This window comes from Saccoglossus kowalevskii, chromosome 6, assembly GCF_978046115.1.
Source record: "Saccoglossus kowalevskii chromosome 6, keSacKowa6.1, whole genome shotgun sequence".
NCBI lineage: Eukaryota > Metazoa > Hemichordata > Enteropneusta > Harrimaniidae > Saccoglossus > Saccoglossus kowalevskii.
Window position 1 is genome coordinate 31249028 of NC_140646.1, and position 144179 is coordinate 31393206.

Here is a 144179-nt window from a genome sequence, read left to right on the forward strand (position 1 = left end):
CGAAAGAGTACAACCTGTCCCACACATCCATGAACACAATACACTATAAAAATGTGATACATATTCCGCTCCAAATGACTCGCATCATTGAAAGTCGAGTCAAGGCATACCACTTTACCACTTAAATTGAAGCAGACAGTATATCAGTAGGTGACACCACGGAAAATCGTGAAGTTGTTTCGGGCTACGCCTTCACAACACCCCCTCCCGCGCCGTTAAGTACACACACACAATAACGTTTTTAGTAAAACTTGGAGGACCGCAAGGCTAGGGGAGATTTACCTAACTGTACGATTTATGTCCGTGTTAAATCGCATTTTGTTTAGTATTATTTGCCAACGAGTTTGGTTTTAACATGCAACTTGGGCTACTTGTTTGTATTGCTACAGCTCAGGGGCTTGTATTTATATAATCTGTTGGTCCAATTCATGTCCTACTGACGGGGTTCTACGTTCCACGACATCTCTGACTGACCGATCAATTTTTTGGTCAAGGTATTGGTGCAGTTTTTTCTATACAGTTTAGTTAGGCAGTAAACATACGCTATAACAAGACACTCGCGATGGGCCCCAGAAATCTAATTAAACTCGTCAAATTCACAGAATAATTTCGTTATCTCACACTGCCCTGTACGTGAACTGAAAATAATGGCCATATTTGAAGTTTGGGTCAGGTAAATTTCCGTCAGTTTCTGTAGTGTACTCGAAGAGGTGTGATAACTACGAGATATATATCATATGTAAGTTATATAAATAAATATAAAACGGTCTTCATTAAGCACGTATGATGGTAACTCACCTTTCCCCTGATCTATTTCTCCATTGCATAGCTACGTATGATTCACCATCACAGATTGTTTTCGAGATTTTCTTTGCCAGAGTTCTAATTTCCTCAGTTCGTATCATGTGGAGGTCAACTTGATCAATGATTTCCTTCGTCGCTTCTACATCACACCGTCGATCTGGACCTATTAATGCCATACACTGATTGTTGTCAGTTACTTTTAATACCAAATCGTCTCCAATGTGTGTCAAATTATCATTTCGATCTAGAGTTGGAAGTCTGATATCATATAACGAAGTAAACTCTTGACTCATAGTTGTGTATATGTAAAATATGTTATTCAATGTCGCACAACGCCCTGGAAATATAACTTTATCAACTGTTCCATTGCATATATCTTTAGATTGATTGAGTGTAATTAAGTTTAACACTTCTTTTATTTTTTTTATATCAAATGTTTCATTGAGGAATTTTCTGCCCTTGAATTCATTTCCAGCTGTCCAGTGGTTGATAAAAAATATTTCAGTCAATGTTAAGTTTTCCTTAAGAGCATATTTCATAGCCCCTCTGAAAGATTGGTATTGGCAATTTGGTCCATTACCATCGAAAATCACTGGAATCATATATTGATCACTTGTATGACTGGCATGTTGATCGTTGACTGGCTGAAACATAAACTAGAAGTCAAGAAATGATACGAAACTAATATTGATGTATGTGCTTTTTTGCAGTGGAACACTGAAAGTACAACATTTAAATATTTTGAGGCGGCCTGTTTTACATCGTAATCTTGTATGTATTTTAAACTGTTGCACATTAATCAAAGTACATATACACATTGAACACGCCTCGCCACTGTAAACAGACGCTCTCCCCGTTACGCCACGTCACTTTACCTTATCATCTTTGGCATCGGACTCTTTTGTTGTCATTACACGTTTAAGGTGTTTTTCTGCAATTATATATGCGTCATGTTTATGATGATCACTGACTGACTGATATAATTAAATTAAAAAAATAAAGAAAGAAATTACATACAAAAAAGTTGTATATCAGTTATACACATACTAATATGGCTGGTTGTGGAGTGTTTAGCAGACAGATATAATGGGGAACCGGAGTAGGGGTAAGTAATGTTTATAACTATTGAAAAAAATGTATATAGTTATAGTTTTATATATATTTTGAAAGATACAATTTAAACAAAACAAATGATCAAAAAGCCATGACATCTTATCCAATACAACTATAAATATAACAGTGTTACATACATATTTTGTACTGTATACGAAAAGCAACCCAACCAGCAGTATTTAATCTAGGTTTAAAATAGCAACAATCCTTTTGTATATCAATTATCTTTAATAGTTGTCTACCTTATCACTTTTTGCATTAGTCTGTTTTATTGTCTTCTTTGTATGATTATGGTTGTCAGCAGCTAACTTCTCAAATGCTTCCTCATTGTCTCCCCACGCGTCATGCACTGGTGGTTCTCCTGTGGCATGGTGTTCTTTTATCAGAAACTTTAGTGGTTGTTTATTAAAACAATTATACATCCCAAAAAGTAAAGTGGCGATAACCGTGGCAGGAATGAACATATATTTTGGTGCTTTCATTTTGCGAGATCGGTAAAACACTGATTAAATCTTCTGAAAAGTATTCTTCATCCGCTCTAGAAAAAAAATATACATATACATTATACATATATATATATATATATATATATATATATATATATATATAATAATGTGCCATTTTTTTATAAATAATTAATAATTAATGTAGTTGTTGATAATATGTCAAATGTATACACAATTATTTATATAGAATGTGATTTTCATGCTATATTGATAGTTGGTGTGAAAGCTGATTGTTTATAAATAATCATATGATACTTATCGTAACATATAATATAGTTAATCATATAAAATATAGCATATCAAAAACAAACGATACTCCATACATTACGCTGCCCGGCTTATAACCAGACCTGATTTATATTAAGGACTGCTTCAAGTTGTTTTATGCGCCTCATCGTGTTTGGTTTGGGACACATGCGTCGTATCAACATGTGTAAAATACATTTCGAATGTGTGCCGCCCTGTGACCTTAATACTGTTGTCAAATATTATACTTTATTTTACATTAATAATATGGTTTAGCAGCCCAGAGTGTGCCTTATGTACAATATGATATCATGCGTTAGTTTCCACTGAAACATGTAGAATTTGACATCTCAGGTAACAAGAAATGGCAAAATGAAGGAATATTTTATCCAATGCTTTGAAAATACTGTAATAGTTGAACGTAAAACTAGACTCACTTACTTTACCAGTTGATGTTGCGCATCGGATGCAGTTCTGATCAAACTATGAATAAATATTGTTATTCATGTCTGACTCCCGTCTCATAATGTAGTCACCGACTGGTGCGTGTTATTTCGTGATATTCGTGTTTATCCATTTATTGTTTGAGATACGAGCGGCATTAATATATCATCAGTCTGTTTGATTTGTACTATTTATACTAATACAACAGACTGGTAACGCGACGTTTTCTATTGAAGTAATGCGTGCCACGTTTGTTTAGGCATGGAGGTAAATTACCTCCTTGGTTTAGGTTGAAATTCTTACACAGCTGCAAAGATCAAAATGTCCAGAACGCATCTCCCGTTGTTTTTAAAATGCCTGGATCCGTTTTACAAAGAAATACGCAATTTCCAAAGAAGCGCGAAGTGTGTAAAATATCCGGTGTTCGGAAAACTTCGACGGTGTTCATGTCAATACTACTGAGAGTGGCACACATACCATATACAATTGAGCCGAATATTAAAGTCTTTCTATAAATTGTCTCTAGGTATTTATAATTTTACATTTAGTTAACACAAGCTCACGAGACAAGAATCTAATGTATTAATTCAGAAAGTGAATTCCACAAAAAGTCAAAGATGATGTGTTTTGTACAAAGGGATGTCATTGCCATTATCTTTGAAAGTATTAAGGTAGAGATGCATGTTTGTCGGCACTTGGGAGTGAATTTATTTTTTGCTTTTTATTATCCAAACAGTCTTGGCTATAGACTGTTGAAATTTTGTAGAATTGGGAATAGTGGAACATACTCAAAAAACGATTTTAAAATATAGATAACTAGTGCAAACCCCCGGGGGGTCACTCTATATTAAAACCTTACACCATGTGTGTTCTTGTTAAAAAAATAATAGACCCCTAGGGCTGGCAGCACATTGGCAAACCATACCCCCCTTTTGCGGACGCAATGTATATTTGGTACCCCCTAGAGCAGACATATTGAAGAAAAAACACCCCCTATTTCAGACACATATTGAGAACATCGTACCCTATATTGCGAGCATTCTCTGTCGTTTTTTGCAATCAAGTGGAGTGTGATCAACTCAAACAAGTTACTGTGTATGCAACTCCTGTTGGTGTCATTCATTGTTAGATGAAAAAAGATGAGAACTATGACATGATTATGAATATGATCATTTATTTTATAGTTTAATACACAATGCACACGACTTGCCAGGATTTTTATTCCCTCAGATATCATTGCGCAATTTTATGTTCAGCTCCGGGTGACTTTGGCATGATTACAGGGCAGAAAAGCCAGAAAAAAGCAGGAGCTGGATGCAAATGAGACAGGGCGCGAAAGAAGTATTGGAAGTGTGGATGACTCCGGGGAATGACTTTTTGTATGCGGCTTATTGTAATCGACGAAACAAAACAAAACGGGATAACACACATAATAAAAATTAAACTGTAATCAGTGAAAATGGGTTTTATACGCACAATATTTACAAAATATTTGCCGAAAATAATAATATTTATTACGTATATGGCTTGTTTCGCTAATTACAGATAATAAAAAATCTGTAATCAGCGAATACACAAACAATATTAACAGCCGTCGGTTGAAACATGACCAGTATATTCACCTTTCAGTCGCGTATATAACGACATTAAACATTTGCTGAAAATAACGGGGATTTTATGATCAGTGAATGGTTCATTTCGCTATTTATATATAATTGTTTTATGAAGTATTATACACGACTTAAAGTTAAAAATACTGGTCAAGTTTCGTCCGATATTTGTGATTATTGTATCTGTAATTTTTAATAAGACCCGCGGCGAACCACGTGATTGCAGATTTTCGATTATCTGTATTATTTAGTGAAACGAACCATTTACTGATTATATTGTTATTATCGGCAAATGGTTTATTTCGTTATATACTCTTAACGAAAGGTGAATATACTGGTCAAGTTTTGTCCGACAGTTGTGAATATTGTACGTGTCAGACCCTTGTTTCGCTGATTACAGATTTCGATTATCCGTAATTAGAGAAACAAACCATTTACTAATTAAAATTCCGTTATTTTCGGCAAATTTTTTATGTTATTATATACACTACTGAAAGCTAAATATACTGGTCAAGTTTCCACCGACAGTTGTAAATTTTGTACGTGTAAGAACTTTGTTTCGCTAATTACAGATTTGTGAGTATCTGTAATTAGCGAAACGAGCCATATACGTATTAAATGTTATTATTTTCGGCAAATATTTTGTAAATATTGAGCATATAAAACCCATATTCACTGAATACAGTTCAATTTTTATTATGTGTGTTATCCTGTTTCGTTTCGTTTCGTTTCTTCGATTACAAGAAGCCTTCTCCGTATGCTCGTGTTGGAAGTGGCGGGAAAGTCCCAGTGGGAAAGTTTAGGCGGACGTTTGCGGCCTAGTCGGGGCTATGGGTCCGCCAATTCGGGGCCTGGGGCGGTGTATGAGAGTAGTTGTTGCAAGAGCGGGCCTATAGCGGGCGCGGCAACCCTGTGAGTTTATTTCTGGGGGCCTATTGCAGACATTAGCATTTTAAAAGGGTCTATTTGCCTCCCGCGCGGGCCCGCTCTGGAAGGTGAAAAACACCCCGCTTTCCCGCTAAATTTGGATCGCACATGGGGTAGTAACAGAATAAAGAGTGAACCCCCCGGGGTGCAAACATTCTCTCTTTTGAATGCTTAGCAAGATTTAGCAAGGCTGTACATAAATAATAAAAAAGAAACATGGTGAAAAAAAGAAATGACGGGATCTCCATATTATGCACTATATTTAACTTTTAACAAAACGATAATACATTTAAATTTGGAACTGTTACAGCCATTTTAATTATGAGCATTAGCAAACTTCTTACTGAGTGAATTGTTATGCAAATTATGCAAATCTCAGCTTCCTTTTAGTGCACATCCCAGAACTTTAAAATAAAATAGCTCCGAGACGCTTTGACCTTTTGTTTTGAAATTTTCACAAATGATTGACAATGTGTTTATCTTCAAAACGCCGTCGGGGCATTGTTTTCGGTTGAACAGTGTTACAACAATCGTACGGACAACTAGCCTGGGTGTTAATTTATGCATAAACTTGAAGTAGTGAAATTTGGGCTTCTGTCCTGCAAAATTGACAACTGGTAGACAGTTTTCAAGACGGCGCTTTCTTCATAGTAAACAGATGTACCCACACACCAATTTTGACAGGAAACAGAAGCATGGTTTAGGAGCTATTTTTTTTTTAAATCACTTTTGACCAAAAAAGCACATTTTTGTGCATATTTCAAAGTACAGTGTCCATAAAAAAATACTAATTTTTTTTTAAAATTCATTCAATAAGCTTTCCGAAAATATATAGTTTTGTGGACAAGGGAGGTCATCTTGGTTTCCTAATTAACTAATTAAAATACCTGTCAGGTAAACTGCATCTCTACCTTAAATTACGAGATAAATTTAAAAAGAAATATAAAGATAAAAATATAATAATTATAACAGTACAACATGTATTCATATATAATACACTGTATTATATGTCAAATGTATACATTAAACTATCATATATATAGAATTTAAAAATGTCATGGTTGGTGTGAAATCTGCTTGTATATAAATAATTAAATCTGATTGACATGTCTCATATACAACACGTGTAAGCTACATTTAAATTCGAAAATGTGCCGCCCGACGACTGTAACACATTATTTTGTTGTAAATTATATTTTTGTTACAATTGTCACATTTTGGTGGCAGTCGTTCTTGTGCAAAGTTAAATAGCACCTAGTGGGGTAGAAATGAAATTTGAATGGTTGAGCAAATGGCCACCTGGGCCCGTACATTGAGGCAGGAAAGACGGACTTTTGGCTAGTCACTTGCCAGGGGACCAGCGACGAGTGAGCACACTAAATACCATGTGCGGAAGGTAATGGTTTGCCATCATAGCCATGCATTGCAGGCAGTTATCAAGTTATGAACTGAAGCATGTGCAAGTCGTGTGAAACGCATTGTGTTGTAACTGACAAGTGAGTAATGTAAATTTGTTGACTGAAGCTTTGCAGTCAGGGAATTTGATTATTGTAGACCATTTCGTGTACTACGCTTATGCAGGCATTTTTGCTGTGAATGTTATTTTTCAATATCGCCTTCAGACAACCTAGCTGAGGTGTGGTGGTCGGCGCACTGAGTGGTCCTAACTTCGTAGTGTAAAGTTTCTGCAGGATTTACTGGGGCACGCTGTAGACGCCGGGGTTCAGATTGGAACTTGCTGTCGGGTCTACGTTTCTCTAGGTCAACTACTGTATGGCGAATGTACGCGCGTGACGGGCGGATATCTGCAGTTGATATTAGCAAGGTCAATACAGGAAACGTTGGAGAGAGAGAGAGAGAGAGAGAGACAGCTGTTTACGTCGCACTAGTTGTCGCTAACTGTGTGGGACCACGCACATTGACCATCCAGTGTTGAGCCGTATGTGGTGGTGTATAGCGTTTCTGTATAATTTTATTGTAATTTGTACTTATGTATTTGTAAAATAACGCATGATCAGTTGTCGGTTACGGTAGCGTGGCCGGCCGGGTAATTATTGAATTAGTACAGATTAATTTGGTTTGCAATGTGGGAAGAACTTAGTACTGATAATTAATGTGAAGTTCTTTGGGCAATTATTTCTAAAGCCAGACTGCTGTAGAGTGTGAGAGTACAATTGTATTTAAATGAACAATATGCATATTGAATCCATAATTCAGAAATATAACCATTATGTATGTTAATTTTGTTTTCTTGCTTTATGTATATAAATATGTATAATGTACCATGGTCAATCTGATTAAAATCTGATGTAGTGTACGGGCTTTAATTATTTTGGCTATAAACTTATTTTAATTTTATTTTTTATTACATTTGTTATTAATGCCCTTTTATTTTATTTTATTTTATTTTATTTTATTATTTTACTTTGATTTTGATTTTGTGATTTTTTTAATTCCGCCCTACCTACATCTGAGCCGATGCCTATGTAACGAGATTTCAACGAGACCCACTATCGACGATTTTAGTCAACGAATCATAGACCTCCTTCTATAGCGCACATGATGACGTCACCGGGCGGAGTCGGGTGGCAAACACTCAAATAAAATGGCGGATTATACCGACGTTAGTGACCGAGAATAACACGGCTTTACGGTAAGTTTATCATTGTCAAATGCAACGAAAGTCATTTTTATGTTAATATTGTGGCTCGAATGGTTCGACTTTAGATCGTTATTTTGCATAGTTATTCTGGGAGTGACGATTTTGTTTCCACCGTTTCGACCGAACCACAGGGAGCCCAGGAACCATAATCAACTATCAACTGTAGTACGCAGTCTCTATGAGCGGGGGGTGGGGGTGGGGCGGTGGTATCGGCTGGTATCTAGTGTAAGAAATAGACAAGGGATGAAGGCTCCAGCCAGCTCACATTTTTTAAACTCGAAAAAACAGACGAAAAAAATAAAAAATAAAATCTAAAAAAAATACCAGGTTGAAGAATATTAGTTGCTCCTTCGAATTTCGCCAAAGCCTTACCTATATTTTACCGATATCTGCAGAATAAATCAAGAAAACTACACAAATTGACTCCATTTAGGAATTCCTAACGGTTAGTCCGAACGCACGACACCGTTGGAGAGGCGTGGCCTGTTCAGCATTGTCAACAACCAATCACAAGACTGGTTACGAACCAGTTGAGCAAGGCTAACCGAGTCGTGACCTCGATGTGGTTCGTAACCAGTTTTGTGATTGGTTGTTGCCAAATGCTTACAACCACGCCTCCAAACTTTGCCGTGCGTTCGGGCAAACCTGGTGAGGGTGATGTTTTGTTGAAGATCGGGCCAACATCGTCTACGGTATTGAAGCCGTAGCTGTAAATATTCATCAAATTGTATCATCATTTTGTACATTATGCAATAACTCTTTATTAAAGTAATTGAGCTGATTTGGACTGGAATAAAATATTTTTTATTTGGAACACATCGCAATTGATCAGGAAATATTTGTTTGCTCCAATTTTCTGCGTCGATGCCGTGGGCCGGTGACCGTTATACAATTTAAAATCAGTTTGCATTGTTTACTATAGCTGTTTACAGTGTTCTAATCATTACGATTTACTTATTTTTTTGCTTCCATTCTAGTTAATTATGCTCAGTGATGTAAAATTGAAGCGATGACTGAATGAACGAACCTTGGCTGGCGAAGATGTATCTGGAAGTGTACACATTTGTTGGAAGTGAAAAAAATATTCAATGTAATGACAAAAATTGTAAAATGCTGAGGAATTTCTTTTGCAAATAAAAATATACTAGCAATTTTCTATTAATGGTTTATTCAAGTGGGCAAAATATAATGTACAGAAAGATTGCCCGTAGAGTATCGCTACACTGAAAAGTAAGCAACCGACAGCCTGTATAAAAGGGGGGCTGTGATTGGCTGTTACTTACGCGAGATTTGAACGGGACTTATATTGGCGTCGGATCAGATGTAGGTAGGGCAGAATTAAAAAAAAATCAAAGTAAAATAATAAAATAAAAGGGCATTAATAACAAAAGTAATAAAAAATAAAATTAAAATAAGTTCATAGCCAAAATAATTAAAGCCCGTACACTACATCAGATTGGTACCATGGTGTGCTTATTGTGTGCGAGTGCTCGAACGTGACTTTCGTGTATGAACAATAATAACTCCCCGAACCTGTGACAACAATAATATATTGTTACAGTAGGGAAAGGTCTCCAAGTGACATCTTTATTCAGAGGGAATAGGAAATATGGCACCTCCTATAATATTGTTATTGGTCTCGTTGTTATCCTTGAAAAATGTACATAGAACGCTCTGGGTAATAAGAGGAAGCATGTACCGTATTTGTAATGCTATGCGTTAGATTCCACTTCATTGCGTAATAAGAAATGGCAAACTGAAAGAATATTGTAACTCTGAATAGTTGCTTAAAAATAATGCAACAGTTGGAGCTAAAACTAGACTCAAATACATACCAATTGATGCTGTGCTGTTTAGGACATCGGATGCAGTTCTCGTCAAAACATGAATAAATATTTGATCCCCAGGCCTATAATGTGTACACCGACTGGTGCGTCTGATATTCGTGTTAATCCATTGATAATCATACGGACGGGAATAATTTATCACCAGTCTGTTCGATTTGTATGCAGGTGTATAGAACATGTTACAATTAACTTACATTGTGGCTAACTATTTAACTGTCTAAAAGAGTTAGCTAATAGAAAATGTGTTGTTCCATGATAGCGCTATTGATAATCTAGTTACACAGGTTTGTCATTGTTAAAGTAAGAAAGGACAAACACTACTGACCAAATTATAGCTGCATCAATATTCTGTATTAGCAGAGGCGAATGACTGTATCGACAGGACTACGCATGATAGTACCGTTTCGTAAAATATGTAAATGGATGGTTTTGTCATGGAGATATTTCTGGTAATGCACAAGTTCTAAACTTATAATGTATTAACTAGTATACAACAATAAACACTGAATGGCTTACCAATAAGCCCAAACACTGAAAGAGTAGATTGTGGGTTATTTATAGTCTGCAAAATCCTTGGCTTACGGGAGTCACTCAAGATCAATGATTTCAAGCCCCTGGTCCAACGAACAGCTTCTGGAGAATGATCCAACACTGTCTATTGCCTTCCAGGATTACACTCTTTTGTTGTTGCTTGCATTCTTTGGAGCAAATATTGGTGCCGCAAGTGTTATTTCACTGTGACAATTCAACAGTGGTGAACATTGTCAATAAGGGGCATTCAAAGTCACCAGCTATAATAAAACTCGTGTGCCGTCTAGTCATTCTAGCAGCCACCGATAGCTTCACTTTCCAGGCAGAACATATACCTGGGTCCTTTAACACTATTGCTGATTCTCTATCACGTTTACAGGTTCGACGTTTCCGGAAAGTAACCCGATTTGCACAAGAACAGCCGTACCCATTACCTTGAGATATAATGTTCAGTTAAATGATGCTATTTCACACTTCCAGGATGCTTCCCTCAGCACAAGGAAAGCCCAGTCCTAAGTGACAGGAGTACGTGCGTGGCCTCGCTTTGCTGGTCTCTTTGAGTTACCGTGTACTGCAGCGTCCTATCCAGATATTTCAGAGGACACCATAATTTACTTCACAGCTCACTGTGCTTTCAGCCTGCGATTAAAACTTTCTATGGATAAAGTTTACCTCGCTTCTATTCGAAATCTCCACATTCGGGGAGGCTATGGAAACCCCATGATCACATCCGAGGGTTTGGAGTTCGCTTGTCTCTCCCATATGTTGAGACGGATTCACCGGATACACGAGTTCTTCATCTCGTCCACGGTTGCACATAAGCTGCTACAACTGCTGCAACAAGTCAAATCCCGACCATCTTATGTCTGCTACATTCGCACACCTAGTTTTTAAGAGAAACCTTTATTGTCTTAGCATCCACATAGAACCGCTGTTCGCACCATTGTCAACAGCATCATGGGCCACACATGGCTGTCTCACAGACCCGAGGCACTTCCCTCCACCTGTGTTTCAGTTTCATGTCGCCCAAACATTGTCCCTCTCCCCCAGGCCGCACATAGCTGTCCCACAGGTCGCGAGGCATACTACCTTCCCCTATGTTGCTGAGTTCATGTCCATGGGCCGTGAGATGTTCACAGTTTAGTTATCTCAAGTTATTCTTGAGCAGACCACGCATACCGTGAACATCAGTTCCATCTGCACCACTCCTTGGTCTGTTAAAGTTTGAGTCACCCTTTATTTATCAGGTCTCTTTATTTTTATTTTCATGGTCTGCTCCACTAGCAGCCCGTGTTCTCTCGTTTGGGCATTGGATTTCATTCCGACCCCCATAGCAAGGTTGGGCGGCCTCATGCAAGTCCCCCTTCTTTTGGTCTTGAAATACATCGCTCACTTGCTGTCTCAGTGGATAGAAGTGGCACCCCTGCCAAAGTTTATTGAATTGTATTTTATTAAATCTGTAATTATATTAGTTTGTAGTAGTTGTTTGTGATTGTAAGCTGTTATTTTCAATAATTAATGTTTCTCTACCTTTTTGTGTGTTTTTACAAATTGCTTACTTGTGGCTGCACAAGTGTGAGTTTTTAAGAACAAGTAACCCTTGAGCTTGGTACAATTTTATGATTCAGGATGTTCTGCTCTCAGCCAATCACAGCCAGTTTATTTCCAGCAATCAGCTTGCATCCTTGTTCATCAATCAGCTTCATTTCGCCAGCCAATCATAGCCAGCTTCTAAACACGTACCGTAGCGTCTCTACTTCTTTTGTTTTCTTTTGTTCAGCAGTTTCATTCATTGTCTTTTACGCGCCACCACTCAAGCATTGTTTTCTCTTTGCTCGTCATCCCACGATAATCCCCTTCTTCCCCCTTTTCTTGTTTGGCCTCCTTCTTCCTATCAGTCTGGGCAATGGATTTCATCGTAAAATGTGTGATACCACTGGTAAATTTTACTCTATTGTTTGCAAGGCGGGATTCAGAAGACGAGCTCTATTTACCATTCTTAAAAAACGATGAAGAACCAGAATATAAGAACACTAATATGTACAGAGAACAAAATGTTATGTGCATTACATGCATAGTTTCTTTAACCTAACGATGTAAATGTATCTAAATGGCCCAGGTTATGTTATCAGAGTCACCCAACTAAAAACAAAAACATCTATGTCAAATCTAACCCTGACCTAAAATTGCTTGAATTGATTGTGTAGTGGGATTGGATATTAGCTTCCATAAATTTCCACCTACAGCCATTGGCGCGAAATATCACCATGTTTGCACCTACAAGAAGACTGCTAAGCGATATTATTCGTCTCCCAGACATCACATATAGGGAGTGTATTTATACCCTGCCCAATAGTAAATTTTCAAATAATAAATACGTCTACCCATATACTCGTAATCATGTCTTATTTAATATATTGTACGGTCCTAAAGAACGGGCCACTACAATTAAAATGTGTATTATTAAAACAATCATAAACGTTCAGCCACTACAGAAGCTGTTTTGCTTATAACCATTCTCCTGTAACATTGTCTGTGTCTGTGCGCACATCTGAAAGATAAGAAAAAGATGCGTGAATTGTAAATGACATACGATTGTTACAAGGTGATCGATGGCGAAGTGGAAATAATATAATAAACCGTAGATCATTAAACAAAAGTTCATAATCACAGAACAACTACAACCAATTGAAAATACATAATCATTTATACATCACAAAAAAACATTATCAAATCAGTGAAAAATATATTGATGTCATCTTAGATTATCTGTGTGACAGCGTTATCTTATTATAAAAACTCTTGATGTGAACAAAAAAGACGATGCTATTTTAACTCGTATGTACCAAAGGTGTAGACAATTTATGACGGTGAAATTAAAACCATCTCCTCTGTCGCACAGACTGGTACGAAGCAGGCTCTTACAGCTGAATTCAAGACACGGATCTAAGTATAAAGCAGAACAATAACAAATGTGCGTCCACATATATTCGAAATGCGCGGTTACCGTGCAATAAATTTAAATTAATTTGTGTGTGAGTGAGTGTGGCGATATGTTGATTCAAAAAGATAAATCATTACACTTGTTTATCACTCGGTGATATGAATACACCAATGCTCACAAGGTGTTATGCTGCTGATGTATATGTGTATATATATATATATATAATGATTGTATAAATAATGTATGGCATAAACAGAAATTGTAAAGCACGGTTTCAAGTCATTCAGCCAAAAAGTGGTGCAACATGTATAAACATAAAGCCAAGAATTGGTGTCAGTAAGTACATTCTACTCTAGACTTAATGTATATAATCAAATTAGAAACTGAAAAACAACCTATTTAATGGTCTAAAAATGTATGTGGAAATGTGTACCCCTCATGGTTCGGTAGAGTGCGAGAGGGGGTATTGCTGTTACAGTACAGAAAATAAACAATCAACGAATGTACTGCAATTTGTATGCAGTCACTGTTCACCAGTCTTGTTCCTCCAGTGCATTGCTAAATATGGACCACCATCACATATTCAATTTATTTGGTTCTCAACAAATGTAGTTCTTTTTAGCGCCAGACACTGATTCCCGTCAGCGACATTTAGAAAAACTACCCCATTCGCTTGTTATTGAATGTTTTTGAATCTTTGGAAGGTGTATATCAGAGAGTGAAACATGCATGTTTTTTATGGTCATGTACGTTTCTCTCAAGTTTGCAGACAAACATCCACCAGTAAATATAACTTTGTCAACCCATTGATTACACACCTCTCGAAACTTATCAACACTGATCAAGTTCACAGTTTTTCTCATTTTATATTCTTGAACTGTTTCATAAAATTTACCCGCTGTCCAATGGTTAAAGAAAAACATTTCTACGAGTTAGGTTTTCTTGAATCGCGCATTTTATAGCTCATCTTGAAAGCTTTGTATTGACATATTGAAACATAACAATAATGCCTCTAAGTAATATTTGAGAAAGATAGAGCAAAGTAGAGCGTGTGATGTTTTTTAAATATAATCAATTAGCGCCGATGTTGCTTTGACAATGTCTTTCTTGACAGTCACTTCACGGCGTGTTGATTCGTTGTCAAATTCACTCAATACAGCCTCAAGTGTGACTGGGGTTACTTTGTGAACAACCATTTATTTGCAACACGTGGTAAAATATTGTCTCTGTGAAAATAATGTCATCACAAGTGAAGCTCCAAAGACCATGAACATACTCTCTTGCATTCTGATTTGTTTTCATTATATTAAGAATTGCCCTCGAGCTGTTTAACATATGCTGCTTGTTTGTTACAGAATGACCATTTAATTAAAATAATACTGATATAATACTGACAATTACATCTCCTGTTTAAGCCCGGTCTTTACACTGTAAGTACACATAACTAATTAATATAGCTATGTAACATGTTGCTGTCTCTTTTTCACACAATAAATATAATATAAGAATTATCAGCTGTCGCACACATTACACTAAGGAAAATCGACCACGTTGGTCCACCGGGATCTAATGTTCCAATATAATAAATATGCAAAGCAAACAACACATGTGTCGAAGGTAACATCTGTCATGTAATGTCGTTAAACAATAGCAGTAATATGTAGTGACATGGTGAGCTGAACCAATGTGTAAGCAAATGTGTTTGAACTGATAGACAAATAATAAACCATACCATGAAATGACAGAACATGTAGATGATAGCCACACAAGCAATGCATAAGATGCATTTTTCTCATTTAATCATTTGGTTGTAAATTATGAATTTATTTTCAGTCATAGGCGTCACGCAACTCTATTTTACTATTTTTAATAATAATAATTCACAACACATGCAAGGCAATTAGATTGGCAAATTTTATACAAACTAAAGTATCTTGTCAGAATCTTACGAGAGAGTCGCATTATCATGGACATGATAACATGCATCACATGAATAGTTGTATATTGTCTCCTCTTTACCGTGATACTTCAAAAAAAAAAAAAAACATTCATAATTTTGGTCAACAAAAGCACATGTAAAACATTTTATGGTTCCAAGTGGGTATTCTAGTAGTCAAGGGTCATGTTCAAGGAGTGAACACTGTCCCTACCCCGGCTCTGGTGCTTGATGTCATTTAACGCTAGGAACTAAAGGTACAATGATATACATTTTCAAACCTGCTCTTTAGCCATGTCTCGACCAGGGCGCCCACAATTATAAGATGACGGGCTTTACTAAAAATATTTCTATCTAAGTCAAGATGGTGGTTCCCGCTATCAGCCAACACGATGAAACCCATCACGAAAGAATTGTTACAGGACATTGACCGAAAAGTAAAAAAGATTTTTAACTCAATAGAGTCGATAGTTAATAAACAAAAGAAGATTGCTGAGAGTTTCAAAGGTGGAGAGTAAGTACATGGAATTTGAAAAAAAATCTTTTGAACAAAAAAGGTGAGTGTTCCGGCAAAGCACTGCACTATTACCTTGAAGTCTTTCATCAGAACTGTGTGTATGTGACAGTGCCCTCACAGTTTAGAATCAGTTTATCAACAGCCAATTAGATTGCTTCTTTTGTCAACGCGCTTGGGAAAACTTTCAAAACAAATATGACTGCGCACAATGGAAGCTGCGTTGGCTTCGATGTCGAGGCAATGCAGCGACGATATCCAGACATCAAACAACTTGCAGACATTCAGACCAACGCTATTCAAGCTTTACTTAGTTCTGACAAAGATGTGTTCGTTGTAAGTCGCACTGGAAGTGGTAAATCGTTATGCTTTACCAGCTTTGCGAGCATCGAGCGTGGTGATAGTGTTGTCACCACTGCTGAGTATTGTGGAGGAGCAGGTGTTATACCTCAGAGCCCATGATGTAACTGCAACATACATTGGAAGTAATGAAACCGAAGATGAAGACATCAGGAATGCAAAATTTCAAGTGCTTTTTGGCAGTCCAGAAATGATAATTGGCAATGAAAAATAGAGAAAGATGTGGAAGTCAGACGTCTACCAAACCAGAGTGCTTGCCATTGTAGTTGATGAAGCCCACACAGTAACATTGTGGTTGGTATTTTTTTTAACCATGTGTATGTCAATATTGAGTTTCAATTTATAAAAGCCTGTATTTTGCCTTATATCACGAAAATAAGCAATCACTGGCTATTCATTATTAACCCTTACCCTGCCAGTTCAATACACTCATACCACAGGAAACCCAGGAACTATGATCAACTGTATGCACTCCCTATGAGCGAAGGGGGGGGGGGTATCGGCTGGTATCCACATCATAGTTCCTGGGTTCCCTGTGCTTTTACATTGACTTGACCAGATAACAAAAAAAATACTAAACACAATTCTAGACCCACTGTAAAACCATTAATTTTCACCGACATTTAATTTCACTATTTTGACATTTCGAACAATTTTACTGGGTTTTAAGTTCTCTTGGCAGTGAAATTTCTATTGTTATTTTACATTTGCACGTGTAGTACATTTACCGGATTTCCGTTATCAGCAAAGATAGCTAAATAAAAACATGAAGGTAGAATGTTAAGGGGGTCGAGTGAATAAAATTCTGTGAGGTGATTGTGAACTAAGAACACAAAATAATAACCATAATGCATTACAAATATATTTTTATTTATTGTAGGGGTGAAGATGGTCCAGGTGAGAAAGCTTTTCGTGAATATTTTTCCAGAATTGGTGAACCGTGTTCACTTTTGACAGCTTCATCGATGGCTCTTACTAAAACAGCTAGTTCTTCCAAGAGAAAGAAAATCATGACAGGGTTTAATACGATAAATACAAGGACATTAATGTTGGTAGAAAGTCCAGACAGACCTAATATCAAATTAGGAGTCTTACGAAATGAAAAAGGACAGAGAACCATATTGCTGAAACATTTGAATGGTTGTTAGAAAAGGAAAATATGAAAAGGTACATCATTTTTGCAAGTGCATACAGGACTGCAGGAATCCACTGGTAGAATGTATAATATGTTTCACAGCAAGACCCCCAATGCAATTAAACAACTAATAAAGAAAGATAAAAGTATTGATTTGCACTAATGCTGCTGGAATGGAGGGTGAACTTTCACAATGTCCATAATATTATTCACTATGGTCCACCCAGAGAGCTGGACACTTTTCTGCAACAAATAGGGAGAGGAGGTAGAGATGGCAAGCAGTCGCAACAACTGTTAAACTACAATAAAACTCGTATTAGAAAGATAGATCTTGATATGTTATCATACATTTGTAACCACACAGAATGTCGAAGAAAAATCCTCCTTCAAAACTATAATGTAACGTGTACCGGTAGTAGTGATGCAATTACTCATAACCATTGTTGTTGTGACATTTGTGAGCAAAGTTGTACACGTGAGCAAGAAGTATGCCAAATGCAACATGTTTATTATAAAGAAACCAGGAGGATCCCATCATCACATGTTAGAAATGTGACAACTGAACATCAGCACTTGATGCTTATAGTGTCAATAAATCTTGATGTGTGTGATGAATCATTTATCGTACCTTCTGAGGCGTCACATGGTTTTTCAGAGTTTGTTATTATTATTATCGCATATTATTATTGAATCTAGTGTTCATAATTTAATGTGTCAAATTGACTTTCTTCCAAAACCTACAATTTCTGTGTGCAGCTCAACCTCCTGTTACCATAGTATTTTTTTATGTTGACATTGTCCAATGAAATACAGAGACACTTTATTACAAATGACCAACTTTATATATTTTTGCCACATTGCCCAAATGTGAAATTCCAGTGGTCTTAGCAATGTAATCCAAATAGGACATGGGGTAACCATAGTAAATGCATGCTTTTTGTTCTGGGCTAAATCAAGTGTTCATAGTAGTGTATTGGGCTTAATATTCCATTCAGGTATGATGCTACAGAATCAAATAAACATGTACAATATCAGATGAACATTGTCATTTTTATTCATCAAACATACAATTTTTTTTAGAAAATATAGAAAATCACATTATTCTTGTCCAAACAAAGTCTGTGGTTAATGATTTGCTATGCAAACATGATGTACACATGACATGCACAACTATACAATCAATTTATGTCAGAAAAAAAACTTCTATTTTGTGCAAAATAATGAACACAAACACTGCACATGCACTTCTAAGTATTGCACCCATAGAAATTGAAACCGTATCTATGTTTATTAGACTGTCTAGTTCAAATGAAGTCCTGTGTGCAGATTGAATTTAAGGCACTGATTTGATGTAGGAGATATTTATAATAACATTTAAGAATAGAGTTAGAACAAGAATCCGGTTAGGTACAAATAAATCTGAAATTGTGAGATGCAAAAAGTGGAAGCCATCCTATCCAGAGTACTGTAGTTGATAACATTTGTTGAAAGATGGATCAAGAACTGCATTTTTTGAAAGAAAAATGGTTATTAGTCGATCATTTTGAATCCAATCAAGTAACCATTTTGCCACTAAATGACAAAAGTTGCATTCATGTATGTTTGACCTTGGTCTGAGTAAACTGTCAGCCCTTATTTGTTTTTTTGGATATCATCTCAAATGAAGGCATAGTCAATAGGAAGTTATAAAAGTTGTAACAGACTATTCAGGCCTAAGGACCTTCCTATAAACATACTTAGAAGGCTGTTGACAGTATTTCCTACAGCGATCCCATAATATAGTTCATTTATTTTAACTATCAAAAACAAAATTACCTTCTTCGTCAAGTAGTATGTATTTTTGTAGGATCTTTGGAGAGAATTTATTTAGCCAGTCTGTCTTTTCTAGATCTGTTGATGAAGTTGGAAGATCACACAGTGGTGTTTCTTCTTGGTCTTGTATCCCTAACAACTCCAAAGCTGTAGCAATGATTATATATATGCTTTCAATGTATCTTCTAAAAATACATAATGTGCTCTGAATATGAAAAAAGTACATTTATTTGATAATAATACTGGTGTTTTTTGAATAAATAAATCTATTCTAGGTAGTACAAATTCATTACTCTTGCATGGTGTGATAGTTAAGGGCTTGAAATACAAAATTATTTTTCTACACTATTATTAGAATCAATAAAATTTAACAAATAGCTGTTTGAGTTGTATTTCAATTCTATGGTCTACAAAATCAGTATTTTTAATGAGCTGTAACAACACAACTTGTAACTCTTATGTACAGCAGAACCAGTTACATTTAATCTGTTTATACTATTCCTCAGTTGAAACAATGATCCAAACTCTTCACCAGCTTGTAAAGCAAATAATAGCATGTGTTATATCAATCGATCAATTCTCTGGTTATCTTGCCAACTGTTTATATTTGTCATTTAGAAATTTTAATTAGTTAAGGATTTACAAATTACATGACTTAAGGTTCATAGATCTTTTAATTGTTTCTTCTCTTGTGTGACCTAACAGTGAACTAAAAAACGCAACAGACGTTTTCTGTTTAGTCTCACACAATCAGGGAAGAGACTGGGGAACAATGTAGATTCTGTTCACAGCAAATATATTCACTGGTGTACATTTTGACTATTTCAGTACATATCACCTGCTTTCAGCATAACATACTTGGGATTCACATTCTGGTATTATACGGTATATTGTAGAATGAAGAAACTACCTATCTGAACAAGATTCATTAAGCGATGTAATCATTCGGGTCGATGAATTAGTCCCTCACAGTTTTCATAACTTGTCCCCAAGAAGTTTTTTCCTGCAGCTTGAGCAGTATACGCACGTTCATTGGTAAGAACATCACCACCAAAAACCCTCTTGCCACAAATAACATGTGGCCTCCCTTCATCTGTATGTGGGATAAAGTTGGCATGAATATGCTCCAATATACTAATCATGTCATGTGATTTGTTCTCATTCTTGCTCAATAGCCCTAGAATAATATATTCAGACTTTTTACTCGTTTCTTTTAAATATGAATGTTCAATGTAAGGAGACCGATTGTATATTAGGAACTTTGCTTTGACATTGTTCACAATTATGTTGTCGATATGCAGTGTAAAGTTGTCATTGAGTGATGTACATTCTGCGATTGATGGCAATAACTTTGTTGCTGGGAATTGAAGAATATTCATGCGTGGTACATCAAGAGGACTGTTAGATGTAATTCTGCTTTTGACACTCACATTGAGAAACCAATGGATGCTTTCACGTTGCCTATCTTTTGTCGTATACGAGGAGTCCAGTCTATATTGTTCTCTATGATGTCCCATGTAGGATGTCTGACCTTCTCAGATGACTTGAGGTATTTTTCCAAATAACGTGCTGTTGAATGCTGATTTGAACTTGATTTCACGTTATCTCCACAATTGTTATTATTTACAAAGGATATTCTACTTATCTTGGGGAAAAAACAATCTTTCCCACTACAGTTTCTATCTTCATTTCGTCAAGAACGTTCTCTATACTACTGGAATTATTGTCTGCATGCACAGTGTTGTTCCATTCTGACATTCCGCTATCCACAACCTTGGGATTTGGAATAACCAATATGTTGGTCGTAAAAACCTCAGTGAAGCTACGCGCATAACTCACTTCTGGTAATCGAATGTATTCCCCTGTAATGGGTTTGATGGTTTCACTTGGCAAGATATCACCACATGATATACTCTCCAGACATTTATAAAGTAAAGGGGTTGCAGTCCTCGATTTAGAAATAATGGCACCGAGATAAATTTTAGTCAGTTCATCTGGCGTTATATTCTTTAATTTCGAATCCATCATACACATCTCTTTGCTTTCCTGTACCAATGCTTTAGAAATTCTGTCTATTACCATTGACCTTGTATCAGAATCAGTTAACATCACATCTAGAATTCTCCTTTCATTATTTCTAACCACTGCTTTGCAAATAGCATGTTGTGGTTCACTGCTCACGATTTTGCTCACTATTTGTGCTGGATGTTTCACAGGAATCTAAATTAAAAAATGTGTAAATTTCACATAACTGTGTGTCGATAAAACAAGTACAAATACTCCAACATACCAGAAATGAAATCACACCAAAAATGCACATCAATGCAGGCGGACGATGTAGAATCTCAATTATCTTCATTACGGCGTATCAATAAACAAACTGCTGCAGCAGTGGCCGATGCTACCAACTCGTGTTTGAAACTTGAGCGTTATTCTCAGGGCGATAACCAGAGAAAAAAAGAAGATTGTGCAGTCATCATTTTGGATATTATTAAGGTGCGATTCAACATGTCGAACGTTGTTATTGACAATGCACATCGTGTCCCGGTCCACGAAACACTTCGGCCAAATGATACACCTCGCTATATACTTGTAAAATTACCAATCCGTCGACAACGTGGACACATTTTGACCAGGAAAAAGATTGCTCTAAAAGACGCAAGAACCTTATAACAGTAGACTTGTGTAAACAAGACTATGATACCAAAAAGAAGCTAAAGGAAGTAATTGATACAGCTTTCAAAGATGGAAAAGGAGTGAGATTATTAACAATGCGTGGTGAAGAAAATGGCTATGGCCATGACTATACATGTGTGATACTTATTAGGCCATATTTGTAAAGTTATGGATAAAGTACGAAAGGTTGAGTATAAATTGAGTCTGATAAATATTTTTATGAAGTAAGTCAGTGCCGGACTTTTGTCATTTGTAAAAGTGAAAGTAGGAATTCCCTTCTTTAGATATTGGTTAAATTTTAGTTCAAATACATGTAAAGCATTATGGCGGCGCCGGTGTGGCGAAATGTTTTTTCATGCATCTTGTCATTTCACCTTTTTGCCTTTTTCCTTTTTCCCATTGCCCTGCACAATCGTGTTGCTGTCGGCGTTGTAGCAGACAGTGTTTTCTTGTTTCTTTTTTTGTGTTATATAATATTTAAAATAAATCAACGACGTATTCAAAATTCCATTGCATTGTGATCCAGCTGTGTGTTGTATCCCCCTTACAATTTCACGATGATTACTCCCTTTAAAGTTATCTCCTTAAATTTCGGGGCCTTGGAAATTACAAAAAAAGTAAAGCAGTTTTTGGTTGGTTAAAGAAATTAAAGCAAAGCCCAAATAATATTTCTAAAAGAAACAAACACGGTGGGAAATGATGAACAACTTTGGCGTAATAGTTTTCGATATTAATTCAGTGAGTACAGATGGACATGGTAGAACCGTTATTGTTTCAGTTGATGTCATGCAAAATCACTATCTTCTGATTAATTCATAGTTCCCCAAATAAAGAGGAAGAACATGCTCAATTTCTCGATTCACAATTATTATTACTTAATTCTGCTATACTCCAACCTGAAATTATTTGGGGAAATGACCACAGTTTTACACCTGATATATTTCTGGATAGAATGGATGGAAACCCCCCTTATGAAACGTTCTTGGGAAAAACAAAAAGATATTTGTGCTAAGTTTGATTTGATTTGAGGTATATGGAGGATACGTAATCCTACCACACATAGATATACACGGAGACGTCTTAGGCCAAATCTCATTCAAAGTCGAATAGACTATTTCCTTGTTATTAATTCTCTCCAGTTGGCGGCGAGTAACGTATATATTGATAGTGTGCAATCTGATCATTCCGCGATGATATAATGAAGCTTAGAAGTTCTTAATTAAAGCTTGGTAACGTGTCAGTTTGTACTGGTTGATCTGCAAACAGTCAAAGTCGCCATCTTTGTTTATATGAGACCCACATATTTCGCGCATGCGTGGCGCGACGACTACCGCCCTTTAAATTAGATGATTGAGAGAGAGGGCTTTGTGAAGACCTTATTACCCCCCCAGAAAAAAATGAAGCATTGAATGCTATGCCAAGAAATAAACCCAAGGAAATGATGGACTCAGTGTTCAGTACTACTTTACTTTCTGGCCTCTACGTGGAGAATACTTGGTTAATGCATTAAATGCTTCAGTTGTAACTGAAGAAAAAATGAAGCATTGAATGCTATGCCAAGAAATAAAACCCAAGGAAATGATGGACTCAGTGTTCAGTACTACTTTACTTTCTGGCCTCTACGTGGAGAATACTTGGTTAATGCATTAAATGCTTCAGTTGTAACTGATGAATTTTCAAATAGTCAAAACCAGGGGATCATCAAACTTCATCGAAAAAAAGGTAAAGACAAACTGTTCATCCGCAACTGGCGAACAATCACCCTGCTTAGTACAGATTATAAAATTGCATCAAAATGTATTGCTCACAGGTTGGATAAGGTGTTATTCATGATTGTTAAATGGCTTTTGCCGAACGCAGATCCATTGGGGACTCAATTCGCTTAATTGAAGGTATAATGCAATTCACCAAAGATAATAATTTACCTGGGATTCTCGATTTCAAAAAAGCTTTTGATAGCTTAGAGTGGGAATATATCTTGTATGCATTAAAGCAATTTAATTGCGGCAAAGCGACCGAGATTTGAGTACTGGCCCATGGGTATTTAAATCTTGGCAGAGGAGTCGGGCAGGGAGACCCTGTCTCACCTGCCTTATTATAGCTCTTGAGGTATTTCTAACATCACTAAGACAACGTGAGTCTATTACGGGAATAAATATTCAAGGCTCGGATATAAAATAGTCATCATTTGCACATGATTTTTGGGAAATTTGAGCTCTGTTGGTCATTTATTTACATTGTTAGATGTATTCGGCACTTTGTCAGTATTACAAGTAAAATACGAGAAAGCCGAAGCCATGTGGCTTGGGCGTGGTACCCGCTGGCCAATGTTACCAATGAATATAATGTTGTTGCAATATCGATCTAGCATATATATTGACTATTGAAGGACCACTCGATTCGCTAAAGTAATGCCTGCATCTTTGGTCTCTTCGAAAACTGTCATTGATAGGTAAAACCCAAATAGTCAAATCACTGCTAATTCAATTTTTTTTATTTAATCTTGTAGTCATAAAAATGCACGATATTAAAACAATAAACAGATTTATCCACACATTTATTTGGAATGGACCAGACAGGGTGGGAAGAAATACATTTGGTGATATTGCTCAGTGGAGAATAAATTTATTAGATATTTTCGCTCTGTATCATGCGTCAAGTGGATTTAACGTTTCCTAGACCCTGCTGTTACCCATCCTTGAAAAAAATCCTCTCTATCTTAGACCCCTTCAGAGGTAGCATTATCTTCTAATTTCTCTACTATCCGCCTCACTGCCAGCCTTCTGCACAGTTGGTCAAAGTTTAATATCTTCCAAAAGCAAATCCAGTCAGTAGAAAATATTGTATTTTTTAACTCTAAAATATTCATAAATGGCAGGAGTGTATACAGCCTGGATTTCATTTCCAAAGGTATTATTTATATTGCTGACTTGTATGATGCTGGAGGGTATCCAAAAACGCGGGAATCTTTTAAACGCACAGGGCTAACAAAAAACATTTTCTCTAGTATCAAGGATTACTTTCATGTCTATCTCTGCCCGCAAAATGGAAGTCATGTTAATCATATTCTGTTAGACCAGAACTACCAATTGGTATGCTCATTGGGAATAAGTTTGCTCCTATGGGTTGTATTAATTGTAGGCAATTACTAAGATTGCTCTCTGCGTCCTATTTTGTACCTCCTAGAGAACAAACGTATTATCAATTTTTTATATTGGGGACAAAGAGTGGAAAGAATTGTATTCACCCCATTCACATTTACAATAGAATCAAAACTTCAGGAATTCCAATAAAAACGAAATATTTTGTATACTAATTTTTTACTTCTATGTATGAGACCTCTTCGTGTAACTTCAAGTCTATGTACGGTTGTTAACAATGCCGAAGAAACAGTTTTACTCGTTTTTGTGCAATGTGATTATATACAATCGCTATGGAATAATATATTAAGAAAATGGGAAACTTCCCTTAATATTCCAGAAAATATTTCAACAAAACAGATAATTCTAATAGATAATACGCTTTCTAAATTGCTGAACCCTATCATACTAATTACTAAACAAACGATATATCAGAGCAAGTTAAAGGGTAATCTGTCTACATTTAACACGGTGAAGGCAATTTTTATGGTTCCAAATTAACATAATCTGTTTGAAAGAACGTTTTACTTGCTTGTTAATGGTGTTCGTGTAACATTCGTTTCTAATCTACATATATTATTCTACATTTCCATATAGAACACATGAACAAAATACCAAAATCAACTATTGCATCGACCAAGTGCACAAATATCCCATATTAATCATATAACTACATACGACTTTTCAAAGAACATTAATTCATTCATTCTACTGTTTTGTGGCACTATTTGAGCACGCGATTTGTAATGAATGTAATTTTGGTTGGTTGGTTTGATTGGTCATGTATATTAACCTTTCTGACCTCCACTAACTAGTGAAATTCAAAATAACGTCGTCACAGATAAATGCATAGCATTTTATGAAGTCTTGCATTTCTGGATTCTGGTAATCCAAATAAAATATGCTGTAAATGCTTAAGTCACATATTCTACAATCTAGCAATATAGTTGTAATTAGTATTTTTTCTGACTGTACATCATATTCTACACTGAAATCCAACAACGAAGTTATGGTTTGGGATGTCCATCCGAGAAATCGAAGCTCTAATACTATATTTTAATAAATAATAAAAATAATAAATAATAAACAAGTAAAACAAAATTTAAAAGCAGTTTTTAAAGTATAGTAAGATTAACAAAAACTACTATAAATATAATACACAAATCTCATTTGCAACTTTCGAAGGAGCTATGCACAACTAATACTCAAGTAGACATGACAACATAACCAAAAGTCATGAATCACGGCACGAAAGAGTTCAGCTGACACATACTACATATGTAGGAAAGGGGTAGTAAAATTGACATAAGCCATCTGGATCGTGATCTTGAAAAACGAATTAGGTGTTGTACACAAGAAAAATCATTATGTATTTATTATAGCGAATTACGTTTTGTACACGTGAGATTCACGTATTTAATTATTATCATAGTATAAACTGATACACACTCAGAGGTTGGATTTATAGCCAAGAGTTGGGCGCCTTTAACACTACATGTACACATGCCTGGAAGAGGGCGTTTCTGGGATAAGATGTGTACTTATGTTGACTTTGACTACTATTGATGACCAAGTAATTCTGTTGACTTGGGCATTGATGAATTGTCTATCGCGATTTGTTAAGCGCGGACAGTACGTGGGACTTCAATGTTCTGTGAAATAGTGACTGGCGAAAAGCTCCTGGTCATCACAATTATGTTGGGAAGGCCTAATGAAGAGGACATAACAAAATCAAGACAACGCGACACTATATTTAGCTGGTACTAAACAAAGCCATAACACCATGTGATTGCGTTCTGTTAAGGATGTAACTATGAATGAGAGGAACATCGTCGACTTGACTAAGCGAGACTACACGAACCGACCGCTTAATAATAATAATTGAGTACTGGACTATTTAACTTATTGTACAAAGGTATGGGTAAGTGCGTGCCATATACTAAATTTGGTAGACGTTTTTGCAATATAGGCTCAGTGTGTGATATTGGTTGATTGTAGGCTACTAAAACATATTCTTTAATCTATATGACGTATTATATACACAGATAGTACGAATATATGTGGTGTAATTGTGTTACCATAGGCACAGCACGTACGCTGTTTTTCACACAATGTTCTAAAATTAGTTATTTTGAACAATCTGCATGTTTTGGGCGTGTAGTTTGTTGTATTATAAACATATAGTTCATAAATATATAATTGTATTAAGTATCACAACTCTACAAGGCTTACCCTAGAGTATTGGGACCTGGTAATCACGGGGTCATGTCAGGTGCTTGCAATTATTTGCTGATGACGTATTGCCTTGCCCTTTTATATAATTGTATTCTTAATAGAGTTTCAGGAGGAAAGGACATGGCTACCCAACCAGAGGTTGGTGATTGGAATTAGCAACCATGGGGTAGGAATGGAGGCTTGAATGGTAATAAAGCAGAACAATCTGTGTGGAAATATAGGTGTGCGTACTTTTGTTTGATTCATACAGTATATTGTAGACACGGTGTATGTGTTTCCTCACGTTATCTATACGCTTCCTTCTGTAATACTTACTGGAGAACCCAAAATATCTCTGATTTGATTCTGCTGACATTATGGAGAGAGACGCGTTCAGTATAAGTGTAGACTGCCAAGCAAGTTGAGCACCCCAATTCTGTGACTTGTATGCAATCTGGTCGTAGAAATTGGAAGCGTGGAGAAAGTCAAAAGTTCAGTGTGACGTACACACACAAACTACTGCTGTTAGTGACTAGTTGCAGGAACACTTGCTGGAATCTTCAGTACATAGAGACGACATAATTATAATTTTATGAAAGGTGGAAGTAATTTCAATCACCTTGTGGGGATAACCAGGCAGGTTATTGATTCAGTAGGACATTGTACTTAAGTACACGTCGATGTATACCAGTATCTCCATTCGAATACTCTATTACCCTTCACATTCTTTCTTGTATATATAGTTTGTCAGTAATGTTTTTTGACATAACTTTAGGTATAGTCGTAAATAAGTGGTCTTTTTTAGATTGTGTATTAACGAGCATTGTGTTACATAAACATCTGCTGCCATGTGACCTAGGGTTGTCACGATATAGATATATAAGCAATAAACACATTTAGTTGGAGTTTAGTTGGATTATGATCATTCTCATTTACTGATATATAAACCACTGAGATTTCGATGGATTACCCACAATCCACTAGTTCAGTTTTAGGGTTTACCAGTAAGCCAATTAAGGTTTGTTATTGCTTACACACAAGACACGTGTATATTGTGATTTCTAGTTATATACTAGTTAATAAATTAAAGTAGACAAATTTAGAATTTTAATTGTGCATTACTAGAAATATCTCCATATCATACTTGCGTAAATAGTCATGTCATTCACTTATACTGTTAAAGATACTGAAGTAATATAATCAAACTATTGATGCACGTATGATTTGTTCAGTAGTTTTACTCTTTTCAAAAAAGACGAACCTCAGTAACTGGATTATTAATAGGGCAATCATGGAACAACAAACACAACATTATTAGGTTGAGGATTTAGAAACATCAACCAGTATATGCAGTTTTGAAAATTGGTCGTTATATGAGATATTACTTCCATGCTCTGCAGGTAGCCCACAAATCTAACAGACTGATTATATATTATTGCCGCTCGCATGATTATCTCAAACAATAAATGGATTAACACGAATATCACGAAATAACACGTACCAGTTGGTGATTGCATTATGGAACGGGTGATCCTTTATGAACACAAATATTTATTCATGTTTTGTCCAAAACTACATCTGATGTCCTAAACAGCACAGCATCGACTGGTAAGTATGCGTGTCCATTTTTACTATTACATTATTTTCGAAGCAACTAGAGCAGAGTTGTTTCAGTTTCCCATTTCTTGTTACCCGTCAAATTGTACATATTTCAGAGAAAACTACTACTGTAGTACTATATGGTGCATGTTTGCTCTAGTGACCCCTAGCGTTCGATGTACAGTTTACAAGGATAACAAAGACGGCAGGGCGGCACACATTCCAATTTAATTCTATTTTACACTTGTATACAAGGAATGGGCTCCAAACCAAACACGACAATCCTTAACATAATAAACCAGGTCTAGTTGTAAACCGGGCACCGTAATGTATGAGGTGACATTTGTGGTTGTTTTATATGATTTAACCATACTATATATTACAATGAACATCAGATTTAATTATTTATATACAATTAGCTTTCATACCAACTATCAATATGTTATGCCATTCTATATGAATAATTATGTAATGTTTACATTTGACATAATATCAAAAACTACACAAGTATAAGTAATCATAATACAGTGTATTATTATATCTGTCACCGTAACGCCATAAGGGACTGGACAGGAGGGAATAGGTTGGTGTTTTTTGGGGGTGGGTCACTGATTTTCGTGCAAGTGTTGTGGGGAGGGTTACAGTTATCTGTGAAGGCATAAATAGAAGGGTCACAATTTTTTGTGCAATGCAAGCCTCATGACAACGCAGTAAAAGTAGCCGAGATTTTATGCACAGTGTGGTTGACTGTGTTGCCTCAACAAACACCTATTCTTATTACTCATTTAGCAGTTGTATTTACATTGAATGACATGTTAACAAATTAAGTTATATTCAGAGCTATGGCGAGGACCCACTGTCTGATGATTCTAATATTTAATAATCAGACAGTGGAAATGAATATTTTCAGCCGGTACACCAGGTCTGGGAGAAAAAAACAAGTTACTGGAACAGAAAGTTCTTTGGCGGCTGTTTGATTAAAACACACTGTCGTGATTATAATATGTGTTTACAATACCAATAGCCACTGTTTGTTTACATGTATTTCAACAGACCGTAACTAATATGCAAATTACTTAATACACTGATTATTCAAATGTAATCTTTATATGTAATTATCTTAAGCCATGATTATCACGTGTAAGAGGAATTAAGGCCGCCAGTACTAGTTAATAATAATATTTGATCTAGCAGTGGTGTGGCTAGCATTTTTCTACTATAAAAGTACAACCAGTTACCTCATTCCATTGCAATGTTATAATTAATTTTCTTTGTTATAATTTTTATAATCTTTTTAGTGTAGTTTTTATAGTATGATTCAACAAGTCATTATGAATGACATAGTCCGCTTTGGAATTAGGGGAAATGTTATTCATGCCAAAAATAAAGTTGTGGACCAAAAGTATAGTTAGTAATTTAGAGTGAATCAACATAAATTAGATGTATTAAATTACTTTTCCAAAATCGAAATATATGGCCAGAAACAGGATAAGCTATTCGTGCATTTTTGTATCCAAACTGAATTTTCTTTGTCTGGGCTAATGTACAGAGATATAGTAGTATGGTCAAAAAGCAATAATACAGAGAGTGAACCATCTTTTATCTGATTGTGAAAATAATTGTCATGGATATGTATCATATAATGTATAATTTGAAGAGAAAAAAAGTCAACAATACATTTTGAAAAAAACTAGGTGGCTGCCAGTTGGTCATTTTGGATTCGAACACAAATTACCAAGGACATGTATCCCAACATAAACAATGTTTGTACCAAATTTAAACTAAAAAATCCCGTTGAAGAAATCACATTCTTCAAAAAACGAGATGAATGCCAGTCTTTGGTCTGATTATGGAACAAACTGATATAAATATGTATTCCTATATTTCTGATGTATGAAAAAATGAATGAAAATGGTATAAAAGCCTTAGTGATATAGTTGTAATGTCAAAAAGCAAGATGCCCACCAGTCGGCTATCTTTAATCCGATTGTAAAAAAAATGAATGGAAATGTAATCTAAAACGTACCATTCATGTGAATCATACTTATAAAAAAAATGACAAAGCATGCATAAGATACCATATTTCCAAAACACATCATGGCGGCTGCCAGTCAGACGGAAAGACGGACGGAGACCGAGTTATAAGTGCTCGTTTAGAACTTTGTTCGAACGGCGACTAATAAAGCTGGCAGTCCCTGATTGCCCATACTTGTATCTTAGTATTGTGTGCATTTTATAGGTTTATTGTTTATTTATGTTATTTCAATCAACATCACACTGATTCTGTGTTGTTATAAAATAAGTGCATATATAGAGTAATTAATAAAAATATAGAATGGTGGCATTGATTATGTGTATCCCGTATTTCAAAGAATGCACACGATTCAACACGCAACACGCATAAAGGTGGCAGTAAAATTGTGTATGTATCACCTTAATGTGGTGCATACATAGTATCATACATTGTTCTCTTCTCAGTGAGAGCTGGGCCAACTGAATGAAGTAGAAAAGTTCTAAGCTGTGCAGTAGAACATCAATTAGTACGTAAAAATACTTTTAATACATGTACTATTCTTACACATTGAAGGAGGAAGGATCACAATTTGTCATGCACCATTCAAGGGGAAGGTCAGCAAATTTCATGCAAATGTTTGTGAAGGGTCATATATTTTTATGTGCGTGACTTTCAAAAAAACACCGACCTATCTCGTCATGTAATTTGTGTCCAGTACCTTTTTGTGGTATCTAACGAGGTATTTTCTTCCTACCATGATATTAGGAAATGCGAACTCCAAATATGGAATGATTACGCGCGTGAGAGTCCTCTAATAATAAAAACAAACATGGCTGCCACCAGTATTCGACTCCACACAAACAAGTTCGCTAATTCTGTTCTAACCATTTTGAATTTTGGCATTCCCATAATATATCCGTGGAAGAAATATATGTATATATAATAATAAGGTTATTATGAGGATACCGCAAAGTATGCACCCAGACAGTACATCGTCGCATCGACCTCCGCTGCGCGTCGGTTGATACTCTCACTGTACTGTCTTCAGGCATACTTTGAGGTATCCTCTAATAACCTCATATTATATATAAATAAATTATGACATATAATTATTATACTTTATAGTCATATTTTTTATAACAAGTATATATGTTCAGTGTGCGAGTTATTATATAAAAAACATAGCTAAAAGTGTATTTTTATAGACATAAAATTAAAAATTCCCTCGAAATTTATTTTATCAAAGATTATATATAATCAAGACAATTGATATAAACAAGAAAATTACAATTGACATTCTGTCATTATACACATATAAACCGGTGGGACATTTTTATTTTTAGTTATATAAAATAAAGTACAATTTCAGAAATACTCAATCCATTGTTATACACACGCACATATAGCATTATTTATATATAATGAAAACTGCTCACCGTGTGCTTACATTATATACGTATAATAGAAATTGCACTCCCGAGCCGCTCATAATATAAATTATGTATCTAATAAAAACATCATCAGAGCCCGGAGGTTCAACTGAATCAGTCTGTTTCAATGGCAAGGAAATTGTCGAAATTGTGTCGTGCGCACATTGAAAGATATTAAAGAACACTGTGATCAACAAACCGACTGCAGTACTGATCGATCTCGAGGAGCATCGAGAGTAATGTCGACGAACGCAGCTATAGGTGGAGCTATAGAGGACGCTATTATAGCAAACTATGGAGAACCCTCCTTGGGGCCTAATGTTCGTTTTTGATTGAAAAGTTTTGACAAAAATGTCATGGAATATACAAATTCACTTCACTATTATTCAGTCAAGCGAGTCAAAATAAAATAAAAACAAAACGTACTTTTGTAAAAAATGGCATTCGTTTAAGTGATTAAAGTTACAGTGAAATTGCATCTCCATGACTACATTTCTGGCCCAAAATACCCCCATAGCATATTTGTGTTGGGATGTCTTTGATATTTTCACATACCTCAAACAATATGAATATTTTTCCGCAAAAATATCAAAAAACAAAATTAGTTTATAGAACTGATTTAAAAAAGAATGAAACATTCAGGAACAACAACAACCCACTGATAATGTCATTGGTTGGCGCTATTTTCAAACAAAATATTTAAATGTTTATTGTAAAAAATACAATACTATAAGCGTGTGAATTACATTGATTACAATATGGCATAGGTTCCAATGTAAAGAAAGCAGAATACTATATTAAAACAGCTGAAGAACGACAAAAAACCAACAAAAATATGGATAAATAAAAGATAGAAAATATACGTAAATCAGAGCTTATACAAATTTGTTTGTGTTTAATGAAATTAGAACATCGTATTCCATTTAATAATATTTGAATATACAAAATCGGCAACACGTGTGACTTGAGTTAGTGAACTTTGTTGTTTGTGAGCACAGTCCTCAAATTGTATATGTGGGGAAAATATAAATAGCTCTGTTTCAGCTAAAAAGAATTTACTGAGTCATGTTGTCAATGAAAATTGCATTTTAAAATTATTTTTAAATTTTTTTTTTTAAATGTTCATTGAATTCACTTTCTGGATGAAAGAAATTACTTTATTTTGTGGGATTGTGTCTCAATGTAAAATTGCTCAAATAACTAGAGGCAAGTTGTAAAAAGATTCTTATATCTGTGGCCAAATATCAGGATTCCAGTCTGTAGTCTTCTTTGTGTATACACATCTGTTCGTTATAGGTTCAAATACACATCGTAATTGACGCTTTTCTGCTTCGCAAAGCAGACATTTATTTGCAGGTGACAAATATCAAACAAGTTCAAAACTGACACATACTTTTCATTACTAGAGCAGATGAAGAATACTTTTTACCAATCTGACAACAATGAAAGCACTAATGTATATCCTCATCGCTGCCATGGTTATCACCACTTTTCTTTATGGAATGCATACTCGTTCTAATAAATTACCAAAGCTTCTAATAAAACAAATCCATGCCAGGGGAAAACCACCAGTGCATGACGCATGGGAAGACAATGTTGTCAATAATGACGAAGCATTGAAGAAGTTAGTTGCTGACAACCATAATCATACAAAGACGGCAATAAAACAGCCTGATGAAAAAAGTGATAAGGTAGAAAACTATTAGATTATTAAAATTAATATGTGAACTAGGATGTAAACATACAATGTTTTACACGTGATCACAATGGTATACACTGTTATTTTAAACTCGGAATATGGAATCGTACATAAAGCCCCACTTGTACTATTTTTTGTTTAGATTTACTTTACAATTTCCGTTTCAATATATTTGTTTTACTGTGAACAAAAAAGCACCCCAACCAGCGGCATTTTGTAAACAAAATAGCAATGTTGATAGTTAAAATATAACAGTTTGTTATGATATCACTAGTGTTACTTTGTTAGCAAAACAGTGTGCTACATTGCAATACTGCCGGCTGGGTTGTTTGTCGTACACAGTAAAAAGTAATCTTCTAAATTTAACAAAAAATCAATGTAACATTGTTCTATTATAAAATATTTATCGGATTAGATGCCATGGTATTGGGAACATTCATTTGTTTAGTTCGAATTGTATCTTTCAAAATATATAAGAGTATAACTCTTTAAAACATATATATTCAAATAAAAATCATACATTTGTGACAGACAGAGCAAAATATACGTCGAATTATATATTTCTGTCAAGAGTGATGAAGTCCAGTTTGCATTTACAACAACTGAAATACATTATCTCAACCCGGCTCTTCATTATGTGAGCCAGCTAAACACTCTTCTATCAATAAAGCAGATGATATACTTCCGTTTGCCACTGCAGCTTTTGCAAAGTTGGCACAACTTGCTATATTATTATTATTATTTGAATGTATAACTAATTTTTGCTATTACTTTATTTAATTATATCAGTCAGTCAGTAATCATCATAGGCATGACGCATATATAATTCCAGCAAAGGCGGACAAAATAGTCGATAATGAGGAAGCAATAAAGAAAGGAATTACGGCTTACAAAAACCCTAAACGTGTAATGGAAACAAAACAGCCCGATGCCAAAGGTGATAAGGTTTGTAGCGTGGCGTAACGGGGAGAGCGTCCATTTACAGTGGCGAGGCGTGTGTTCTAGGTTTTGGGGTTCGTAAATGTGCCTGTAACTTCGATGACTAGATGGAACGACCATTTGGTAAATGTGCAACAGTTCAACGTACATACAAAATGTTTGACATACTATTACGATGGTATACATCAACCTACATTATATATGCGTCGTTAAAACAGGCCGCTCCCAAATAATTAAATGTTGTACTTACAGTGTCTCTCACTGCAAAAATACATAGCCATCAATTATTATTACTGATATTATTATTTAGTAGTATTATTTAGATCCAGCATACACATTTCTAGTAAGTATTTTTTGTTTGTTTTGTTTCAGCGAGTCAATGGTCAACATGCCAGTCACAGACATGGTCAATATATGATTCCAGTTCTTTACGATGGTAATGGACCAAATTGCCAATACCAATCTTTCAGAGGAGCTATGAAATATGCTCTTAAGGAAAACTTAACATTGACTGAAAACTTTTTTATCAACCACTGGACAGCAGGAAATAAATTCGGGGGCAGAAAATTCCTCAATGAAACATTTGATATAAACAAAATAAAAGAAGTGTTAGACTTAATCCCACTCAATCAATTTAAAGATATATGCAATGGAACAGTTGATAAAGTTATATTTCCAGGGAGTTGTGCGGCATCGAATAAAATATTTGACATATACAAAAAAATGAGTAAAGAGTTTACTTCGTTATATGATATCAGACTTCCAACTTTAGACCGAAATGATAATTTGACACAAATTGGAGACGATTTGGTATTAAAAGTAACTGACAACAATCAGTGTATGGCATTAATCGGCCCAGATCGACGGTGTACAGTTAAAGCGACAAACGAAATCATTAACCAGGCTGACCTCCATATGATACGAACTGAGGAGATTAGAACTCTGGCAAAGAAAATCTCAAAAACAATCTGTGATGGTGAACCATACGTAGCTATGCAATGGAGAAACAGATCAGGGGAAGCGTGAGTTACCATCATACATGTTTTATATTCATTCATTTATTTATTTATTTATTTATTTATTTATTTATTTATTTATTTATTTATTTATTTATTTATTTATTTATTTATATTCTATAGCCCCATCGCGACTTGTGTGTTGCCTCCACGTACGTGTACTGACTGCATAACTAAAATGTATAGAAGACACTGGCAATGTCTTGCCACCCAAAAATAATTTGTCAGTAGGAGACATTGGCCTGTGAAACGTAGTTGAACTCAGCCAGGAAGACACGCCTTGGGCCAATATATTGTATAATTATAAGCCACTGAGCTGTAGCAATACATTTGATCAATCAGCACAAGTAACATTTTGAAACCAAACTCGTTGGCGAATATTACTAAAAACTTTCCATATTACACGGACATAAACCACATAGTTTCGGGTAAATCTCCCCAAGCAGAGCGGGCCTCCCAGTAAATCTAAAAACTCTGCAGTGGTGCAACCTACCGATATACTGGCTGCCATAATTTAATTCAAAGTGCTAGGAAAGGTCAACATATCTTTCCCATCAACTAATAGTTACCCCCATGTGTTGGAACAGTCAACACATCAGATAGGACCATCTTTGTTATTTCTCTGCTTAAAATAACTCTTCAAACCTGAAATCTTTGATTCAGTTGCTTTAAGTTTGTACGTTGAATTATGAAACCGCCGTATATTTAAAAAGAGGTCAGAACCTTTTTTAGATACACTTTTGACTTTGTTAAGCGAGTGATTGTCCATCGTCGTCCGTGTCAACTTTTTACCTTTTCAAATTCTTCTTATAAACTACAAGCCTGATTGCTTTGATACTTGGAGTATGTGTACCTTTGGTAGACCTGACTTCAAGTTTATGGTATCTTCAAATCACTAATTTTGGTGAATATTTTTGATAAAATATGATATTTTTGACTTATTGTTAAAATCCGGCGGATTGATTTGATAATTATAAATATATGTAATTTTTGATGAATATTTGTGTCCTGTTTGATAAAACGTTATATTTTTGACTTCTTGTTAAAAACTGATTAATATTATACTTAAAGGTGCTCTCAGATTTGTTCATTTGTTGATGATGTCTTCAATTCTTGAAAATGAAATGTGCATTGCTAACAGCGGAGCTATCTCAGCCAAAAGGCTGCTCGTTATTTTTTAAAAAAGTTGCATTTCATCACCTCGAAATTGAGAAATGCTAAGAATTTAACAGGTTATGTTTTAATTTATATTCTCAAACATTTGGTCAGTACATGAATATTTTCCCCTTGTATAGCAATACGTAATATATTCGCAAAATTTAAAGAAATCCATAGACTTTCGTGGAACTATTACGGCACAATAATACCATGATCATTGACTACCTGTGAAATCTTCACACAATACTTCGGATAATTTCAATTCACAAGAATTAAAATACTTGGAGTAAAAATAAAACATTAAGACATGCTATGTTAATAGATATTGATGGCAGCTTAAATACAGTTCATAATTAAACAATGTTTGCCAGCAAAGAGATATGTAGCAGAATCAAAAATATTAGATGTTTTGTCCTGTCAAAGTCTTGTAAAATATTTGTCTTTAATGTGGTCGTCATTTGTCGTGTGGTATGCGTTCATATATTCGAATGTGTTACGTGTGTGGAATATGTTTAAATTGATATGTAGTTGTAGTTAATAATTGCCAAAAAACTCAAGTTATTAATATTAATCCTTGATAATTATGCATCATAGATGAGAAGTTTGTTCTGTAATATCGCGTTTTACTCTCATCAATTACAGTTGTGCCAAATCAAATAAACGATGTAGCCCAGATTCGCCATTGATGGTGAATATTAGCAAAATTGCTGACTCAACTGCTGAAGGAGTTAAACAATTTATGACAGAAAGAAATATTAGATGTGTGTATGTTGCTTTCCCTCCATTCGGTTCAGTAAGTATCACATCACCACACAGTATCATATTGTTTTTTCATAGATATGAAATTTTGTTTTTACCATATATGTGTCCAGTTTGCAATACTTTTGACAATTTGTGATACCATCTAAAGAGGAAGTAGTTTTTTACTGCTTTATACCATTTCTTTTAAAAGTTTAATATCTCTACTGAATAATTCGGTAACAGACGTGATTTTGCTGCCATCTTTTATTCGACAGGTTGGACATTTGTTTCTCATTTCTCATGAGTGCTTTAACCATTGAAGTTGATATTGCATGTAATTGCAAACTTCTTACAATAAAATAAAATAAAATAACGTTAATTCAATATGGCGACGTACAGAGCATTCGTTTGCAAGCAAAATCATATTTTTTAACTGATTTTGTGTGTCGATACTGTACATTTAATTTGGTAAGTAAACTATTCCTGTTCACACATGCACTGTTATTTTAAAGGTAATTAAAATAGTGTTTTGAGAATTACGAGACACTTTCATATGTTGACCAACATGCTTGGAGAGGTAAATTGCATTGTTTTAGTGAGGCTCTAAGCCGTGTTCCTATAGTTTCTTAGAGCTTAGATCTGATGCATCTCAGAATAAACAAGCCATGCATGGCATACTCGTTAGTTATCAAATCTAAGTTATACGGTTTTGTTACTTAATCATACTGAGAAATATTGCTCTGGAACATCATATATGCATTTCTATAGAATGACATATAATGAATATTTAACATTCAAAGATAATCAATCAGTCAAAGTATGTCAGAGATATGGCACTAGAGCCGCATTCATTAAACGAAATGGCTGCTAGTCTGGTTCTGTAATGTCAGAAATGCTTGATTTTTGATGATTTCTAGCACAAATATGGCCACTATTCGATCATTTTGAATCGGATCGTCAGACCAATATATCTGTATATCTATGAGGTAATGTATAATGAATATTCTAGAACCATATTGAATAAAACAAAATGGCCGCCAATCAACCATTTTGAATCCGATCTCAATAATAAAATGACGTGCATCAAGGTCCCATTATGTTCTATATATGTACCAAGTTTTAACAAAATATATTTGTAAACAGTCCAGAAATACTTGATTTTGATGATTTTTCAGTACAAAAATCACTGCCATTCAGCCATCTTGAATTAGACCATGGAACAAATTGATATGCATATGTATAATTTTATGTATGAACTATGTGTGAAGTTTTAATGTAATAAGCTCGGGTATGTATAAGATATAAATCTAGGTCAATCCACAAGTCCCCATTTTCGAACTAAAATAATGAAATTTTGACATTTATGACAACACGTTATGGATTTCAACTGTGAAAAAGGCCAATGAATTTTCAAGCTTATATTATATATCTAATAAGTTGCATAAACACCATATAAAGCCAGATTTATAGCAAGTTCATCTAAGTGCTCAACCAAAGAACTCAACTGTTCTTTCTACCAACAAAAATGCGATGTTATATTTTACAGAAGTGGTATCGACCTAATGTGGATAATGCAGAACAATGTTTCTATAATATTTCTGCTATCAAAATTGTTGACTTTTCCACACTTTATAATATCATACCACAGAAGATAACATCGTCATTATGTTTGAATAATTGATTGATATGTGGAGTTTAGTGACGATGTCTTTCAACAAAGCATTGCAATCCCATAAGAACAAATTGTGCTCCTCAGCTCAGTTTTTTACTCACATAAGGCAGAATGTTTTTAGAAACTAAAAAATATATGATGTAACATCATTAAAATTAAAAGAGACAGGAAAGCAAAATAATTTAGCCAAGTTCAACTTTTGAAGTTATAGATAAAATTATTTTTCACAACATAGATATGATGTCGCACAATCTATTGCTGGGGCATCAAAGTGACGGACTACATGATACTGATGAAAAGTTGAATATATCTAGTAAATGAAAAGTGATTTAAAAAACTGTAAATTACATTCTCCTACATTTGTGGAGTTCTTTCATCTGGGAGTATTATGTTGTTTGCCTTTAATACAAATCTGCGTTTTCGTGTTTACCAAATTGTCAAATTGTTAGACGTCTTTTTTTTTTTGGTTATTAATTAATCTATTGATTGGGTGCATCGTCACCCACTACCTAATTTCTTCTTCGTTAGTATCTGGTACATATATGACGGCAAAACCCACCTCATCACCTATCCCAATTGATTATTTCAAATAACCAATACGACATTTAAGACTTACTTTTCTCTCCAAGGCTCCTGTTTTTAACTAGGCAATCCACCACAATCCACAACATGTACATTTCTTAAATGGTAAACCGGAATCCTTGTATTCATACTCAAATTTCAAATAATTTCAAATCTATTTTCCACTCACTGAACAACTTGCTTGTAGTTTTACTTAGTCCATTTGAACCAAATAACTTTCCCCAAATTCTCTATAATTCTCTTCTACTCACAATTCGCTTTATTACTAATATCTGTATTCAGTTGTCTACGTCAAAAACACTGCAATATTTTCAGTTGACAAGGTTTTTTTTTACCAAGAATTAATTTTCAGTTTCTAAAATGTTATAATAGCGTTGCATTTGAACTTCTCATCAAAACTAATCATGGTTAATTGAACATGACAATTATCGCTCACAATTAACCAATAATAAATCCACATTTAAATACAGTCTAATCACATTGTTTGATGACACAGGAAATTGTAAACAAGCTAAAGAAGGCAAATATCAAACACATTGTCTCAAGAACTGATATAACCAGCAAATCGTATCCAGTGAAAATCAGAGATGAGATAAGATTAGACAACTACCATGTTGCACTTTTGGAGCAAGAAATCTGTAGTCGTAAGTATTTGCATATGATTACAGAGTAACTCCTAATTTAAAAAACCTCGACTTTTTGAATCGTCTATGATGTAATTCAATGGTGACATGATTTTAACATGGATTTAAGGATGTATGTCTGATGTAGGATTTGTCACATTCAGATAAAGCATTAGTCATAAAGTACTTTTGTACAGCAGTATTTGTACAGCAGGATTAGTTACAATTGATATCTAATACTGGTCCTACTGGTTTTGTATTAGTCACATTTAGTTCAGGATTGATCACAGTGATTAAACAATGGTATCAGATATAATGGCTTAACAGTGGTATAAGATATGATGGCTTAACAATGGTATCAGGTATATGGCTTAACAATGGTATAAGATATGATGGCTTAAGAATCGACTCAGATATAATGGCTTAACAATGGTATCACTTATGGTGGCTTAACAATGGTATCAGGTATGGTAGCTTAACAATGGCTATAAGATATGATAGCTTAACATTGGTATCACTTATGGTGGCTTACCAATGGTATCACTTATGGTGGCTTAATAATGGTATCAGGTATGATGACTTAACAATGGTATCAGGTATGATGACTTAACAATGGTATCAGGTATGATGACTTAACAATGGTATCAGGTATGATGACTTAACAATGGTATCAGGTATGATGACTTAACAATGGTATCAGGTATGATAGCTCTAACAATGGTATCAGATATGGTGGCTTAACAATTGTATCAGGTATGATGGCTTAACAATGGTATCAGGTTTGATGGCTTAACAATGTTATCAGGTATGGTGGCTTAACAACGGTATCAGATATGATGGCCTAATACTGGTGGTATCAGATATGAGGGATTAACAATGGCATCAGATATGATGGCTTAACCATGGTATCAGATATGATGGCTTAACAATGATATAAGGTATGATGGCTTAACAATGGTATAAGATATGATGGCTTAACATTGGTATAAGATATGATGGCTGAACAATCGTATCAGATATAATGGCTTAACAATGGTATCACTTATGGTGGCTTAACAATGGTATCAGGTATGGTAGCTTAACAATGGCTATAAGATATGATAGCTTAACATTGGTATCACTTATGGCGGCTTAACAATTGTATCAGGTATGGTGACTTAACAATGGTATCAGGTATGATGACTTAACAATTGTTATCAGGTATGATGACTTAACAATGGTATCAGGTATGATAGCTCTAACAATGGTATCAGGTATGATGACTAAACAATGGTATCATTTATGATTGTTTAACAATGGTATCAGGTATGGTGGCTTAACATTGGTATCAGATATGAGGGATTAACAATGTTATCAGGTATGGTGGCTTAACGGTATCAGATATGATGGCCTAATACATGTATCAGATATGAGGGATTAACAATGGTATCAGATATGATGGCTTAACAATGGTATCAGATATGATGGCTTAACAATGATATAAGGTATGATGGCTTAACAATGGTATCAGATATGGTGGCTTAACAATGGTATTAGATATGATGGCTTAACAATTGTATCAGGTATGATGGCTTAACAATATAATGGTATCAGATATGAGGGATTAATAGTGGTATCAGGTGTGACCTATAACTGTAATTGTGTATGACACCCGTGGTTTTTATGCCGTGACCATGATGAGTGAACAATCGCACTTGATGATGACTGCAATTCATTATTTACAGATACATTATGAACACATAAACAGAATACACAATAGATTCGACTGAAGACCGTGACGAGGGAGTTTGTCACTGTAAAGCAGATGGCCACTTCACTACACTAAACTAACTGTGTAATATAGAAAAACCTATATACACAAGCAAAGTCACTGACATCACATGCAACCAAACACATATATAACAAACCAGACCTTGTACAACCGTCGGATAGGGAAATGTACAATAACACAAAACAAATTGCTGACAACAATTGACAAACTGTTCGCAAGAACAAAACCAAAGAAAGCTTAGCAAGAACTGTGTGCAGAAGGTATTGGAGGCATGAAATACAAACAGACGTACTAACAACAAAGACTCCCATTGTGTGCTTCGCTCACAAACCAACTGACGGGTATATATGGACTCCATAGTATACATGATGTAATGTGCAGTATTTTGAAAAAGGAGAGCACATTCTGTTCCGCATGTGGCACCCGCTATTTTAACACTCAGTCTGTATGAAACCCGAGGTCTACATCAGACAAGTGATATTGATGCCACTCATTATATTTTCCAAAATAACTAATTTCAATAGTTTTGACATAAGATGGTAATTTCTCTTTAAAATTCACATTCGAAAGTATGTGAACATATTCTGCACCGCATATGCAAGAGTGATGTATGAATATGGATGTATAAATTATTAGATCGAATAATGATTGTAACATATATATATTTATTTATTTTATTATAGGTTCATCTGTATTTCTGACCGCGAGATCAACATTTTCTGTCATTGTGTTACATCACTCGCGACTTGAACACCCGCCACTGGCGACAGTACCGCTAAAGAGTTTAGTCAAGCAGAGGTTATACGGCATTTGGCTGAGATAACGCTAACGATTTCGGAAAAAAAGACACTGAACATTTTACTAACTGGCCAATGTATAGCAATGCAAATATTAAATATGATTAAAATGGCGTTGGTGTAGTCATTCATAAGCGTTATACAGACAATACCGATAGTGCTCACAATGAGAGCCCATTTCTGACTGTCACTTCAAAACTTATAATGTCTAGACCGCCAATCATAAATACTACGTAAACCGTTCCTTGCTACTAAACTCTGGGCCATTTTACAACAGATCCCACAAGAAAGTTTGATCAGAATACCCATATTTTTCTTCAGCATTCTGAACATGTAAAGATTTCAACCATTCCACTTGTTTGTGACAAACACAAATATAACAAACAATCACATTACAATCACAATTGCTTCCATCTATATACTTTTACTGAAAGTCAGCAATTCCTGACAAGGCCTGGGTCGCACGACCGTATTTGGTCGGCTTACCCAGGGTCAGTGCCGATATAAAACGATTAGTTTGTTCTACCGTTGACGAGACATTTGTTAATAACCGATGAATATAGAGTTATTTTCAACCTTTTGTCGGATAACTCTAAAACATATCTTAGTACACTTTCAAAATAAATTGGCAATTTGCTGACCACTTTCCAGCAACCATGTGCTGTTTTTATTTTCCTAACTAAGATTTTTTCAATCTTCATATTGATACATGATACAAAACAAACAAACATACATAAACAAGGCTCGGAACATGAAATATTGGAGATCCTCTATAATTTCCTTTACTATGTACTAACATTACTGTAATCTGATTGATCCTTGATATCAAATTGAACTTTTTAGATCATGGCTGATTATGAAAAATAGCTCAATAAATTGGTATTTACGTAGTAGATTTTGAAATTGATTCACAACCATTCTTTTTAACTAATATCTTTCATATTAGTCTGAAGTGGTCAGAGTATTTATGGTTGACTAGTTGTTCAATGCGGTCTCACGGTTGGTTCACAGATTGCCTGCTTTTGTCGTGCTATCGTTTTTCACAGATTTATCCTCATGTTGACTACTTATGTACGGAATTTTCTTGTTTCTTGTTATTAAGCATTGTTTTGTAAATCGGTGTGTCGTGTTTGGTTTGAAGGCCCATTATTTGTATACAACACATGTAAACTATATTTAAATTGGAATGTGTGTGCCGCCCTACGATCGCGGGTGTAGCACTTTTTGTGTATTTTGTTCTATGATATAATGGATTTCTGAACAAATTGCTGAAACTATCTTCAAACCAATAGAGATCAACGAGTCTTCAGATTCTCGTTCTTGATCATACAACTCAATGGCAAAGTTTAATTGGTGCATTTAAAGCAGGATGTATTCACTCTTTTTTAAACACCTGACTACTCCTACATGTAAGGGATTTCAAGAAATAATGTAATAATGTTTCTAGGTGAAAATTTTAAATAACTCTTAAATGGCTTTTGTGCACACAATGGGAGTTTCTGTGGTTAGTGCAGCTGTATATATGTGTGTGTGTGTGTGGGGGGGGGGGTGCATAGTCATATTTTCGGATATGCTTTGATTGGATGTATTCAATTCCGAGACATGTTATGTGGTATACATGTGCATGTGAAGTTGTTTTGTGATTAGATACTTACTTCACGTGTCCAGTTATTTACTTCATTTTATAAAAATATAAATTTCATATAACTATAAAGTTAAGTTGACTTGAATATACACAAAACAACAATAGTAAAATAGGAGGAGCAACATATATGGTATGTAGCAACACCACATTTATTACAGATTTCTTCAAAGTTACTTTGATATTATGATAATATTTTGGGTCAAGTGTTAATATTATGGGCCAAGTAAGTTCTGAACTAAGATGAAATGCATTTCTGATATATACAATTCTGATAGTGTATTTCACTAGAAACACCTCCACCAATCCAGAAATAATATGTCTGGCCATATTCATTAATACATGATTTTCAAATTCGGGCATTTTTACTGGATGGATTTCACTTTTTTTTGTGCTATAATTTTATGTGAATGTGACTTGTATAGCTAAAAAATATAAGTTGTTGATTTTCAGGTATTGTGTCAAGTACCCCCCCAAAAGAAATATACAACTCATGTATAATAATATAAGTATAATCAACTGAAGAACACATCACGTACAGCACATGTTGACGTTAATCTCAATCGAATACACTGGAGAACAGCTATCCTTATGCCCCAGGAATGAAAGAAGTATTGCCTATACGCTCCAGTAGATGTTTGAGCACCCCCCCCCCTCGCCGAACGCGGGTATACCACGAGATATTGCACAATTCACGACATATATGCACGAGCCGCAGGCGCAAAAATTAGCATAACAAAAGACGACCTTTCTGACCTTTCTGTAACTTGGTTCGACCAAAATTTGAGACGCGGCAGGACGCGGTGTATCATGTACGGCGACCGGCACAGCGACCTCAGCTCCAACATCTGACCTGGATACCTTTGGTATAACCAAAGTTTTGTGACAGTATGACTGACAAGTTTTGTCGTTGTTCTGGGGTAAGTTTGATTGTGTAAGATCGGATTCACGCATCGTTTTTGTGACACATACATGATATGCCTTGTCTCAACTCCGGCTGAAATGTAGTGGTTGGTGTACTGTCCTGAATTAGTTTTTGCGTATCTGTTGACCGACTTGGTTAGCTGATTTCTAGTGAATGGTTGTGTTATATCATTTAGGCTCATGTGAGGTCCTGGACGGAACTTGACTCAGTGATTTGGAACTAATTACGAGATAACCGTCACCATCCGGTCCGCTATTTTTGACAGTTGGTATTCGTAATTATTAATATAGTGAACGATTAATCAAAAGATATGGCGTGTCCAGTACTTAGTGTGATTGGCTATGTGCAAGTTGAATGTGTGAAGGTTACGCCCTATGTCTTTAAACTTCTTTGTAATTGGTTAAGTTTTGATACGTAATGAACGGTCTAAGTCCTTGGTCCCAGAGAGAGCTCCACGAGGCGAGAGAGTCCTGGTCAGTCCTGGGCAGAGTATCGAACGGGGCAGTTTGCCTCGTGGCATTCTCGATGTGGCGAAAGACTAGCTATTGAAACGTATTTCGTTGAGTGCATCTCCTTCATGACAGTACACTCGGCACAAATCTGCAGCTTTCGAAATTACCTTCATCATCTTCTGTAATTTATTTACCCATATGGAGAATTACAATACCATATATCGTCGTCGAATTCTGCGTTGTAGGTGTATGTGAATCTAATGTTTTAATGATCAATCGCTCAATTCATTATAATTCGTTGAACACATGACCATTGCTGGAATGAATTCGACCTTTACTACGGTGAATATGTGACCATTACTAACTTTGATTAAACACCGACTGTCTGATAAAAGTAAACATATTCGTCACTAAATATGTAAGTATGATGACAATTGATAGGCAATAAGGCTTAACATATCATCCTTGGTTACTTCATGACGTTTTTTGTCGTCATCTAATTACCATAATATAAACGTGTAAAACAAAACACATGTCGAGCGATTTTTGTTGCGTTTTACTGTCATCGCCACATTGTTCCGAACACCAAAACAGCAACATTGCCAGCTAAGTTGCTGACTGCTTTGGTATACACGTCTAAAGATCGTTATCTTACTTGACCTCCTCGGATCAACTCATTTTAAAGAGGGAGTGTCGCTCGACTGACTCAATATGGGCAGTGCAAGTAAGCTCAAGTTAGCACACGCCTATTTCTCTCAGTGTGCTTGTTTTGTTTATTATTACAGCAAGTATTAGAAGTATTGGGGCAGCTAATTTGGAAACTCGCCAACGAATTGGCTAACTGTTTGGGTTTGGACTAAACATTTAGCTTTCGAATCTCGCTGGCGCCGACTCGTGGTCGCGTCCACTCTGGACGAGTCTATATTTCTTGTCTTGATAAGATTCGATAACAATTAAGTTATTATTATTACTATAGAACGATATATCTCTCCTGAAGAATGTAGTGGCCTTGAAAAGGATCACTTTGTTTAGGTTTTCTTAGTATATAGCGGACTATATTTAAAATCCGCATAGTCGGAAGAAACTTCTAGAAAGTTCTGGCGTGCTCATGTCCAGGGCATCCTGAGAATAGCTACTTCAGTAAACCGCTTAGAAAATACGTCACTTACTTGCAATTCCCGCAGGTATTAAATTCTGGGCTATATGGAAGCTGAAACAAGAGAGTAACTTGTCTGACCATCTAATACTTCTTCATTCAGTGCCTCAATTTTTGTTTAACGGCGCCATCCCATTCGAAGGACCGGGGAGAATATTGAAATGGGTCACACCAAGCGGGCTATGCAATAAATTCACGGTAAAGTTTATGTTGGATGTGTATCTTTGCACTTCCACTGCCGATTTCGGCTGACCGATTGAAACATAGACACGATTGCCCGTCGTGCGTTTCAATCCCGCCTCATCAAAACGTGTACACGGAGAGGGTCAAGTTGAGAAATCATGTTGATATAATTCACGAGTCTGTCCATGTCATGTTCCGTCAGCTGTTCTTTCGGAATATACGTATTTCTTTTATAAGAGTAGTCCAAATCTCGCTTGATTGTGTGGTATATACTTGTTGTGGATGGCACCCTCATCCAACAGCTTTCCTTTCACATTGCTAGCTGACATAGATTATTTGTTGGCCTTCAAAACTCCACTAAATTCCACTACTTCGGTGATCGCCTTTGTAGGGTCGCATATTTAATCAGTCGCCGGTACATTCGCCTACTACTCATATAATATCACAAGGTAGGAAAGCGTTCACACCATGACACCGAAATTGTCCGAAAATAACACGATTTTCAAAATTGTATTTCGATCCACTTCACATAACTCAAGCATGATATCGGTAGAAACAATCGATTGACTGTTATTATATGAGTGGTAGGCGAATGTACCGGCGATTGATTAAGTATGCCGATCCTACTTTAGGTCATTTTTTATTATCCAAGAAACGTTCCGAGCGCCTGTGAGACCAGTATGAGTACTTTGTTCTGCCCCATTGTACCAGACGTCGACGCATTGTCTTCAGCAACCAACCACACGAATAAATCACCAGGTCTCTGAGGTATACACAGTGTCGGTAAATTTATAGGGCAAAATGAATAAAACGTTCGTGCTGGACAAGTTCCTTTTTACGTATATTGTTAACGTTATAGAACTCCACAAACGAAAATGGCTACCAGTTGAGACGACGCCTCCACAGGCGTGAATAGGTTAATGCACGCGATTTTTTTTAACACACACATGAAATAAATCTCTCAAATAGCGCCCCCACAGGCGTAAAAAAGGTTAACGCACGCGTTTTTTTGCACAAACACACACGGGAAAAAAATCATTCAAAACAGCGCCCCCACAGGCGTAAATAAGTTAATGCACGCGTTTTTTTTCTTTTTACACACACGAAATTTTCATTCGACCTCACACACGCCATTTTTAAAAACACACACGTCATTTTTTAACACACACGTCATTTTTAAAAACACACATGTCATTTTTAAACACACACGTCATTTTTAAACACACACGCCATTTTTAAAAACACACACGTCATTTTTTAACACGCACGTGGTTTTTAAACACACGCCATTTTTAAAAACACACACGTCGTTTTTAAACACAGACGTCATTTTTAAACACACACGTCATTGTTAAACACACGTCATTTTTTAACACGCACGTCGTTTTTAAACACACGCCATTTTTAAAAACACACACGTCGTTTTTAAACACACGCATCGTTTTTACACACACGTTATGTTTTTAAATACACATTATTTTTAAAATACACATGTTCTTTTAAACACACACGTTTTTTTTAAAATACACATAATTGTAAACACACGCGTCATTTTAAGACACACATCATTTTTAATTCACACGTCATTTTTTAAAACACACGTTTTTTAAAACACCCACGCCACTAATATACACACATGATTTTTTAAAGCACATACCATTAAAACGCACAGTCACGCCGTTTTTTTTAAATGCACACATCATTTTAAAACACACACGCCACGGCCTCCAATACGTACGTAATTTTGAATTATTAGTACGTTTTCTTCTAGTATACACAAAATAATAAATTTACATTCCGCGCCCCGTAGATACATGATGTGTACACTAAACCACTTATGTACATCGTTGTTAACTTTGGAAACTCATTGTTATAACAGAACTTAAATTATTGGAATCACCAAGCTTAACTCATCAATATTCATTATTTCATGACGTTTTATGTCGTCATCTAATTACCATAATATAAACGTGTAAAACAAAACATATTTTGATCGATTTTTGTTGCGTTTTTACCAGAACAGTTGAAAAGGTAGGCTATTTATTTTTTAAGAATATCTAATACGTATTTTTCAATACCTTAAGTTTGTTGACATAATTATAAACATTATAATACGTTTATGAGGTGCAGGAAATACGGTAAAATTGTTCATATGGTTACAAAATATGCCACGTAGTATATGTAATTTAGCTACGTGACAAATCATGTGTTATTACACACGTTAACATATAAAAACATTTAACACAAACTACTTATTGACGCAGAGAAAACAGCTAATTGGCCTCGAGAATCTATATTTTGTTATTTTTATTTTTTTCAAATAACCTGTGTCTATTCACATATTTTAACAACCACAGGTTACTAAAATACCCTAAATACCATCGCTTTGTCCATTTCTGGATTTAAATAAAATAGCAAATGAAATGATGACTGTATGAATTGCAAAATCCTGCTTTCCGTCTTGTACATTATACATGATGTGTACACTGAACGATTTATGTACATCATTGTGATCTTTGCACACTCACTTGTTATAACATTGCATATGTTTTTTTTTGTTTTTTTTTCATATTTAGACTTTGATAGCAACACACTGCTAACATTTCAGGTTCAGTTGCGCGTTTATGTTTTCTTTTATAATGTCGTTTCGTTGGTTGGTGAGAGAGGGAATGAACTTTCCAGATCAACTTTGCTATTGCTCCATGAACGGAATCCATTGTTTTAATCTAATTCTGAAAATTAGATAATAAAGATTTAAGATACAACGTTATGTCACAACAGTCGGACATAACATATGGCAATTCAAAACCAATATCACCACATTGTTACGCAACATATCGCCTACCATTTTTCATTGTACGTGCTACCCGAATCTTCCGGGTTTATATACGTTACTATAACAACGGATTATGGTAACAATGATTCATTTTGGCAAGCTCAAGTGTGTATTCTCGGAGTAATCGTTTGGAATTTTAATTTTTTTTCATTGTCTCTACTTTGTATGTGCAAATTTACAAGATTTAAAAAAACGTTACGCTTTATACCATCACTAAACCACCCACTGAACCACCCAATAAAAAGTCATTAGGTGAATGAACAGAAAAATACCAGAAACCAATGAAGACTGTGTAAAATGTAATATAATATGCAATAAAAACAATCGTATCTAAAAAAGTGTTAATACATTAATTTTTGTGTATGATACGTCTTAACATATTGTATTTTTAATAATGTAATTTGTGTCTTTATGTGTTTCTGAATACTAAGTATTCTGTCTCGTCAACAGATTGGAACATTGAAATGAATAAATCAGTATCATTTTTCATAATAGTTATGTTACTGTCAACCATGCTGGTTTCACCTGCCCTGTCACATAGCGGTGGACTCAAGATGAAAAAAAAGCCTTTTCTGATCGGCAAACCATTCATTGCAAGAAATCGTAATTTTGATCACCCGTTACATGATGGTAGCTATTTTAATTACATATTTGATTAATATTGCTGTTATCACTTTTTGTGTTCTATTTAAAAAATGAACAATCGTTGGATTTCAATTATGTGCCAAATGTAATATATTATTGGAATAATTGCAGAAATACTGTATTTAAAAGGCAGTTGTTCATTACGAATAAAAATTATTGTTAAATCCTTGGTAAAGCCACTCTAAAGTATGAACGCAAACAAACTAAATTTGAATTGATTACTTTTGCTCGATGTATGTGTTATATTTAAAGATATCATAAGAATATTTATATATAGCAAGAAAAACTGTGATGTTCACTTTAGTAGATGTACTTTAAATAATATTTTTTTTGCTCACACAGGGGGTACCTAATACCTGATTCTTATCCACCTGCTAGCATACTCTGGATGATGTATTCAATTAATACTTTACAGTGTTGGGATATCATGTATGTTGGCTAAAATAAATGAAAGTAGACATATATGTGTACCGACTTAACGCCTCATTATTATGTCACGTACTTAAATATGTATTGAATCTGATGTGTTAGGGTCACAAGAGTGATTGGTTATTATTATGCTGAAATAGTTAGATTTATGTCATTATATAATAACATCTGCAGAGTGCGCATCAATTTAACATAATAATTCGACAAACCATAACTTGTTGAATATTATTCTGTTTGTTACACAAACAATGGTCAACTGCACAGCCGAGAGCAATCAATGAAGCAGGATACTAATTTGTAGGGAGTCAATATCGAGGCTGTTGAACAAACAGTTGTCTTACCATCCCGTAAAATACGTACTAGTCTCTTAACCTGAAATCACAGACAAAAAAGACAATGTGAGAAATTACACTTGAGGGCATATTGTGTTATACCTATTGGGAAAAATTAAATATTTCTTTAATCTATATTTTAACATCAGCGAAACTGCCCTCAAATTGCGTACATGTACCTATAGTACTAATGTCTACTAATGTAGACACTGTCAAGATATCGTACTGATATACATACTAAATAATAACCATGTTCATGATATCATGATATATACGCATGTACAAATATCTATTAGTCAACAGTTGGAGAATAACTTATATTGGAAACATTTTTCGTTGGACGGATAAAATGGCATAGTCTTTGTTTATTGTGAGACTTACGGATGCGGTAGAGTTATTTTCGTGAAATTTTGCTTTTTTTGTTAATGAAGAGTTATTACTTTTGTAAAGTTATTGGGCTCATAATTTTATTAAAATTAAAACTGAAACACATCTAGAATACCTTTTTTTAAATAAGAAAAACTACTTGTATAACGGGATACTGTACACTTTGTTTTTGAGATAAAAGTCTGGACGCAAACAATAACATTGACTTATTGCGTAATTTGCATAATCCCTTCAAGACGGAAACAGTGCACACTAAAGACGACGCGGTCATATCAACTCCGGCTTCTAGCCCTGAGTACAGTCCTACAGTTTGGCCTTTTTCCGCTGATCCTTCGGCCCAACAGTCCTGCGAAGTCACATAGAGCGAGGATTTGACACCCGCCTACAAATTTATGGCGGGGATATAATTGTAATTATAATTAATTCATATAATTCATAATTGTAACCAGCTAAAACATCTATCAACCAATCTAGCGATCACAAATACTAGTTTTACGCAACGAAACAACGTTTTGTTAATAAATACGTCAAGAACAAGATGGCGGCGTATATTTTCGGTTGACGTTGGAAAATGTCGATTTGATCGACCCTAGTGGGAACTCTTATGTAATCTCGCTTCCAGTTAGGGTATTTAGAATAGTTGGACGTATCGACGTGCTTAATTTTTAACTGCAAAGCTGAATGTCTCTTAAATTGCCCGATGCATTCCTTCACAATAGTGTCGAATCCTCGGTCTATGCGACTTCTCAGGACTGTAGGGGCCGAATTATCAGCGGAAGGAAGCCAACCTACAGAACTGTACTCAGGGTTACTCCGGCTCCTGATCAATCACTGCGAACAAACAGAAACGAAATCTCTAGTTCTACTACGACTGCTGCATCTTTTCGTTGTTTCGAAGACTTATCATGACACAAAAAGAAGAGCCCAAGGAAAAACTCAAAACGCAGTTCAGAGGAAGCGAAACTTTACTTATAACAGAAACGCATTGCCGACAGTACAATGGGGTTTACACTCCAAGTTTGAGTATTCAAACCAAGAGGGTAAAATTTCGTCAGCAAAACATGATCAATTTCCATCTTCCAAAACGTCGGGCAGACAATTTAATATCAACCAAAAATCTGTATTGGTCGGACGAGCAGTTGGGAGAGGTCGGCGAAGTTTGAAAAGACTAGTTTCTTATGTGGGATTGCCGCCGGGCCACCCATCGACAAAGGTCCGTACAAGAACGTCGTTTCCGAAGTTGTGGTGGAAGCAGAGTGTCAGCTAGAACAAGACATAACGTCGGATGTTGTTGAGTTAATTAGCACTTGGGGTTGGCGTTTAGGCATGTCGACCTCTTTCTCCGGTTACTAAGCAAGCGTTTGTTTTACAGACCACGCTTCGCATGTAAAAATGATTTGAATATATAATGAGATGACGTCATTTATCTCTCTAACTGTTCAACCGTTGTGTCGTCACCGGAAGCGCTGTCCCAGCACAAACCTGTGTCATCATCCTGCGTGACAAGGGTCACGCGCCATCCTCCGGTAACCCTTGCCACCACAAGCGGTGATTTTATTAAGAATCGTGATAAATAAATACGTTCTTGCATTAATTGACTAGAAAATGTATCAAAATTATTCAAATACTTCATAAAGTAGTTGGTTTAAATAAATATAGTAAAAGTATTATGTTTTACCGTGCTTTGTGGACGTAAATGGCTATTTTGATAAAGGACTACATTTTTGTGGATTGATTACAAGGCGTAAATAGTTTCCCGGGAGATTTTAAAATGATAGCCTCCGATGTGATTGTGAAATCATGCAATGATGCCTTGAACCCCAACATGTAGGTAAGTGTTAATTTGGAGAACTTTACCATTGTTTATTCACCACAGAGACTATTCAGGGGACAAGCCGTAAATTTTGTGTGTTTATCCTTAGACAACTAATAAATTTATTTGTTGTCTGGGGTTTATCATCGGTTGCTAGGTAGCTGGGGATCCGTAGCTCTATCTTGCGACTGACAACTGTTTTACCTTTTTCTTTATTACCTGGACGTCTTCTTTTCAAATTTTGTATTGTAAGTCGAATATGGGCCAGCCAGATACCGACGACCAAAAACGGCCCTCAGGGGGCTATGATTCCACAGCTAGTTGCTAGGTTGTTCTTCTATAGTAAAATATTAATCGTCACCGTTGTTTTGCTGCTCACTGTTCTGTGGTTATGGAATGCCCCCTTATATAATAAAATTTTCATACAAGGAAAACAAATTACTAGTGGTGGTCGGTGAATCACGGTTTTTATTAACCGTGGGTGAATAAACAATTTGTTTCTCAGAAGTATTGGGCAAGGTGCATTTTAGATTATGTCTTTTAAATAAGCTAATATAAACAATTAGATCTCATTTTTTTTACAATTTATTTTAATAATATACTACATTGATATACATAGTGTATATGCTATGCTTTCAAAGTCCACATTTTGGCGATGGTCGCTACAAATTGACACTAATGACACAGGAAATGTTTTATTTAAAACAAAAATAAGAGAAAAAAAGATAGATACCTACCTACATTAATTTCAGTGTTTCCATAAACAACACTATTTTATTTGTCCTATACAAAATATACCCACTCTCAATGCAGCATGTTCAAGTGTGCTGCTTGACAATATAAATTTTACATTGATCATGTAAATATTATAAGGATTAAAATTATAATAAGATAGTAATTTAGATTTATTTTTATCTAGGCTTCTGCTATTGTTGAAATAGATTCAGTCATAATGCGAACTATAGCTGCTAGTGTATGTCATTCTAATTTTAGTGGGCAAAATAACTTTCACAGTTTCTGGTTGTTGTATTTCATTTTCAAGTATTTCTGTTACAAGTACCATTTTTCATATATTGTATTTTGACTAAACATGTTCATTTTTTTTTTCGCAGAGTAAAAACATTTTGTAAAACCTACAAAGAGCTGAACACACAACTGTCTTTTTTATTATGGCTCTTTTCATGGCATTGAGTGGCACTCTGACTGACAGCTGGACCAGTTACCACAGTTACTACAGCTACAAAATATTGCTAAGAATGTTCCTGGCATGCAAGAGAATATAATAATGTATTGCACAACAATATATGTTGTCTGTGTTTGGATTCACAAAAGAGCAGTGCTCCCCAGGGATGTGCTGCACTAATTGTCTTTAAGTCAACTGCCATAATTTAAGTGCACCTCCAATATAATCATACCCGTGTTAAATTTGTAACACCTCTTTTACCTGGGTACTTTACCCCATGAAAAACTCCTGATACTTCGAATCCAATACCATATTTGCTCTATTAGAAGCACATATATATACGTGTAAATAAATAAGTGTTTTGTCTATTGATGAGCTAATACAGTAAATGTGGTTCACAATTAGTAGTAAAGTAAGATAAGACAAATTTAAAGGGTAGTACTAGTAATTTTCAGTCTGTGAACAAATATTTTTTTTTTAATTTTCAACAGATATTTGTCTGGTGTAAGGCTGAATTTCAATAGTGGTTTACATGTTATGTATAGTCATCTGTATTAATTACACTTTGCATATCAACACAAGTGCGGTTACAACCAGAACAAAGATCACATGACCAATAATGGTACAAGTATTGATTTAAGGTAGAAGCCTACTCAGCATTTTTTGAGAAAGTTGGTCATAAATCGCAAATCATTGGTTTATTATGTAAAATCGTGGAGCTATTGCCCCATAAAATAGCATTCTTTTGTGTGAACAGTGCCGTATTTTGAGAAACTTGTCCTAATATTTTTCAAAAATCGCTATTTCTAGAACAATTCCATAGAGCGCAATGTTAAGCAAAAATTGCATTTTTCAACACTTTTTACCACACATTTGCATCAATCAATGTGCTTTTACTTTATAATCAGATTAGCATTAACTTATAAACATGTTAGTACATTGTATTCCAATTAATACAACAATTTCTTCCACACAACATGGAAGAGGTCTGTATATCCATGGCTCCTGGTAACCTTTATTAGTCCCCAAATATCCAAAACATTATTTATAATCCCAATGTTACAAGTTGTAATTGAACTGTATTTTTATCATAATGATGGTAATTAATAAAGATTGGAATCCTGTGTGAAAATTTTCATTGTGTTATGATTTGTTTTTTACTTATACTAATATAATACAATGTTTGAGGCCACTTAAAGCTTATTCGTTGTAAAGTGCTCCAAATATTTACAACTTTATTACTGAAAAAGTAAGATTTCTGACATCCAGACATGACCAAATTTTCTTAATTTAAAGTCATGGCCTCTAGTTATAGATGTTTTACCATAAACGCTCACTGACTAGACATGCATCAGGATTATAATGCTACACAGGTGCCTTTGTACAGTAACCGTATCTCTAAAAAAACAATTTAGCACCCTAGCTTTAAATTTCATTATCATGCAGAGAAAGAAATAATTTGTATAAAAGTGACATTGCAAGTATTACCAACCTATGGTTTGAAAAAAATGGTAAAACATGAGATATTGATGAATAATGTACTTGTATCAGAATCACTATCATTTGAGAGTCCAGTTTTCAATCTTGACACGAGTAATGACACTCTAGTTAGTACCGGTAGGTCACATTTGTTGAATTTCTGAAATGGCGATGAATTAATTCCTTTCAATCCATTACATGATGGTCCAAGGATTTTCATAAATATCCTTAACTTTTGTTGTACATGTGTACCTCGAAGTAAAACTTCTTCCGGAACTACATACGTGTGTGTGTCTACTGGATTTACAGTGGATGAAGAGTGCTTTATTAAAATTGACACAGAACGACATACTGCATCTGCTGACCCTGTTTCACGACCCATGGCTTGTGTAAATGTATTTGGGCCTAGCCGGTGGATTAGCGTCTTGACATTACACACTCCATACTTCTGTCTCAAATCATGTAAAAATACGAACAACAAAGAAATTTAGTTTTTGACATGGCAAGAAAAGTAATTATTAATTAAATTAAAAGTTTCACTGTTTTTACGAAAACCAACAAATTATCCGCAATCATGAGTTCAGATATAACATTTCCTAATATTGCTCCACCGATTGCATAACAAAATACTATTTAAAAAAATAAGGAAATCTTATCTAAATACGATTCTAAGATGGTCGTTATATTATCAGCTTCGGCTTTCAGCAGTCGAAAAACTAAAACAGTGAATGACGGTCGTGCCTCCGCTTGTTTGCATTTCTGTGTTTATGTAAATGTAGTTCAGGGTTCAGTGCGCGGAGGAAGTGCGCAGTGACTATGCGCACAAGTTGTGGTTACAGAGGTCCGTGGGGCCGATGGTAGAGAATGCTGTGTCATATGACGCCTTACTAGCCGATTTTTGGCTAAAATTCCGCTCCGCCGCCTCTTTACAACAGTGTTTATACGCGGAACTTGATATTGCTTTTTACAATTTGGGTTGCCTTTGAATCACATATTTTAGTGAAATATTGTTTATAGAGTGAAATATTATTGTCATACATAATTCAATCTTTGAAACAACAGATTACTAACACATAATTACGATAATCAAATTTGTGTTTGAAGTTCGAAAGTAGTTGCGTTATTTCCGGTTTCAACTAGTTCGAAAATAGAACGTTCTTGAGCACAATAAAATCACGCGTAGAACTTCATCCGAACCAGCGTAAACTTATTGCAATTTGCGCGATTTGGGCCCAGTTTGTTCTTACAAGCTTTCTAAGTTTCATTTATCATTATTTAGTAAACAGGTCTCTGAAACGATTTAATATATCCGTAAAATACGTGGCAATCGACAATTGACTTCGAAACGTTCGAAATTTCGAACAAACTCCCGGCACACCTAGCGCGATATGCGTCAGATCGGTGTAGAAGACGCCGAACTGCAGCGTCAATGACTGTTCAACGTTATGCGGGGCCGCTGTGTACCAAAACAACTTCGCTTCTTTTTGGAGGACGAATACGGGCCTAAAACTTTATAGTTTTGGATTTTATTACTGCAAGGCTACTAAGTGACTCCATGTAATGTGTTTTGTTGTAAAAATCAGTCAATCTGATGCTTCAAATGTCCAAAATTAGCGCAACGTGACAAATGTTTTGTTTTTTGGTGTTTTCAGGCAGAAGAAATCTGACGCCATAGAGGTCATTCAAGTGAGCTGTGCGTCGTCAGAAATTGACCTACTTTCATGAAATTCACACACATTGATAACGTATTGGCGCAGAATAAAACCCTTGAAGCATTTTTTGATAACTCCTCGCAATGAAAAATAAAAGGCTTTTGAATTCCTTGTCTATGGGTGAAATAACAAAAAAAATGTAAATTGATGTAATTGTAAACAAATATGCGATCCATTTTCTAACACTCTTGAGGCATTGACGGTGCTGATGCTGACTTGATTTTTCAGCTTTCTTTTTTTACAAAACCCCTACGGTTTTTATACAAAACTCATTTGTATTCAAAATAACACCTCTATGTTTACTTAGTAATCACGTGACTAATTCGTGGTACATGTCTCTGATAATTTTTTTTCAAAAAGCCAGGAACAAGGGCTTCACAAAAATATATAATTTGCTATGCTTCAAATTACTTTTCCTCATAAATACAGTTTTTACTTTTTAGAGCACGATAACTCTACCGCATCCTTAAGGTAGTTCGCAACCATTAAAAACAGACTTGAGAAAAAACCCTCAAAATCTAGCAAGATGACTTGTTATGTCAAAATTTTAAAACACTGTCACAAAAAAAATGTTTTCACAAAATGTCCTTGAAAAGTATCAAAAAGATGTAGTTTTATTAGTGCTAGACCACTTTTTTATACTTTCTCACTTCGTAGGAATGTAAAACACCATGCTCTGTCATATCACCTCTATGCCGATTATTCCAGTTATACATGTCATTTCAATTGAACACATTTGGTGATTACAACTAATATGAAAGATTGTGTCAATGAATTGAAAGTTTAGATGTACGAAAATAAACAATCAAAGAAAGCTTAGAAAGAAATCCCATGTGCTGAGAGTATTTGAAACATTCAAATTTAATCAACCTTTCGAACAATAATCTTGGCAACTAATATTTGTCTGCTATTTGAGACAACGTGAAAACAATGTGATCCACATTATTTATATTATACATGTTTTTCTATTAAACTAATCACGTCTGTGGACGCAAGCAGCTATGAACCGAATTTTAATGAAGTGTAGTGATCATGCACATTGTGTAAATTTGGCAATAATTATACTCGAATTTAAATTAAAAACTAATTCATTGTTCCCAAGCACGTATATATTAAATCTTATTGAAATGCTATAATGAGTTTTTGTAAAAAGAAATGGGTAATTATTATGCATAGATTTCAACCCCAGACTAATTCTCAGTACCTCGAATAAAAAACGTGCGCATCTTTGGAACGTTTTCTCTGTGTTTCGCGCATTGCATCACAGGAAAAGGTCGACATTTGCATAACTCAAGCGACGTTCTTCCAAGTGTGTTTCATCAGGTATCAATTTGTAAGAGGTTGTCCAAAATATGTTGAAATATTTGAGTAAGTGCAAATGTCAATCTTATTATAACTTAGATAGAGTTCCCCCAGTTTTAGTCGCTGAAAAACGTGAAATAAAAATAATCACACCATAGTATAATGACATAATAAAAGTCGTATATCAAGTTAACGGATTTTAAGTGAACAGAAAAATAAATGGAAATGTTTTTAACTTGGTCCCATAGCTGGACCAACACAGAAAAACAAGAATGCTCAATAAAGAAATATATTTTCCTGGGAAAAATACAGTTTATATGAGCAAATAGTTCCTATTTCAGAATCGTGGCGAGGGTGATAAGAAGTATGTTTCTAACATTACTAGTACTAGTTGAGGTTTAATATATTGGCCAACCAGTATTCCACACATTTTGATGAGTTTATGTGTTTCAGTGACGTGTAAAAAAAATGCAACATAAGTTTGAATAGAGATGACACATTTAACGTTAAAAAGACGTTGAAAACTGCATTTCTACAATTTTATTAGATGAAAATACACAACGCACAGAATGGCTAAAATGACGGTTCATTGCATTTCATTTTGTCATTGAGCGCAAAACATCATGCGCTATGTTTTTTTGTATTGTAGAATACAAAACGTATTAACCCCGGAAATTTGAAAGTCACATGGTTACTGCCGAATCGAACAGGCGCTCGTGGTACTGAGAATTAGGTCTGTGTGTTGTTCCAGAACACATATGTACCAAGTTTCATTATAATATGATGATTAATTATTAAAAAATCGCTGGATAGATGCAAATTATTATGCAAATTAGGTGATTATTATGAATGTTTATCTCATCCCACTGTTGTTACGCATGCTGCGATTGATTGAGACTCGATCACGTGATATTGGATAAAGATAGCTATTACATGGTATATTGCACGCCAAGTGAATATTACATGGTATATCACCTGGATGACATCAATGAAACTACTGTACGTCACTCCGCATAACAAATTGACGTTTGCTGCACTGGTACTGTCCCGGCCACTGTTGCTTTTGGGTTGCTTTTATGGTTTTTAGAGAATTTTAGCCAACCGAAATAAATAAGGAACGTGCGCACGTTCCACACTATGAGCATTTCTACGCATGTCACTCCGATGCTCACCGAAAACGTTCTAAGCTGAGTGACATCATTTCATTTACATTCACTGCACTCTAACATTTGTATCTGTTGAGTGGTGAAATAATTTGCCTTTGAGAATTTCTCAATTCATTTAAAAAAACTTTATACTCGATAAATTGTGTGACCAACTCTGCTGAAACACGGTTACTAAAAAGAGTATCCGTGGCTGAAAGTAACATTTACTGTGGGTATTTTCCAGTGCTTTCAGCAAACAATGTACGTACGCTATTGAGTAATGTATTATAATACGTAAAATAAGATAATGCATACTTCAAATATGAGTGTTGTTGTTTTGTGGGAGAGCGGGTGTGAGAGATGTATGGTAGATGTAACTGTGCATTGTGGATGTCTGTTCGTTGTGATAAAATAAATAACATCCGGGCTATATCACGATTTCTTGTCTGCCCTCGGGCTGTTGTTCACGACAACAAATCGTTATATTACTCTCACAAACATGTGTTATTATTTAAATATAAACTATAAACTGAAAAACAGCGTTGTATTGTCGTTGCAATGAGTATTACGTACCGCGAGTCCTTAAAATAAGATAATACGTACTTGAGATATGAATGGGAAAGCTGAAAACTAATTATTATGCAAACCAGGTATTTAATATACACAGATTCCACTGTAAAATGTCTGATTATTAATGTCACAGACCATCAATGTACCAAGATTCATTGGAGATATTGATGGCAAAGCCGGAAAAGTATGAATTGCCAGCCCAATTAGATTGCAATTTAAATTAATGCTTACTAGGTTAATTTCGTCAGAATAGTTTGTCAAATTATTACGTAAAATAAAAGGTTATTCAAATCTTTATGTGTTTATTTCAACCAACACATATGATTGAATAAACTAATACCAAATTGAAATAAATACGTCATCCAGTTTATGTATTAGATTATTAGATATTCCCTGTGTAAGGAAAAAATCGCTAATATGCGCATCGCAATGTTATTATTTCCTACATGTGTGTACGCTTCGCAATCGAAATTACAGGTATATTTACAAACATATCAATACAATATTCGAAGTCGCAACTCGGCAAATTCACCTCGCCACTATAAGAAGACGCGCTTCCTGTTAATGACTAAATGCACATGCGTAATTCGAATCTCCGACGTCACATACACACAACTATATATATATATATGTAGTCTAGATGTGAGAGTCGATTATTTCAAAACAAAAGTGCTCAATACAAAGTATATGTAGAGCGGATAAATGCGGTAATAGAGGAATTAATACACAGCTACATGAATATTGAAACTCGACAGCACTGTTTCGTAAGGTACAAGTACCTCACTCATCAGGAGCTTTATGTTTAATAATTCACTGCACCAACGAGCATACATTATAAGCTTCGCAAATTAACACATTAATTAAAAATAAAAAAACACATACGGGTTTAAGTGTTACATAGTAAGGCTTTTGATCTGTGTCGGCATGATGATACGAGTTCATTTCTTTTGTTTAGTGTGGAGTGGTGAGGTCTAAAAATTATTATAAATTTTCCCCTCAAACATAGAATGCATAGTTTGCTGGAGCTACTGTACGGGCTACCACGAGAAAGAATTTTCCATGTTATTCTGTGCTCAATATTTTTCAATATTACTTAGTTCTGTCGCATTTCTAGAGGCCTGATTACGAAATGAGGCAGTGTGGTTTCTGTACCTTGTTTTGAATTCATTTCCAGTGAGACCGACGTACGTTTCGCTAGTTTGTTTGTCTAAGCGCGTAACTTCCGCTTGGTATATCACGCCGGACTGGCAACACTTCCCGTCCAGTGGACATGCCGTTTTTTTCTGACAATTGCATAGTTTGTTGACTTTCGTTTTAGTAGTTGTGGTGCTCTTATCATGTGGCGAGTTGCCGTTTGTTTTTACTGTTGATGGTATATTTTATATTGTTCATACAACTATAGCTGACTTTGATGGTATTTAGGTTGAATATTTTCCTGAGATTATTGCCAGTCGGGAAGCACTTATCAATTAAATCCAGGAATCGCTTGCCGATACTGTTACGGACGTTGCAGCTATATGGTGGGTTCTACCAAAGGACATTACTGCGTGGCCGGTTTTTTTACCCTTCTCCGTGGGGGACTCAAACTTTAATTGGTGGTTGTAGCCGCTTTCACGTATAGCTCTTTGGTAGGGTGGCGCCGCGATGTCAAACATCTTTTTATCTGACGATATAGATGATAATCGCCTGTTAATCCCGGCCAGGATATTCTTTGTGATGGCGGGTGGGTGGTTACTTTCCTTGTGCACGTATACCAAGTTGGCGTTGGCCTTTGTAAAAGAGCTGTATGAACCATCAACGAGGTTTAGCGTGACATCAAGGAAGTTGACTATTTTCTTATTCGCTTCGATCGCGATCATCAGACCGTGTTTTTGAATACGCGACAGATATCTTTTTTGATCTGTCCAGTCTCTTTGGGTGTGGCGTCTAAGGCGACTAAACCGTCATCTCTGTAGAGACCGATCCGGATGTTCTTCCCTATCCGTGCTCGAAGTTGTGACATCAAACGTGTTGGAGCCCTTCTTTTGCCACGGTGATTGATTGTGGATCAACATCGTTTGTTTGGCGTGAGAGATGATGTTTATTTCTTCATCCGGGATGTTATCATAAGCTGAGGCGAAACGCAACGCTTTTCTCAGTAGATCTTCGCTTATGGATGTGTAGAATTCCACAACGTCAAAACAAATAAAGTTATAACGTGCCTTGTTATCGATATTATCAAACCATTTGATTACGGAAGACGTATTTTTCCACTGGTGGATACTAGTAGCTGTGATAATCTTTTTGTTTATTCGGTCCAGGATTTGTTTGCTTATTTTCCCTATTTCAGGTTTCGATGGATTAATTAGTCTGTACGATGGGTTATTCGCTAAGTTTGGTTTGTGGTCTTATAAAGTTATGTAAGCATCCTTCTTCGCACTGACGTCTATTCGGTCGTCAATTTCCAATGGCAATTTTAGCAGCGGTAGCGTCGGTAGATATTTTGTATGATTTCGTCACGTTCTTCTCTAGTAGTTTACTATAAGCAGACGTTTCCATTTTATATCGTTGTTAAGTTTTTTGAGAAAAACATTACTCACGGGTTTAAACTTGGTGGATGTTATGATGCTTAGCATTCCATCTTCGAATTCGTTTAACTCTTCTATATGTGGCGGGTTTTTTGTTGAATTAAAACCGAAGGTCTGTTTACTGGACGAGGATCGATTCAGGTTCAGAAAGAAGTGCGCTTTCCATCGCATTCTGCGCAGGAAATGTTCCGTTTTATCGATTAGTCGGTGTAGGTAGTCTGTTTGCGAAGGTATAGGGATGTTCTTGGTGGAGTAGCTGGGGTTGAATTTTTCCATGTCAGGTAATCGTAGAGTGCTCGACAAGTGTAACCAAGGAGCAGAATATAGTCTAAATATGGGAGTCGATTATTCCAAAACAAAAGTGCTCAATACAAAGTATATATAGAGCGGATAAATGCGGTAATAGAAGAATTAATACATAACTACATGAATATTGAAACTCGACAGCACTGTTTCGTAATGTACAAGTACCTCACTCATCAGGAGCTTTATGTTAAATAATTCACTGCACCAACGAGCATACATTATAACCTTCGCAAATTAACATAATAATTAAAAATCATACCTTACGAAACAGTGCTGTCGAGTTTCAATATCCATGTAGTTGTGTATTAAATCTATTACCGCATATATATATATATATATATATATATTAGGTGTTTTAGATTTCTGTTTTTGCTTTTTGTATTGTCAAGTAACTGATTGTTGATCGGAGTATTATTTGTATTGTCTCCCATCACGGGTACTGTTTGTTTACAGTATCTATGTACCTTTACATGGGTTGGCGGCGTCAGTTTCTAGGTGGCTTTCAGCTGCTTGTTGATTGTGACTGGTGCTCATCCACAAATTGGAGCTGAGATGAGTAAGTTTAAATACTGTCCAGATTCAAAGTAATCTAGTCAAAGCTGAATAAATGAACTGGCAAGCCATAGTATGTATGATGTTTTTACCTGGTGACATTATTATGAAAAATATAGTACCGGGGTATTGCTTTTAAGGCACCCTTAAAATAAAACTTAAAATAGACACCCTGTATACATACTAAAACCATACTGTTTCCAAGTTGAGGTACATGAATTCATGAGATTCCTTTTTTCACACTTTATTACTATACACGCGTATACGTGACAAATACTAGTAACTTCAGCATACATACCATATTTTATTCAGAGAACCCCCACCCCGGACGCTAACTAACTTTGCCCCACGGTAACGAAAACAATGTCTTGTACTAAATGATCTACCGTGGAGATATTGTCTTTAAAAATCATACAGTTGCATGCAAAGTTTCGATAGAAAAACATTATTCATTAATTTCCCGTATTCCGGACGGTGACAAAAGAACCCAGCACTAACCGACTGGCAGTCCTCCTTTCATTTTTGTGTCTCTTTATACGCCAGGGAGAGCTGTCAACAGTGATTCAACACCGATGCGCCACCTGTCTATTATGCCAGACGTGTTTGCCGTTGTAATAACGGTGTTTACACCTGTGTAAAAGCATTTCTTTGTGAAACTAACTTTTTAGTGTCCATTTCACAGTTTTCAAGAATGTTGCCAGGAACAGTCCTAAAGAGAATGCGCTGCAGTTCTGGAAGCGGCGGACTCCGCCATTGTTGTGATGACCTATTACCTCTATGACGACATCATTTTCTGCGTTCGGAATCACGTGACCCGTATCTCGAACAATGGCGGCGGATTCAAACTATGTTTACAAACAGACTCTTTACAGCGCTGTCATGTTGCCATGATCGAACATATCGGCATTTTGAATGCACGATGCTTGGAGTGAATAGGCCAACTATGATTGTGTGTGGTTAATTCACTTTATTGAAGAGTGAAATAAATGTCAATTCTCGTCCATATTGCATCTTTAACACTTACTTATGTTTGTGTATATAGTGTATATTTCATCTCTAATACTGAATACAGTTAAGCTGAATTGTTTGTATCTCATTCTTCAAATAATTCTTCAAATTTCATAACAATATAATGACATTTCTGTAAAATGATTTGTACCACTTTGGAAATATAATGTTAAATTAATAATACTGTTACCATTCTTTTTTGGACATGTTGGAAACGACTTCTTGCGATGGATGGTGTGCCGCTCCTTTTTTTTTATCATATGAATCCTGCTATGTCAATTTGTCATTCTATGGACGAGAGAACAAATAGTCATTCCGCAATCAATCATGACAAAGTGCAGGGACGGTATTTTAGGGTGTTTTAGCAGTCTATGGATGTTATATCGATTCTGTTTCTGACATCAACTATTAAATCGTTTCCATACATCAATAAAACGTCTAAGTTAGATATGTCACAAGTATAAGCAATAATTTGATATTGCATATAAATATACTTGCCTGTATTTCTGCATCTCATTAAATATACCATATGGTCTGTTAATGGACCAAAGACGACGACAAATTTGTTCTAGATATTCGAACAAAAATAAACTGCCTACTGTGTCAACTTTTTGTTAGTAACGCAAAAAAGCTCGGCCTTGATTACACGCAGTTCGATTTTCTTTGTTTGACAAGTTGAATTTATGATAATTAAATGACAACATGATACGTCATAAAATATTAAATATTGATGACATATTTGGTAAATGGTTTGTCCAGTAAATTAAAACATGTATACACGAATATGATGACTCAAGGATGAATATACTTACGATATATAATAATTATATATTTAATAATATGCCACTTATTTAATCTTAGCCAGTCGTGTTCATTAATTTTCATTGCTTTGTCAAAGTCAACAGAACAGAATAAAACCTAGTACGTTAAACTTTGATGTTTATTATTGTCATTTAATACTTGCACATCTGGTTACCTATAATTTCAAAAAAATGATGAGCTTATTCACTGGCTTCGGCAGCGAAACGGTGAGTTATATTGTTATTTTACATGTTCACGTTTGTTTATTTGAATGAATTGTACTTATTAGCGAAAATGGCAAAAATAAAACCTAGCCAATAATTAATGCATTTACAGTAGTCAATTGCTATAGAATACTCAATTTGTGGTCATGGGTAATAACATGAATCACATTCTGCTTCTATGTGCACAATCGATGAATGGTATAATAACCAATGATTTGATTGTGTGATTGATGTGACTAAATGTATTTATTATCACTATTTGTGGCATATGTTTCAGTTTGTATCACGCTGTAGTCAAAGTTTATTGTATCAAGACTACTCATGTCACCCTACTCTTTAATTACGTCTACTGGTCAACCGTCATTATATCATTCATGTGTACACTTGTGTTTCAACAGAAAATGTACTATAATATACCCAATATGTACTTACAACACTACAGTTATGGATATTACTGAGATTTCATCTGATACATTATTCATATCACATTATCAGATGCCTTCATTGTAGCAGGGAGGGACAAGAAGAACACATGACGCATTTATACTAAGTAGTTAATTAATATGCATGGCTTTCAACCATGAAGTGGTTAGGTTTGTGAATTATCGAAAAGTATATAGTTTTACTTAAATTTGACAAGTGAGTTAGCAGACGTTTTGAGATACTAAAACAAGACATTGACCATTATGGACATACAAACATTTCCAGAATATAGAAGAATGCGCCAGCGTTTCCATCGTATTCGTCAAATAGAGAAAGAATTCATTCTAATTACTAAGATGGGTAACCATTTTATTCACTAAACAACTTTTGTTGGCCGTTGAATTCTTGGAAGGAGATGGTTCTGGGATACTAAATCTTATAATTCATAAACATGGAAAAGATATCTGTTTACGGCAAGCTGATTTGTAGGTTATTGTAGTTTGTTTAATTGTTAAACATTCAAATTCCCGCCAATATTTTGAGCATTTATAGACATTATTTCTAGTAAATTGTGAAACATAATAATTTATGACGGAACTATGAACGTGTGGTACGAATTAAAGAGAGATATATCGAATTTCGATAGTTAAGAATTTTCAGAATTTATAAGGGACATATGCATTACTAGTTGAGAACGGGAACTAGTAATTCGCGTTCTGTGTATGTGTGTGCACGCATGTGTGAGAGTGTGTTTTCAATCATGATCCTCCAATATCTCAATACCCACTGGATGGATTGGAATGCTGTTTGGAGCACAGATATCTCAATACCAATAATTTTCATAATTACTAATTATAGTACGCTCTACCTCTATCTTCAAATCCGTTTGAACAAGTGCATAGAACTCAGTTTAGGCATACACAAACAGTCAAATTGTGGTTTTTAGACATAGTTAATAGAAACCATTATTTTATGTCTGTGCAACTGTTTACAAGAGCATTTAATAGTGAAAGACTGCTCATGGTTACCAACATTTATTATTATTTATTCTTCAAAATATTTGACAGTCAGATTTCAACAATTTTTATGTATGGCAGCTTTAATACATTGAAACTATAACATATTGATATAATTTTTTTATTGGCAACCTTTTTACTAGAAATATCTGCCTAGAATGATTTAAATATTGGTTTAGATTTGTGTCATTTCCATACTGTTGTTAAAGTTATATTTGTTTGGCATACAAGGCTCAACAATATTCTCGAAACATCAACATTGCTCATTACAATTAGATTGGTATACATTATGTGATTTGTCCTTATTTCATAAGATTATTTGACTGTAATTCTAATAATTAAAAATGCTTATTATATAGCATAATTAGATAAAACTAGGTAATGACCAATTGCTCATTATTATCTGATTACCATATATTGAGCACATTCGACCATTGCTGGAAAGACTTCAAATGACAACAATGACCTATGTGTAACCAAATGTGTGAGTATTTGATGAAAATTAATAAACAATATGGCCTTAACACATCTGAAAATCATAAAGCTTAACATCTCATGAATATTCATTATTTATTGACGTATTTTGAGCTCGTCCAATTACCATAATATAAACGTGTAAAACAAAACATATTTCATCGCGTGTAATCGGAAGCGAGCGTTGTTGCAATACTAGAACAGTTAACCAGGTATGCTATTTATTTTTAAGAATATCTAACCCGTATTTGGCAATGTCTTACATCAATATCTTACAATTATCACAATGAGGTGCGGAAAATACCGACAAATTGTTTTGATTTTTTTATATATGCCACGTAGTATAAACAAACCATATGTTATTAAACATGTAAACATATATACAGATTTAACACAAACTATTTATCGATGCAGAGAAAATAAAGCTAATTTGCCTCAAAAATCGACACTTCGTCGTTTTTATATTTTCTAATAATCCATTCCAGGTCATGCATTTCTACAACCACTGATTGCTAAAAATACCTTAAATACCATATCATATCTGTTTTGTCCTATATACATATACTTTGCGTGTACATACATTCTATATCTAAACTATTTACTTAAATACAGGGTTAGTGCGCACTTATTGACATAAAATTACGTTTCAGGTGGTGGGGGGTAACAAACTGATCAACAAATTAGCTATGTTTTTAAACTTTGCATGACAGACATAAATATCAAAATGTGGTGATTTGCTAGGGCAGCTTTTTGTCGCCATGTTATCGCTTTCAATGTAATACGGTGGATGATTTAATGGTAAAATATTTAATGGTAAAATAGTTATATTAATTAAAGTTATTAATTATTTTGTGTGGATTTGCGGATAATTGGTATATTCAATGTTATGGGAATGCTTTCCTAAATGGATTTCGACAGCAATGTATATTCAGATAATGTTGGTGTATATGTGTGACTATGCACGTATATCTCATTTAAATAGCTTATTTAAAGGTAAACTCGCCTCAAATCCAGTGCCACTTCTCGTACTATACATAGTTTGGCAAGGAACATGCAACCCGGATACAACGTGCAATATCGGGTTGTTCGCTTACAAAAGAAACTACACTGATGGGGAAATGTTTGAGATTATGTAAATTCGAATAATTATTGTATATGTGGTGATGTGAGAATATATATCACGAATAAACGTGTATAATAATAAGGATGTATACATTTTGGAGAAAAGACCCGAGAAAAGTTTCCTATTTTGAACACCCCTACCGAATCATCAGTCATTTGAATCTTCCACGCATGCCCAGAAGGTATACCACGTGACTTTTTCGATAATGTTTATTTTTATTTTAGCTCACCGACAAATGCGAGTAGGAGAAATGGCTTTTACAGTGCTGACTGCATGTAGAAAACAGCGCAAACGCGAACATTTGTACAACCAAATCGTTCGCCATTAAATATGATGGCTAACACAGCGTGATTTTAAATGATAGTAAATATATAACAAACAGAGATTCACAGTTTATAATTCAAAGCTATGATGGATGTAAATGTGTGTATGTGCAAGGCAACCACAGAACTGCATTTATGAAAATGTTTTTGTTTTTATATTGCGTGCTCTTCTGAATCTGGATGACAGTTCACAAATCCACAAAAGGATACTTTCTCAAAGACGATTTACATGTTTCTCTTTATAAACATTGAAACCATGTACAAGTAGTAGCAAAGATGCATAATCTAAGTACAAGTCTGGTCTATCTTCCTATTATATTTTTTTTAATAAAAATGGTTGAAAGATTAATAGCCAGTTAAAAGCCATGGTGTATCAATATTACACATTCTCAACATTCCGAGACATGATTAACGGATGGTCCTTTGATGTACCTTGGATTGCGTGGCCGATTAGTAGTTATTTTGTTGCAAAAAATGCAGATTAATATATTCGACATGTTTAAACTGGTCAAGTTCAAACTACATACATACATCGAATGCACATGTATTTTTTCGTCATCAAACTCATAATAGTCGACTGGTGGTCATCACAACTTTGCATAAATCAATAGTACAAATGGAATTTCATTAAATTGTTTTTTCATAACGTAATTTCATCTCCTGTTTTGCTAAATTACGTTTTTTTCTGTTTTGTCAACAGAGTAACACATTGAAATGAACAAATCAGTGTCATTTTTCCTAATAATGATGTTAGTGTCAACCATGCTCGTTTCGTCTTCCTTGGCACATCACCGAGGCAAAATTCATAATGAAAAAAGGCTTTTTATGATCGGCAAACCATTCATCGCAAGAAATCGTTATTTGAATCAACCGATACATGATGGTAGGTTTTAGAATAATTTTATTGACATATTTCATTATTATTTTTGTCATCAAATAAATTTTTGTTTCCAAAGTGTAAAATATGCAAACGTTAGGTTTCAATGATTAAGACAAACGCTTTTGTACTGCATTTAGAAGCTGCCTGTTTATGACGTATGTCTATTGTTCTGACAAAAATAAGATTATGACCAGAAGATCAACTTGAACTCAGGAAGGGTAAAACCTAACTACAGTAAACACGTGTTGGAAGGATGTTCAATGGCTACAACTGAATTACCGTTGATTACTTTTGCTAGATGCATGTATAATTCGTAAACAAAAATATATTTTTTCATAGTGAATTACTTTAAATAATCAATTTTGTTGTTGTATTTTTTTGCTCACACAGAGAGTACCTAATACTCGATTTCTGCTTGCTACCATACTCCGGAAGATGTATTTAATCCAACTCTTCATTTGTTATTCAATATATACATACACTGCTGTGATATATATTCTGCGTGTTGTCTAAATAAATGAAAGTAGACATCTTTGTACCGAGTTTTTGTTTTATTATTACGACATGTATTAAAAAGTCACGAAATGACTGAACGATTATCATTATGCTATCGTAATCATTACATATTAATATCGGCAAAATAACGCATTATTTAGACATAATTAGAACTATACTTTGTTGAATAATTATTTGGCTTGTGATATGTCATGTAAACACTGCACTGCCAAGAGCAATAAATACAGAGAACACAAATTTGCAAGGGAATTATCAATATTGAGGCGCTCGGAAAAATAATTTTATTGGATTAAAGTATCCTTTTATATACCTCAACACTTTATTGAAGCTTTTTGTCGAAACCGGGAAAATAAGTACAAAAATAGTTAAGAATTAACATCTAGAAATGGTGTTGGTTGTATTCATCAAATATACAAGTCCCAATGCATGCATAATTCTTGAAGTTAACAATACTACACAGTTAAGATCCAGTACTAGCACTGAATGAAATCGAGTGTTTCCGGTCTGGTTACACAACGGTTGCATAGCGGTTAGGAAGTTCATACTATGATACAAGTATTCATAATTTTATGTAAAATGTATTTTCATATCATCTGTTATAAATCAATGATTGTCAAGTGGCACAATTTGCCTTTAAAATGGACAACTTCCGAATGGTCAAAAATACACATTACAAAAACTATAAAGTTAAATTAGTTTATTTTCAGTACAAAACTTTCTGTTTGATGTTAGATACACTGGTTATAAATCCGACACAGTTATTAACTTCATTAGTTATTAACTTCATTATGTACAAAAACAGAGAACAATAACTTGGAGAAGATGGGCAGCCTAATTAAGAAAGTTGGCTTTTCAGGACAATGGTAGCATCTGTAGTGGCAACATACATGGTATTGTTATGAATTATTTCTCTGTCTAAAGGATGGGTCACTGATACGACTTGATAGTTGAGTTCTAGTTTATATCTGGTTGACATCATGCATCACTTTCCCATAATCATTGAAATCATTGGCTGTAACTATTTCTGACAGTTTGGTATGTGTAATTTCCCGTGTATGTGTAATTTTACCTCAAGGCATGCCCCAATTAAAACTTACAAAAGCACAGACCCCTTAATTCGCAAGCCATGGTTATCAAAAGTATTTTAATTTATGTCAAAACAAAAAAATAAATTATTTATTAGTATGAACAAAAATCCCAATGATGTAGAAATAAGAAATAAATACAAGAAATATCGTAATCTCCTGACGGGTCTTCTTAAAATTCTTGTGGGCTGGGAGAAATTCTAATAAAATTTGGAAAACTATCGATGAGATTCTAAGTAACAATGCAAATGTGACACCCCCTCAAACAATGAATGCTGATGAAAATGCAGACAAACAGTTGTGAGATTTAGATGAAGCTGAGACATTGTACGATTTCTTTACCAACATTGGGCCGAATCTTGCTGCAAAACTTTCACCATCAAATCATTTTAATCAGTATCTTAATGGAGATTATCCATCTTCTTTTTTCTTAAACCGAAATAATGAAAATGGCGTCATTAATGAAATTCTTCGCTTGGACCCCCGGAAAGCTATGGGACATGATTGTACGCACCCGAGACTAATTGTGGACGCTGTCCACCATATAGCCGCCCCCTTAGCACATTATAAACGGGTTTTTCACAACAGGTAAATTGGCAGATGCACTCAAAGTTGGAAAAATTACCCCTATTTTTTAAAAAAGGGTCACCATTCCATGACCTATATCTATCCTACCCGTTATTAGCAAAATATTTGAGTCCTTGGTAAAAAAAAAAGCAGCTTTACAAATTCCTTGAAAAATTTAATATTTTATTACCATCACAGTATGGTTTTCGAAAAGGTTACAGTACAAAACTTGCCCTTGCAGATTTAGTATAAGATATTACAGACAATATGGATAGAGGCCTTGTTACATTTGGCATTTTTATTGACTTATAAAAGGCCTTCGACACTATAGACCATAAAATTTTACTTCACAAAATGGAACACTATTGGATTAGGGGTCTTCCACTGCTTTGGTTCCAGAATTACCTAAGCAATAGGTACCAAACTTTTAACATCAACGGGTTTTTGTCACCATTAAAGCGGGTCAGTTGTAGAATCCCCAAGAGGTCAATTTTAGGTCCTCTTCTTTTTCTTCTCTACATTAGCGACATTATCCATGCATCTAATCATTTTGATTTCCGACTATTTGCTGATGACACAAATTTATTTAAATTTTTGAACACTAATAAAATTAACCTTACTGATATTAATAAAGATTTCAGTGACGTCGTTAAATGGTGTCAAGCTAACAAACTTACAATAAGTGTGGACAAACTAACTATATGATTGTAAAAACTCCACAAAAACCTACCCAGTTGGAAGGTTGTCTAGACGTTGACGGTTCGCCTGTGTACCTTCTGTCATATATATAAGCATTGATCCATCAATGACATGGAAAACTCACATTGAAAAAGTTAAGAAAATTATCAGCCCCAAAGTAGGCATAATTTCTTGCATTTGCCACTATGTCCCTAAATCAATACTAATCCTTCTAAATAACACACTAATTCTGCCACATTTAACCTACTGCATTGAAATTTGAGGGAATACATATCCTACATTGCTGGAACCAATACTTCGTTTACAAAAAAAGTAGCTAGACGAATAACATTTTCAGACTTTTTTGCATCTACTGCACATATCTTTCATCAACTCGGCATACTAGATATTTATAAACTTTGCAAACTTCACACTTGTCTATTCATATTTGACCTTAATCATAATCGCTTTGCCAATAATCTGAGTCACTAATTTGATGATCTGTCTCATAGCTATTCGGCGAAGTCAATATTCCAAAGCAATCTTGCAATTCCAAAAGTTAACCTGACCATTTCTCAGCATAATCTAAAATTTGCATCTGTTAAACATTGGAACTCACTCCCAGCCTCCCTTAAAATATCCCATAATAGAATACACTTCAAAAACACATTAAAGCATTACCTACTACAGAATTAAACCTTTTACTTTATCATTATGTTTTTTACACATCAGATTTGTTATTTTCTTTTATTTCTTTTTTCTATAAATTGTATATTACTATTCTTGAATGTCCTACCTACCTAACTCCATTTTAATTGAATTATTCTAATCATTATTTAATCATTTATCAAGTTTTATTACCATAATATCATACAATAAGTTGGTTCTTGAATTAGATTAGTTCAGACGAACTATTCCTTGGACCTAACCAGAAAATGTCAAACTTCCTTGTTCTTCTTCATTCTCACATTGTTTGTTTTCTGTTGTTTTATATCTTCTGTTGAAATAAATCAAATCAAAATCAAATTATATAGCAGGCGATTACTCAGTAGATATGACATATCCAGTACTTCGTGTGATTGGCTGCACAATTGAACGTTACGCCCTAGAGTCTTTATACTCCCCTGTAATTGGTTAAAGATTTGAAAGTGAATAATGGAGTCTTAGTTGCAGAACACCACAAGGCATGCAGTCCTAGGTCAGCCTTGAGAGAGTCTTTGGTGACTTTTCCCCGTGGCATTCTGTCTTGGTGAGCAACTAAGACTTAGAAGTTCATGCGTATTCTACCTGTGTGTGCGTGAATTTGTTCAGTCGAACGGTGGCGAATTCCCCGATCCCAGGTACCTCAGTTCAAGGTTTAATAACACGATAAATTAAGCCATCATAGTATGCCAAGTGAGTGTCACTCCTGATTCGGGTCTTGTATGTTCTGAACTGAGATGGAAATGCATTACTGATATGTATTGTTTTAATTTTACTAGAAAAATCTCCCCCAATACAGAAATATTGTGTCTGGCCATATTCATTATTATCTGATTTTCAAGTTATGGTGTTTTAATTTGAGAGATTTCAAAATTTATTTGTGCTATAATTGTATGCGCTTGTCATGATTTGTATCGCTAAAACAAATTTTAATTCAGGTTTTGTGTTAAGTTCTCAAAGAGGACAAAACATTTTATCTAACTCCAGTTATAATACCAAAGAAATCATCAAGAGTACATCGATACACTTTAGAAGAGAATAATCAACAAACGAAAATCAACTGAAAAACGCATGACACACCACATATCTCTTGGTGAAGAAGATCGCCGTCGAATACACAGCAGGACATCTATGCTCTCGCCACTGGAATGACAGAAGTACTGTACCATGATGAACAATAACAAGCCGTTATCAATGACAATGTTTTATTATAAATGTGATACAAGTTTTAGCCTGTGGAGATGATAAAGCTATTAGTTGTTTAATAAAATAAACGGAAACGAAAATTAGTTTATCAAAGCCCGATGTATTTAGGTATGCAAACAAACTCAGGGCAAACAAAAATTGTGTTTTAAAATGACTAAACTTCAGACATAGTTGATAGGAACCAGTATTTCATGAGTATGTTCATGTTTGTGCAACCGTGAACAAGAGCTTTTAATAGTGAAAGACTCATGTTAATAAACATATATTGTTATTTAGTCTTCAAAATATTTGACAGTAATATTTTACCAATTTGTCTGTATGGCTGTCCACCGCTTGAATACTGAATACATTTGAACATTAAAATATAGGTTTTGTATTGGCAACTTGGCTGCCTTACAAGAGATATACTTGGCTCGAATGATTAAATATCATAAAATGTCATTTCCATGCTGTTATGTCTAATAATACAGTGAAACCAAAGTGAGTAATATTTGTAAATTCTGCTTTGAAATTCACACCTTTCCACGCTTTATCATAAGCATCGACCCTTAATTTGACTACGACGTCATTTCCGTGTCAACTTTAGCGGGTAGATTTCTAACCTGGAATTAAAAGAGACATAATAGTTCATTTCGAATCTACAAAATAAAAACAATTAACGTATGAATGGTCATTAAACATCACCAGACATGAGAGAATTTTAAACATCAACATTGCTCATTACAGCTAGATTATTGTGATTTGACCTCATTTCATGACATTGTTTGACTGTAATTATAATGATTAAAAGAAGCTTATTATATAGCATCATTAGACATATATTTTTGGATCTAAAATAAGTTAATGATCAATTTCTCATTATTACCTTACTATCATTCATTGGAAACACTCGACCATTGTTGGAAAGAATTCGATTTTCACTAGAGTTCAAATGTGATCAATATCAACTTTAACACACGATTGTCTGGTCTTAGTGAACCTATGTGTAACCAAGTGTGTGAATATTTGATGACAATTAATAAACAATATGGCCCAACACATCTGAAAAACACCAAGCTTAACATCTCATCAATATTCATTATTTATTGACATATTATGTGCTCATCTAATTACCATAATATAAACGTGTAAAACAAAACACATTTCATCGCGTGTAATCGGAAGCGAGCGTTGTTGCAATACTACTAGAACAGTTAACGAGGTATGCTATTTATTTTTAAGAATATCTGACCCGTATTTGGCAATGTCTTACATCAATATCTTGCAATTATCACAATGAGGTGCGGAAAATACCGACAAATTGTTTTGATTTTTTTTACATATGCCACGTATTATATGTAATTTAGCTTCATGACAAACCATGTGTAATTAAACATGTAAACATATATACAAATTTAACACAAACTATTTATCGATGCAGAGAAAATAAAGCTAATTTGCCTCAAAAATCGACTTTTCGTCGTTTTTATATTTTCTAATAATCTATTCCAGGTCATGCATTTCAACAACCACTGGTTACTATAAATACCTTAAATACCTTCGCGTCATCCATATCTGTTTTGTCCTATATACATATAATTTGCGTGTACATAAATTCTATATCTAAACTATTTACTTAAATACAGGGTTAGTGCGCACTCATTGACATAACATTGCGTTTCGGGTGGGGGGGGGGATAATAAACTGATCAACAAAGTAGCTATGTTTTTAAACTTTGCATGGCAGTCATCAATATCAAAATGTGGTGATTTGCTAGGGCAGCTTTTTGTCGCCATATTTGTTTTCTTCATAAATGCATTCCACACTCTGTCGAGACCATATACTGGATGATGATGTGTGGTGTGGTGTGGTGCACCTTTGAAACTTTTCTATATTTTATTAGCCGATTTTGAGTAATATAATACGTCTCTAGTGACTCTAGTGCAGAAAATTGCATTTATTTTTTATAAAGATATTTATTGTAAGGTAATATGGAAAAAGATTTACATTGAGATTTACGATTGAATGAGCTTGGGGTGGTTCCTTGCTATACTCATTTAGCCCACTAACAATTAGCAGAAGAAGATTCAAAACATTCCAAGGTCTCATGGTGAACCTAACCCATATTTGGAAACTGTCGTATAAACTGCCCTTTTTTTTAATTCTTATAATATTGTTACCAATTAATGAACTAGGGTGGCAGACTATACTAGGTTTTATTTTAGTACGTATTATTATTAATATGGGTGATAATCGTTATCTGTCCTATGTTATCGCTTTCAATGTAATGCTGGATGATTTAATGGTAAAATATTTAATGGTAAAATAGTTATATTAATTAAAGTTATTAATTATTTTTTGTGGATTTGCGGATAATTGGTATAATCAATGTTATGGGAATGCTTTCCTAAATGGATTTCGACAGCAATGTATATTCAGATAATGTTGGTGTATATGTGTGACTATGCACGTATATCGTATTTAAATAGCTTATTTAAATGTAACCTCGCTTCAACACCAGTGCCACTCTGCGTACCATATACAGTTTGGCAAAGGACATGCAACCTGGATACTACGTGCAATATCGGGTTGTTCGCTCAGAAAAGAAACTACAAGGATGGGGAAATTATGTAAATTCGTATAATTATTGTCTGTGTGATGATCTGAGAATATATATCGGGAATAAATGTGTATAATAATAATAAGGATGTATACATTTTGGAGAAAAGACCCGAGAACAAAATTTCCTATTTTGAACACACCTACAAATCATCAGTAATTTGAATGGTCCACGCATGCCCAGTAGGTATACCACGTGACTTTTTCGATAATGTTTATTTTTAGCTCACTGACAAACGCGTGTAGAAGAAATGGCTGTTACAGTGATCACTGCATGTAGAAAACAACACAAACGCGAGCATTTCTACAACCAAATCGTCCGCCATTAAATATGATGACTAACACAGCGTGATTTCCGACAATTGAACATCTACCGACTGTGACTTCCAGCGTAGACACGGTCCACTATATTCACTATGCCAGTGCTCATTCATATAAAATGCTTACATGCTTGCTGTACCAATTTCCGAACCATCGTAGTACCATGCACTTGCACGATTTTAATGAACATTTGAACATGACAATATCAATAATCATCACTGATACTTTTGTTTGCTGTCTAGTGTACATACAAAAGTCGGTCGATAAAATCATGGAGTTCAATGATACAATGACTTGCACTTGTGTGAACAATTGGGGGATTTTGAATGATAGTAAATATATAACAAACAGAGATTCACAGTTTATAATTCAAAGCTATGATATATGTAAATGTGTGTATGTGCACCACCAAACTGCATTTATGAGAATGGTTTTATATTGCGTGCTCTTCTGAATCTGGATGGCAGTTTACCAATCCACAAAAGGATACTTTCTCCGAGACGATTTACATGTTTCTCTTTATAAACATTGAAACCATGTACAAGTAGTAGCAAAGATGCATAATTGAAGTTCAAGTCTGGTCTATCTTTCTATTATATTTTTTTTAATAAAAATGGTTGACAAATTAATAGCCAGTTTAAAGCCATGGTGTATCAATATTACACATTCTCAACATTCCGAGACATGATTAACGGATGGTCTTTTGATGCACCTTGGATTGTGTGGCCAATTAGTCGTTATTTTGTTGCAAAGAATTCAGTTCTCGATTAATATATTCGATAATATATTAATATATGCATATGTATTTTTTCGTCATCACATTCATTATAGCCGACTGGTAGTCATCACAACTTTGCATACGTCAATAATACAAACCGAATTTCATTTACATTGAGTTGTTTTTCATAACGTATTTTTATCTCCTGTTTTGCTGAATTACGTTTTTTCTGTCTTATCAGAGTAGCCCATTGAAATGACCAAATCAGTAGCATTTTTCCTAATAATGATGTTAGTGTCAACCATGCTCGTTTCGTCTTCCTTGGCACATCACCGAGGCAAAATTCATAATGAAAAAAGGCTTTTTATGATCGGCAAACCATTCATCGCAAGAAAAGGCTATTTGAATCACCCGATAAATGATGGTAAGTTTTTGAATAATTTTATTGACATATTTGATTAGTATTTTTGTCATCAAATTAATTTTTGTTTCCAAGGTGTAAAATATGCAAACGTTAGGTTTCAATGATTAAGACGAACGCTTTTGTACTGATTTAAAAACTGACTGTTCATGACGTATAAATATTATTGTAACAAAAATAAGATTATGACTAGAAGTGTTTGTAAACAGCTGATTCAACTTTAACTGCGGAAGGGTAAAAATTAGCTACAGTAGAGACGTCTTGGAAATAAGTTCAATAGCTACAACTGAATTACCGTTGATTACTGTTGCTAGATGCATGTATAATTCTTAAACAAAAATATATTTTTTCATAGTGAATTTACTTTAAATAATCAATTTTGTTGTTATATTTTTTTTGCTCACACAGAGAGTACATAATACTCGATTTTCATCTGCTTGCTACCATACTCCGGAAGATGTATTTAATCCAACTCTTCATTTGTTATTCAATATATACATACACAGTGACTGCTGTGATATATATCCTGCTTGTTGTCTAAATAAATGAAAGTAGACATCTTTGTACCGAGTTTTTGTTTTATTATTACGACATGTATTAAAAAGTCACGAAATGACTGAACGATTATCATTATGCTATCGTAATTATTACATATTAATATCGGCAAAATAACGCATTATTTAGACATAATTAGAACTATACTTTGTTGAATAATTATTTGGCTTGTGATATGTCATGTAAACACTGCACTGCCAAGAGCAATAAATACAGAGAACACAAATTTGCAAGGGCATTATCAATATTCAGGCGCTCGGAAAAATAATTTTATTGGATTAAAGTATCCCTTTATATACCTCAACACTTTATTGAAGCTTTTTGTCGAAACCGGGAAAATAAGTACAAAATAGTTAAGAATTAACATCTAGAAATGGTGTTGGTTGTATTCATCAAATATACAAGTCTCAATGCATGCATAATTCTTGAAGTTAACAATACTACACAGTTAAGGTCCAGTATTAGCACTGAATGAAATCAAGTGTTTCCGGTCTGGTTACACAACGGTTGCATAGAGGTTAGGAAGTTGATACTATGATACAAGTATTCATAATTTTATGTAAAATGTATTTTCATATCATCTGTAAAAAATCAATGATTGCCAATTGGCAAAATGTGCCTCTTAAATGGACAACTTCCGAATGGTCAAAAATGCACATTACAAAAACTATAAGGTTAAATTAGTTTATTTTCAGTACAAAACTTTCTGTTCGATGTTAGATACACTGGTTATAAAGCCTACACAGTTATTAACTTCATTAGTTATTAACTTCATTATGTACAAAAACAGAGAACAATAACTTGGAGAAGATGGGCAGCCTAATTAAGAAAGTTGGCTTTTCAGGACAATGGTAGCATCTGTAGTGGCAACATACATGGTATTGTTATGAATTATTTCTCTGTCTAAAGGATGGGTCACTGATACGATTTGATAGTTGAGTTCTAGTTTATATCTGGTTGATATCATTCATCACTTTCCCATAATCATTGAAATCATTGGCTGTAACTATTTCTGACAGTTTGGTATGTGTAATTTCCCGTGTATGCGTAATTTTACCTCAAGGCATGCCCCAATTAAAACTTACAAAAGCACAGACCCCTTAATTTGCAAGCCATGGTTATCAAAAGGTATTTTAATTTCTGTCAAAACAAAAAAAAAATTATTCATTAGTATGAACAAAAATCCCAATGATGTAGAAATAAGAAATAAATACAAGAAATATCGTAATCTCCTGACGGGTCTTCTTAAAATTCTTGTTGGCTGGGGGAAATTCTAATAAAATTTGGAAAACTATCGATGAGATTCTAAGCAAAAATGCAAATGTGACACCCCCTTAAACAATGAATGCTGATGAAAATGCAGGCAAACAGTTGTGAGATTATAACGATTTCTTTACCAACATTGGGCCTAATCTTGTTGCAAAACTTTCACCATCAATTCATTGTAATCAGTACCTTAATGGAGATTATCCATCTTCTTTTTTCTTAAACCGAAATAATGAAAATGACGTCATTAATGAAATTCTTCGCTTGGACCCCCGGAAAGCTATGGGACATGATTGTACGCACCCTAGATAAATTGTGGACGCTGTCCACCATATAGCCGCCCCCTTAGCACATTATAAACGGGTCTTTCACAACAGGTAAATTGCCAGATGCACTCAAAGTTGGAAATATTACCCCTATTTTTAAAAAAGGGTCACCATTCCATGACCTATATCTATCCTACCCGTTATTAGCAAAATATTTGAGTCCTTGGTAAAATAAAGCAGCTTTACAAATTCCTTGAAAAATTTAATATTTTATTACCATCACAGTATGGTTTTCGAAAAGGTTACAGTACGAAACTTGCCCTTGCAGATTTAGTATCAGATATTACAGACAATATGGATAGAGGCCTTGTTATATTTGCCATTTTTATTGACTTATAAAAGGCCTTCGACACTATAGACCATAACATTTTACTTCACAAAATGGAACACTGTTGGATTAGGGGTCTTCCACTGCTTTGGTTCCAGAATTACCTAAGCAATAGGTACCAAACTGTTAACATCAATGGGTTTTTGTCACCATTAAAGCGGGTCAGTTGTAGAATCCCCAAGGGGTCAATTTTAGGTCCTCTTCTTTTTCTTCTCTACATTAGCGACATTATCCATGCATCTAACCATTTTGATTTCTGTCTATTTGCTGATGACACAAATTTATTTAAATTTTTGAACACTAATAAAAATAACCTTACTGATATTAATAAAGATTTCAGTGACGTCGTTAAATGGTGTCAAGCTAACAAACTTACAATAAGTGTGGAAAAACTAACTATATGATTGTAAAAACTCCACAAAAACCTACCCAGTTGGAAGGTTGTCTAGACGTTGACGGTTCGCCTGTGTACCTTCTGTCATATATATAAGCATTGATCCATCAATGACATGGAAAACTCACATTGAAAAAGTTAAGAAAATTATCAGCCCCAAAGTAGGCATAATTTCTTGCATTTGCCACTATGTCCCTAAATCAATACTAATCCTTCTAAATAACACACTAATTCTGCCACATTTAACCTACTGCATTGAAATTTGAGGGAATACATATCCTACATTGCTGGAACCAATACTTCGTTTACAAAAAAAGTAGCTAGACTAATAACATTTTCAGACTTTTTTGCACCTACTGCACATATCTTTCATCAACTCGGCATACTAGATATTTATAAACTTTGCAAACTTCACACTTGTCTATTCATATTTGACCTTAATCATAATCGCTTTGCCAATAATCTGAGTCACTAATTTGATGATCTGTCTCATAGCTATCCGACGAAGTCAATATTCCAAAGCAATCTTGCAATTCCAAAAGTTAACCTGACCATTTCTCAGCATAATCTAAAATTTGCATCTGTTAAACATTGGAACTCACTCCCAGCCTCCCTTAAAATATCCCATAATAGAACACACTTCAAAAACACATTAAAGCATTACCTACTACAGAATTAAACCTTTTACTTTATCATTATGTTTTTTACACATCAGATTTGTTATTTTCCTTTATTTCTTTTTTCTATAAATTGTATATTACTATTCTTGAATGTCCTACCTACCTAACTCCATTTTAATTGAATTATTCTAATCATTATTTAATCATTTATCAAGTTTTATTACCATAATATCATACAATAAGTTGGTTCTTGAATTAGATTAGTTCATACGAACTATTCCTTGGACCAAACCAGAAAATTTCAAACTTCCTTGTTCTTCTTCATTCTCACATTGTTTGTTTTCTGTTGTTTTATATCTTCTGTTGAAATAAATCAAATCAAAATCAAATTATATAGCAGGCGATTACTCAGTAGATATGACGTATCCAGTACTTCGTGTGATTGGCTGCACGATTGAACGTTACGCCCTAGAGTCTTTATACTCCCCTGTAATTGGTTAAAGATTTGAAAGTGAATAATGGAGTCTTAGTTGCAGAACACCACAAGGCATGCAGTCCTAGGTCAGCCTTGAGAGAGTCTTTGGTGACTTTTCCCCATGGCATTCTGTCTTGGTGAGCAACTAAGACTTAGAAGTTCATGCGTATTCTACCTGTGTGTGCGTGAATTTGTTCAGTCGAACGGTGGCGAATTCCCCGATCCCAGGTACCTCAGTTCAAGGTATAATAACACGATAAATTAAGCCATCATAGTATGCCAAGTGAGTGTCACTCCTGATTCGGGTCTTGTAAGTTCTGAACTGAGATGGAAATGCATTACTGATATGTATTGTTTTAATTTTACTAGAAAAATCTCCCCCAATACAGAAATATTGTGTCTGGCCATATTCATTATTATCTGATTTTCAAGTTATGGTGTTTTAATTTGAGAGATTTCAAAATTTATTTGTGCTATAATTGTATGCGCTTGTCATGATTTGTATCGCTAAAACAAATTTTAATTCAGGTTTTGTGTTAAGTTCTCAAAGAGGACAAAACATTTTATCTAACTCCAGTTATAATACCAAAGAAATCATCAAGAGTACATCGATACACTTTAGAAGAGAATAATCAACAAACGAAAATCAACTGAAAAACGCATGACACACCACATATCTCTTGGTGAAGAAGATCGCCGTCGAATACACAGCAGGACATCTATGCTCTCGCCACTGGAATGACAGAAGTACTGTACCATGATGAACAATAACAAGCCGTTATCAATGACAATGTTTTATTATAAATGTGATACAAGTTTTAGCCTGTGGAGATGATAAAGCTATTAGTTGTTTAATAAAATAAACGGAAACGAAAATTAGTTTATCAAAGCCCGATGTATTTAGGTATGCAAACAAACTCAGGGCAAACAAAAATTGTGTTTTAAAATGACTAAACTTCAGACATAGTTGATAGGAACCAGTATTTCATGAGTATGTTCATGTTTGTGCAACCGTGAACAAGAGCTTTTAATAGTGAAAGACTCATGTTAATAAACATATATTGTTATTTAGTCTTCAAAATATTTGACAGTAATATTTTACCAATTTGTATGTATGGCTGTCCACCGCTTGAATACTGAATGCATTTGAACATTAAAATATAGGTTTTGTATTGGCAACTTGGCTGCCTTACAAGAGATATACTTGGCTCGAATGATTAAATATCATAAAATGTCATTTCCATGCTGTTATGTCTAATAATACAGTGAAACCAAAGTGAGTAATATTTGTAAGTTCTGCTTTGAAATTCACACCTTTCCACGCTTTATCATAAGCATCGACCCTTAATTTGACTACGACGTCATTTCCGTGTCAAATTTAGCGGGTAGATTTCTAACCTGGAATTAAAAGAGACATAATAGTTCATTTCGAATCTACAAAATAAAAACAATTAACGTATGAATGGTCATTAAACATCACCAGACATTAGAGAATTTTAAACATCAACATTGCTCATTACAGCTAGATTATTGTGATTTGACCCCATTTCATGACATTGTTTGACTGTAATTCTAATGATTAAAAGAAGCTTATTATATAGCATCATTAGACATATATTTTTGGATCTAAAATAAGTTAATGATCAATTTCTCATTATTACCTTACTATCATTCATTGGAAACACTCGACCATTGTTGGAAAGAATTCGATTTTCACTAGAGTTCAAATGTGATCAATATCAACTTTAACACACGATTGTCTGGTCTTAGTGAACCTATGTGTAACCAAGTGTGTGAATATTTGATGACAATTAATAAACAATATGGCCCAACACATCTGAAAAACACCAAGCTTAACATCTCATCAATATTCATTATTTATTGACATATTATGTGCTCATCTAATTACCATAATATAAACGTGTAAAACAAAACACATTTCATCGCGTGTAATCGGAAGCGAGCGTTGTTGCAATACTACTAGAACAGTTAACCAGGTATGCTATTTATTTTTAAGAATATCTAACCCGTATTTGGCAATGTCTTACATCAATATCTTACAATTATCACAATGAGGTGCGGAAAATACCGACAAATTGTTTTGATTTTTTTTACATATGCCACGTATTATATGTAATTTAGCTTCATGACAAACCATGTGTAATTAAACATGTAAACATATATACAAATTTAACACAAACTATTTATCCATGCAGAGAAAATAAAGCTAATTTGCCTCAAAAATCGACTATTCGTCGTTTTTATATTTTCTAATAATCTATTCCAGGTCATGCATTTCAACAACCACTGGTTACTAATAATACCTTAAATACCTTCGCGTCTTCCATATCTGTTTTGTCCTATATACATATACTTTGCGTGTACATAAATTCTATATCTAAACTATTTACTTAAATACAGGGTTAGTGCGCACTCATTGACATAACATTGCGTTTCAGGTGGTGGGGATAACAAACTGATCAACACGGTAGCTATGTTTTCAAACTTTGCATGACAGTCATCAGTATCAACATGTGGTGATTTGACAGGACAGCTGTTTGTCGCCATGTTTGTTTTCTTCATAAATGCATTCCACACTCTGTCGAGACCATATACTGGATGATGATGTGTGGTGTGGTGTGGTGCACCTATGAAACTTTTCTATATTTTATTAGCCGATTTTGAGGAATATAATACGTCTCTTGCAGAAAATTGCATTTATTTTGTAATAAAATATTTATTGTATGGTAATATGGAAAAAAAGATTTACATTGAGATTTACGGTTGAATGAGTTTGGGATGGTTCCTTGCTATACTCATTTAGCCCACTAACAATTAGCAGAAGGAGATTCAAAACATTTCATGGTCTTATGGCGAATCTAACCCAGACACTGTCGTATAAACTGTCCTTTTTGTAATTCTTATAATATTGTTACCAATTAATGGACTAGGGTGCCATACTATACGAGGTTTTATTTTAATACGGGTGATAATCGGTATCTGTCCTATGTTATCGCTTTCAATGTAATACGGTGGATGATTTAATGGTAAAATATTTAATGGTAAAATAGTTATATTAATTAAAGTTATTAATTATTTTGTGTGGATTTGCGGATAATTGGTATATTCAATGTTATGACTATGCACGTATATCTTATTTAAATAGCTTATTTAAATGTAACCTCGCCTCAACACCAGTGCCACTCTGCGTACCATATATAGTTTGGCAAAGATCATGCAACCTGGATACTACGTGCAATATCGGGATGTTCGCTCACAAAAGAAACTACAAGGATGGGGAAATTATGTAAATTCGTATAATTATTGTCTGTGTGATGATCTGAGAATATATATCAGGAATAAATGTGTATAATAATAAGGATGTATACATTTTGGAGAAAAGACCCGAAAAAAGTTTCCTATTTTGAACACACCTACAAATCATCAGTAATTGCAATCGTACACGCATGCCCAGTAGGTATACCACGTGACTTTTACGATGTTTATTTTTAGCTCACTGACAAACGCATGTAGGAGAAATGGCTGTTACAGTGCTCACTGCATGTAGAAAACAACGCAAACGCGAGCACTCTACAACCAAATCGTCCGCCATTAAATATGATGACTAACACAGCGTGATTTCCGACAATTGAACATCTATCGACTGTGACTTCCAGCGTAGACATGGTCCACTATATTCACTATGCCAGTGCTTATTCATATAAAATGCTTACATGCTTGCTGTACCAATTTCCGAACTATCGAAGTACCATGCACTTCCACGATTTTAATGAACATTTGAACATGACAATATCAAAAATCATCACTGATACTTTTGTTTGCTGTCTAGTGTACATACAAAAGTCGGTCGATAAAATCATGGAGTTCAATGAAACAATGACTTGCACTTGTGTGAACAATTGGGGGATTTTGAATGATAGTAAATATATAACAAACAGAGATTCACAGTTTATAATTCAAAGGTATGATGTATGTAAATGTGTGTATGTGCACCACCAAACTGCATTTATGAGAATGGTTTTATATTGCGTGCTCTTCTGAATCTGGATGGCAGTTTACCAATCCACAAAAGGATACTTTCTCCGAGACGATTTACATGTGTCTCTTTATAAACATTGAAACCATGTACAAGTAGTAGCAAAGATGCATAATTTAAGTTCAAGTCTGGTCTATCTTCCTATTATATATTTTTTAATAAAAATGGTTGACAAATTAATAGCCAGTTTAAAGCCATGGTGTATCAATATTACACATTCTCAACATTCCGAGACATGATTAACGGATGGTCTTTTGATGCACCTTGGATTGTGTGGCCAATTAGTCGTTATTTTGTTGCAAAGAATTCAGTTCTCGATTAATATATTCGATAATATATTAATATATGCATATGTATTTTTTCGTCATCACATTCATTATAGCCGACTGGTAGTCATCACAACTTTGCATACGTCAATAATACAAACCGAATTTCATTTACATTGAGTTGTTTTTCATAACGTATTTTTATCTCCTGTTTTGCTGAATTACGGTTTTTCTGTCTTATCAACAGAGTAGCCCATAGAAATGAACAAATCAGTAGCATTTTTCCTAATAATGATGTTAGTGTCAACCATGCTCGTTTCGTCTTCCTTGGCACATCACCGAGGCAAAATTCATAATGAAAAAAGGCTTTTTATGATCGGCAAACCATTCATCGCAAGAAAAGGTTATTTGAATCACCCGATAAATGATGGTAAGTTTTTGAATAATTTTATTGACATATTTGATTAGTATTTTTGTCATCAAATTAATTTTTGTTTCCAAGGTGTAAAATATGCAAACGTTAGGTTTCAATGATTAAGACGAACGCTTTTGTACTGATTTAAAAACTGACTGTTCATGACGTATAAATATTATTGTGACAAAAATAAGATTATGACTAGAAGTGTTTGTAAACAACTGATTCAACTTTAACTGCGGAAGGGTAAAAACTAGCTACAGTAAAGACGTCTTGGAAATAAGTTCAATAGCTACAACTGAATTACCGTTGATTACTGTTGCTAGATGCATGTATAATTCTTAAACAAAAATATATTTTTTCATAGTGAATTTACTATAAATAATCAATTTTGTTGTTATATTTTTTTTGCTCACACAGAGAGTACCTAATACTCGATTTTCATCTGCTTGCTACCATACTCCGGAAGATGTATTTAATCCAACTCTTCATTTGTTATTCAATATATACATACACAGTGACTGCTGTGATATATATCCTGCTTGTTGTCTAAATAAATGAAAGTAGACATCTTTGTACCGAGTTTTTGTTTTATTATTACGACATGTATTAAAAAGTCACGAAATGACTGAACGATTATCATTATGCTATCGTAATTATTACATATTAATATCGGCAAAATAACGCATTATTTAGACATAATTAGAACTATACTTTGTTGAATAATTATTTGGCTTGTGATATGTCATGTAAACACTGCACTGCAAAGAGCAATAAATACAGAGAACACAAATTTGCAAGGGAATTATCAATATTGAGGCGCTCGGAAAAATAATTTTATTGGATTAAAGTATCCCTTTATATACCTCAACACTTTATTGAAGCTTTTTATCGAAACCGGGAAAATAAGTACAAAAATAGTTAGGAATTAACATCTAGAAATGGTGTTGGTTGTATTCATCAAATATACAAGTCTCAATGCATGCATAATTCTTGAAGTTAACAATACTACACAGTTAAGGTCCAGTACTAGCACTACATGAAATCAAGTGTTTCCGGTCTGGTTACACAACGGTTGCATAGCGGTTAGGAAGTTGATACTATGATACAAGTATTCATAATTATATGTAAAATGTATTTTCATATCATCTGTTATAAATCAATGATTGCCAATTGGCAAAATGTGCCTCTTAAATGGACAACTTCCGAATGGTCAAAAATACACATTACAAAAACTATAAAGTTAAATTAGTTTATTTTCAGTACAAAACTTTCTGTTCGATGTTAGATACACTGGTTATAAAGCCGACACAGTTATTAACTTCATTATGTACAAAAACAGAGAACAATAACTTGGAGAAGATGGGCAGCCTAATTAAGAAAGTTACGTATCACTGATACGACTTGATAGTTGAGTTCTAGTTTATATCTGGTTTATATCATTCATCACTTTCCCATAATCATTGAAATCATTGGCTGGAACTATTTCTGACAGTTTGGTATGTGTAATTTCCCGTGTATGTGTAATTTTACCTCAAGGCATGTCCCAATTAAAACTTACAGAAGCACGGACCCCTTAATTCGCAAGCCATGGTTGCCAAAACTGAAAAATAAATTATTCATTAGTATGAACAAAAATCCCAATGATGTAGAAATAAGAAATAAGTACAAGAAATATCGTAATCTCCTGACGAGTCTTCTTAAAATTCTTGTTGGCTGGGGGGAAATTCTAATAAAATTTGGAAAACTATCGATGAGATTCTAAGCAAAAATGCAAATGCGACACCCCCTCAAACAATGAATGCTGATGAAAATGCAGACAAACAGTTGTGAGATTTAGATGAAGTTGAGAAATTTAACGATTTCTTTACCAACATTGGGCCTAATCTTGCTGCAAAACTTTCACCATCAACTCATTTTAATCAGTATCTTAATGGAGATTATCCATCTTCTTTTTTCTTAAACTGAAATAATGAAAATGACGTCATTAATGAAATTCTTCGCTTGGACACCCGGAAAGCTATGGGACATGATTGTACGCACCCTAGACTAATTGTGGACGCTGTCCACCATATAGCCGCCCCCTAAGCACATTATAAACGGGTCTTTCACAGCCTGTAAATTCCCAGATGCACTCAAAGTTGGAAAAATTACCCCTATTTTTAAAAAAGGGTCACCATTCCATGACCTATATCTATCCTACCCGTTATTAGCAAAATATTTGAGTCCTTGGTAAAAAAAAGCAGCTTTACAAATTCCTTGAAAAATTTAATATTTTATTACCATCACAGTATGGTTTTCGAAAAGGTTACAGTACGAAACTTGCCCTTGCAGATTTAGTATCAGATATTACAGACAATATGGATAGAGGCCTTGTTACATTTGGCATTTTTATTGACTTATAAAAGGCCTTCGACACTTTAGACCATAACATTTTACTTCACAAAATGGAACACTATTGGATTAGGGGCCTTCCACTGCTTTGGTTCCAGAATTACCTAAGCAATAGGTACCAAACTGTTAACATCAATGGGTTTTTGTCACCACTAAAGCGGGTCAGTTGTAGAATCCCCAAGGGGTCAATTTTAGGTCCTCTTCTTTTTCTTCTCCACATTAACGACATTATCCATGCATCTAACCATTTTGATTTCCGTCTATTTGCTGATGACACAAATTTATTTAAATTTTTGAACACTAATAAAATTAACCTTACTGATATTAATAAAGATTTCAGTGACGTCGTTAAATGGTGTCAAGCTAACAAACTTACAATAAGTGTGGAAAAACTAACTATATGATTGTAAAAACTCCACAAAAACCTACCCAGTTGGAAGGTTGTCTAGACGTTGACGGTTCGGCTGTAGAGGGCGTACCTTCTGTCATATATAGGGGTAAGCATTGATCCATCAATGACATGGAAAACTCACATTGAAAAAGTTATGAAAATTATCAGCCCCAAAGTAGGCATAATTTCTCGCATTCGCCACTATGTCCCTAAATCAATACTAATCCTTCTATATAACACACTAATTCTGACACACGCCACTATGTCCCTAAATCAATACTAATCCTTCTATATAACACACTAATTCTGCTACATTTAATCTACTGCATTGAAATTTGGGGGAATACATATCCTACATTGCTGGAACCAATACTTCGTTTACAAAAAAAGTAGCTAGACGAATAACATTTTCAGACTTTTTTGCACCTACTGCACATATCTTTCATCAACTCGGCATACTAGATATTTATAAACTTTGCAAACTTCACACTTGTCTGTTCATATTTGACCTTAATCATAATCGCTTTGCCAATAATCTGAGTCACTACTTTGATGATCTGCCTCATAGCTATCCGACGAAGTCAATATTCCAAAGCAATCTTGCAATTCCAAAAGTTAACCTGACCATTTCTCAGCATAATCTAAAATTTGCATCTGTTAAACATTGGAACTCACTCCCAGCCTCCCTTAAAATATCCCATAATAGAACACACTTCAAAAACACATTAAAGCATTACCTACTACAGAATTAAACCTTTTACTTTATCAATATGTTTTTTACACATCAGATTTGTTATTTTCTTTTATTTCTTTTTTCTATAAATTGTATATTACTATTCTTGAATGTCCTACCTACCTAACTCCATTTTAATTGAATTATTCTAATCATTATTTAATCATTTATCAAGTTTTATTACCATAATATCATACAATAAGTTGGTTCTTGGATTAGATTAGTTCAGACGAACTATTCCTTGGACCAAACCAGAAAATGTCAAACTTCCTTGTTCTTCTTCATTCTCACATTGTTTGTTTTCTGTTGTTTTATATCTTCTGTTGAAATAAATCAAATCAAAATCAAATTACATAGCAGGCGATTGAACGTTACGCCCTAGAGTCTTTATACTCCCCTGTAATTGGTTAAAGATTTGAAAGTGAATAATGGAGTCTTAGTTGCAGAACACCACAAGGCATGCAGTCTTAGGTCAGCCTTGAGAGAGTCTTGGGGGACTTTTCCCCGTGGCATTCTGTCTTGATGAGTTCTTGGTGAGCAACTAAGACTTAGAAGTTCATGCGTATTCTACCTGTGTGTGCGTGAATTTGTTCAGTCGAAAGGTGGCGAATTCCCCGATCCCAGGTACCTGAGTTCAAGGTTTAATAACACGATAAATTAAGCCATCATAGTATGCCAAGTGAGTGTCACTCCTGATTCGGGTCTTGTAAGTTCTGAACTGAGATGGAAATGCATTACTGATATGTATTGTTTTAATTTTACTAGAAACATCTCCCCCAATACAGAAATATTGTGTCTGGCCATATTCATTATTATCTGATTTTCAAGTTATGGTGTTTTAATTTGAGAGATTTCAAAATTTGTTTGTGCTATAATTGTATGCGCTTGTCACGATTTGTATCGCTAAAACAAATTTTAATTCAGGTTTTGTGTTAAGTTCTCAAAGAGGACAAAACATTTTATCTAACTCCAGTTATAATACCAAAGAAATCGTCAAGAGTACATCGATACATTTAGAAGAGAATAATCAACAAACGAAAATCAACTGAAAAACACATGCCACACCACATATCTCTTGGTGAAGAAGATCGCCGTCGAATACACAGCAGGACATCTATGCTCTCGCCACAGGAATGACAGAAGTACTGTACCATGATGAACAATAACAAGCCGTTGTCAATGACAATGTTTTATTATAAATGTGATACAAGTTTTAGCCTGTGGAGATGATAAATCTATTAGTTGTTAAATAAAATAAGCGGAAACGAAAATTAGTTTATCAAAGCCCGATGTGTTTAGGTATGCAAACAAACTCAGGGCAAACAAATATTGTGTTTTAAAATGACTAAACTTCAGACATAGTTGATAGGAACCAGTATTTTATGAGTATGTTCATGTTTGTGCAACCGTGAACAAGAGCTTTTAATAGTGAAAGACTCATGTTAATAAACATATATTGTTATTTAGTCTTCAAAATATTTGACAGTAATATTTTACCAATTTGTATGTATGGCTGTCCACCGCTTGAATACTGAATACATTTGAACATTAAAATATAGGTTTTGTATTGGCAACTTGGCTGCCTTACAAGAGATATACTTGGCCCGAATGATTAAATATCATAAAATGTCATTTTCATGCTATTATGTCTAATAATACAGTGAAACCAAAGTGAGTAATATTTGTAAATTCTGCTTTCACACCATTCCACGCTTTATCATAAGCATCAACCCTTAATTTGACTACGACATCATTTCCGTGTCAAATTTAGCGGGTAGATTTCTAACCTGGAATTAAAAGAGACATAATAGTCCATTTCGAATCTCCAGAATAAAAACAATTAACGTATGAATGGTCATTAAACATCACCAGACATGAGAGAATTTTAAACATCAACATTGCTCATTACAGCTAGATTATTGTGATTTGACCTCATTTCATGACATTGTTTGACTGTAATTCTAATGATTAAAAGAAGCTTATTATATAGCATCATTAAACATATATTTTTGGATCTAAAATAAGTTAATGATCAATTTCTCATTACTACCTTATTATCATTCATTGGAAACACTCGACCATTGCTGGAAAGAATTCGATTTTCACTAGAGTTCAAATGTGATCAATATCAACTTTAACACACGATTGTCTGGTCTTAGTGAACCTATGTGTAACCAAGTGTGTGAATATTTGATGACAATTAATAAACAATATGGCTCAACACATCTGAAAAACACCAAGCTTAACCTTTCATCAATATTCATTATTTATTGACATATTATGTGCTCATCTAATTACCATAATAGAAACGTGAAAAACAAAACATATTTCATCGCGTGTAATCGGAAGCGAGCGTTGTTGCAATACTACTAGAACAGTTAACCAGGTATGCTGTTTATTTTTAAGAATATCTAACCCGTATTTGGCAATGTCTTACATCAATATATTGCAATTATCACAATGAGGTGCGGAAAATACTGACAAATTGTTTTGATTTTTTTTACATATGCCACGTATTATATGTAATTTAGCTTCATGACAAACCATGTGTAATTAAACATGTAAACATATATACAAATTTAACACAAACTATTTATCGATGTAGAGAAAATAAAGCTAATTTGCCTCAAAAATCGACTTTTCGTCGTTTTTATATTTTCTAATAATCTATTCCAGGTCATGCATTTCAACAACCACTGGTTACTATAAATACTTTAAATACCTTCGCGTCATCCATATCTGTTTTGCCCTATATACATATAATTTGCGTGTACATAAATTCTATATCTAAACTATTTACTTAAATACAGGGTTAGTGCGCACTCATTGACATAACATTGCGTTTCAGGTGGTGGGGATAACAAACTGTTCAACACGGTAGCTATGTTTTCAAACTTTGCATGACAGTCATCAGTATCAAAATGTGGTGATTTGACAGGACAGCTGTTTGTCGCCATGTTTGTTTTCTTCATAAATGCATTCCACACTCTGTCGAGACCATATACTGGATGATGATGATGTGTGGTGTGGTGCACCTATGAAACTTTTCTATATTGTATTAGCCGATTTTGAGTAATATAATACGTCTCTTGCAGAAAATTGCATTTATTTTGTAATAAAATATTTATTGTATGGTAATATGGAAAAAAAGATTTACATTGAGATTTACGGTTGAATGAGTTTGGGATGGTTCCTTGCTATACTCATTTAGCCCACTAACAATTAGCAGAAGGAGATTCAAAACATTCCATGGTCTTATGGCGAACCTAACCCAGACACTGTCGTATAAACTGTCCTTTTTTAATTCTTATAATATTGTTACCAATTAATGGACTAGGGTGCCATACTATACGAGGTTTTATTTTAATACGGGTGATAATCGGTATCTGTCCTATGTTATCGCTTTCAATGTAATACGGTGGATGATTTAATGGTAAAATATTTAATGGTAAAATAGTTATATTAATTAAAGTTATTAATTATTTTGTGTGGATTTGCGGATAATTGGTATATTCAATGTTATGACTATGCACGTATATCTTATTTAAATAGCTTATTTAAATGTAACCTCGCCTCAACACCAGTGCCACTCTGCGTACCATATATAGTTTGGCAAAGAACATGCAACCTGGATACTGCGTGCAATATCGGGATGTTCGCTCACAAAAGAAACTACAAGGATGGGGAAATTATGTAAATTCGTATAATTATTGTCTGTGTGATGATCTGAGAATATATATCAGGAATAAATGTGTATAATAATAAGGATGTATACATTTTGGAGAAAAGACCCGAAAAAAGTTTCCTATTTTGAACACACCTACAAATCATCAGTAATTTCAATCGTACACGCATGCCCAGTAGGTATACCACGTGACTTTTACGATGTTTATTTTTAGCTCACTGACAAACGCATGTAGGAGAAATGGCTGTTACAGTGCTCACTGCATGTAGAAAACAACACAAACGCGAGCACTCTACAACCAAATCGTCCGCCATTAAATATGATGACTAACACAGCGTGATTTCCGACAATTGAACATCTATCGACTGTGACTTCCAGCGTAGACATGGTCCACTATATTCACTATGGCAGTGCTCATTCATATAAAATGCTTACATGCTTGCTGTACCAATTTCCGAACCATCGAAGTACCATGCACTTCCACGATTTTAATGAACATTTGAACATGACAATATCAAAAATCATCACTGATACTTTTGTTTGCTGTCTAGTGTACATACAAAAGTCGGTCGATAAAATCATGGAGTTCAATGAAACAATGACTTGCACTTGTGTGAACAATTGGGGGATTTTGAATGATAGTAAATATATAACAAACAGAGATTCACAGTTTATAATTCAAAGGTATGATGTATGTAAATGTGTGTATGTGCAGGGCAACCACCAAACTGCATTTATGAGAATGGTTTTATATTGCGTGCTCTTCTGAATCTGGATGACAGTTTACCAATCCACAAAAGGATACTTTCTCCAAGACGATTTACATGTTTCTCTTTATAAACATTAAAACCATGTACAAGTAGTAGCAAAGATGCATAATTTAAGTTGAAGTCTGGTCTATCTTCCTATTATATTTTTTTTAATAAAAATGGTTGACAAATTAATAGCCAGTTTAAAGCCATGGTGTATCAAAATTACACATTCTCAACATTCCGAGACATGATTAACGGATGGTCCTTTGATGCACCTTGGATTGTGTGGCCAATTAGTCGTTATTTTGTTGCAAAGAATTCAGTTCTCGATTAATATATTCGATAATATATTAATATATGCATATGTATTTTTTCGTCATCACATTCATTATAGCCGACGTGTGGTCATCACAACTTTGCATACGTCAATAATACAAACCGAATTTCATTGACATTGAGTTGTTTTTCATAACGTATTTTTATCTCCTGTTTTGCTGAATTACGTTTTTTCTGTCTTATCAACAGAGTAGCATATTGAAATGAACAAATCAGTGGCATTTTTCCTAATAATGATGTTAGTGTCAACCATGCTCGTTTCATCTTCCTTGGCACATGGCCGCGGCAAAATTCATAATGAAAAAATGCTTTTTATGATCGGCAAACCATTCATCGCAAGAAATCGTTATTTGAATCACCCGATAAATGATGGTAAGTTTTTGAATAATGTTATTGACATATTTGATTAGTATTTTGTCATCAAATTAATTTTTGTTTCCAAGGTGTAAAATAACGTTAGGTTTCAATGATTAAGACGAACGCGTTTGTACTGTATTTAAAAGCTGGCTGTTCATGACGTATAAATATTGCTGTGACAAAAATAAGATTATGACCAGAAGTGTTTTTAAACAACTGATTCAACTTTAACTGCGGAAGGGTAAAAACTAGCTACAGTAAAGACGTCTTGGAAATAAGTTCAATAGCTACAACTGAATTACCGTTGATTACTGTTGCTAGATGCATGTATAATTCTTAAACAAAAATATATTTTTTCATAGTGAATTTACTTTAAATAATCAATTTTGTTGTTGTATTTTTTTGCTCACACAGAGAGTACCTAATACTCGATTTCTGCTTGCTACCATACTCCGGAAGATGTATTTAATCCAACTCTTCACTTGTTATTCAATATATACATACACTGCTGTGATATATATCCTGCTTGTTGTCTAAATAAATGAAAGTAGACATCTTTGTACCGAGTTTTTGTTTTATTATTACGACACGTATTAAAAAGTCACGAAATGACTGAACGATTATCATTATGCTATCGTAATCATTACATATTAATATCGGCAAAATAACGCATTATTTAGACATAATTAGAACTATACTTTGTTGAATAATTATTTGGCTTGTGATATGTCATGGAAACACTGCATTGCCAAGAGCAATAAATACAGAGAACACAAATTTGCAAGGGAATTATCAATATTGAGGCGCTCGGAAAAATAATTTTATTGGATTGAAGTATCCCTTTATATACCTCAACACTTTATTGAAGCTTTTTGTCGAAACCGGGAAAATAAGTACAAAATAGTTAAGAATTAACATCTAGAAATGGTGTTGGTTGTATTCATCAAATATACAAGTCTCAATGCATGCATAATTCTTGAAGTTAACAATACTACACAGTTAAGGTCCAGTACTAACACTGCATGTAATCAAGTGTTTCCGGTCTGGTTACACAACGGTTGCATAGCGGTTAGGAAGTTGATACTATGATACAAGTATTCATAATTTTATGTAAAATGTATTTTCATATCATCTGTTATAAATCAATGATTGTCAAGTGGCACAATTTGCCTTTAAAATGGACAACTTCCGAATGGTCAAAAATACACATTACATAAACTATAAAGTTAAATTAGTTTATTTTCAGTACAAAACTTTCTGTTTGATGTTAGATACACTGGTTATAAATCCGACACAGTTTTTAACTTCATTAGTTATTAACTTCATTATGTACAAAAACAGAGAACAATAACTTGGAGAAGATGGGCAGCCTAATTAAGAAAGTTGGCTTTTCAGGACAATGGTAGCATCTGTAGTGGCAACATACATGGTATTGTTATGAATTATTTCTCTGTCTAAAGGATGGGTCACTGATACGACTTGATAGTTGAGTTCTAGTTTATATCTGGTTGATATCATGCATCACTTTCCCATAATCATTGAAATCATTGGCTGTAACTATTTCTGACAGTTTGGTATGTGTAATTTCCCGTGTATGTGTAATTTTACCTCCCTCAAGGCATGCCCCAATTAAAACTTACAAAAGCACAGACCCCTTAATTCGCAAGCCATGGTTATCAAAAGGTATTTTAATTTATGTCAAAACAAAAAAATAAATTATTTATTAGTATGAACAAAAATCCCAATGATGTAGAAATAAGAAATAAATACAAGAAATATCGTAATCTCCTGACGGGTCTTCTTAAAATTCTTGTGGGCTGGGAGAAATTCTAATAAAATTTGGAAAACTATCGATGAGATTCTAAGTAACAATGCAAATGTGACACCCCCTCAAACAATGAAAGCTGATGAAAATGCAGACAAACAGTTGTGAGATTTAGATGAAGCTGAGACATTTTACGATTTCTTTACCAACATTGGGCCGAATCTTGCTGCAAAACTTTCACCATCAAATCATTTTAATCAGTATCTTAATGGAGATTATCCATCTTCTTTTTTCTTAAACCGAAATAATGAAAATGACGTCATTAATGAAATTCTTCGCTTGGACCCCCGGAAAGCTATGGGACATGATTGTACGCACCCGAGACTAATTGTGGACGCTGTCCACCATATAGCTGCCCCATTAGCACATTATAAACGGGTTTTTCACAACAGGTAAATTGGCAGATGCACTCAAAGTTGGAAAAATTACCCCTATTTTTAAAAAAAGGGTCACCATTCCATGACCTATATCTATCCTACCCGTTATTAGCAAAATATTTGAGTCCTTGGTAAAAAAAAAGCAGCTTTACAAATTCCTTGAAAAATTTAATATTTTATTACCATCACAGTATGGTTTTCGAAAAGGTTACAGTACGAAACTTGCCCTTGTAGATTTAGTATCAGATATTACAGACAATATGGATAGAGGCCTTGTTACATTTGGCATTTCTATTGACTTATAAAAGGCCTTCGACACTATAGACCATAAAATTTTACTTCACAAAATGGGATTAGGGGTCTTCCACTGCTTTGGTTCCAGAATTACCTAAGCAATAGGTACCAAACTGTTAACATCAATGGGTTTTTGTCACCATTAAAGCGGGTCAGTTGTAGAATCCCCAAGGGGTCAATTTTAGGTCCTCTTCTTTTTCTTCTCCACATTAACGACATTATCCATGCATCTAACCATTTTGATTTCCGTCTATTTGCTGATGACACAAATTTATTTAAATTTTTGAACACTAATAAAATTAACCTTACTGATATTAATAAAGATTTCAGTGACGTCGTTAAATGATGTCAAGCTAACAAAATACAATACGTGTGGAAAAACTAACTATATGATTATAAAAACTCAACAAAAACCTACCCAGTTGGAAGGTTGTCTAGACGTTGACGGTTCGCCTGTAGAGGGCGTACCTTCTGTCATATATAGGGGTAAGCATTGATCCATCAATGACATGGAAAACTCACATTGAAAAAGTTAAAAAAATTATCAGCCCCAAAGTAGGCGTAATTTCTCTCATTCGCCACTATGTCCCTAAATCAATACTAATCCTTCTATATAACACACTAATTCTGCCACATTTAACCTACAGCATTGAAATTTGAGGGAATAAATATCCCACATTGCTGGAACCAATACTTCGTTTACAAAAAAAGTAGCTAGACTAATAACATTTCAGACTTTTTTGCACCTACTGCACATATATTTCATCAACTCGGCATACTAGATATTTATAAACTTTGCAAACTTCACACTTGTCTATTCATATTTGACCTTAATAATAATCGCTTTGCCAATAATCTGAGTCACTACTTTGATGATCTGCCTCATAGCTATCCGTCGAAGTCAATATTCCAAAGCAATCTTGCAATTCCAAAAGTTAACCTGACCATTTCGCAGCATAATCTAAAATTTGCATCTGTTAAACATTGGAACTCTCTCCCAGCCTTCCTTAAAATATCCCATAATAGAACACACTTCAAAAACACATTAAAGCGTTACCTACTACAGAATTAAACCTTTTACTTTATCAATATGTTTTTTACACATCAGTTTTGTTATTTTCTTTTATTTCTTTTTTCTATAAATTGTATATTACTATTCTTGAATGTCCTACCTACCTAACTCCATTTTAATTGAATTATTCTAATCATTATTTAATCATTTATCAAGTTTTATTACCATAATATCATACAATATGTTGGTTCTTGGATTAGATTAGTTCAGACGAACTATTCCTTAAACCAAACCAGAAAATGTCAAACTTCCTTGTTCTTCTTCATTCTCACATTGTTTGTTTTCTGTGGTTTTAAATATCTTCTGTTGAAATAAATCAAATCAAAATCAAATTATATAGCAGGCGATTACTCAGTAGATATGACATGTCCAGTATTTCGTGTGATTGGCTGCACGATTGAAGGACACGCCTTATCAGGGGGGGGGGGGATTGGCACGAGATGGCGCCATCCGATCTGAATGGAACGTTTCGATGTCAGTCGTCCGTAGCCCACCGTCAAAGCAACAACGTACCGTTTACGAACAGATGAAATAATTTCAGCAATTTCTTTACAGAATAATCCTCAACAAAACTTAGAAACATTTCATAGACAAATACAGGCTCCAAAATTATGTATATTGCAAAACAATTCAACCGACAACCAGTTTGACGCCACAATTTCTTTCTGGAGCCCGAGTTCTACGCGTGATTTTATTGCGTTCAAAACTGTTCTATTTCAAACTGCGCATGCACACACACTATGGTTTCTCGAAATGCATACTAATTAGGTAACTTGTCACTGATAAAAGTCACCGAAAACATTTTGAGCAATTTTGAGCAATAGTACTAGAGTGAAATATAAACGTGCCTCTGCATTCTCCATTAATTTCGTAACTTGCTATGATTATGGTAAAGTGAAAACCTGAGCTTACTTTTCAACAGTTAGCTGGAGTCCGATCGAAAACGTGTCTCAAAAAATACCTTTACATCAATTTTCCGATAATTTGTTTAAGCTCGTAACGATAGAATCAGTCAATTTAGAACTAACATGTATGCTATCGGAAAGCATTTTGGCACAATTTTACTGAAAAGACGAGTTTTTCATTGCTCATGAATATTAATTTATGCAAATAAGATTGTTATTCAATTATTTCAACCAATCGTGTCATGCAACTCCCCCCCCCCTCCTGCGCCTTTTAGTCTTTATACTCCCCTGTAATTGGTTAAAGATTTGAAAGTGAATGAAGGAGTCTTAGTTGGTCTTTGCAGAACACCACGAAGCATGCAGTCTTAGGTCAGTCTTGAGAGAGTCTTGGGGGACTTTTCCCCGTGGCATTCTGTCTTGGTGAGCAACTAAGACTAAGAAGTTCATGCGTATTCTACCTGTGTGTGCATGCCTTTGTTCAGTCGAAAGGTGGCAAATTCCCCGATCCTTAGTACCTCAGTTGAAGGTTTAATAACACGATAAATTAAGCCATCATAGTATGCCAAGTGAGTGTCGCTCCTGATTCGGGTTTTGTAAGTTCTGAACTGAGATGAAAATGCATAACTGATATGTATTGTTTTAATTTTACTAGAAACATCTCCCCCAATAGAGAAATATTGTGTCTAGCCATATTCATTATTATCTGACTTTCATGTTATGGTGTTTTAATTTGAGAGATTTCAAAATTTGTTTGTGCTATGATTGTATGCGCTTGTCACTATTTGTATCGCTAAAACAATTAATTCAGGTTTTGTGTTAAGTTCTCAAAGAGAACAAACACATTTTATCTAACTCCAGTTATAATACCAAAGAGTACATCGATACACTTTAGAAGAGAATAATCAACAAACGAAAATCAACTGAAAAACCACATATCTCTTGGTTTAGAAGATCGTCGTCGAATACACAGCAGGACATCTATGCTCTCGCCACTGGAATGACAGAAGTACTGTCCCATGATGAACAATAACAAGCCGTTGTCAATGACAATATTTTATTATAAATGTGATACAAGTTTTAGCCTGTGGAGATGATAAATCTATTAGTTGTTAAATAAAATAAACGGAAACGAAAATTAATTTATCAAAGCCTGATGTGTTTAGGTATGCAAACCACCTCAGAACAAACAAATATTGTGTTTTAAAATGACTAAACTTCAGACAAAGTTGATAGGAACCAGTATTTTATGAGTATGTTATGTTTGTGCAACCGTGAACAAGAGTTTTTAATAGTGAAAGATTCATGTTCATAAACATTTATTATTATTCAGTCTTCAAAATATTTGACAGTAATATTTTACCAATTTGTATGTATGGCTGTCCACCGTTTGAATACTGAATACATTTGAACATTAAAATATAGGTTTTGTATTGGCAACTTGGCTGCCTTACAAGAGATATACTTTCTCTGGCTCGAATGATTGAATATCATAAAATGTCATTTCCATGCTGTTATGTCTATCAATACAGTAAAACCAAAGTGAATAATATTTGTAAATTCTGCTTTCACATCATTCCACGCTTTATCATAAGCATCGACCCTTAATTTGACTACGACGAAATTTGAATTTAGCGGGTTGATTTCTAACCCGGAATTAAAAGAGACATAATAGTCCTTTTCGAATCTCCAAAATAAAAACAATTAACGTATAAATGGGCATTAAACATCACAAGATATTAGAGAATTTTGAACATCAACATTGCTCACTACAACTAGATTATTTCATGTGATTTGACCTCATTTCATGACATTGTTTGACTGTAATTCTAATGATTACAAAATGCTTATTATATAGCATAATTAAAAATTTATTGTTGGATCTAAAATAAGTTAATGATGAATCAATTTCTCATTATTATCTTATTATCATTCATTAAAAACCCTGACCATTGCTGGAAAGATTTCTATTTTCCCTACGGTCCAAATGTCTGATATAAGTGAACCTATGTGTAATCAAATAGGCAATTATTTGATGACAATTAATAAACAATAGTTATAACAGTGTTTATTTTCAGATCGGATTTAATATATTCTTCAACTTCTTTCAAATCTCCATTGTTCATGTGTTCTACCTGTTTATCAGACACACTTTCACCGAATTTGTTTCAATTTGTATAATTGCAAAACCTAATGTAACAAAATCAAACTTTTGTTGCCAGTGAGTTGACAAATTGACACTTTGACCAACTGTTGATGAAATATTTGGTGACATTGTTTTTATACAACCTGGACCGATAATTTCTGTTCACATTTTCCAACAGCAAGTAAACTTTATAGTTCACAAACTATAATAAATATACATATGTGAACGTACTGCACATTCGATGATTTTGAAAAACAACACTTGATTGAAGGATACTTAAATTTTTGAGTAATTTACAGTGAAGTCAAAATGCAAAATGTTCAACGCAAAGCATTGAAGGTATGCAAAATTACGCATTCTCTTGATGGCATTGTTTCGGGTTCAGGCCCGTATTAACCCCAAATGTGAATTTGAACAGATTTTGATCATACAAATATCTGTATGTCACTGAACATTTGATTATTCCATGAATATTAATTAGACTAAATTACCTAACGCATCCAAATTTGTCCGAATAACTAGGCTTACCATCATGCTGAAATACTTTGACTTGGTGACTTTGACAGTTTTGTTAGTGGTTGTGTTCAATTAAAAAGTATGATTGAATCTTAAGTTTAAATTATTACATGAAACGTGACCGTTTTGCAGTAAGAATTAGAAAATTATAATATATAATTATAAAATATTTATATTTATACAAATAGTGTTGTATTACTTTATATACATTTGAGCAATTTATTAAACAATCATTTTTCATAAACTTTTATCAATATTAATTACTTCATGACGCATTATGACTTCATTTCATGATCATAAATTAAGCGGCCAAGCAAAACAAAGTTTATTCTGCGTAATCAAGAAAGGGGTGTGATGCATTTCTTCCGAAACAGTTGAGAGGGCAGACAAATTGTGTTTGTTAATGTATGTCACTTGCAAGTTTTATCGATGCAGAGAAAACAGATAATTTGCCTCGAATGTCAACATTAGTCAAACTTTCAAATAGTCGATGATATACAATATATTTATATGGATGATTAAACATGCAAAACCCTTTTGCCCCCTTCGATTTATCAACAACTAATTGCTAAAAATCCACCACTTCGTCCTTGTCTTGTTTTAAAATGATATGGCAGCTCTTGTATAAATCGCAAAATGTGTCTTTTTTGTCCTTTATACATGGCGTGTACACTTACTAGGGTTATTATTACGTTACCTAATTTGAATATTATATTACGAAGATACCTCAAAGTATGCGCGAAGACAGCAGTAGCAGCTGCAACTTTTCTTAGGTATTTGGAACCGAAATTGTCATCTGACTGTGAGGCCGTCGCTGATTGGCTGCTGAGCTGGAATGACAATTTTTGGTTTCAAATATCCCAGGAAAGTGTTCTTCGTGTAATTATGTGTTCGTATTTAAGGGATTTTTCCACACAATAACGACGAATTCGACCGGTTTAATATTATCCCAACAGATCGCAATTTTGTGAAAGATTGGTATTTTTGTCCAGGTTTGTAGGAATCTGAAAAACGCGTTTCACAACTGGTCTCTTATTTAGTTTTATGCTGCATTCAAGATGGCGGCCCCCATATAGTGAATATCGTATTCATTTTATTATCACGTGTGCGCCAGCTGACTGTGGAGACATCCGACAAATGATAAATACTAGTTAAAACGCATTTCCCATTACAAAAATGAGTTGTAACAAACAAGTGCATAGATATGTGTATCTCATGGGTAATTTTGGATCTTTTGTCACCGAAAAATGAAAAATAACAATACATATCACAAGTGTTTAAATATTACAAACAAATAACAATGTAAATATTATACTAATCCTTCAAATGGAGATATATCAATTTTAAGCATGTTTACTTGTTCTCATGCACTATTAAACAAATTTCAATGAAACTTTGTACATATATGGTCTGGGATAATGCACAGATCTGATCAGTTTTAGGTTGAAATCTGTGCATATTATTACCTAATTTGCATATTGATAGTTTAATTTTAAGCATTTTCACTTATTTCTCATGTGCTATTAGTATTAAAGATTTCAATGAAACTTGGTATACAGATGTCAGGGACAATACGCAGTGTTGATTAGTTTTGATTTAAATCCCGTATGTATTAATTATTTAATTAGCAAATTAATTAGGCAATTGTAAGCACCTTTTCTCATATACCATAAGACAGATTACAATGGAAATTGGTACATAAATGTTCTGGGATAGTGCAAAGTACTGATTAATTTTGGTTTAAATCCAATGCATATTAATTATGTAATTAGCATAATAATTACACAATTTTAAGCATTTTCCTGTGTTTCTCAAGTACCATTCAACAGATTTTAATGAAACATGGTACATAGCCACTCTGGGATAATACTCAGACCTGATAAAATTCCAGTTAAAATCCATCCATATTAATTGTCTGATTTGCATATAAATTAACCAATATCTCAACCACACATTCAATGAAACTCGGTACATAAACCTGTAGATGTTTAGGTATACGCCATATACATGTTCAATTCTGGGTTAAATTTTGAGCTTAATAATTACCTTATTTGCATAAATGTAAAGGTGTTCCCCAGATATCCACTAATAAAACTAGGTACATAGGTTCTTGTAGATAATCCGCAGCTCAGATATGATTACTTCAGGATTGAAACCCATGCATATTAATTACTTGTTAGTTTGATGTCTATGTTCCTTAATATGCATAACTGTGATGTACTAAGTACTTTTGCAGATAGATATTTAAAAGTGTTAAACCATAGCTACTTGGAACCACCCTGATTATGTCCCCTATTAGAAGTATATATGCCTACTGTAAAAATAAAGGACAAAGACAAGTCTATGGTCAAAATATTTCAACATATTTCAATGATTTTGCTTGCAACAAATACAATGCTTTATGTGTAATGAAGATGGGCTTCTAATATAGTAATAAATACAGTATTAATTGGTTTTACATTCCTCCAAAACCTTCAGCACACGGGAGTCCTTTCTAAGCTTTCTTTGATTATTTGTATGAAGCTGCATTTCTACACACTGATCTCTTAGATTCACATTCATATATAATGATGATGATCTGGTGATATTCTTTCATGCTTGAATTTGAAATGGCCATTTTTTTTGCTGGAGATAATTTTTCTCATGAGGTTACAGGGTAGGGTTCAAACACCAATAATATTCAAATTTTTACCACCTCGTGTGTGAATTCTTAAACAGTTTAACATTATTAAATTATGCTAATTATGGTTGCTTGGTATTATCGCCCGCCCCTGCAGTTGTTCAACTAAACGCGGCCTTCACCATATGCCAACATGGATGCCAACTTAGCAAAGTTTGAATGTGACGACTACATACAAACACACACACAACAGGTCAGTAGCAATCGTGCAACAAAAGGGATAAAGAACATTCAATACTCTTCACATATATATTTGTAAAATATCACATATATAAACTGTCCACGAAGATAATAGATTCTATAAATTAACAAGTATAATATAATTATACTGAATGCCCAGGACTAACTAGTGCGAGTGTTGGAATGTCAAGTCGTGGCAATCCAACAAATTTCATGCAGCCAGTTACCGTTACGGACTTGGACTGTCGAAAACTACCCTCAAACAGTAACACTAATTTTCTTTTACCATTTGATTTCAGGCTTAGCTATGGTAGTGTCATGATTATGTTTTCATGCGGTTAAATATCGGTTCGTGTTTTGGCAATTACAACGAAACTCACTGATTATGACTTGATGATTGGTTTGCAGTGAAAGGATGGGCGAGATCATTTATGCTTGCTAATAATGTTATCATTTGGGCTTATATCCAAAGTACTGAACGGAAATAGAATCAGTCATTGGAACTAATTAAAGATATAAACATTGCCAATGGACTGTTGTTTTACCACATATGATAACCCTGGCACCCCACGAGTGTTCTAGCGGTGTTTTATATGAGTAGTCTTCCAATATAGTGAACAATTAATCGAGTATATAGTAACATGTTAGATTCGTTCGTGTGATTGGCCACGTGAGTGGAATGTGTGGAGGCCACGGCTCAAGATCTCAAGTAGACTGTGTTTTGGAAAGGCAATAAAGTCAGTTCTCCACTAGGCGACAGAGGCTAGAGGTTGACACGATTCCATCTGTGTGTGTCTTTGCTTGGTTGAAAGGTTTGTGAACGTGACGGTCCCGGGTACCTGATGTGACGTTTAATAACACGAGAATTAAACCGTTATAGTAGTTCAAGGATTCGCTTACCAGATTTCACTGCGTGGACCCCTTCGTTGGACAAAATTTTGAGCAGTGACCTTGTGCAAAACACGTCTATTGCGTCAATCATTAATTGCTGTACATTCATCACTCATATACTCATCCATGTAATAGACGAGCGGTGGATACAAAAATAAGTCATTATTTTTCGAGTTTAATGTACCCCTCATACAAACTCACACAACATATATCATTTTAAAGGAAATTTTCTCAGCTTTCAGAAAAGTCCTATTGTGGTTTTGAAATATGGTGACGTTTTCCAGAAAAACGGGTTAACTAACCCCATGTCACTTCACATTTTAAGTTAAATAATACTGGTAAACAATCTCTTTTCTACTTGTAAAATGCTGTAAATCGTCTGGTATGATGTGATTTATGTGAAACAAACATTAGATTTTTGAAAGAATTTATGGTGAATAAAGTGACAAATAAATACCAATTTGCATAAATTATATATGGCTGATATAGGCTGTAACGGTTTCCATTTATAAAGTTAACAACACATTTGGGTAGTTTCATCAATATTGGTCCATGAATAATTTGAACAACAAAACTAAACACTGTGGAATATCAATAACATTGAAATTATAATACATGATATATCATTATTATATGCATACAATAATAAGTGCAATTTTACAAAGGTAGAAAAAAGTTGCGTGGACATTATGCAGTTATGAAAGCAAAACTCAATACTGATTGTTAAATACAACATTGGTTGTATAGCTTTTGTTAGTAAAGTACAATCTCATCACAACTATATGAAAATAATTCAGAAGCTCAGAAGCCTGCACCACTTATATCACGCATGTTAAAATTAAACTAATTTGTAAATCTGTGTTTTTCGTGAAACAAAGTAATAATGAGTTTTATTGGTTATTAAATTCCATTCAAATAACAGGAATTATAGCCTAGCATAAACAATGTGACATGTCTCATACTGACCTCGCAATCAAAATTATAAAACATGCTATCATTCAATACAGTGAAACAGCATATACTGTAGTAAACTACCCATGTGATAAATAAATGATCTCCTGATATGTCTCCTTGGTTTTCACTCCCCATATTTAACCCCAACTAGGTTTGCTTGGTGGTAGTTTGTTGAGTGGTTTTTCTTTCCTTTGGGCCATTCTTGCTCTTATTTTACTCAGGTTTGTTTGATCCTGACGGGATGTTGTATCATACAAATGCATCACCAACTTCTCTGCAGCTGCATAACCTGCATTAGTATTTTCTTACCAATAAGATCTAAATCGGAATAGCAATCAGATCCGTTGTCTTCAATCAATTTAACGACCTTCTTCTTCCCAGTCCCCCCAAAAGAGGATACTGAATCACATCCAGTTAAACAGTGAACAGTTGGGAGAACCATAACCATAACAGTATATCGATATGTCATTACAAAATGCAATTATTGAATATACAATCAAAACAGAATTAATTAATGATTGTACAGTGATTTGCTTGGCAATGAGTTTGATCTACTGAATACAAGTTAGTTACTCACTGATTCTGCTGTTATTATTGAAAGACTATTATTATCGTCCTGTTCCTTCAAGTTAAATTTAAGTTGTCACTTGTTAAACATAAATTTATTGAACAATTAAAATTAGAATGAAAATTACATCACCTATAAAAAATAAATATACATTTAAGGTAGAGATGTACTTTACCTGACATGTATTTTAATTAGTTAATTATGAAACCAAGATGACCTCCCTTGTCAACAAAACTATATATTTTCGGAAAGCTTATTGTATGAATTTTAAAATTTTGTTAATATTTTTTTTATGGACACTGCAGTTTGAAATATGTGCTTTTTTGGTCATAGGTGATTTAAAAAAAATTAGCTTCTAAACCATGCTTCTGTTTCCTATCAAAATTGGTTTATGGGTATATCTGTTTACTATGAAGAAAGTGCCGTCTTGAAAACTGTCTACCAGTTGTTAATTTCGCAGGGCAGCAGCTCAAATTTCACTACTTCAAGTTTATGCATAAATTAACACCCAGGCTAGTTGTCTGTACCATTGTTGTAACACTGTTCAACGAAAAACAATGCCCCGATGGCGTTTTGAAGATAGACACATTGTCAATCATTTGTGAAAATTTCAAAACAAAAGGTCAAAGCGTCTAGGAGCATTTTTTTTTAAAGTTCTGGGATGTGCACTAAAAAGAAGCTGAGCTAATTGCTAATTTGCATAACAATTCACTCAGTAAGAAGTTTGCTAATGCTCATAATTAAAATGGCTGTAACAGTTTCAAATTTTAATTTATTATCGTTTTGTTAACAGTTAAATATAGTGCATAATATGGAGATCCCGTCATTTCTTTTTTTCACCATGTTTCTTTTTTATTATTTATGTACAGCCTTGCTAAGCATTCAAATAAGAGAATGTTAGCACCTGTTATCTATATTTTAAAAATCGTTTTTTGAGTATGTTCCACTATTCACAAATCTACAAAATTTTAACAGTCTATGGCCAAAACTGTTTGGATAATAAAAAGCAAAAAAAATGTCACTCCCAAGTGCCCACGAACCTGCATCTCTACCTTAATATATTCATATGGTATTTTGATTAAATAACTCTTGATTATAACAACAAATTACTTCACTTACTAATCATGTATATAATAATTAAGTTATGTTAAACTAGAATTCAGAAATGAGAAATTGATTAAAATATTAACAAGGAAATTCAATCGTCAAAAATAATAATTAATACTTATATTGAGTATATTTTAAAACAATTACAAAATTTAATAATAACAATAATAAGCATTAAGTTATGAATAAATACAATTACAACACGGGTTAATAATATATCATGTGAATTCATGCAAATCACTTATTGTGTTCATGGTATCAGACTGCTGCAGAAAGGTCACTTGCCTACTTATAAAAATATAATACAGCTACAGCAATAATAAATATTTATCTTCTTGCTATAAATATATAAAAAAGTCACTAAAAATAAGTAACAGCGCTCATAATCCATTAAAAAATGCAATAAAAAAATATGACATTGACTGTGGTAACCCAAAAACAAATTGTAAGGCATCCAAAACCACATACATTGGCAGCCATATTTAATTTATGCTAATATATGCTAATTTGTGTAAAATCAACATAATATGATGGAATGGTATAAGCAATTTCATCTCAGATGTACGAATGTAGTATAAGTACAATTGTAAACTACATATTTGAATATCATTAGTAATAACATACATTAAACAAAAAGTTGGCAAAAAACATTCCAAAAACCGAAATAGTACATATTTATATACCCTTGTTTTTCCAAAAATTGCACAAAGTTCCATCACCACAACAGACCTTTTCTGAAAGCCAATGAAATATGATTTAAAATGGTATATGACGTATTAGTGTGTAGCGGGGGTGCATTTAACAACAACAATTCCGGTCCCTACCGCTCGCCTATAAGTCAAGTATACCACTAGAAGCGACATCTGAGGCACGCAGCACGACCCACTTCCAAACAATTGTGCGTGTAGTGCTAAACGCGTCTATCAATCAATCTATTGTGCACAACACAACTCGTCTCTCATAATTATGATCCATACATCTCTTGACAATTTTAATACTACACCATGTGTATCGACTATATTTGAAAACTGATCCATCCGGCAATTCGCACGTTGTCTTACTGGAGATTGTAAGAATATCTTGCCTGTTATTTTCTTATCTCATATAACAATGCACATTGCCTTGGGTTCGTTAATAAGCATTGACCAATGAATTTGATTTACTGGATACATTTCTAGTAAATCTGATAATCAAATTTACTTATTTTTTATTATCTTTTTTACTACTATAAAATACTTAATTTATCACAATTTAAATGTAGTCTTAGAACTTAGATTTCTAAATTTAATCATAATATAGCGTGGTATTCTGTTCTAAAACTGCATTTACATGGTATACATCTAGTTACCAAGACTCAAATCTGACATCGTCTAAGACGACAACCTGGTAGTGTTAATTCCCCAGAACACGGAACACTAATAAATGAAAACACTTTGTAATGCATCGATCAAGCCAAATAATGCATGGGAAACGTTTGTGTGGCTTTCACTGTTTTATCTTACAAGGAATTGTTATTTGTGTTCATTTTCAGCAATATTCAGTTGTATCGATGTTCACTTTATTAGTGGAGATCGGGTTGTTTAATTTACATTGATAGCTAATCTGAAAATGGCATTCATTGAACATCACGTGCTCAAATAGCAATACAAAACAATATAATCAATGTATTATTATTTTTGAAAATTTACATGCAGTCATATGATTAATGGCATGTGTACACATGAATGATACAATTGTTCATAATTTTCTTTTCATTATATGTTTTTCCATGTGTTCTGTATGAGAATGTACACAGTATAGAAGAATATACGAAAAAAAAAACGAAAAAAAAACAATCATTCAAACATAGATGAATTACTATAGCTAACTAAAAAATACGAGAGGCTTAGGTGAAGTGTGTATTTATTTATTTTGACTTTTCAGACTTAAATTTTTGAGAACAGGATTAATATGTTCTGCAATAGCATAAAATATGTTAAATATGTTGTTGTAATAATAATAAAAAAAATATTCAAGACAGTTAGAGATGTGAATGTGTACTATCCATTGTCACGAAATAATATGTAATCAAAGGTGTTCAGTAATAGTGAATCACAGGTTCTGAAAACCATCGTACGAAGTCCGGAACGGGTACTTATGTTTTGGGTTCCGTCCGTAGTACGTCCATTCATCATTATTTTTCAGACATGTCGATGTTTTTTCAGAGTTGTTAGAAAGACAGGTCAAGTTAGAGGGGGGCAAGGGTTATTTTCGTTCAACGTAATTGCAATATTTTTTTTGTTCGTACAATGTAAATTGAAAAAATAAATTCTGTAATCACAGGCTAGACGTACAACGTAATCAATCAGATATTTTTTCGTACACTGTAAAAATGTGTAATTTTTCTCGGTACGAACAAGAATTTTCTAGGTTTTCTTTATTAATTTTCCGTAAAATGTAAAATAACCTTTATTTTCTCTGTAAACTGAAAACATTCAATTTTCACTGTAAACTGTAAAAACGTCTTTTTTCCTTGTAAATTGTAAAAAGCCCTTTTTATTTCCCGTAAAACTGTACCAGCTACCCCTCTTGCCCGCCTCAAGTTAGGATACATATGCAGATCAATTTGTTAACCTTTAGGCAAAAATCAATAGTTGAACATGTCATCATCGCTTTCTCGGGCATTTCTTGACCAAATTCATTTAAACTTGGTATTGACGTCACTCATGGTTTGTTACTGATGTGCGTCCTTTCGTGATTTGATTTACAATTGCCACTGGCGGCTACTTTGTTGTCGTATGGATATTTCTAAAGATTTGGCTTAAATTGGACGCCAAGGCAAAATATGTTGATTATTGTCTTCAGTTATTTTCGGATTTCGATTACAGTGACTGTTCACTGTTCGCATGCTCAGAACTATGACAACATCTGCAATTCCCTATCCTCGGGGGCGGACATCCGGGGTATTTTCTACCGCCTGGCAACCCTCGCGGTGAAAACAAAGATCAAAAACTCGCAGAAAACGGTACTTTGCAATGGTTGTTGAGAGTCCCCTGAACAGTGTAACAAGATTAGCCCTACGTGTGTAACATGTATGAATTTGGTTGTTCAGGATTACTTCAAAGTTGAGTTTGTGTTGTTTTCTCGAATTTTCACCGGCTCCACCGGCGTTCCACAGCAGCGCGCACAACGCTCATAGATTTACGTGGTACAGTGATGCGCGTCTTAGCAACGTAGAACGTTTGTGACGTAGCTCCGCCCCCGAGGATACTGGAGTTGTTACACACATGAGGGGTTTCTCTGAATAAATTTGTTTGAATAAGATATTATTGTAAATTGTTTAGATACACCCATGATATTTATCACACTTGAGTTCAGATCAAATCTATTATACCTTCTTCAGGTCGAAATCACAATAAATACAACCTTTGATTGCTCCCTTGACAGACAAACAATCAACTAAATAACATTTTATATATGCTACGACTATTGTTCTAGATATTTACCATGTAAAGTTTTACAAACAAACCTGACCTGAATAATCGGAATATTTGTATCATGGTTGCACAGTGACGTAATTGGCACTGTTTTCACTTATTCTTTAAGAATTATGAAACAAAACACTTTTCAATATACTACAGTTGTTTTATGTAAAGGGTGATTTTGACCCTGGAAAATAGTTTATGAATATTCAAATTTGGTTATTACCATACATTATGATATACGTCATTAAGTGTTGTCTTGGTGCAGTAATTGTTCAATGTTTGCAAGTGTAGCGCCTATATATGTGGGTAATGGTGGAGAGTTTGGTAAGAATGTGTGTGGAAATCTGTACTTTAATATACGCTAAAATTTGGTACAACCATGTTCATATGGAACATATGGTGTTATACTGTAGAAATCTAGCAGAATATTAACAAGGAAGCCTTGACAGGAAGAAGAAGAAAGTTTAAGGGCCATTGTATAGCAATGTTAGCGCGTTCAGACGTGATGGAGAGGTACTTTTTGGTTTCGACCTTTCAACTGGAAGACATTGTATTTTTTGATTCCTTGTCATATTTGTTTGTGATTTGACATCAGTTGTAGTCCAACTGTCTTTGAGTTAATTGTATGAATATTGAATATTATGTGCAACAAGTACAGTACCAAGTATAACATGTTACCTTATGTGGTTGAGCCGATTCAATTATTGTATTATTATTGTTATTTACTGCAGTATATACAATAATACCTCTCGTGTTTATATGAAGCGCAAATAAAATAATAGACACATGCATGAAACTAGCATGAAAACATCACTATCTAAACAAACATCAACACCAATATCACAACCTATCATTCCAAGATTCCAAGAGCTGGTCTAGTCGATATTATATCACATACTGATTCTTCTATTCCATTCTTACGAACCAGATACTTTATGGTGTCAGAAATTCCACAAACCAACCTGAACCACCTTCCAAAATGATTGATTTTCTCATGATAGAACAGTTAGTAAGAGCTGATTATTTAGAAAGTAATAGGGAAATGGAACAGATTTACAAAACTTGAAACTTACATGCTATCAAAATAGTGTACAGATATTATTCTTATTAGTACATACTTCAGAATATGTAATATACATAGAAAAGTTTAATCATGATTATAGTGTGATTTTAAGTATTTTGTAAAAGACGTCTATTATGTTAAATCAACATTCAAATAATGCACAACTAGAATGTATATCTATTCCAATTACTATTCAAATAATGCACAATTAGAATGTATTTCACAAGCTGTTATTAATTTGGAACCATAACATTCTTTACATGTGCTCTTGTTGACACTATTAATGGGTTTATTTGAATAATCATGTTAAAAAGAGTCAGTTCATGATATTGTGCAGAAAGAAATGATTCAGTTGGTACCACCCATAAGTAATTTGTTCTACTTAATTTAAACTTCTCCCCTTTGAGACTCCCTCGTTAGTTTCTGGCCAGACACTTGAAAATAACTATGTTTTTTAGAAAATCTGGCCTTGCATGTCTTGTGATTTATGATGCTAAAATAAAAACAAATTGTATATATTATGAGGGGATACATGACGCCTAAGGTTGAAAATAAATTGTTTAATTTGCATAAGTAAATGACTGCCATATTTCACCTCCAAATGATTAGATGAGCAAAACTAGAATAGTTTATTCATGTTTATTGTTATATGAGGGTGAATGGATAGGTAATATATGTCAGTTGTTTATAATTATAATATACATTTTTCTGATGTTGAATATGATGTTTGCACTACATGGTCCTGCATTATATACATGACAATACTTGCGTGGTGATCAGTATTTTCTCTGTCATATCATGATTTGATCTGTGATCAGCTCACCATGTTACTACTACTAATTTTTAACGACATAACATTGCAGATGTGCACCTTTGGCACATCATGTATTTTTCGCTTCGCATATACATTATAATGGAACATCAGAACCCGGTGGACCACCGTGGTTAATTTTTCTTAGTATAATGCGTGCGACAGCTGATAATTCTGATATTATATTTATTGCGTGAAAAGGGACAGCAACATGTTACATAGCTATATTAATTAATTATGTGTACTTACAGTGTAAAGACCATTCTAGGCTTAAACTGCGGATGTAAGTGTAATTATATCGCCAAATATATTATTTTAATTAAATTGGCATTCTGTAACAAGCGACATATGTTAAACAGCTCGGGGGCAACTCTTTATATAATGAAAACAAATCAGAATGCGAAAATGTATGTTCATGGTCTTTGGAGCTTTACTTGTGGCGGCATTCTTTTCACAGAGACAATATTTTACCATGTGCAAAAACATGGTTGTTCACAAAGCAACTCCAGACACATTTGAAACTGTATTGATGGAATTTGACAACGAATCAACACGACGTGAAGTGACTGTCGGGAAAGACATTGTCAAAACAACATCGGAACTAATTGAAACAGGGAACAAAATGGCTCAGGTACAATTTAAATCAATATAGATTTTTGGTTATATTTACTTACACTTTTGGTATACTATTTCTTCCATTCATATTGTAAAGATGGTATGACCTTTTCTAGAAACCATGGTCATATTATTTTTTTAATTAATTACTGGTGTGGTATATTTGTATCAATCCATATAATATTATACAGTTTTCGCCCAATTACTTCGACAAATAGCAACCACTAGATGATGGTATTTTTTATATAATGCCTTTGGGTGGTAAATGAAAGAACTGGCACAACGGAAACGAGCTGTTTCATGGCTATAATGAAACATTAGATCAACTGCTGCTGTCTGCTGCCATGTCCATGCCCTGGATGTTATGACGTCAGAAACCATCACACGTGTTATTATATCGTTATCACAGCGATATGCGCTTATAGACAACATTCTCAAATTTTACTCAACGACAATATTGTTATTTTATTTATTTTACGACAGTTTTTGTTTTACTTGTGATGTTTCAGAAATCAGTTATTGTTACTCAGCAGAGGTACATTATTCCGGTGTATATTGATGATAATGGACCAAATTGTCAATACCAAGCCTTCAGAGGAGCAATGAAATACGCGATTCAAGAAAACCTAACTCTCGTAGAAATGTTTTTCTTTAACCATTGGACAGCGGGTAAATCTTATGAAGGTATACAATTCCTCAATGAAACATTTCAAGAAGATAAAATAAGAGAAATTGTGGACTTGATCAGTGTTGACAAGTTTCGAGAAATGTGTAATCAAAGAGTTGACAAAGTTATATTTACTGGTGGGTGTGAATTGTCTGGAAAGTTGAGAGAAACGTACACGACCATACGAAACAGGTTTGTTTCATCATATGATATACATCTCCCAAAGATTCAGAAACATTCAATAATACAAGCGAATGGGGAAGCTTTTCTAAATGTCTCTGATGGGAACGAGTGTCTGGCGCTGTTTGCGCCGGGCAGGTTTTGCAAAGTATCGGTACCAAAAAAGCTTGAGAATGAAATAGATTTACATTTATTGAGAACCAAAGAAATCGTCCGTTTAGCAGACGTAATCTCGGAAAGAATATGTGATGGTGGTCCATATTTAGCAATGCACTGGAGGAACAAGACAGGTGAACAGTGAGTACATACCAATTACAGCACAATCGGTAATTGTTCATTTGTTTTACAACAGCAATCTCCCGGCACTCTCACGAAACCATGAGGGGTACACAATTCCACATACATGTTTGTATGTATGCAGAGTTGCTCGCACACCACTTCCAGATTATAAAAGCCGTGAATTTCCAGTGATTCCTTGCTGTATGGCCTGAGGTCTATACATGTTGCACCACTTTCGCGCTGTATGGTTTTAGGTCTATACATGTTGCACCACTTCCTGGCTTTATGGCATGAGGTCTTTACAAGTTGCACCACTACTTGGCTGTATGGTTTTAGGTCTATACATGTTGCACCACTTCCTGGCTGTATGGCATGAGGTCTTTACAAGTTGCACCACTTCTTGGCTGTATGGTTTCAGGTCTATACCTGTTGCACCACTTTCTGGCTGTATGGCATGAGGTCTTTACATGTTGCACCACTTCTTGGCTGTATGGTTTCAGGTCTATACATATTGCACAACTTCCGGACTGTATAACTTGAAACCGTGTTGTAAAATTCTTGTTTATGCCAGTCATTATTTATACAAACAAATCTGCATTTTATTTAGCAGCAGCACAACATCTTGCGAGTGATAACCATGCTATGATGATTTATCTTTTTGAACCAAGAGCCGCTCCCGTGCTGTATGGCATGAAGTATATACATGTTACAGCACTTCCTGGCCGTATGGCATTTTGAATCAAGGGTTACTCACTCACACACATGTTAATTTATTGCATGGTAACCACGCAATTCGGATATATGTCCGGACACACATTATTATTGTTTTGCTTTATACTTAGATCCGCGCCTTGAATTTGGCTGTAAGGGCCTGCTTTGTACCAGACTGTGCGACACAGGAGATGGTTTTAATTTCACCGTCATCAATTTTACACATCTTTAGTACAGAGTTGAAGGAGCATGGTTATTTTGTCCAAATTATTAAACTAAAAGGTTGAGCCTTAACATTCAAGAGTTCAACAGATAATCCCAGATGACATCAATATCATTGTGTTTTTCTTTCAATGATTTGACAATGTTTTGTGATGTATAATTTGTTATGTATTTGTGTAGTTGTTTTGTGATTTAACTTTTCTTTATTGATCTAAATGTTGATTATATTATTTCCACTTCGCCATTGATCATCTTGTAAAAATCCCATGTCTTTTAAAATTCACACACATATCGTATACTTATCTTTCAGATGTGCGCACAGACACATACAATGTTACAAGAGAATGGCTATAAGCAAAACAGCTTCTGTAGTGGCCGAACATGTTAAACAATTTATGAATCAAAGAAACCTACAATGTGTATATGTAGCATTTCCTCCATTTAGCGTAGTGAGTATATTGCTTTCGTGTCGCAAAACAATGACACAAAGAAATATCCATTGATATCGAGTGTTATCTCTTATTATTGAATAAGTAGTTTCCAATTAAATTGCATACTTATTCCTATACAGGAAATTATAGAAAGGTTGAATGATGCAAATGTTGTCAACCTTGTTACAAGAGAGAATATAACACGCCTATCGTATCCAGTGAAAATCCGAGATGAGATAAGATTAGATAACTACCATGTTGCACTTTTGGAGCAAGAAATCTGTAGTCGTAAGTCATTCTGCGTCAATTCACTTCATGTTTACAATCTTACAATATATAGTAAATGCATGGCCAAAGTCAGATTTACTTTTATGATTGTTCAACTGAACATGCAGACACCACTCATAACGAACCTTGCGTGATTCAAAATAAGGAATAAATAAGTGTAGCAGTAAATAGAGTAATTGCGAAAATATTGGTAGATTGATATATTATTTGAAAAAATACTATTGGGCGGGATATAAATACACACTTCCTATATGTGACATCTGGGGTAGAAATGAAATCGTATAGCAGTATATGAGGTCAGGTGTCGAAACAGGTGGAAACAATATAATGAATACGAATAAAAAACATAGGTTTGGTTTCTGTAGCAATACAAATATACACGGGAATACATCGCATTTGAAATACAAAAAATAGACCAGGTTACAACAACCAATGTCTAGAATTGTCACTGTTTAAAAAAAATATCTTGTAGTGAATATATTAACATTTTTCTCACTTAATACATTATAGGATCATCGGTGTTCTTATATTCTGGTTCTTCGTCGTTTTCAAGAATGGTAAACAGAGCTCGTTTTTTGCAACCCGCCTTGCAAACAATAGACTTGCGTAAATTCATAGATGAGCAAACAGATGGTGTTACACTGAGAAAACGCATGTGAAAGGACAGACGAGTATATCCATATTTAACTACATTTGCATATAGAGTACTCATGTGTTCTGGGATTATTTTGGGACAATTTACATATTGCTCGGATGCACTTAACATACGTCACTCAAATTCACAGTGAAGCAAAACAATACAAATGAAAATGTCGGATCGAAATTCAAAAATCAGTCTATGCTCCCCAACAAGCCACAGTTAATAACCGCATTCCTTCACCAACCACTTTCTTAGCTCGGTCAGTCTGACTGATCTAAAGAAAATTGGGTTTCAGTCCTGGGCGAATGCTCTTTTAAAATTTAGGAAAAAGTTGCGCTCTCACATAAATCATTGCAGATGTCCGGGTGAATTCTACGAAGAGTTCAAGAACTCCCTCATTTAGCAGTTATTCCCTGAGATAATGACTACACATTACAAGTGCTGCTTAATAATACAGAACTTCTGTCAAAGGGAACACAAATGGATTGTGAGCATGAGGTATCAGCACGATAACTATTGCCTCTTCTGAGTTTCTGGAGGTTATCTGTATCTGTTATCAATATGAAACATTTCTTTCATTTGTGATTTTTCTATTTAAATCACTCATTGACATGTATTTATTTTTTGAAAAGTTTAACAAAAGTGCCCTTCGTTTTGTAGTAGGCATTTAATTACACACCATTAAAAGTACTTTCCATTACCTGTCCACTTCCAGCATGGTTTCATGATACAATTATCCTTGTAATGAAATGGATGAATTCCATTTACTGGTTTTAATCTATAATGTGTGTATACACTAATGTAAATTAAAGAATGTATTCATATGGTCAATGTAAGTATTATTGTAATGATTCAATACAACAACTGCAATTACTGGTTTATGTTGCTATACATATTAATGTGTGTACAATGTTCAGTTGAGCGAGTGTACTGTTTTGATAGGCATTTACATCACCTCTTGGTACATACTGGAATGGATTTATGAGAGCTAACAAAAAGAACCACTGAGTTATATAACAAGAAATATGGATAGAACTTCACTACAGTAAGATGTGTATTGAAAATTAACAACAAAAACAAACCAATTCTCATACACAATAATGTATAACATCCAACACATTCATAGGCAGTTCTCAATGCTAACAATGGTTGGTAAGTAATGTATAACATCCAACACATTCAAAGGCAGTTATCAATGCTGACAATGGTGGGTAAGTAATGTATACCATCCAACGCATTCATAGGCAGTTATCAATGCTAACAATAATTGGTAAGTAATGTATAACATCCAACACATTCATAGGCAGTTCTCAATACTGACGATGGTTGGTAAGTAATGCATAACATCCAACACATTCATAGGCAGTTCTCAATACTGACAATGGTTAGTAAGTAATGTATAACATCCAACACATTCATAGGCACTTCTCAATGCTGACAATGGTTGGTAAGTAATGCATAACATCCAACACATTCATAGGCAGTTCTCAATACTGACAATGGTTGGTAAGTAATGTATACCATAAAACACATTCATAGGCAGTTCTCATTGCTGACAATGGTTAGTAAGTAATGTATAACATCCAACACATTCATAGGCAGTTCTCAATACTGACAATGGTTGGTAAGTAATGTATAACATCCAACACATTCATAGGCAGTTCTCAATGCTGACAATGGTTGGTAAGTAATGTATAACATCCAACACATTCATAGGCAGTTCTCAATACTGACAATGGTTGGTAAATAATGTATAACATCCAACACATTCATAGGCAGTTCTCAATGCTGACAATGGTTGGTAAGTAATGTATAACATCCAACACATTCATAGGCAGTTCTCAATACTGACAATGGTTGGTAAATAATGTATAACATCCAACACATTCATAGGCAGTTCTCAATGCTGACAATGGTTGGTAAGTAATGTATAACATCCAACACATTCATAGGCAGTTCTCAATGCTGACAATGGTTAGTAAGTAATGTATAACATCCACCACATTCACAGACAGTTCTCAATACTGACAATAATTGGTAAGTAATGTATACCATCCAACACATTCACAGACAGTTCTCAATACTGACAATGATTGGAAAGTAATGTATAACATCCAACACATTCATAGGCAGTTCTCAATACTGACAATAGTTGGTAAGTAATGTATAACATCCAACACTTTCATTGGCAGTTCTCAATACTGACAATAATTGGTAAGTAATGTATACCATCCAACACATTCACAGACAGTTCTCAATACTGACAATGATTGGAAAGTAATGTATAACATCCAACACATTCATAGGCAGTTCTCAATACTGACAATAGTTGGTAAGTAATGTATAACATCCAACACATTCATTGGCAGTTCTCAATACTGACAATGGTTGGTAAGTAATGTATAACATCCAACACATTCAAAGGCAGTTATCAATACTGACAATGGTTGGTAAGTAATGTATAACATCCAACACATTCAAAGGCAGTTATCAATACTGACAATAGTTGGTAAGTAATGCATAACATCCAACACATTCATAGGTAGTTCCCAATGCTGACAATGGTTGGTAAGTAATGTATAACATCCAATACATTCATTGGCAGTTGTCAATGCTGACAATAATTGGTAAGTAATGTATAACATCCAACACATTCATTGGCAGTTCTCAATACTGACAATGGTTGGTAAGTAATGTATAACATCCAACACATTCATAGGCAGTTCTCAATGCTGATAATGGTTGGTAAGTAATGTATAACATCCAACACATTCATAGGCAGTTCTCAATGGTGACAATGGTTGGTAAGTAATGTATACCATCCAACACATTCATAGGCAGTTATCAATGCTGACAATAATTGGTAAGTAATGTATAACATCCAACACATTCATAGGCAGTTCTCAATGCTGACAGTGGTTGGTATGTAATGTATAACATCCAACACATTCATAGGCAGTTCTCAATGCTGACAATGGTTGGTAAGTAATGTATAACATCCAACACATTCATAGGCAGTTCTCAATGGTGACAATGGTTGGTAAGTAATGTATACCATCCAACACATTCATAGGCAGTTATCAATGCTGACAATAATTGGTAAGTAATGTATAACATCCAACACATTCATAGGCAGTTCTCAATGCTGACAGTGGTTGGTATGTAATGTATAACATCCAACACATTCATAGGCAGTTCTCAATGCTGACAATGGTTGGTAAGTAATGTATAACATCCAACACATTCATAGGCAGTTCTCAATACTGACAATGGTTAGTAAGTAATGTATAACATCCAACACATTCATAGGCAGTTCTCAATGCTGACAATGGTTGGTGAGTAATGTATAACATCCAACACATTCATAGGCAGTTATCAATGCTGACAATAATTGGTAAGTAATGTATAACATCCAACACATTCATAGGCAGTTCTCAATACTGACAATGGTAGGTAAGTAATGTATACCATCCAACACATTCATAGGCAGTTCTCATTGCTGACAATGGTTAGTACGTAATGCATAACATCCAACACATTCATAGGCAGTTCTCAATGCTGACAATGGTTGGTAAGTAATGTATAACATCCAACACATTCATAGGCATTTCTCAATGCTGACAATGGTTAGTAAGTAATGTATAACATCCAACGCATTCATAGGCAGTTATCAATGCTGACAATAATTGGTAAGTAATGTATAACATCCAACGCATTCATAGGCAGTTATCAATGCTGACAATAATTGGTAAGTAATGTATAACATCCAACACATTCATTGGCAGTTCTCAATACTGACAATGGTTGGTAAGTAATGTACAACATCCAACACATTCATAGGCAGTTCTCAATGCTGACAGTGGTTGGTATGTAATGTATAACATCCAACACATTCATATGCAGTTCTCAATGCTGACAGTGGTTGGTATGTAATGTATAACATCCAACACATTCATAGGCAGTTCTCAATGCTGACAATGGTTGGTAAGTAATGTATAATATCCAACACATTCAAAGGCAGTTATCAATACTGACAATGGTTGGTGAGTAATGTATAACATCCAACACATTCATAGGCAGTTCTCAATACTGACAATGGTGGGTAAGTAATGCCTAACATCCAACACATTCATAGACAGTTCTCAATGCTGACAGTGGTTGGTAAGTAATGTATAACATCCAACACATTCATAGGCAGTTCTCAATACTGACAATGGTTGGTGAGTAATGTATAACATCCAACACATTCAAAGGCAGTTCTGAATGCTGACAATGGTTGGTAAGTAATGCATAACATCCAACACATTCATAGGCAGTTGTCAATACTGACAATGGTTGGTAAATAATGTATAACATCCAACACATTCATAGGCAGTTCTCAATGCTGACAATGGTTGGTAAGTAATGTATAACATCCAACACATTCATAGGCAGTTCTCAATGCTGACAGTGGTTGGTAAGTAATGTATACCATCCAACACATTCATAGGCAGTTATCAATGCTGACAATAATTGGTAAGTAATGTATAATATCCAACACATTCATAGACAGTTCTCAATGCTGACAGTGGTTGGTAAGTAATGTATAACATCCAACACATTCATAGGCAGTTCTCAATACTGACAGTGGTTGGTAAGTAATGTATAACATCCAACACATTCATAGGCAGTTCTCAATACTGACAATGGTGGGTAAGTAATGTATACCATCCAACACATTCATAGGCAGTTCTCATTGCTGACAATGGTTAGTAAGTAATGTATAACATCCAACACATTCATAGGCAGTTATCAATGCTGACAATAATTGGTAAGTAATGTATAACATCCAACACATTCATAGGCAGTTCTCAATACTGACAATGGTAGGTAAGTAATGTATACCATCCAACACATTCATAGGCAGTTCTCATTGCTGACAATGGTTAGTAAGTAATGCATAACATCCAACACATTCATTGGCAGTTCTCAATGCTGACAATGGTTGGTAAGTAATGTATAACATCCAACACATTCATAGGCAGTTCTCAATGCTGACAATGGTTAGTAAGTAATGTATAACATCCAACGCATTCATAGGCAGTTATCAATGCTGACAATAATTGGTAAGTAATGTATAACATCCAACACATTCATTGGCAGTTCTCAATACTGACAACGGTTGGTAAGTAATGTATAACATCCAACACATTCATAGGCAGTTCTCAATGCTGACAATGGTTAGTAAGTAATGTATAACATCCAACGCATTCATAGGCAGTTATCAATGCTGACAATAATTGGTATGTAATGTATAACATCCAACACATTCATTGGCAGTTCTCAATACTGACAATGGTTGGTAAGTAATGTATAACATCCAACACATTCATAGGCAGTTCTCAATGCTGATAATGGTTGGTAAGTAATGTATAACATCCAACACATTCATAGGCAGTTCTCAATGCTGACAATGGTTGGTAAGTAATGTATACCATCCAACACATTCATAGGCAGTTATCAATGCTGACAATAATTGGTAAGTAATGTATAACATCCAACACATTCATAGGCAGTTCTCAATGCTGACAGTGGTTGGTATGTAATGTATACCATCCAACACATTCATAGGCAGTTATCAATGCTGACAATAATTGGTAAGTAATGTATAACATCCAACACATTCATTGGCAGTTCTCAATGCTGACAATGGTTGGTAAGTAATGTATAACATCCAACACATTCATAGGCAGTTCTCAATACTGACAATGGTTAGTAAGTAATGTATAACATCCAACACATTCATAGGCAGTTCTCAATACTGACAATGGTTAGCAAGTAATGTATAACATCCACCACATTCATAGACAGTTCTCAATACTGACAATGGTTGGTAAGTAATGTATAACATCCAACACATTCATAGGCAGTTCTCAATACTGACAATGGTTGGTAAGTAAAGTATAACGTCCAACACATTCATCGGCAGTTCTCAATACTGACAATGGTTGGTACTACTATTCCGGTTTGAGTGTCCCATTTACTACAAGTGCCCACTTGGTGATAAACAACGCGCAGAACCCAGCTGTGTAAACAAGACGCCTAAAGTATCAATAAATCTGGGCAACAAAGAAAGCCGCGCGCCAGCGAGTCAAAACAAAGACACATCAACTCATTGGGTACGCGACTACTACATTGTAACACTGATACAATGTGAAACATTGTATATTTCGCCATACTCATTTTTTTATATTTTGAAACAAAACTTTGAAAGTACATGAATTATTTGTACAGCACAGAATTTTAAACGAGAACTTGAATATTACTGTCTTTTCCACGGAACACAACGTTGAACTATATCTGTTCATTATTTCAAATCACTTCAAAGAATGTTACTAATAACACCTGATACTAATTATAACTATGAACACAATATAAAACTCCGAATAAATAATTTAAATGTTATGTTACGTTATAAAATAACTACATGAGAAGAAGTAACAAAGAACTGGACACAAGTATAGGGTGTTATTTATAGTGGCCCTGGTGGTGGTTTCTCTGTGGGTGGTTTTAGTGGCAATGGTAGAAATTGGTAGTACGGCTGTACTAGTAGGAGCTTGCATTCTCGGTAGATGTAATAGTGTAGGCGAGTCCATCCATATTGATAGGGGTAGTATGGGTACAGGATCGATTGTGGATATTATTGCATGGCTGGTGGCGACGACAAGGAAACATCGGGAGACATCGACGCACTTCGTTGGTCTGTATTTACACCAGCAGGGGACGGCGACTGCAGTCTGTATTTGGTTGGATTTTTTGCTATTAACATTTCAACGGGTGTAATTTTTCTATGTTTAGTCAACGCTACTGCATCGGCTACTTCAGTTAAATGGCGAGTTCCATTGCCAATTATGGTCTTGAACGACTTGTACGCAATTTCTAAGTTAGCTGGTAGTTCCCTTTGTAGATTGTAGTATTTATTCAGAATCCTGATGTCAGTCTGCAATTGTAAATTATAAAGTCGTCTACCGGTTGCATCGACCATGTACTTAGTGGGATTAGAACGAATAAAATGTGACTCTTTCTGAAATTGTTGTTCACTATTTCGTATGATTTCATTTTTACATAACATTCCTGTAGACTATAATATATTTCCTTGTACTCATCATATTCATCATAACTCTTTCTTTTTCATAACTATGTATATTTCCATTGGCAATCGGTAGACGTACTTTTGTTCTACGTCTTTTGGTAGATTTGCATAGTCCTGGTACTGATCTACATTTCGTTTTGCAAGGACTGGCAATAGATGAATATTTCGTTGATAGTAATTGACTTTCACTTCCAGAAAACATTAAGCCACGTCGCGTACTATACGTTTGATCACTATTATGGGACTGCTCCATTTTCTTTGTAAACGGCGACGTTCCATCCACTACACGGATATGAATCGTTGTCACATCAGACGTAGATGTACGGCGAGCAACCCTCATTAATCGTGGAAACAACAATTCGGTAACAATCCACAGTCCATCGGCATTGCGATAAGTGTCGAATACATTCTATGCGACCAATGTACCTTATTACCTGTCGTAGCCGCGCCTCAAGGCGACAACAACCCATCCGTATCAATGGCCTCACCATAGTAAGAATAATAAATGATGAGTTCAAGTTCGTCATCACAAGCTGGTTTTGACAACGCCATATTTCTAAAATAGTGCCTGTTCAATGTTTCGAATACTCGACTAAAGGCCCCACATTACAAAGACATGCTTCGACGCAATTTAGAGGTTGCTGTAATCCATGCACTAATGACCATTGGCACAGCCGAATGCCACGGTTTTTATGAATCACGTTGGACTATTTCAAATAGGAACTTAACACGATAACACTATGTTATGTCACACAAAGCAATGATTGTACCACATTTTACATCGCGTTGGAAGTCTGTGCTACGTAGACTGGTGAACTGAAATTATGTCTATGAATTATAAATTTAGGTAAATCTACAATACAGATATGTGATTATACTTCACTCAGTGGCGGATCTAGGGGAGGGGGGTTTTGGGGTCATAATCCCCCTCCCGTTGAAAAATTTATTCAATTTGTTTTTGTATAATATAAAAAAATCATTAACTTAGTCTGGCGATTTTAAAGTTTGTCCCCCCCCCCCCGATAAAAAATAATCCTGTATGCGCCCTGTTCACTATATGCCTCCGCCATCATTGAGATATCATTAGTATTCACTGAGCATGCAATTACCAGGAAAAATAAAAATTGAAATAATTGAATCACAGTGTGCTGTGTTCCCATTTCCCGTTTAGTGTATTTCGATGTCTTGTCACGTTTACAGTGAGTAGAAGTGTTTTTTTGTTTTGACTCGCCGGGGCGCGCCTTTCACAATATTGATACTTTTAATGACATATACAAAACACGCTGGTCGTCGGGTATCGTATCACTAACTGCTTACTTGCGGTAAACGGGACACTCAACCCGGAATAGTAGTAAGTAATGTATAACATCCAACACATTCATAGGCAGTTCTCAATGCTGACAATGGTTGGTGAGTAATGTATAACATCCAACACATTCATAGGCAGTTCTCAATGCTGACAATGGTTAGTAAGTAATGTATAACATCCAACACATTCATAGGCAGTTCTCAATGCTGACAATGGTTGGTAAGTAATGTATACCATCCAACACATTCATCGGCAGTTCTCAATGCTGACAATGGTTGGTAAATATATTTAATGAGGGACTATCAATGCAGACAAGTCAAATATTTTGTTCACCCAGCAAAAATATATTATTCATTTTATTTTGAAAAACGTAAAAAATAACATAATGAACAAGATATTCAACATTTATAATATGACTATAGTATAGTACAGAATAGTTTTTTGGGCACTTTTCACATTTTTTTTTGAAAATCACACGAATAGCTCCCTAAGGCATGCTACATACATTGGTGTTTTTATTTTATTGAAAAAAAAAATATCTTGTACAAGTAAACTGATTTTTTTCTTGTGTGCAAACAAATGGCCAAGTTTTTGTTTATCCAGTGTACACCAAACTAGTGCATCTCATTAATATGCATGGTTTACAAACATAACTGAACTGAGGGTAAATAGTTTTAAGTTGAGCCACTTTCTTTATTTGCTATTTACAAACAACTGATAAGATATCTGTTTGTAGTTTACACACAGCTGATAAGATGTGTGCACTGCTGCCTTTCTAGACAGGAAGTACAGCAAAGACAAAACAATCGCTTTTGAACAACAAATTTTGAATAAACAAAAAAGTACATGAATGTACCACTTCAATGTAATTATATGTTAACAGAATAAAAACTTGCAATAAATTTCTTGGCTTTGTCATTGAAAGGTGTCTAACCACGGGGATACTTTCCTAGTCCAGAAGTAATGCAGTTACATTGGAGGAGGGGGCTCCCTTTTACAAAATATGGTTGCAAACAATAAAATACGGCCATCTGTGGTGGCTATGCATTGCATGAACATTCTGGTAACAGGCCACAAACTACATGTAAAGGTTGATCAATGATAAGAATATGCTTGGACCTGGTTTATATAATCCATTTTTCAGAGAAGTTTTCACCAAGTAGGCATACTTGCATGCTTAGGTTTTTCTAAATTCGTAAATTATGTTACATGTAATAAATCTGTCTGATAAATACTTGGTTGTTTTATCTAATGTGCTCATGCGAGCAAAATGCACGGCAACGAAATAGTAGCGTGCCCCCCTCCCCGAGCCGACGTCTTGACATCGGATAGTGGGCCAGTGTTTCACGCAAGGCAAGGGTTGACTTTTTCGTACGACTTCGGTAAAAAATAAAAGTATCATCTAAAATCTAGGTAGTTTTTATAGATGATAACAGTGAGTCCGGTTACAATTAAATTTTGAAGAGATTCATCTACAAGTATAAGACCGGAGGTTACTGCGACGGTAAAACTCTGTTTTGCGGGATTTGATTTTTAATAGCACAGGAAATGCTACATGCCGGCATACATCACTGGGTCACATTTTACAATTATTCTATTCACACCAATTAAAAAACAGGGCAGCTTCCTTCATTAATGTGCAAAATATGCAAAGAAGGAGAGGGTTGTCAGTAATTCTTTAGTTTAGTTGTCATTCACTAATTATGGACGAGATAGTAAGCACGCGAAAATTTCCAAGAAAAAAGAAAAACGTCAAAAGAATGATCACTCCTGTCAAAAAATATGTTGAAAGAGACGATGCTGGGTTCGTACAGAACGGATTTCCCCGTCGAAACCGTGACACTGAGAGTCCTGTTCAAAACGTTCGAGAGATGTCTGTATCTCGCAGGAAAATATTGTTACCTTCCGACGTAGAAGAAGAAAGTGAGAGTGAATGTCACGGCCGATCGTTTGAAAACGGCGAGATTCGACTCGTTGACTTGTCACTGTTGAATGGCGCCCTAGAAAAAGAGATTTGTCAATTTTGCAAAGTAGGCAATATCTCATTAGTGGAGCGCAGGCGTCACGGTCTAGGCAGTCAGTTTGAATTTCTTTGCACGCAAGGAGATTGTATTCGATCGCAACTGAGCCAGCCTAGCTTCCCGTCATCCCGAAAGAAGGGGTCAGTTTTCGAAATAAATAGAAAGGCTGCCATTGGAATGCGAGCGACTGGAAAGGGACGGCGCGCTCTGGTGAAACTGTCAAGCTATTAGGGGTTACCTCAACCAGTAACGAGTACACCCTTTCGCCAGTATGTACGAGCTGCCTCCAGGAGACTTCGAAACTCGTGGCATCATGCTTGAACTAATAAGTTTACAAACCCAACGGCCCAAAAATAAATACACTGTATTTGCAAACACTTCAACTGCCAAGTGTAGTGTCTGTATTGTTTGTTACTCGCAAACAGAACCGCCCACTTTGCATAATCCAAGCTTTAATGAATGACGTCACCGTTCGTTATCAGCACAGACCGTCACAAAACTCCATAACGTGAAAGAAAACGGCCAAAAAACAAAGTTTTTCACAGATATAAATGTCGGTTCATGATTTTTCCCGAAAACAACTTTCAAAGCATTTCATTTACAATTAGCCTATGTAAATTTTGCCCCTAAAACGGGAGTTGGCAGAGCTCCAGAAGGAGTACCTACACTTTATGCAAATTTTTTTTAAAATTATGCTAATTTATTCATGACGTAGCAGTTTCTGTGCTCATGAATATTCATTAATTTGTGGGTCAATACATTTTTAAAGGGGCGATATATTATTTTTGGGGGAAGAGTTAGAAAGGGGGATTAGCAATCTATAGGGGGTCGTCAATACAAAAGAAGGGACCCATTTGGAGAGCAGCCATGCTCCTCGTGTCTGTTGTTGCACGTGACCTACAGCTGTCAACTGTGTTCGTTCTTCGACGACTTCAACTGGCTTCCATGTGGGGTAGTATTCTTGTGTTCTGTTTGACTTGAGTTTTTGAATCCGCTGTTTATGTTTTTAATGTCTTTCATGTCTTTTGTAGGAGTGTCCAATCCGTGATTCGAACTTGCGATCTTTGAGTTCCCAGCGCACTGTCTTGTCCTCTGTACCACGAGTGTCTTCACACAGGAGTTAGGATTTAAGTCCTATTCATAGGAGCACTGTCTTCACTAGCATTCAAAAATCTAACTAAACATACTGGATTCGAACCAGCGATCGCTCACATTGCTGACATAGTACAAATCAACTGAGCTATGTGGGTAGTAATGCAAATTAAATAATTTGTTGTCATATTTAGCTTTATTGCCAAATGGCGTTTGCGAGAAAAAGATGGGCAGGCAAGGGAATAGAACCCAGGTCCTCCGGATCACTATGCAGAGAACTGACCCACAAGACCACATTGGATTGACTGGATATGTTTGCATTTGATAAGACTATATAGTGTGTATATATATAGAAATACAACATATTTCTATTATTGAGTTACAATTGTCCAAAAAATTGCCAATTTTGTGTTTTTACTTGTGTAAACTATATGCATGCCATAACCCGTTAGTGTACATCTTGCCAATTGGGTGTTTGCCATTTGCGTTGCCCATACCTGACCCGACCCTAACCCTAATTTCAAGACACATTCCTGTTAATAATTCCGTTGCCCATACCTGACCCGACCCTAACCCTAATGCCAAGACACGTTCTTGTTTATAATTGCTCAATAATGATACTCTGTTGTGCACTGTCTGCGGGTAAGGTGCATTGATGTCAACTGATTAAACAAGTCGCATTTAAGTAATTTCCACTATTAACAAGTGGTTAAATTGTGACAATAAATGTGTGGACAAATATTTGAGATTAATTTTGGTGCAGACAACTCTCGTTTAATTATTTTACACCATTACAAGTTGTTAAATTGAGAGAATAAATGTCTCAACAAATATTAAATACTTAGTTTGATGTAAACAACTCACGTTTGATTAATTCCCACAATTACAGGTTGTTAAATTGAAAGAATAAATGTGCGGACAAATATTTTAGACTTATTTTTGTGTAGACATCTCTCGTTTGATTAATTCCCACAATTACATGTTGTTAAATTGAGAAAATAAATGTGCGGACAAATATTTTAGACTTATTTTGGTGTAGACAGCTCTCGTTTAATTATTTTACACCATTCCAAGTTGTTAAATTGAGAGAATAAATGTATGGACAAATATTTTAGACTTATTTTGGTGTAGACAGCTCTCGTTTAATTATTTTACACCATTACAAGTTGTTAAATTGAGAGAATAAGTGTGCGGACAAATATTTTAGACTTATTTTGGTGTAGACAGCTCTCGTTTGATTAATTCCCACAATTACAAGTTGTTAAATTGAGAGAATAAATGTGCGGACAAATATTTTAGACTTATTTTGGTGTAGACAGCTCTCGTTTAATTATTTTACACCATTATAAGTTGTTAAATTGAGAGAATAAATGTGCGGACAAATATTTTAGACTTATTTTGGTGTAGACAACTCTCGTTTAATTATTTTACACCATTACAAGTTGTTAAATTGAGAGAATAAATGTATGGACAAATATTTTAGACTTATTTTGGTGTAGACAGCTCTCGTTTAATTATTTTACACCATTACAAGTTGTTAAATTGAGAGAATAAATGTGCAGACAAATATTTTAGACTTATTTTGGTGTAGACAGCTCTCGTTTAATTATTTTACACCATTACAAGTTGTTAAATTGAGAGAATAAATGTGCGGACAAATATTTTAGACTTATTTTGGTGTAGACAACTCTCGTTTAATTATTTTACACCATTACAAGTTGTTAAATTGAGAGAATAAATGTGCAGACAAATATTTTAGACTTATTTTGGTGTAGACAACTCTCGTTTAATTATTTTACACCATTACAAGTTGTTAAATTGAGAGAATAAATGTGCAGACAAATATTTTAGACTTATTTTGGTGTAGACAGCTCTCGTTTAATTATTTTACACCATTACAAGTTGTTAAATTGAGAGAATAAATGTGCGGACAAATATTTTAGACTTATTTTGGTGTAGACAACTCTCGTTTAATTATTTTACACCATTACAAGTTGTTAAATTGAGAGAATAAATGTATGGACAAGTATTTGAAACTTATTTTGGTGTAGACAACTCTCATTTGATTAATTCCAACAATTACAAGTTCTTAAACTGACAGAATGAATGTATGGACAAATTCTTTGTTTACTTGTTTACGGTTTGAGAGATTTCAGTTTATTTGATTTACGTTTTTACGGTAGCTCTGAGCGGGACTCGAACCCACTGTCTTTTCAAGCTAATTTTGTTTTATTTTGATGGCACGCTTGTGTACCACGCCACGACGTTGGTCGTTAAGTGGTGTTTATTTTCTAACTACTCCAGTGTTCCGATGAGTTGAACGGAAAAGCCAAAACGATTGCTGGTTTCTGATTGCTTCGGTTCTGGTGAGTGTGTATCTAGTGTGATTCGAACCCATGTCGTTTGTATTGGGCGTTTTTTTATTTCCCATGTTAGCTACGCCGTAATATGCAACCACTTCCCCGTTTTATGGTGATTTTGAGTGTTTAATGATGTCTTCCTCACGCGTCACGCCATGACCCAGTTTCAACCACACAGCCATTTTGCAACACAGTTCGTGACCCTCGGCGTCACCCGACTGATGTTCTCTTCAACTGTTAAGCTAGTAGGATTTATTACCGTTATTATCATTATATTGTCACGTGATTTGTTTTACCTTATGTGTAATGTCTTAAGTATCTTTATTGTAATTTGTATATACCAATTCGTATATACCGAGGAAACGACCCCGATTGAAGGTCATGTATTTTATGACGTCACCAATTCGTGTGTAGGTACTGCTTCTAGATCTGTGCCCGGGAGTTAACGTTGATTGAAGTTTGAAATCATAAAAGTGCCGATTTCTCGGTGTTCGGTTTTTGGCAATTACCGTTGACCTAATTTTAAATGGCGTTTCAGTGAATAGCGCTACGATGTCGCCGTTTAACTTTTCTTACTCTTGGATATGTTGGCTTCATATCCGTATTTGCATATTTGCAAAATTCTATTGCGTTTTTTCATAAACCTCGTGCAAACCACCGGTATACTCTAACTTTAACACCAAAAAACGTGCTTGAAATTTGTGATTTTCGGAAAGAAAAAAAAAAACTTAATGCAAAAAATAGAAATACGGATTTAAACTTCATGACCTTTGCTTCAAAACAGTGTAAAGTTTTTGATCGCATGAATGACTGTAGAGATGACAATTAAAATTGTATTCACGTTAGTTAAATTATCAGCCCCGCTGATTTTCAGAATCACGTGACGCTAAAACAAACAAAATGTTCACAAAATATTAATAGTAGGAAAATACAAGTCAAGAGCTTTCTAAACATATATAGATTGTATGGTTTCTTGTAAAATTTATTCCGATTATAGGTGTTTACATTTTTCATGCAAAAAAACTATCCTGCTACCTTAATTGATTAATCGACATAATTTAATGATCAATCAATGTTACTGAATTGTTTTCATATTATCAATCTATTCAACAAATTTACAATAAAGTCCTAAATTATGTAATCTAATGGCACTTCAGATGCTGGAAGTCAATCTTTTTCAATTGACCATTACAACAGCCTTGCCACTTTAAGCAGATGTGGTCTGACAGTGACCAGATGAAAATGTGTAAGCCAAATCTACATACCGGGTACATATAAAGCCACATTTTCATGGCCAGTATGACCCACTTGTGTACTTCAAGCATAGCCACTGCAACCTGAAGACAATCTTGGTAAGGTATTTTTAAGTCCATAGGGAATTGAGTCCCAAGCGACGATAACACATCCTAAAAACGCAAAGGCTGATGGGTCGACGCTCATTTGTAAACAATGACACGCTATCGCCATCTGATGCATGTGCAGGTGACGACTCCCCCTCTTTAAGTTTGTACTAAACCATTGTATTTTCCATGTCTGCCATTCAAAGTTCTTCAGTGCCCAACTCCATACGACTTTCACATCAATTTGTATAAAGTATCCACTTAATTCAGTCAATGTTTCACAATTACCAATGATCATTCAATGGTTGACTTATTACAATGACTTTTTATTTAAATCCTCATCCTCTGCAGTCCCCTTGTGTATAAATAACAATCCAATAACAATCAGAGATGCACCAAACCACCAAACAAGAGATAGTGTCTCTCCAAATAACACCATACCAAGAAAAGCCTGCCAATACAATTGAGATAGTGATTATTCATGTGGGTGTTGAGTATTAAAAAACTGACTTTATTTTTAAAGAAAACTATTATATATACAAATATGTTTTGTGTTCTCCCATTCCAGATTACCCACAGATGTGGTTTTCAGTTAATTTATGAATATTTTAATAAAATTTAGAAACTCAAAATGGTAGTTGAAAACCGTACAACCATGCAGTCACAATAACTGTGAATTTGACATCACTTGTGTGGTGATTTTAATATCGTTTAGGATTGTTTAATCAATCTCCCACTAAGAGAGCAGTACAGAAGAGTGTGTAAATAGCAAATCACAAGCTTGTTTGAATTTGCGTGTACATTCTTAAATATTAACAAAATATTACAGTTAACCACATCTACTAGTTTCTACCCAATTGAAAATGAAAGAATAAATAAAAAACTTACTGAAAAGAAAAAGTTTGAGGCAGTATTAATGACTGTAGCTTCTAGGGATGATGTGCATTTTCTCAATGATTTAACAAACAATGTCCACATCACTGCATTGAAAATAAACACCATACAGAAGGAAATAATTCTCATACTCAGAGCAATCTGAAAAAAAATATGAAACTATATTCCATGCACTCAAGTTATGAACAATTCATAAATGATTTGGCAGTGAATGAACATTTTTTTTTCAAAGCAATATAATATTTTTTGTGAATTGGCAGCAATTTTAGACTATATATAATACAAACAAAATTGTACTGTAAATAACTTTATTTTTGCTTGGAATTAATTTTCGCTATTTTCCCTGAAGGAATGATTCAGTGAACATAAAATCCAGCGAATATACCTTTTTTTCTATATTTTACATTCAACTTGTCAAAAATCAGTGAAAATTATTTCCAGCTAAAAGTATTATACAGTATCATATTGGCACTATATGTATGTAAATTACACAGACATGCTTATGTTCAAAATAAGTGATACGTCTATACATTGCCGGCTGAGACTTCCACAGATACTCAAAACGACTGGTTTAAACCAGTGTCAGCAGGTAAGACTTCCACAGATAGTCAAAACGACTGGTTTAAACCAGTGTCAGCAAGTAAGACTTCCACAGATAGTCAAAACGACTGGTTTAAACCAGTGTCAGCAGGTAAGACTTCCACAGATAGTCAAAACGACTGGTTTAAACCAGTGTCAGCAGGTAAGACTTCCACAGATAGTCAAAACGACTGGTTTAAACCAGTGTCAGCAGGTAAGACTTCCACAGATAGTCAAAACGACTGGTTTAAACCAGTGTCAGCAGGTAAGACTTCCACAGATAGTCAAAACGACTGGTTTAAACCAGTGTCAGCAGGTAAGACTTCCACAGATAGTCAAAACGACTGGTTTAAACCAGTGTCAGCAGGTAAGACTTCCACAGATAGTCAAAACGACTGGTTTAAACCAGTGTCAGCAGGTAAGACTTCCACAGATAGTCAAAACGACTGGTTTAAACCAGTGTCAGCAGGTAAGACTTCCACAGATAGTCAAAACGACTGGTTTAAACCAGTGTCAGCAGGTAAGACTTCCACAGATAGTCAAAACGACTGGTTTAAACCAGTGTCAGCAGGTAAGACTTCCACAGATAGTCAAAACGACTGGTTTAAACCAGTGTCAGCAGGTAATGTGTTGATGATACCATAAATGGAAACTGTTGGATTATATCAAATACAGCAAATGTATTGATAGTTTTCTTTCAAGGAAAATTCTAGTTTCTAGTTTGTAATGACATTGACATATTTGAATTAGTTTTTAGTTTTACACAATTCTAACCTGAACAGATTTCATGGTTTACACGATGTGTCAAGTTTAAATATTGGTTCCATATAATGTATACAATAAATTTGAAATACAATGTACAAATTTTGAACATGTGTTTTGCAAAGACTACTGTTCTTTAGGTTCAGACATGAATACAGGCTTCAGGACTGCATTATATACCAGTAGGCAGCCTAGAATTACTGTGATTTCTGTACTTTGTAGAATTACTGATAAAGCCACAAAATAAGTCAAAGAATTTTGATCTGTGCTACCGCTATGTTAAAACTCATGGAACAGATTCAAGAGTCATGATGTAATAAACACCATGACAACAACATTTCTGAAGTGCCGGCATGGTGATGATGACAACCTGAATTTGAACAGGGGAAATACACTGCTGAAGTGGTGTTATAACTCATCTATGTATTTAACTGCACCCACAACAAATAAAATTTAAAAATTTAATGTAGATTCACACTTAATAAATGAATCCTGCATGTTGCATTGATCCTAGGTTGCATCTGACTATAGCAGGAATTTCAGTGAGATGCATCATAGGATTACTGCCTCATTATAAGGCTTCATTTAATACAAAGGTAGTGGTAGTACAAATGTGTTGTTTTTTCCTTTCTTCACATCTACAAAAGAAAGAGTGCAATGCTATACACACATGGCCATTACAACATCAATTGTATTGATGTGTGATAATGTAACATTAGTCTGGGATCCAGCCATTCATCGTAACCTTCCCAGTAGTTTTTAAAAGCCCATGATAATAGATGGCAGTATACGTTCATAATCATTCAATTGTGGACAATGTATATACAAACATTCAAACATGTATTATAAATATTATTAAACATGTCTTATTTATCGTTGACTGGAAACCCCGGAAAACACTAAACCTGTCGAAAAACACTAAACCTGTCGAAAAACACTAAACCTGAATAAAAACACTAAACCCGAGGTAAAGGGTGTATTATGGGTGTACCATAATCGTCCAGTGAATATTTGATTAAAAGAAAGCGAAAACATGAAACAGAACCCACGACGGCAGCTGATTTTTCAACAGGTTTAGTCTTTTTCAACAGGTTTAGTCTTTTTCAATAGGTTTAGTGTTTTTCAACTGGTTTAGTGTTTTCCGGGGTTTCCACTCAACGCTTATTTATCATTAATACAAACGAACGTAAATTAATCAAGCATGTGACTAAATACTTAAAACTTTGTTTCAAGAAACATGACACATAGACATGTACTTATCATACTTAATTGTATATCACCTCACTATCTCAGGCTAATTTGCCATTTTAAACTGCATTTATCTTAATTTTCTTTAACTTCTATTTTTGATACTGTTTTTTAAAATGATTTGTTAACTTATTATGGTGTAATAAATGAAATTATCATTATTATGTATTAATATTATTTCAACTTGATAATTTAAAATGCATATGTCCAATATTATTAAAATATTATACAGGATCTTTTCACTATTTATCTAGACCGTGTATACCAGTGACAGAATCGATCAAAGAGTCTCTATAGCTACAATGTATACCAACATAATCATGCACAATCAATTTGTTTCTTGCACAAAAAACTTTTACGTATCATATTACCACCACGCATCTCCACTGAATCTAAATAAATTCAAAGAATAACCAAAAAATGAATAATAACTGAAAATACAAACTGAATCACAGTCTGGAATGACAAGTTGCAGAGTGTCATGTTTTCTCTTGACAATATAACAGAGTTCAGCTACAGCTCCTGAATGCATAGCGAGTTTGGCACATGTAGAGGCCAGCGCTGCACAGATGCCCGCTGATAGAGCCAGGCTGAATCCAACCATAGGCATGGTGCACACACAGATGAAATTCGATTCAAAATGTTAATCGAGTCTTGTGTTATTCATAACAACGTATATTTCCTGCCCAAGTCGAATGTTAACTTTATAAAAGAGCGACCTCTATAGTTGCTTTGGAAATGAGCATTATTGATTATTATAGATAGGGATTCTCTGCTTTAACCTTACTTACTTGGTTACTCAGTTAATCATTATGTTTATTGAGAATGGTATATTATACATATATAATATAAATTTAGATTCATGCAGCAATTGGTGTGAAAAAAAAAAAAATCGATATACAAAAATGTACTTATTATTTATTTTCCGGGCCAACATCCCTCAATCCCGAAATGGTATGTTCGACAGAAAGATATCGCGAACAAACACATTGTACAAAATGGCGGAGATCGTAATGAGCGTACGGTCTTACGCAAAAATTATTTTACACGCTGCAAAATACCCACATTGTGCTGTAAACGGCGTTCTTCTAGCGGACAAAAAGAGACTAAAAGAAAATAAAACCATGATATATATCGATGCTATACCACTATTCCACATCGCCCTTGGACTAGCGCCGATGTTGGAAGTGGCTTTGACTAGGGTAAGTACACTGTTAGTCAAAGAATCGAATCATTCATTTGTATACACGTGTTTCGGTGCCCACCATCTTTGGAGACGGGAAAATGGTACATCTTGTTAATTACGACATGTAATATGGGAAAAAACATATTCATTGTTATATTGTTCGGTGTAATAACAGTCCGGCATTATAAACCAATTTACTATTTGTATGATGTCGGTTACTTCTAATAACTTGAATATATCATCAATTAAAATGCAAGAGTTGCAGTGGGTACTGTATATATGGCTATTGAATATGATAGGTTGAATAAGTAGTGATTTCTTTAAAACGTGGTAATGAAATGCATATAACACTATATTATAACAAAAATGTAAACAAAAGGTTCCGGATACATGTGTACTTAAGGTAGCGATTCTGGTTTGAGGGCACTTGGGAGGGAATTTTTTTTTTTTTTTGCTTTTTATTATCCAAAACGTCTTGGCTATAGACTGTTGAAATTTTGTAGAATTGTGAATAGTGGAACATACTCAAAACACGATTTTAAAATATAGATAACAGGTGCAAACATTATCTCTTTTGAATGCTTAGCAAGATTTAGTAAGGCTGTACATAAATAATAAAAGAGAAACATGGTGAAAAAAAGAAATGACGGGATCTCCATATTATGCACTGTATTTAACTTTTTACAAAACGATAATACATTTAAATTTGAAACTGTAACAGCCATTTGAATTATGAGCTTAGCAAACTTCTTACTGAGTGAATTGTTATGCAAATTAGCAATTATCTTAGCTTCTTTTTAGTGCACATTCCAGAACTTTAAAAAAAATAGCTCCTAGACGCTTTGACCTTTTGTTTTGAAATTTTCACAAATGATTGACAATGTGTTTATCTTCAAAACGCTGTCGGGGCATTGTTTTTAATTGAATAGTGTTACAGCAATTGTACAGACAACTAGCCTTGGTGTTAATTTATGCATAAACTTGAAGTAGTGAAATTTGAGCTGCTGCCCTACAAAATTGACAACTGGTAGACAGTTTTCAAGACGGCAAATTCTTCATAGTAAACAAATGTACCCATAAACCAATTTTGACAGAAAACAAGCATGGTTTAGAAGCTATTTTTTTTTCAAATCACTTTTGACTAAAAAGGTACATTTTTGTGCATATTACAAACTACAGTGTCCATAAAAATAAAAATACTCACAAAACTTTAAAATTCATACAATAAGCTTTCCGAAAATGTATAGTTTTGTGGACAAGGGAGGTCATCTTGGTTTCCTAATTAACTAATTAAAATACCTGTCAGGTAAACTGCATCTCTACCTTAAGAAGATTTGTTTTAAATGAATGGAGCAACAAACAAACAAACTAACCTCATACAGAAAATTTAAAACGAGTGTGAAGACAGTGTTTGATTTGATTTGTGTTCATTTGTATTTGATTGACGTACGTTTTATGTTCGATTGACGTACAAATTGTAATATCTATAATTTACACAAAAGTTGATATATAGCATATTTTTTGTAGGAAAAATAGGGATCAACCTATTTCTTTTGGAGAAAATCATGGTTATAAATAGTCCTACAGTTTCGCGCACATCGGAAGTCACATGGGCTCAAACAAGTATAAAATAGCCCTAGAAACAGACAAGAAACGCATAAATATGTTTAAAAGAAATGAATCTTATGTAAAAAATTATATTCTCAAAATGTCACCACTCAATTTAAAAAACAAATCAAATCTTTGAAACAAGGAAGTTGATAATGATTTTATTTATAATCATTGTCCTTTGACCTTCTGCGCATTTGCAGACGCGTCAAGGAACTGTCATGCGCATTATGTACCTTGATTTCCACTGAAAATACTAAATTGATCTCTATTTTTCTTGCACAAAAATATTGTTAAATTAGCTGAAATTGCTTTAAATCAACATTTGAGGGAATTATAGATATTTCAATGGATGTTTCAATTGTACGTTAATCAGACGTGGATCAAACACGAACCGAACGCGAATCTTCACACGTAAATTTTAAACTACTTTCAATATGAAAAATTATTTAGTTGATATAAAAGATTTTAAATTAAGGTGATATTTTTGCAAATTTAGAATTTTTAATCATAAACTACTGATCGAGACTGGCAGGCAAAAGAAAATTCCTAGAAACGAAAAAATATGTAAAATTTTGTACATATGATGAAATTGAAGACAAGTACCATTTCTTAATAGAATGCAGTAAATATGATGTAACCAGTAATAAATTATTTAAATACATACAGAAAAAAAAATCTGAAAATGAATGGAAAAGAATTTTTTTTTAATAATTATGACAAGTTTTGCAAGAATATAAACTGTGCAATACATCCCTATTCAAGTATGAATTTAAAAGATAAAACATAGCAGCTCTATTATATAAGTCTGTAGGTAGTTTTAATGCAATGACGTATTTAGTAGCTTAGTAGTTTTATTCTTATACTTAATTTCATGTTTTTTCTTCCATTCTCAGTATTTAATGTTTAATTCATGATTTTTGTGGAATTAAACTTGTATTTCACTTGTTTTGTTCTGTTTTACAACCATAATATTTTAATATGTTTTTCTTTCTTTTATAATGACATGTATTCAATATGCCATTTGTGATTTTAGTTGAGTGACCTATTATTTCAGTTTTTGTTTTACAACCATAAAATTGCTCTCTGTAGTAGATTTTCGTCTTGAATAAAATTATTATTATTATTATTAAAAATGGTTAACCCTTAATTTGCTTACTGTTCAAGGATTCTTTGTATGTTTTGATGACCAACATTTTGGGAAAGAGTTCCTTAAGGCCCCCTACCCTTAACCCTAACCCTAACCTCAACACATATGCCCCCCCCCCCCCCCATGTAATTGTATATGCCTCTCCAGGTAACTATATGTGTCCTGAAGGGGGCATATACAATTTAAATGAGGGGAGGGGCAGGGTTAGGATTGCATTTATGAGTAAAGAAATCCTTCATTGAACTGTATAAACTGGGAAAATGGTGAAAACTCTGTTAGATATTACAATGAATACTGTACCTTGTATCCTATTATCTAAAAGAGGTCTTACCGGGGTATATCTGGATGTTATCTGGTTCGTAATGTTATCTTTTTCCTGTTAGCAAAGTGACTAAAATGGTTTGTAATTTGTATATATGAGAAAAATTAGAATTAGCCACCATGGTCAGAACTATTTTATTCATAGTAAAATCCTTCTTACCGGTATAGATTAACTTACGTTATTCTGTTTGATGTTTATTATTCCTTACATGAAAAGCAAATAATTGCCAAATGTAATTCATCAATGTGACAGCTAAATATGCCACAAATGTAAAACATATTAGCTCGCTTCATAAATCAGAATTTTTGGGCTTAGATAGAGGTAGTTTTTGACTCCCATGTGCGAAGCACATAATGGGAGTCTTTGCAGTTTAGTGTGTCTGTATGGGGGTGTGTGTGTGTGTGTGTGTATGTGTGTATGTATGTGTGTATGTGTGTCCGACTGTTCCACTGCTATCTCAAGAACCATACATCAGTTTTTGATGAAACTTGGTGCACAGATGCTCTGGGTCAATGTGCAGATTTGATTAGGTTTTGGTAAAAATCCATGCTTGTTAATTACCTAATTTGCATGATAATTAGCTAATTTTTAGCTGTTCTATGACTGTTCCACTGATATCTAAAGAACCACTCATTAGATTTTGATGAAACTTGGTACATAGATGCTCTGAACTAATGCTATGTTTTGATTAGTTTTTGCTAATAATCCGTCATATGTCATATGACACTGCACAGACATGATAGTTTTTATGGTAATATCAGTACATATAATTACCTAATTT

General features: G+C 34.5%; 5 protein-coding genes and 5 long non-coding RNA genes across 10 annotated transcripts in view; 9 read left to right on the plus strand and 1 right to left on the minus strand.

Moving 5' to 3' along the window:
* The first annotated feature begins 33888 nt into the window (after positions 1–33888).
* LOC146742226 (uncharacterized) lies at positions 33889–36128 on the plus strand. Its single transcript, XM_085500666.1, has 3 exons — positions 33889–34155; positions 34953–35108; positions 35475–36128. Exons 1-3 carry the CDS (start codon positions 33907–33909, stop codon positions 36126–36128), a joined length of 1059 nt encoding a protein of 352 aa, XP_085356792.1. The 5' UTR covers positions 33889–33906.
* A 1817-nt stretch (positions 36129–37945) lies between these two features.
* LOC144346739 (uncharacterized) lies at positions 37946–43575 on the plus strand. The gene is made up of 3 exons (XM_085500843.1): positions 37946–38069; positions 40768–40915; positions 43349–43575. Exons 1-3 carry the CDS (start codon positions 37962–37964, stop codon positions 43486–43488), a joined length of 396 nt encoding a protein of 131 aa, XP_085356969.1. The 5' UTR covers positions 37946–37961; the 3' UTR covers positions 43489–43575.
* A 6185-nt stretch (positions 43576–49760) lies between these two features.
* Positions 49761–51763, plus strand: LOC144346740 (uncharacterized). Its single transcript, XR_013419570.2, has 3 exons — positions 49761–49851; positions 51107–51286; positions 51644–51763. It is a non-coding gene; the product is annotated as an uncharacterized LOC144346740 (long non-coding RNA).
* Positions 51764–69145: 17382 nt separating this feature from the next.
* LOC144346741 (uncharacterized) lies at positions 69146–71882 on the plus strand. Its single transcript, XR_014929839.1, has 3 exons — positions 69146–69236; positions 71171–71353; positions 71741–71882. It is a non-coding gene; the product is annotated as an uncharacterized LOC144346741 (long non-coding RNA).
* A 5314-nt stretch (positions 71883–77196) lies between these two features.
* Positions 77197–80722, plus strand: LOC146742227 (uncharacterized). The gene is made up of 3 exons (XR_014929840.1): positions 77197–77305; positions 79983–80165; positions 80571–80722. It is a non-coding gene; the product is annotated as an uncharacterized LOC146742227 (long non-coding RNA).
* A 5292-nt stretch (positions 80723–86014) lies between these two features.
* LOC146742228 (uncharacterized) lies at positions 86015–89436 on the plus strand. Its single transcript, XR_014929841.1, has 3 exons — positions 86015–86123; positions 88697–88879; positions 89285–89436. It is a non-coding gene; the product is annotated as an uncharacterized LOC146742228 (long non-coding RNA).
* A 5221-nt stretch (positions 89437–94657) lies between these two features.
* LOC144361590 (uncharacterized) lies at positions 94658–98068 on the plus strand. Its single transcript, XR_014929842.1, has 3 exons — positions 94658–94768; positions 97345–97527; positions 97927–98068. It is a non-coding gene; the product is annotated as an uncharacterized LOC144361590 (long non-coding RNA).
* A 21301-nt stretch (positions 98069–119369) lies between these two features.
* Positions 119370–120674, plus strand: LOC146742229 (uncharacterized). The gene is made up of 3 exons (XM_085500844.1): positions 119370–119485; positions 119608–119755; positions 120266–120674. The coding sequence occupies exons 1-3, from the start codon at positions 119381–119383 to the stop codon at positions 120412–120414; spliced, it is 402 nt and encodes a 133-aa protein (XP_085356970.1). The 5' UTR covers positions 119370–119380; the 3' UTR covers positions 120415–120674.
* A 14592-nt stretch (positions 120675–135266) lies between these two features.
* LOC100369684 (uncharacterized) lies at positions 135267–139849 on the minus strand. The gene is made up of 3 exons (XM_002739143.4): positions 139578–139849; positions 136538–136684; positions 135267–136100 (listed from the first exon to the last, which is right to left on the minus strand). The coding sequence occupies exons 1-3, from the start codon at positions 139740–139742 to the stop codon at positions 135963–135965; spliced, it is 450 nt and encodes a 149-aa protein (XP_002739189.1). The 5' UTR covers positions 139743–139849; the 3' UTR covers positions 135267–135962.
* Positions 139850–140091: 242 nt separating this feature from the next.
* The window catches only part of LOC102807681 (ER membrane protein complex subunit 8-like), a 15325-nt gene continuing 11237 nt past the window's right edge, over positions 140092–144179 (plus strand). Inside the window, exon 1 of the mRNA XM_085500370.1 lies at positions 140092–140334. Coding sequence (XP_085356496.1) covers positions 140131–140334 — 204 coding nt within the window. The 5' untranslated portion in view covers positions 140092–140130. The remainder of the gene's footprint in view (positions 140335–144179) is intronic.

Bases quoted from the DNA above. Each gene is read 5' to 3' on its own strand.
- LOC146742226 (XM_085500666.1), top strand. From the start codon at position 33,907: ATGAAAGCACTAATGTATATCCTCATCGCTGCCATGGTTATCACCACT. The intron at 34,156-34,952 runs GTAGAAAACTAT...TAATTATATCAG, and splicing joins CTGATGAAAAAAGTGATAAG to TCAGTCAGTAATCATCATAG. The intron at 35,109-35,474 runs GTTTGTAGCGTG...GTTTTGTTTCAG, and splicing joins CCGATGCCAAAGGTGATAAG to CGAGTCAATGGTCAACATGC.
- LOC144346739 (XM_085500843.1), top strand. From the start codon at position 37,962: ATGGTGAATATTAGCAAAATTGCTGACTCAACTGCTGAAGGAGTTAAA. The intron at 38,070-40,767 runs GTAAGTATCACA...TTGATGACACAG, and splicing joins CTTTCCCTCCATTCGGTTCA to GAAATTGTAAACAAGCTAAA. The intron at 40,916-43,348 runs GTAAGTATTTGC...ATTTTATTATAG, and splicing joins GGAGCAAGAAATCTGTAGTC to GTTCATCTGTATTTCTGACC.
- LOC146742229 (XM_085500844.1), top strand. From the start codon at position 119,381: ATGGCTATAAGCAAAACAGCTTCTGTAGTGGCCGAACATGTTAAACAA. The intron at 119,486-119,607 runs GTGAGTATATTG...ATTCCTATACAG, and splicing joins CATTTCCTCCATTTAGCGTA to GAAATTATAGAAAGGTTGAA. The intron at 119,756-120,265 runs GTAAGTCATTCT...AATACATTATAG, and splicing joins GGAGCAAGAAATCTGTAGTC to GATCATCGGTGTTCTTATAT.
- LOC100369684 (XM_002739143.4), bottom strand. From the start codon at position 139,742: ATGCCTATGGTTGGATTCAGCCTGGCTCTATCAGCGGGCATCTGTGCA. The intron at 136,685-139,577 runs GTTTGTATTTTC...ATTTTTTTTCAG, and splicing joins TCATTCCAGACTGTGATTCA to ATTGCTCTGAGTATGAGAAT. The intron at 136,101-136,537 runs GTAAGTTTTTTA...TTGTATTGGCAG, and splicing joins CCTCAAACTTTTTCTTTTCA to GCTTTTCTTGGTATGGTGTT.